Below are 121,896 nucleotides of genomic sequence, written 5' to 3'. Positions count from 1 at the left end.
CAGGGAATTTTGGAAGATTGCAACTAAAATGTTCCTGTTCAGGTTTACAACTTGTCTGCCTGCACACAATTCCTGTTCCCAAGGAAGTACCAACACAATGATTGGCGACAGGAATGGTGTGCAAATGTTGTTTTGATTTTGTCCAGCGGAGATGTTGCCTGGATTTTGGAAATGCACGGGATTAAGGACGCAACTTTGAGGATCCTCGGGCCGCAGTTGACTCCAGGAAAGAAGGTACTCAACAGGGAGCAGGCTGAGAGTGGCAGCCGTGAGGGGACACTGGCTAAAGAGATGCGTATGCACTCAGGATCCATCACAGTCATTGAGGAGAATGGGTGTGAGGGGGGTCGGTGAGCGGGCAATGCCAAGCAGGAACGTACATTAGCACAGGGAACGACTAACATGGGAGCATTCACCAGGGGGACAGTCTTCTCGGAACCATCTGAGAGATCAATCATGTCGCTATAGTCTATGGACAGAACATCTTGTATAAGGGCTGAGCAGCCATTTTTCCCATGGATACTGTGCTTTTGTAGATATTCTGGACCATGTGTGTATGCTGGCAACAATGTCTGTATAATCTTGAAAACTATATCTGTTTATTAATGGAAGTTTTAAAATAAAGGGGGAAGGGTATCACGTATTTAGTTGGGGATGCTGCCTCTTTAAGGGAGCCAGCCAGGTGATTCGGGGGTGCAGAGCTCAGCTGAGGAGGTGCAAACATCAATGGTGAAGTGTTTCTGTTCAGTTTTTCCATTTGTCTACTTGGTGTATAATTCCGGGTTGAAAATGTGTTGCTGGAAAAGCGCAGCAGATCAGGCAGCATCCAAGGAACAGGAGATTCGACGTTTCGGGCATAAGCCCTTCAAGGGCTTATGCCCGAAACGTCGAATCTTCTGTTCCTTGGATGCTGCCTGACCTGCTGCGCTTTTCCAGCAACACATTTTCAGCTCTGATCTCCAGCATCTGCAGACCTCACTTTCTCCTCGTATAATTCCAGGTTCCAAAAACAGCACAAGGAGCAGCTTTCTTCAAGGCCAGGAGCCTTTAAATAGCCTTTGATGATCTTTGTCATATATTTCCTTAATTTTGTAACTTTTGATTTTACCATGAGTTCTATCATTATACGTGCCATGTTAGGGTGGCTTAGAACACTCTTCATTGCATTTTTCTTGTAAGAATACATATCACAATAAATTCTAATTCTAATTCTAAAATAACAATTTGCTTTCTGTCTTATTACACTGTGTGACGCTGCAACCTTTTTGATGCTTAGGTCCTGTACCAAGCATTCACTGGGGAATTGTTGCATTTCGCAATAAGTCACAGGGTGGACAGGAAGCTTTCTGCATGCTGTGTTGAACTTGGTTAAGTAGCAGTCTGTCACTTACTTTGTGCTGAGAGCGTCCTGCATCAAAACAACACGGGCTAAAACTTTCTGCTGAAGGATTGTCAAAATGGTGGTGATTCAGGCAAGATGCATTAAATATTGTCTCCTTATACTCAACCTGATATTTGCGGTAGGTTGGACTTCCTGCTTGTTTTTTGAGTGCGACTTTCTGTTGTTTGTAAAAACAGAGTTTAGCAATTTCTAAGATGAATATTGACCATAATAAGGTCATTGTTGATCCTTGGTTGTTCATTTTTTTTAGACTTTATTTGTTGTATAATGAATTATTTATCAATGCCTTTTTAATATTTTCATACTTTACTGAAGTATTATTTGAAATATAAAACTTATTTGAAATAATTTTAAAATTATTATAAAGCAACTTTTGTGCATTTTAAAATGGGGGCCTAAAACAATCCTTAGATAAAAGCTCTTCCTTGAGGTTTGTGTTGAAGGGAAAAACAATGCTTCTATGGTTCTGACGGTTGGGTTACATAGCTGTGCTGGAACTGTGTCTCACTGTATTGCCTTGATCGGACACTGAATGTTCCCTGGCCTTTTCTGAGAGCAGCAAACTGGAGATACAACACTTTCAATTTGCGCATATCCCTGCCATGGTTTGTGTGGATGGGTATTTAGCAGTGCCCAGGAACTTGGTGGGATGTTCAAAGATCTTCAGTCAGCTTCATTTTGTTTCGTGTGACATTGTGCGAACTCCATTCGCTTCAATCAGAACTGAAAGCAATCTCGAGGTTCAAGCCTGTGGCTCTAAAAGGGTTGCTGCCACCTCTCAGTGTAGTTGAAGGATGTTGTTAAGGTATTGGGGGTTTGGGGAGGTGGTGGCTTTCCTTGTTTCCATGGTCTCCCCTGAGGGTTGCAGGTGACAGGTAATGGAGAGGGCAAACTGATGTGAGGCAGCACCGACAGTCAGAGTGCTGGGGGTTGATGTATATTCAATCAGTTTGGACAAATCAAGTTTCTGGTCTATACCTTCCAAACCTGCCACCACTTCCACTGAAAAAGGCAGCAGATATACCTGGGAACACTCATCAACTGCAAGTACACCCTCCAAACTGCTAACCATCCTGACTTGGAAATATATTGCTCTTCCTTCAGTACTGCTGGGACAAGTTCCTAGAATTCACTCCCTAATGGGATTGTGCATATCACGACAGGACATCGACTGCAGCGGTTCAGGAAGGCAGCTCACCTCCCCCTTCTTAAGGGTAATTGGGACGCGGCAATAAAGGCTTGGCCGGCCAGTGACATTTAGGTCCCGTGAGTGAAAAAAACAAAACTGATGCACAATTCACTGCTGCAGTATGTGTAAAAGGGCCATCGTTGTTACCCAAACCACAGGTATCCACACTCCCCCAGCTTGTGCTCAGCAGTAACGGCAAATTGAAGAGGAAATCTGAGACTTAAATAGAATTGGAAGAGGAATGGGTGATAGAGATGGAGAAGAGTGACCCAGCAATGCTACAGTGTCCCCAAAATAAAATAGGGGAGGCTAAAAGATGTCAGATTACTATCTAGAATTGAAATGGTCAATCTTTCATAAGATTCTCCTGTTGGTTTTCTGTAACTTGGAAAAGAATGGTATAAAACCCTGAATGAACAGGGTATATGAGTCCACACTGTTTCACTGAGCTGTTTGTAACTTGCAGTCACAATTCCAAACAAATCTCTTGAAGTGAAAATTCATGTCCAAATTACAGCAAAGTTAGTTTGCTTCCCTACCTTTCTTCTTCAATTGCTTTTCTCCTTTTTTTAAAATGTTTTTGTGATTCTCTGGTCTCTCCTGCGTTTTCAACTGCATTTTAATAGCTATGTTCGAATTTACCTACATTCACTGCTGTGGTCAATCCGCCATTCATGACCAGACTGGTGTTTGTTACTTTTCAGCCATATCTCATTGGTTGGCACTCTCACCTCTGAGCCGTAAAGTTGTAAGTTCAAGTACCAGTGCAGCCCAGTCACAGAATCCAGACTGATGCTCTCAATACATTACCAAGAGAATGCTGCATTGTTGCAGATTCTTATTGAAGATATTGAATTGAATCCCCACAACACGAGAGTTTCTTCCTGCTCTCCTGCACAATATTTATTCCTCAAGCAAACACCATTTTAAAAAAAACTGAACTTTTCATTGTTGCAATGTGCGATCGTGCTGCAGACAAATTAGTTGCTGTAATTCCCACATGACAGGAACCACACCTCACTTAGCAGTAAAGCATTTTGAACTTCTGGAAGTCAGCCAAGACTCTCTCTGAGTACATGGTATTAAGCCAATACCTTTGAATAAATGAGCCCCTATAAATGATATTCGATGGGAAATTTCATGGTCCATGGATGTTGGAGAGAACAGCTCATTTGCTAAAATAAGATTGTCCTATTATCAATGATACCTTTCATTTACACTTTATTTAATATTTATTCATATGATGTTGAAATCATTGTCTGGACTAAGTGGGCAGCACAGATGCCTCAGTGGTTAGCACTGTTGCCTCACAGCACCAGGGACCTGTGTTCGATTCCACCCTCAGGCGACTGCCTGTGTGGAGTTTGTACATTCTTTCTGTGTTTCCTCTAGGTGCTCTGGTTCCCACCCCCCCGCCCACCAGTTCAAAGATATGCAGATTAGGTGGATTGGCCATGTTTAGTTGCCAGGGGTGTGCAGGCTAGATGGATTAGCCAAGGGAAATGCAGGGTTACAAGGATAGGATAGGGTAAGGGAGTTGGTCCGGGAGGGATGCTCATTGGAGGGTCAGTGTGGACTTGATGGGCCAAATGGCTTATTTCTACACTGTAGGGATTCTATCATTCTAATTGACATGGAACTGAATGACTTGCCAGACCATTTCAAGGGCAATTAAAAGTTAAACACATTGCTGTGAGTTTAAAGTCTCATGTTGGCTAAAGTCAGGTGTGGTCAATAGATTCCCTTCCCTAAATTGCATGAGTGAACAAGATGGGCTTTTACAACAACCAACAGTAGCTACATGGTCTTTTATTGTTGTTTTTAACTGAGTTCAAATTTCACCTCCTGCATGTGAGATTTGAATGCACAAGGAAAGAGGGGAAAGATATAAAAGAGATGTAAAAGGCAACTTTTTCACACAGAGAATGGTACGTACATGGAATAAGCTGCCAGAGGATGTAGTGGAGGCTGGTACAATTGCAACATTTAAGAGGCATTTGGATGGGTATATTAAAAGGAAGGGTTTGGAGGGATATGGGCCAGGTGCTGGCAGGTGGGACTAGATTGGGTTGGGATATCTGATCGGCATGGATGAGTTGGACCGAAGGGTCTGTTTCCATGCTGTACATCTCTATGACTCTATACCCAGTGCTGAATTATTAGATTAGTTGCATTACTATTAGATTGTGTTAGGGGACTCCCTAATTGGAGGCAGAAATCAATGTTTCTGTGGTCAGCAGCGAAAAACCAGAATGGTGTGTTGCCTCCCTGGTGCCAGGATCAGAGAGGATGCAGAATGTTCTCATGGGGGAGAGGGGTCAGCAGGAGGTAATTAGAAGAAAGTGAGGACTGCAGATGTTGGAGACCAGAGTTGAAAAATGTGATGCTGGAAAAACACAACAGGCCAGGCAGCATCCGAGGGGCAGGAGAATTGACGTTTCGGGCATAAGCCCTTCTTCAGGAATGAGGCTGGTGTGCCAGGCGGGCTGAGATAAAAGGTAGGGGGGAGGGGATTTGGGGGAGGGGCGCTGGGAATATGATAGGTGGAAGGAGATGAGGGTGAGGGTGATAGGCCAGAGAGGGGGTGGGGGCGGAAAAGTCGGGAAGAAGATTGCAGGTCAAGAAGGCGTTGCTGAGTCCGGGGTTTGGGACTGAGATAAGGTGGAGGGGAGGGGAAATGAGGAAGCTGTTCAGCAATTGGACGGTTGGGTTGGTTGGTTCTGGGTGTCCCAGAGGTGTTACCTGAAACATTCTGCAAGTAGGCGGCCTGTCTCCCCAATGAGACATATCCGTCGCAAATTCACCTGCACCTCCACACGTCATTTACTGTATCCATTGCACCCGATATGGTCTCCGCAACATTCTGGAGACAGGCCGCCTACTTGCTGAACGTTTCAGGGAACTCCTCTGGGACATCCGCACCAACCAACCCAACTGTCCCATGGCTGAACACTTTAACTCCCCCTCCCACTCCACCAAGGACAGGCAGGTCCTTGGCCTCCTCCATCGCCGGACCCTGACCACACGACGCCTGGAGGAAGAACGCCTCATCTTCCGCCTAGGGACCTTCCAACCACACGGGATGAATGTAGATTTCTCCAGCTTCCTCATTTCCCCTTCCCCCACCTTATCTCAGTCCCAACCCTCGGACTCAGCACCGCCCTCTTGACCTGCAATCTTCTTCCCGACCTCTCCGCCCTCACCCCCCTCTCCGGCCTATCACCCTTACCTTGACCTCCTTCCACCTATCGTGTTCCCAGTGCCGCTCCCCCAAACCCCCCACCACCACCTTTTATCTCAGCCCACCTGGCACACCAGCCTCATTCCTGAAGAAGGACTTATGCCCGAAACGTTGATTCTCCTGCTCCTCAAAGGCTGCCTGGCCTGCTGTGATTTTCCAGCATCACATTTTTCAACAGCAGGAGGTAATTGTACATATTGGAACCAATGACATAGGAGGGGAAAAGGATGAAATTCTGAGGGGAAAATGCGGAAAGTTAGGCAAGTCCTTGAGGGTAATAATATCTGGATTACTCACGGTGCTACGAGCTGGTGAGGGTAGGAATCGGAGGATAGAACAGATAAATGCGTGGCCGAGGAGCTAGAATGATTCACATTTTTGTATCATTGGAATCTTTTCTGGGTGGAAGTGACCTGTACAAGAAGGATGAATTGCACCTGAATTGGAAGGGGACTAATATACAGGCAGAGAGGTTTACCAGAGCTGCTCAGCAGGATTTAAACTAGTAGGGAATGGGGTGGGAGGTGGGGAGGCGGGGGGGGGGTGCGGTGGGAACCAGGGAGATAGAGATCAATCTGAGACTGCTACAGTTAAGAAAGGAAGTGAGTCAAACAGTCAGGGCAGGGCAGGGACAAAGCAGAGAACAAGGTAGGACTGATAAATGAAATTGCATTTATTTCAGTGCAAGGGGCCTAACAAGGAAGGCAGATGAACTCAGGGCATGGTTAGGAACATGGGACTGGGAGATCATAGCAATTACAGAAACATGGCTCAGGGATGGGCAGGACTGGCAGCTGAATGTTCCAGGATACAAATGCTACAGGAAGGATAGAAAGGGAGGCAAGAGAGGAGAGCGAGTTGCATTTTTGATAAGGGATAGCATTACAGCTGTGCTGAGGGAGGATATTCCCAGAAATACATCCAGAGAGGTTTTTTGGTGAAACTAAGAGATAGGGAAGGGATGATCACCTTATTGGGATTGTATTATAGACCTCCTAATAGTCAGCATGAAAATGCAAAACAAATTTGGAAGGAGATTTCAGTTATCTGTAAGTATAATAGGATGGTTATGGTAGGGGATTTTAACTTTCCAAACATGGACTGGGACTGCCATAGTGTTAAAGGTTTAGATGGAGGGAAATTTATTAAGTGTGTACAAGACAATTTTCTGATTCAGTATGTGGGTGTACGTACTAGAGAAGGTGTAAAACCTGCGGGTAAAAAATGAGGTCTGCAGATGCTGGAGGTCACAGTTGAAAATGTGTTGCTGGTTAAAGCACAGCTTTAACCAGCAACACATTTTCAAAAGGTGTAAAACCTGACCTACTCTTGGGAAATAAGGCGGGGCAGGTGACTGAGGTGTCAGTGGGGGAGCACTTTGGGGCCAGCGACCATAATTCTATTCTTTTTAAAATAGTGATGGAAAAGGATAGACCAGATCTAAAAGTTGAAGTTCTAAATTGGAGGAAGATTAACTTCGATGACATTAGGCAAGAACTTTCGAAAGCTGTTTGGGGCAGATGTTCACAGGTAAAGGGACAGCTGGAAAATGGGAAGCCTTCAGAAATGAGATAATAAGAGTCCTAAGACAGTATATTCCTGTCAGGGTGAAAGGAAAGGCTGGTAGGTATAGGGAATGCTGGATAGCTAAAGAAATTGAGGGTTTGGTTAAGAAAAAGAAGGAAGCATATGCCAGGTGTAGACAGGATAGATGGAGTGAATCCTTAGAAGAGTATAAAGGCAGTAGGAGTATACTTAAAGGGAAATCAGGAGGGCAAAAAGGAGACATGAGATAGCTTTGGAAAATAGGTTTAAGGAGAATCCAAAGGGTTTTTTCAAATACATTAAGGACAAAAGGGTAACTAGGGAGAGAATAGAGCCCCTCAAAGATCAGCAAGGAGGCCTTTGTGTGGAGCTGCAAGAGATGGGGAAGATAGTAAACGAGTATTTTGCATCAGTATTTACTGTGGAAAAGGACATGGAAGATTTAGAATGTGGGGAAATAGATGGTGACATCTTGAAAAATGTCCATTTACAGACGAGGAAGTGCTGGATGTCTTGAAACACATAAAGGTGGATGAATCCTCAGGACCTGATCAGGTGTACCCTAGAACTCTGTGGGAAGCTAGAGAAGTGATTGCTGGGCCCCTTGCTGTGATGTTTGTATCATCGATAGTCACAGATGAGGTGCTGAAAGACTGGAGGTTGGCAAAGGTGGTGCCACTGTTTAAGAAAGGAGATAAAGACAAGCCAGGGAACTATAGACCAGTGAGCCTATCGTTGATGGTGGGCAAGTTGTTGGCTGGAATCCTGAGGGACAGGATTTACACATATTTGGAAAGGGAAGGACTGATTAGGGATAGTCAGCATGGCTTTGTGCATGGGACATCATGTCTCAGGAACTTGATTAAGTTTTTTGAAGAAATAACAAAGAAGATTGATAAAAGCAGAGTAATAGATGTGATCTATATGGACTTCTGTAAAGTATTCAACAAGGTTCCCCATGGGAGACTGGTTAGCGAGGAATACAGGGAGAACTACCTATTTTGATGCAGAACTGGCTCAAAGGTAGAAGACAGAGGTTGGAGGTGGAGAGTTCTTTTTCAGACTGAAGGACTGTCCTTGTGGAGTGCCACAAGGGTCAGTGCTGGGTCTACTACTATTCTTCATTAATATAAATGATTTGAATGTGGATATAGGAGGTATAGTTAGTAAGTTTGCAGATGACACCAAAATCGGCGGTGTAGTGGACAGCGAAGAGGGTTAATGGTTGTAATGGGATCTTGATCAGGTGGGCCAATGGGCAGAGGAGTGGCAGATGGAGTTTAATTTAGATAAATGTGAGGTGTTGCATTCTAGGAAAGCAAATCTTAGCAAGACTTATACACTTAATGTTAAGGTCCTAGGGAGTGTTTGCTGAACAAAGAGACCTTGGGGTGCAGGTTCATAGCTCCTTGAAAGTGGAACTGCAGGTAGATAGAATAGTGAAGGCATTTTGTATGCTTTCCTTTATTGGTCAGAGTACTGAGTACAGGAGTTGGGAGGTCATGTTGTGTCTGTACAGAACATTGATTCGGCCACTTGTGGAATATTGCGTGCAACTCTGGTCTCTTCCTATCAGAAACGTGTTGTGAAACATGAAAGGGTTCAGAAGAGATTTACAAGGATGTTGCCAAGTTTGGAGGATTTGAGCTGTAGGGAGATGTTGAATAGGTTGGGGCTGTTTTTCCTGGAGCGTCAGAGGCTGAGGGGTGAGGTTTATAAAATCATGAAGGGCACAGATAGGATAAGTAGTCAAGGTCTTTTCCCTGGGGCGGAGGAGTCCAGAAGTGAGGGCATAGGATTAGGGTGAGAAGGGAAAAATATAAAAGAGACCTAAGGGGCAATGTTTTCATGTAGAGGGTGGAGCATGTATGGAATGAGCTGCCAGAGGAAGTGGTGGAGGCTGGTTCAATTGTAACATTTAAAAGGCATCTGGATGCGTATATGAATAGGAAGGGTTTGGAGGGATATGGGCTGGGTGCTGGCAAGTGGGACTAGAATAGGTTGGGATATCTGGTCAGCATGGACGAATTGGACCGGCAGGTCTGTTTCTGTGCTGTACATCTCTATGGCTCTATTACACCACTGACTGCCATGCAAGGTACATGAGGGCCCGCCCATGCCTAATTGTCCTGGAGAAGCTGATAACTCGCCACATTCTTGAACCCTGTATCTCTTGCAGACAGCTGAGAAGTGTGTTGGTTGTTTTAGAGGGCGATTAAGAGTCACAAATTGCTGTGGGTTTGGGTTCTCATGTAGGCAGATTTCCTTCCCTAAATGACATTCAGGTGCTATGGAGTTTATTAAGAATAAATATATTAGACACTGTTTCCTATAGAATCTTCATGATTAACAATGTTAACATCACCTTCCTCATTTTTACTTTCCAGTTGCTGGGACTCATCATTTTGCTACTGGCATTTTGGTTTCGCTTTGATGAAAGGACAAAAAGTCTTTATGAAGTTGGTGCGAATGGGGAGAAATTAATTATTGGTGAGTGTTTGGTGAAATCCAATTAAATTTTCAACTCTCACTGCTTCTCAATCCAAACTTGATCCCATCCCCTGGTTGAAAAATGTGCTGCTAGAAAAGCACAGCAGGTCAGGCAGCATCCAAAGAGCAGGAGAATCAACGTTTTGGGCATGAGCCCTTCTTCCTGAAGAAGGGCTCATGCCCGAAACGTTGATTCTCCTGCTCTTTGGATGCTGCCTGACCTGCTGCACTTTTCCAGCAACACATTTTTCAGCTCTGATCTCCAGCATCTGCAGTCCTCACTTTCTCCCATCCCCCCTGGTCTCTTGGTTCCTTCACTGTTCTGCCCATTGCTTTCTAACTCTCACCAAGTTCCATTCAACTATCACCTGTTTTTCCAGGCTCCCAGCCCAACAAAGCTGCTGTATTAAATATGTCCAGATATCTTCATCCCTTCCCATCCCAGTCATCACTTCTTGGTCTAGAGAGGTCAATGAAGAGGGCTTGCCCGAATCAGGATTTGAAGATCAGAATTCTGGATGGATTTAGATTTACAGAGGGTGGTGTGAAAGGAGCGTTATATATATAGAATTCCTACAATGTGGAAACAGGCTATTTGGCCCAACAAATCCACACTGACCCTCCAAAGAGGATCCCATTCAAACCATCTGGTTATCCTATAACCTGCATTTCCCATGGCTAACACCCTAATCTACACATCCCTGAACACTCTGGGTAATTTAGCAGAGCCAATCTATCTAACCTGGACATCTTTGGTGGTGGGAGTTTGTGGGAGGAAACTGGAGCACCTGATGGAAACCTACACAGAGACACGGGGAGAATATGCAAACTCCACACAGACAGTTGCCCGAGGGTGGAATCAAACCTGGGTCCCTGGTGCTGTGGGGCAGTAGTGCCAACCCACTGAGCCACCATGGTCTGGCCTTGATGTGACTCCTGACCCACAATAATGTTGTTGACTCTTAACTGCCCTCTCAGCAATTAGGAATAGACAATAAATGACAACAACGCCTGCATACATTTTAAAAAAGTGCACAAATGAGGATTTCAGCAGCAAATGAACTAAAGTGATCAAAATCAATGGAATTTCGATCAAGCTGTAGAATTTGCACAGTATATTCAAAAAAGAGTTTGATTGATGTTTACATGTTAAAGGCAGAGAGGGGTTTGGAGTAAAAACAGGAATATGGCATTGAGTTAGTGTTTGGTCATAATCATTCAGTATGGCAATGCAGGCTCAAAGGGCTGAATGGCCTACTCCTGTTCCTCGTTTTACATTAACATGGAAGTAGATGATCTTGGTGGCCAGATGTGGTTGAAAACTCATTTTGAAATCAAATATGATGCAAATCAGAGATATTTAAGAGGCCATGACCAGTGGAGCACAGGTATCTGAGAGCGGTGTAGAGTTGAAGCAGATCACCTATTTAGGGAAGGGTAAGAACATGCAGGGATTTGAAAATAGGAATGTGGATTTGTCACCTAGTGCAGGCCCTGTCCAATGTAACCTGTGTGCCTCTGTTTAAATATTTTTGATCTGTACATCTTTGCTTCCTATGATCTGCCTGTACTGTTCATAAACAAAGCTTTTCACGTACTTTGGTACACATGACATTGAATAAATCAATCAATCAAGTTTAAGGTGTAGCTGGATCAGATGCAAATGAAGGTCAGCATCCCTGGAGTTAATAAGTGAACGAAACTTGATCACAGTTAGAACACAGAGTTTTGGTTGCAACTCTTCCTTGTTTGGGACTTAAGGAATGGCACATTTTCATAAAATCATAGAATCCCTACAGTGTGGAAACAGGCCCTTTGGCCCAACAAGTCCACACCGACCCTCTGAAGAGTATCCCACCCAGACCCATGTCCCTACCCTATTACTCTACATTTATTCCTGACTAATGCACCTAGCCTACACATCCCTGATCACTCTAGGCAATTTAGCATGGCCAATTCACTTAACCTGCATGTCTTTGGATTGTGGGAGGAAACCGGAGCACCCAGAGGAATCCCACACAGACACAGAGGATGCTGCAGAGCCTCAGCAGGTCTGGCAGTATCTGTGGAGAGAAAAAGTGTCAACATTTTCGGTGCAGTATCAGATCAGCTTCTCTCTCTAGGCAGAAGTGAATACTGCAGATGCTGGAGATTAGAGTCACGATTAGAGTGGTGCTGGAAAAGCACAGCAGGTCAGGCAGCATCCGAGGAGCAGGAAAATTGATGTTTCGGGCAAAGGCCCTTCATCAGGATTCCTGAGAAGGTCAGGCTGGTACAACCCAAGCAGGAGACAAGTGAGTTACTAGAACAGTGGTCACATTCTCCTCACCCTGTCAGGAATGGGTTAGCAATTGCTCTTGAAACAACTCAGGATTTACTGAACTACCACTTCCAGCACTGGTCCTCCTTCAATTACTGAGCCCTGGGTTGAGGTTTGCTCTGTTGTGTTGGCATTGAAGTGAATGCAGTACCATCACCTGAATAATAAATGGTTAAATTATGAGGACAGTTTGCAAAAGAAATCCTTGGAGTTTAGGGGTTGAAGGGTATTTGAACTGAGGTATTTAAAATAATGGAATGATTCGATAGGGGAGGTAAAGGAGAACTGTTCACTCTCTCCTTGGCAGTGTGACTGTGGTGGGCCTTTGGATGTGGTGCAGGGGTGTGGGAGTCTGGCACGACAGTAGAACTTGAGCCTAAACACTTCCGGACTGATGTCAGGATGCACTTGTCCCACAGTGGGGAGTGAGAATCTGGATCTCTCTCCCCATGAAGTCTGTGGATGTCGGGAGTCAATTGGAAATTGTAATCCAGAGACTGAGAATTATTTTACTGGGTTCAATTAAGAGAAATATGAAGCAAAGCCAGATAAGTAGGATTGAGCTACATCAGCTATTATCAGATAGAATGATGGAACAAGCCCTGAGGGGCTGAATGGCCATCTTTCCTTGCACTTGAACTGAAAGCAGGAATGTGGCATTGAGTTAGCTTTTGGTCATAATCATTCAGTATGGCAATGCAGGCTCAAAGGGCTGAATGGCCGACTCCTGTTCCCAGTTTTAGATTAACATGGCAGTAGGCCTCGATTGATCTTACTTCAGGCTGCCTGTGAGAGGAAGTGATAATGGAAAGTCTGTGAATACTTAAAAAATCCTCAGAAACAACTTCCCCTGTTGTTTAACAAGAACAATGAAGATATGTAATAAGTAAGCAGTGAAATAGTTGATAATTCTTCTGAGAAATCTGCAGTCACTCATGAAGTATTTGTTTTCAGACAACCACTTGACAGTTCTGTGCACTCATAGAGTCACAGGGTCATAGAGATGTACAACATGGAAATAGACCCTTCGGTCCAACCTGTCCATGCCGATCAGATATCCCAACCCAATTTAGTCCCACCTGCCAGCACCTGGCCCATATCCCTCCAAACCCTTCCTATTCATATACCCATCCAGATGCCTTTTAAATGTTGCAATTGTACCAGCCTCCACCACTTCCTCTGGCAGCTCATTCCATACACCCTCTGTGTGAAAAAGTTGCTCCTTAGGTCTCTTTTATATCTTTCCCCTCTCATTCTAAACCTATGCCCTCTAGTTCTGGACACTACCAGCCCGGGGAAGAGACTTCATTTATGTACCCTATCCATACCCCTCATGATTTTGTCACCCCTCAGCCTCCGACGCTCCAGAAAAAAACAGCCCCAGCCTGTTCAGCCTCTCCCTCTAGTTCAAATCCTCCAACCCTGGCAACATCCTTGTAAATCATTTCTGAACCCTTTCAAGTTTCACAACATCTTCCATCCTGACCTCAAATTCACCTGGACTGTCTCAGACTCCTCCCTCCCCTTCCTAGACCTTTCCATTTCTATCTCGGGCGACCGACTCAACACAGACATCTACTATAAATCGACTGACTCCCACAGCTACCTGGACTACACCTGCTTCCACCCTGCCCCCTGTAAAAACTCCATCCCATATTCCCAATTCCTTCGTCTCCGCCGCATCTGCTCCCAGGAGGACCAGTTCCAACACCGCACAGCCCAGATGGCCTCCTTCTTCAAGGACCGCAGATTCCCCCCAGACGTGATCGACGATGCCCTCCACCGCATCTCCTCCACTTCCCGCTCCTCCGCCCTTGAGCCCCGCTCCTCCAACTGCCACCAAGACAGAACCCCACTGGTTCTCACCTACCACCCCACCAACCTCTGTATACAACGTATCATCCGCCGTCATTTCCGCCACCTCCAAACGGACCCCACCACCAGGGATATATTTCACTTCCCTCCCCTATCAGCGTTCCGCAAAGACCACTCCCTTCGTGACTCCCTCGTCAGGTCCACACCCCCAACCCAACCTCCACTCCCGGCACCTTCACCTGCAACCGCAGGAAATGTAAAACTTGCGCCCACACCTCCTCCCTCACTTCCCTCCAAGGCCTCAAGGGATCCTTCCATATCCGCCACAAGTTCACCTGTACCTCCACACACATCATCTATTGCATCCGCTGCACCCGATGTGGCCTCCTCTATATTGGGGAGACAGGCCACTCACTTGCGGAACGCTTCAGAGAACACCTCTAGGACGCCCGGACCAACCAACCCAACCACCCCGTGGCTCAACACTTTAACTCTCCCTCCCACTCCACCGAGGACATGCAGGTCCTTGGACTCCTCCACCGGCAGAACATAACAACACGATGGCTGGAGGAGGAGCGCCTCATCTTCCGCCTGGGAACCCTCCAACCACAAGGAATGAACTCAGATTTCTCCAGTTTCCTCATTTCCCCTCCCCCCACCTTGTCTCAGTCGGTTCCCTCAACTCAGCACCGCCCTCCTAACCTGCAATCTTCTTCCTGACCTCTCCGCCCCCACCCCACTCCGGCCTATCATCGTCACCTTGACCTCCTTCCACCTATCACATCTCCATCGCCCCTCCCCCAAGTCCCTCCTCCCTACCTTTTATCTTAGCCTGCTTGGCACACTCTCCTCATTCCTGATGAAGGGCTTATGCCCGTAACGTCGAATTTCCTATTCCTTGGATGCTGCCTGACCTGCTGTGCTTTAACCAGCAACACATTTTCACAGTAATCAGGGAGCCAAGTTCGATTCCAGCCTCGGGTGACTATCTGTGTGGAGTTTTCACATTCTCCCTGTGTCTGCATGGGTTTCCTCCAGGTGCTCCTCCCGTAGTCCAAAGACAGGCAGGTGAGGTGGATTGGCCATGCTAAATTGTCCCGTGATGTGCAGACAAGTGGATTAGCCATGGGAAATGCAGAGTGATGGGAATAGGGCAGGGGGAGTGGTCTGAGTGGGATGCTCTTTGGAGGCTTGTTTCAGACATGATGGGCCGAATGGCCTGCTTCCACACTCAGGACTTTATGATCCTATGACAAGTAAGAATGGAAAATATCCTTCCCCAAAGGGGTCTATTGAAACAAAGGTGATATCTACAACAACGGGCAAAGATTACACAGCCAACTTTTAATTTAGATTCAAATTTCACTATCTGCTATGGTGGGATTCGAACCTACATCTCCAGAGCTTTAGCTTCTAGGCTACAAGTCCAGCGACATTACCACTATGTCATTACTGTGTTGCCAAGGAGCAGCACCCATGGGAAAACTTACAGGTGAGTCAGGCTATGTGCTTTGACATCCAGGAGCTGAGGGTGCAGAAGATGGAACTAGTTGGACATAGACTGACTTTGTCTTCAATAATGGCTGACTGATACAAGGGCAGCCCCAAACTGGTAACTGGAGGCAGAGCAAGGAATGATTTTTTTTGCTGCAATATGGGGCAATTTGGGAGGAACACGACCTAAACCAGATGATGTGCTGTGGAGCCGTTTCAGTGACATGAGATGCGCTGAAACTTGAACAAGTGGTTCGGTCCTTGAAAGACAATGAGGGACTGAAGGAGAAAGAGGAGGTCAGGGACTGGGGCAAGAATCAAATGTAGTTAAAGAAGAGACCATGTACCTAACGATTTTATAATCACAGTTTCTATTTTCTTTCCTCCAGGTATTTATGTCATGTGGGCAGCGGGCGGCTTGCTGCTGGTTTCAGGTTTCACAGGATACTTTGCTGTAACCAAGGAATCAAAGTGTTTACTTTGGTTTGTAAGTACATTGAGCCATACTTAACGTGCAGAATGTGGAATTGAAAATGTCAGTACTAGTGTAGGTCTATTAATAAAGAGTAATGGAAAGACTTCACTGAAACTCCATTCTTCTGTTGAATGTGTAGTCTGGTATATGGGCTGTGCAGACATGAATTGTGTGAACATGGACTAAGTGCATATGGATTATTCAAGTCTGTGTGCATATAGACTCTGTGGATATGGGATGCGTGTATGTGGACTGTGTAGATTTGGGATGTGTTAGGATTTTGTGTATATGGGCCATGTGTATATGAGCTGAATGTATAGGGACTGTGGATACAGAGATTGAGGTTAAAGAGACAGGCCATATGGGCTGTCAATTTAACTATTTAGTAAGTTTTCCCTTTCATTCTTTCCATTGGAATATTATCTGCAACTGATTTTAAATAACATGCCTTTTTTGTAAGTAAGATTGTAAAATTGTTTTGATTTGGTTTTGTTGTGTCATTTTGTACAATTTTGCAGCCCTTAATTTTTAATTTTTTTTTTCTTTTCTGTTTTTTTAAACCCCACCTGAATGGTAAGAAAGCATATGGGATAGCTGCCCTGAAGGAGATTTCGATAGAACTGTATGTAACATTAGGTAGGCCACAACTGGAGTTCTGGTTGCCACTCCAAAGGAGGGATGTGGTTGCGTTTGAGAGAGTGCAGAAGAGTTTCCCTGGGGCGATTCTGCTATGAAGACAGATTGGTAGGCTGGGTTAAGGTTCCTTGGAGCAAAGAGGGCTGGGGAAGGGATGGGCTTGAGGCATAGATAGGGAGAAACATTTCTCCTTAGTCAAGGGGTCAATAACCAGAGAGCTCAGTTTTTAAGTAAGGAGCAGAAGGTTTAGAGGGGATTTGAGGATATTTTTTTCATCCAGTGGGTTTGGGTATCTGGACCTCAGTGCCTCTAGGGGTGACAGAGGTAGGAGTCTTCATGATACTTAAGAACGTTTAGATGAACACTTGAAATACCATAGCATACAAGGTCACAGGCCAAGTGCTGAGAAATGAATGGATGAGCCATCTGATGACCAGTGTGAACAGGATTGACTGAAAGACCTCTTTCTGTGCTGTTAAAAGAGTCTCTGACGCTCTATTCCTAATTGATCTGTATCTGAGCTATAATTGTTACACCATTCTATATGTCTCTCATTTATAACATTGCTATTGATTCATTGGGCACTGTACTGTAATGAATATTACTTCCTGTTCAGCTGTCTATGTTGACTACAAAAGACATTTATAGAAGCATATCACAGAAGTGTGATCTGCTCAAAAATAGAATCCACTCACAGGGCAGAATCTTACCACCTTCACGGATAGCCATCAGTTGTGATTAAAAGTAGTTCTTACCATTCTGCAAATGTCTAGCCAGCTGAGGTAGTCAATGAGGAGGGCTTTTGCCTGAATGAAGGGCAAAAGTCCTGATGAAGGGCTTTTGCCCGAAAAGTCGATTTTACTGCTCCTCAGCTGCTGCCTGAACTGCTGTGCTCTTCCAGCACCACAAATCCAGATTGAGGAGGGACCTACCTGGACCATTGGGAGGGATTGTAGAGTTGTCTTGCTCAACTTCTGAAGTCCTGCAAAATACCTTAAACTGTCTCCACAGTCCAGTTCATGGTGTTCTGTACAGAGTAATCACAGCTGTGAAACAACATCATCTCTCGCTCTCGGAAATGAAGAGGAGCTGCCAAACTATGTTAAAGTGAATCAAACTTGTTGGACTTTGTTAAACTCTGCCAAACTCTCTTTTGAAACTCTGCCAAGTTATGCTCCACTATTTTGAACTGTATCAAACTGCAAAAAATTCTGTCAAGCTGTTAACTGATGTCAGGCCGTTCCAATCTGTTTTAAACAATGCCAAACCTTTTTAAATGGTGTCAAATCATTTTAAACGGTTTTGAACTGGTTTGATCTGCTAACTTGTGTTTTACTCTGTCACCATGCAACCCTAAACTGGTCAATCCTAGAGTCATACAGAATGGAAACTGAGCCTTTGGCCTAACCAGTCCATGTCAAACTTAATCCCAAACTAAACTAATCCTCCTTGCCTCACCCATATCCCTCTAAACCTTTCCTATTCATGTACTTATTCTAAGTGTCTTTTAAGCATTGTAACTGTGCCCACGTCCATCGTTTCCCTTTGTGTAAAACAAAAATGCCCCTCATGTCTCTTTTAAATCATTCTCCTTTCATCTTAACAATGTGCCCTATAGCCTTGAAATCCTCCATCCTAGGGAAAAGATACCTACCATTGACACTATCTATACCCCTCATGATTTTATAAAGCTCAATGAGGTCACCTCTCAATCTCCTACACTCCAGTGAAAAAAATCCCAGCCTGTCCAGCCTTTCTTTATAACTCAAACCTTCCATACTCGGCAACATCCTGGTAAATCTCGTCTGAACCACCTCCAGCTGGATAATAGCCTTCCTATAACTGGCTTTCTGGGATCTAGCCCACTTTTGGGTTTGGGAATCCAGGTTCAATTCTCCACCATTGAGACGCTGTTCCCTTAGTCTAGACCGTCTCCACTCTGAGTCATCTCCGACTCTGCCTTACTGTTGCCTGATGCAGAGAGTTCCAATAAAAATAACTTTTATTGACACGCAAAGATGTATAACACTGATCTCAGCATTACAACTCGCCAGTGCAATTATTCTGTCCTCTCTTTATAGAGTATTAGTGGTATTGATATCAGTTACATAATCATATCATTAACATAAACAGTCTCACTCAATTACTAATCTACATCATGCTGTGGTAAGCTATAGATCCCAATGTTCATCATGAGTTCAAAAAGTTGCAAACAGTAATTGCTGTTCCTTGAATTCAAGGAAATCACCTCCAACACCTAAAATACCTCAAAAAAAGGAGCAGCTGTTACAGGCAGAAATTTTTCCCATCCTCCATCTTGGATTACCCAGAGTCCCTTTTTTTAAAGAGTCTGTTTCTGTGCTGTATATCTCTATGACTCTATGAGTTCTCTCGCCATATCTTACCAAACATTAGTTTTCTATCGTGCCCATCTGTCATTTCCCATGTCTGATTCTGGCTCCATTTTACGCCCTTCTCAGAATGACTTGCCACTCAGAGAAATATCCATCAAAAGACCCGTTTCTCTTGTGCACTTCCCATTGCTAAGCATCTGAGCAAGTGCCAGTAATCTGCTGCTGTCCCTCACTGGCACATCCTGGCACAGCAGCCACAAAGCCAAGCTGCTCATGGCACTTAGCTGGCACGGCTGACACTCCTTTGCATGTACAAGTCTGTTCTCTCACTCAAATGGAGGCTTAACTACCAGGCCACACAGTAGCTGCATCCTGTCTGATCACCCTCTGAATCACCATTGTTCTATCCCCCATACCCGCTGCATCTTGTCAATGTGTAGCTGGGAAAAACAATTACAGCAAGCGATTGCACAATTTCAAACACAAGCGTTTATTTACAGAAGGCAAAAGGGAACAGAAAGAAACCAAGCAAGGCTGCAATTTCCCCCAAAATGCAAACTAGATTTTGGCATCATGACTAATTCACAATCAATCATTGGCTGCTGCTCCAGATTCCCACCTATTGGTACCGGGTGTCAATCAGGTCCTGTCTGCCTGATAGCACTCAGTCCATGTAACTGTGATGTGGAGGAGCCGGTGTTGGACTGGGGTGGACAAAGTTAAAAATCACACAACACCAGGTTATAGTCCAACCGGTTTAGTTGGAAATACTAGCATTCGGAGTGCTGCTCCTTCATCAGGTGGCTGTGGAGCAGGACCATAAGACCATAGTCTTTTGCTATAGATTCTGTGTCTTGTAGTCCTGCTTCACAACCACCTGAAGAAGGAGTTGCACTACGAAAGCTAGTGCTTCCTAATAAACCTGTTGGACTAAAACCTAGTGTTGTGTGATTTTTAACTTTGTCCATGCAGCTGAGCTTCATGAACAAGGAGAACTTCCTCCTCCCTGTGTCCTCAGAGGATTGCTCCCATTCACCATCATCCAGAACATCTCCTTGTTGCTTGCTTCAGTTGTGCAGAGTGTAGCACACCAGGATGTTGCAGCACAGACTATCCAGACTGCACTGGACTGTCTATCTGCCCCTCACAAGACCAGTCCAAGCTGTGGAATCACATCTTCAGCAGCCCATCATCTGCTCCACGTGGCCTGTGGTTCCCAGGACTTAGCATAGGACCAGAAGGAGCAAAGGAGCATCTTAGACCTCAGGACAGTCATTAGTGGCACACCCTACAAGACATGCTGCATCCAGATGACAGGTCTCCAACATCCACCTGCATTCAAACTCAGTAGCTTGGTGAAGGTGCCACATTGGCAAAGTGACTAGTCATCATCATTGAGACAGCACTCCAACACTTTGCCAAAGCCAGGCACACATCAAACATTCACGCGTTCAGCACAGACCTTCATTACACTGATATAACAGACAGTGAAACGAAGGTGTGAGGCTTACACAGGACTCTTGGAAGTTGCAATGGTTCCCCTTTATCCAGCATCAGCCTTTGACAGCATCACTGTTGCTAACTCCCATTTCATTGAGATGCCCAGCATAAACGACATGTTGTTAATCAACTCTGAGCAGTATCTGACCCCTAAGGGCCTTCACTCTGGACAGCACAGTAAATGAGTGTTGAATTGATTACACATTCGATGGAGCTGGGACTTGCAAATGGCTGCCTTGTGTATTTGAAACTCCAACGTTCAGCATTCTGTGAATGTTCATTGAGCACTTTCACCATCAAACTGACACCTCTCATAACCTGGGCACTGTACCAGCCATTCTCTCGAGAGAATGCAAAGTGGAAGTGAATGCAGTTTGTGGTGCTCACCATCAGCCCCCTCTCTTTACCAGAAACAACTCCCCTCCCCCAAAAGCCTGCGTGGTCTCTACAACCTTGCACTGGCCCAACAATGCATTCCAAACCATCCAACCATACAGAGACCCATTACATTGAAACCTTCCTCTTCTTCCTGCTCCCTGAAACCTGGCATTACCTCTTAATGATGCACACCCTGTTCCTCTACTCTTGCCCATGTGGAGGGCACAGTGGTGGTTACTACTAGCAACCTCATCTCCTATAGCCTATCATGACCTCTGATTCTTTTCTGCCACCTATCCTCCTACACCTGGACGTCCTCCACTGTCACTAACCTTGCCCCCACTGTCCATAAATGCTCTCCCTCCCTCCTCCCCGCCTTGACTACCCCAACAACATCTGACAGTGATCCCAAGCTGCTCCTAGGGGCTACCCTTTAACCCCTGACCATTGACCGACTTTGATGGGCAGCTCCTGGAAATGACTGACCGGACCCCTGACCATTGTCCTTGCAATTTCCTGACTGACAGTTCACGATCCCCCTGTTCGTGTTGGCTGTACAAGGGCGGCTGATGGAGAGAGAGGACAACAGTTGGGCAAAGCAATGGATGATAGTGAGCTGAGGAGAAAGAAAAGCTGCTCATGGGGGACCACTATTGGGTGAAAAAGGGTTGTATTTGATGACAAGGCCTGGTGTATGGGGTTAGGGTAAGAACATGGGAAAGGTGCTCAGGCCCTAAAAGTATTGAACTCAATATTGAGTCCTGAAGGCTGCAGGGTCCCTGAGTGGAAAATGAAGTGTTGTTCTTCCAATGTGATCGGAGATTCACTGGAGCAAGTCCAAGACAGAGATGTTGGCCAGGAAACACGATGGTGTGTTGAAGTGGCAGGCATCAGGAAGTCCAGGGCTGTTTTTGTAGACAGCCGTGGATGTTCCACAAAGCAGTCGCCCAGTCTGCATTTTGTCTCCCCAGTGTAGAGGTGACTTTCATCACAGCCAACCTATTTTCACCCACTAATGGCCCTCCTTTGGCAGCTTTTCTTTCTCCCCAGCTCACCATTATCCAGCCCTTTGTCTGCCCAACTGTTGTTCTTGCTCCCTGGGCTCTATCTCCATTTACTGTTCATTCCTTCTCTTTGTCCCACCCCATCTCCAGCATATACACTCCCTTCTCCTGTCTACAATCAGTTCTGAAGAACTGGACCAGCAACAATAACTCTGCTCTCCGTCTATTGATGCTGCCAGACCTACTGAGTTTCTCCAGATTTCCAACATCATTTTTTTCTGTTTGATGATTAAACAGTGTTTGAATTGAGGTACTTAATATGCTTAAAGATCGAAAGAAGCAATTAATTTACTTACTTTATTTATTTTTCATGTGATTTGGGCCAGCACCTATTGTCATTTCTAATGATCTTTGAACTGAATGGTTTGCTTGGCCATTTTAGAGGTTCATTTATACTGGTCTAAGCAGCCAAGCAAATGAGCCTTTGAATACTTTTGAGGCACAGGTCAATAAATTCTTGACAAGGTGTTTGGGGATGGGGTGAGTGAAAATGCTAAGTAATCAGATCAGTTGGGCGGTACGGTGGCTCAGTGGTTAGAACTGCAGCCTCACAGTGCCAGGGAGCTGGGTTAGATTCCAGCCTCAGGCAACTGCCGATGTGGAGTTTACACATTCTCCCTGGGTTTCTTCCGGGTGCTCCGGTTTCCTCCCACAGTCCAAAGATTTGCAGGTTAGGTGAATCGGCTATTAAAGTGCCCATAGTGTTCAGGGATGTGTAGTTTAGGTGCTTTAGTCAGTGGAAAGTGTAATAGGATAGGGGGAATGGCTCTGGTTGGGTTACTCTTTGAAGGGTCAGTGTGGACTTATTGTAGGGATTCTATGATTCTCTGAACCATGGTCTTATTGAGTGGCTTAACAGGGAGAAGGGGCAAAATGGTCTCCACATGTTCCTTTGTTAAGGGTCAACGATATTGCTGGGGATCTCGAGGTACATGTAAGCCAGACTGATAAGGATGGGCTATTTCCTTCATTACAAGACATGAGTGAACCATGTGTTTCTTTTTTATAATGACAGTCTTTACGTGGTTGTATGGTTGAGATTAGTTTTCAATTCCAGATTTTATTTCATACAAAGTTAATTCCATTGGCTTCTGTGATGGGAATTGAACCCATATCCCCATAACATTAGCCAGGGCCTCTGGGCTGTGAGCTCACTGACACTACCTTTTCTAATGGGGAGGGGGTTACAATTAAAGGGCCACAGACTTGGAAAGTTGGAGCTTAGCTGTTTAGATAATGTCAGGGAGCACACGACTCAAACAAAGGGAAGTGAAAATTTGGAACAAAGAAAAACCATTGCTGGGGGGGTGATTTAAAATTGTTGAACTGGAAAAGATAGATTTTTGTTGGATAAAGGGATTTAGGGTAACAGACAAATGTAAGTAGAATGAGTTAAGTCATGATCCTATCCAAAGACAGAGTTAGCTTCAGAGATTGGATTCCCTTTGTTCTTAAGTTGCAACCTCAAAGTTTCAGGACCTGTGTCTTAATTACAGTTAAGGAGGTGAAATTAGGCAGCTTGTTATGCTCCTGTAACTCACCATCTATTCTCTTTTCCTTACAGTATCTTGTACTTATTGTGATATTATTCCTGATTGAAATGACCGTTGCAATCTGGGCATTTGCACAAAAAGATGTGGTATGTTTATTTTTGTATTTGAGGCCGCACATTTTATTTTCTATTTTGCTGTTTAGCTGTAAGTCTATGCTACCTGGGAATGAATCCATTTTGCCCAGATAATTGTTAAAAATTTTACCAAAAATGGAGCTCTTGGATCCTCATCCCTGAATGTCAGTATACATAATGTATGAAATGCTGGCGTTTGATTGATGTATTGCTGTTACTAATTCAATCTAAAGATGCCGCAACTACTCATTGAAATGTGAAACACATTTACAAATGGTATCTTAGGTTAACTTATGATTTGTGATGGGAGTTTGCAACTACTTGTAAAAGCTTCTCACCCATTATTCTTTATCTTGTTGATGTCGGGGCTTAATTATCCCAAAACCTCAAAGTTAAAATTCCCATCCCCTCACCCCACTTGACCTCATCCTGATCCATCTCCATTAACTCCTCCAGTCCTTCAACCCTACAAAATCTCTACTCCTCTGACTCTGGGTGTCTTACGTATCCCACTTTCCCTTTGCCTTGCATTGGCCACAATGTCATTAGCTAACTGGATGCCTTGCCTGAACCTTAATTCCTAAATTAATAGAAATTAGATAAACAAGTGGATGATCTGTTTTTAGTGGCGTTGGCTGAGGTATAAAGTTTTTTGTGGAGGCTAGGTCTTGGTTGCTGGTCTTTCAGTTTTATGGCATATTAGATTGGATTACTTATAGTGTGGAAGTAAGTCCCAACAAGTCTATACCGACTCGCCATCCACCCAGACCCATTCCCCTACATTTACCCAACACTATGTGTAATTTAGCATGGCCAATTCACCTGTCCTGTACATTTTTAGACTGTGGGAGGAAACCGGAGCACCCGGAAAAAAACCCACATAGACATGGGGAGAACGTGCAAACTCCACACAGTCAGCCGCCTGAGGTGGGAACTGAACCTGGGTCTCTGGTGCTGTGAGGCAGCAGTGCTAACCACTGTGTCACCGTGCCACCCACAATGATCTGCAATTGATTTTTATGACCAAGTCAATATTAATACCAGGATGAGTTAAGTAAGTAGTTACTCGGGAAAAAGTTGGATTATTGAAAATCTACTGTAATACTCGAATAGCTATTTCAACTGATTCCCTCCAACCACACCACCCACCCCCCACCCCCACACCCCACAACTACCTCACATTCCTTCCCTCCCAACTACACTTTTCCAAGATCCTAACAACACTCCAGAACCTGGTCAGTCACCCAACTCCTCTGCATCCCAGGAAGTAACTCCATCCTCATCGTCCCAGGCCCCAATACCATCTCCCATGCTGCCAGATCAATCACAACCCCCAGGATCCATTGGTGTCCCCTCCTCCCACTCCGTGACCTGGCACAGGAGCCAACAGCCCACTCCATCAGAATACAATATTCCCCTTGCTCCACCAGGACCCAATATCCCTTGCTCCCCCCAAAACCGGACATCACCTGCCCCAATATCTCCTGCCCACTGTGATCTGCTCTCAACTCTCCTCCTCACCCTGGCACCTTACCCACTAGACACCCTACTTACCTGGAACTTTTTATCTCCAACCAGTGCCTTACCCACTTGGCATCCTAACCTTAGAGTTACCTTCCCTTTACTGCACCTTCACAGAACATGGCAACTGACTACTGTGAGAAAAAAGAGACATGGTTTGACTTCCCCTTACTGACGTGCATTGTGAGGGACCTGCCTGATTGGAAGTTCAGTTCCACCTTGCTGAAGGAATCCTATGGGATCTCCTATCGGAAATGTGGAGCTTTCTTGTACCGTAGAAAATGAGGAGTGAAGCAGTCATCTGCATGTGATTGTCATTCCTCGGAACATCTGGTTCAAAGAGTAATCTTTGCTCCAACAGATGAGGTAAATGAAATAATCTTCCCTCGATCCTTTCCAGGTCATTGAGCAGTTGCAGGATGCTTACGCTGGCACCATCGATCTGGACAAACAAGATGATGTAGACTTCAAATGCATGATCAATGCTCTGCATAAAACCGTAGGTTGACTATTTTCTAAAATCGGCATCTCACTGCATGGGGCACTAGCAACACTGCTCCTCATTCCCCCCCTTTCCCTCACACAGGTACCATTACAGTCACGGCTAGTTGGTGACCCTGATTAAAACACTGCTAGAATTTCCAGAACTCAGTGATGATTTCTCACTCTATGCCCTGTCCCATTCCCTATACGTGCTGGAGAAACAGGAGCTTGTTGTGCATCCTTGTGAAACTTCCTGTATAATTTTGGGTCCTTTTTCAGTATTTTTTTCCATATTTTAATAATCCTCTTTAAATTACACCCAAAAGAACCAACACAGAAGTGATGAACCGAATGCTGTTTTGTTTCGGTGAAAGATTCTACTATTTTATCTTTTGTCTTGATCCAGACTTACACCAATGTGTTTCATCATTCACTGCCCTTTTAAGGGTCTTGGCAAGCTGTACAATTATAAGCCCATCAGATGTACAAGCAGAGGCAGGCCATTTTCCCCATTGAGTATGTTCCATCATATAGTGAGATCATAGCTAAACTGATCATCCTCAACATAATGTTTCCATCTCTTCCCCATCTTCATTGATTCCCTCGCTAATTAAATACAGGTTGTTCTGCTATGATGCATGTTTCCTTAATGCAAATTCGCTATAATACGATTGACGAACTGGGGACACTGTTTCTGTAGCGTGAACTTTTAAAGCCTGTATCGGTTATAATGCGATTCTGGACCCATTAGGTTAAATGGTACTGCTATTACATGATTTTCTTACAAAACGGGTTGCATGAGGATGGAACTTCTGCATTATAGCAGAACTGACTGTACTGAATATCTCAGCCATGAATATACTTAAGTATCCACACTCCTCTGTACTAAGAAATCCACAGATTCCCAACCCTCCGAGAGGAGACATTCCTCCTCAAGTCAGTTTTACACGGGCAATTCCTTACTCTGAAATTATGCCCTATGGTCCTCGACTCTTCCTATGAAGGTAAATAACTTCTCCATATCTACTCTGTCAAGCTCCCTAAGAATCCCGTATATTTCAACAAGATCATCTCTCATTTTTTGGCAACTCAAATGGGTACAAGCCAAACTTATTCATGCACTCCTCATAAGACAGTCCATCCATACCTGGAATTCACCTTGTGAACCTTCTCTGGACTGCCCCCAATGTCAGTATATCTTTCCTTAGAAGATTGAACCACAAATGTTCCTGGTTGCATAGGAAGTTCCAACATTCTGGTTCCTGTATAACTCAGAGGGTTAATAATGGCTTCTGGCCTTGCAAGTGACACCATGCCCCAGAAATGAAAAAAGAATAGATCATAATGTCAACAAAGAGTGGAAAGTAGAACAAGGAGTGGGGAGGACATGTCACAAATTGCACCATGCTATATATTTAGTACATTCCTCAACCTGGCCAATTCTCAAAGAATTCCCAGCGGCAATCTGTTAGTTCCTGACAGCAGTTCCAACTGGGAAGTCTAGTCTGTTGTCACGTATTTCAAGTTATCACAGAATTTTCTGACTCAACAGCTCACATCCTGAGCTGGGGTAACTCCCAATGACATTGGGACAATGTTTTGAAGCATCAATACCAATGTGACATTGACTTTGCCAAGTGTAGACGTGGAATTCTCTTTGATGTATGGTATAAATGTTCTATGCTGACTAATAAAAATGTGTTTGGGCTTCAGTTGGACTGCTGTGGTTACAAATCTAAATCAGGCCAAATAAGAGGATGTGACTCTTCCAAATTTAAGGTAAGGTTTAATCCTTAATGGAGTCTTTACTGAAATTGATGGCTATTTTAATAACCCTAGAAACATATTGCTTGCTAACAGCTTTGGTTAATGTGTACTGAAGAGTGGACAAAAATTTAAAGGGAAGAACGCAACAATACACCAACTTATATTTATATTCTGCCTTTAAGGTAATGGAACCTTCAGAGGAGCATTATAAAACAAAGTATGATACTAAGTCATGGAAGGATGTTAATAGGAAAGATGGTGGTGAGCTTAGTCAAGAAATGGTTTTAAGTAATGTCTTAAAGAAAGAGAGTTGGACACCTATAGGGAGGGTATCTCAGAGGGCAGTTAAGAGTCAACCACATTACTGTGGGTTTGGAGTTTTTAAAAATTAAATTCCTTACAGTATGGAAACAGGCCCTTCAGCCCAACATGTCCACACTGACCCTATGAAGAGTAGTGAACCCAGAACCATTCCTCTTCCCTGACTAATGCACCTTTAACTATGGGCAATTTAGCATAGCCAATTCACTTGGCCATCTTTGGGCTGTGAGAGGAAACCAGAGTACCCCACATGGACATAGGGAGAATATGCAAACTTCACACAGACAGTCACCCAAGGCAGGAATTGAACCCGAGTCTGGGATCAAACCCAAGTCCCTGGTGCTGTGACCCTAACCCTAACCCTATCGCAGGTGAGGCAGCACTGCTAACCACTGAACCACCATGCCTGTAGGCCAGCCCATATAAAGATAGCAATTTCCTTCCCATCTTTGAATGTTTTTCCTAATCAGCATTAAATGCTAATCTTAATGAATAGAAATGTTCAGGTCCCGATGATTTATCTTTTGTGCCAATCCTTGTTTGATAGTTTTCACTGCCTTTGCTTTCAAGTCATCATCAGTGTCACGGCCTGGGTTCCAGCTGTTGCAAAAAGCTGATATCCCAGACTGTAGTCTGATTGTGTTCCAAGGAGGGAATAGGTCGTTCAATTCCTGAGAACAGTGATGGAGACGAATGCCTTTGGATGAGGGTGAGGGTGGTGGTGGATAATAGTTAGACTGTAGCATCACTAATGTCAGATGGTATCAGATCACGTGGAACTGGGAGCAGAGGAAAGAATGTTCTCATGGAATCCTGCTGCCCCATGTCTGTGTAAATAGTGCCAATAGTTACGAAATGCTCGCTAGTTTAAACACGAGTGTAGTTTCTAGCCTTCAGCTTTCAAAAGCATGCTGAAGCTGATTGTGATATTTCTACAAGGAGGGGAAGTTAAAAACTGGCCCTAGCTTTATTAAAACAACAATGACCATGCTGGTGGAATCATTAAGTTGCCTGATAATCACTCTCAAATGAATTAGAGTCGCAATTGTGAATGTCTTTGAAGATATGGAAGCAGAAGATATGGAAACATTATTCCAGACAATTTGTGTGACGTGACTCTGGATAATAAATTACAGTCAAATGTGGAACTGAGATTATTGGGTATTGGATCAGAAAAAGATACTGTGACCTCAAGACATCCCAATGGATTTCACAATCAATACAGTACTGTTAGAATTTATATCACTGCTGTCAAGTGGGAAACAGAGCACCTAATTTATGAACAGCAGCTCTCATGAACTGCAGTGAGATAATGAGCACATCAGCAGTTTTTGGTTGTGCTGATGAGGAATAGTTATTGCCCAGGGCATCAGTGATATCTGTCCTCAGGGTTTGACTGTAAAAGGCTAGGCTGACAAGTTCACTGCAGGACTGACTGAGAGCTGCTGGCACCTTTTGGCCAAGACGGTAAATCAAGGCTTCATCTTCCCTCTCAGGTGGATGTATTCCACTATTATGCAGAAAGATAAGTGGAGTTCTCCCTCAAGTCCTGGCCAATGTTTATCCCTCATCATTTAACACAAAGCCTGGTCACCACATGCTGTTTGTGGAAACCAGCTGTCACATTTCCTTCAACAGGGACAACGCTTGAGAAATACTTCAGTAATCAAAAACACTGAATAAAAAATTCTGTCATTTCACCATCTCAGGCTGTGGGGACGAAAGCACAATATTCCTGTATCACCCTATTTCCTTTACAATCCAGGAGACCATACTCTCAGCTCTCTGCATAAAAAAGACATTCTTAATATAGGCAGGTCATTAGCCTGCATTAGAGTGGTGCTGGAAAAGCACAGCAGGTCAGGCAGCATCCGATAAGCAGGAGAATTCTGCAGGATTCCATGAGAACATTGCTGATGAAGGTCTCCCTATCTGAAACGTCGATTATCCTGCTTCTCGGATGCTGCCTGACCTGCTGTGCCTTTCCAACACCACTCTAATCTTGACTCTGATCTCCAGCACCTGCAGTCCTTACTTTTGCTTAGGTCATTAGCCTGACCAGGGCTGGGTTAGAGGTTTGACCAGTTGTTGCTGGTGATGGGTTTCTCCACTCTGCTGCTATTGGATTTCAGTGACCTGTTAATGGCTAATGCAGTATTTAAAGACCAGAATCCTCATCTCCAGCTGGCTGGGAATGGGTAGTGAGCCTTTCAACTGAGAGCTAGGAATAGTGCTAGTAAAACGAGGCCTTACTCCCAAATGATCTATCAAAGTGATGAAATTCAGGAACAATACAAGAGCTAACTCTTACTTTGATATTTTGATCCAGGACTGCCTAGAGCGTATTGAACATATCATCAACTCCAAGCTTCATATTTTTGCAGCAGTTGCCTTTGGTATTGCCCTCATTACGGTAAGGGATATCCTGAGATGGTTCAATTCAAGCTTTTGATTCCATTCTCCTGCCAGTTGCTGATGTCTGTTTGTTATCTTTCAGGTTTTCGGGATAATCTTCACGATTCTGTTGTACCGATCCATCAAGCGATCAGCAGATATAATTTAACAGTCTGAACATTAGACATCAAAATGCCATTCTGAAACAATGCATGTTTGTTTTTTATAAGGCAAATACTATTTTTGGAGCAAAAGAAACCCCAATCATTAATTTCCATTTATCATTTCCAAAATGTGTTAATTTTTTGTTAAAATGTATCTTCATTGAGCAGAGCAGAATTTGAGGGCATTTTCATTCTGTAATTTTAAGTATTGAGTGCCAATGTTTAGACTAATTAAGTTACAGGCCGTGGGCTAGAGGTTGTTGTAATTTAAGACACAAATGAGTCCATCTTGGGCCAGGCCTCCAGCAAACTGGCTGCTGCAAAGGGACAAACTGAAAGGGACAATCAGTGAAGATCTAACATTTGAGCTCAATTTCCCTCCCATCGCTCAATTGTCCCCTTTCGTCCAATTTTACTGACCTGCAGTGAATAGCTCACCTCATCATCCTTCCAGAAATAGGCCCACTCAAATATCTTGCGTCTGCTTTGCTGGTGTGAGTGTGAGCAGTGAATGCCACCTGATGACCATTCAAGAAGGGTGTATGACGACAGCTTGCTTCTATTACAACTTCAAAATAAGGTGTTTCACAGCAGTAGCAAAACTAATTGCTTCAACCTTTGTTACATCATCCACTTCTCACTTTGGACTCAATAAAGTGGGTACCAAACTCTCATTATCAGAGGGTCACAGAGATGTACAGCATGGAAACAGACCCTTCGGTCCAACTCATCCAGGCTGACCAGATAAAACCAACCTAATCCCATTCTGAAACCTATCCCTCTGAACCCTTCCTATTTATCGACCCATCCAGGTGTCTTTTAAGTGCTGTAATTGTACTAACCTCCACCACTTCCTCTGGCAGCTCATTCCATACATGCACCACCCTCTGCATGGAAAAGTTGCCCCTTAGGTCCCATTTATATCTTTCCCCTCCCACCCTAAACCTATGCCCTCTCATTCTGCACTCCCCAACCCCAGGAAAAGACCTTGTCTATTTATCCTATCCATGCCCCTCATGATTTTATAGTAATTTACGAGACCTCTCCACCCCCATCGACACCATGTCAGCTATCCTCAAAGCAATCCAGTTGGTCCCATTCCCCTATTTAGTCCCTTCAATCAATTTTATTTCCTTCAGGTATCCAACCAACTTTTTATCATCACTCCTTCCACAGGCAGTGAGTTCAAAGAGATTAAGTTGCTCTGTAAGAGGTTCGTCCATACGTTCTGTCCCCATCATTTTGCACAAAACTTTAAAACTGTTCATCTCTCAGTCCTCATATTGTCATGGTGACAGTGTTTGCTCATCTACCTTAGCTAAATATGTCTCGCTATTTTTTCCTTGATGTTAGATTCAAGCATTTACCCCATTATAGAGGTTAGCTAACTGGCCTATAGTTACCTGTCTTTCATGTACCTCCTTTTGTAAACATATATCATGTTTGCTGTTTTCTAATCTACTGGAACTGCCTCAGACTCCACTGAATATCCCCCACCATCTCTTTTAGTACCCTGGGATGCATTCCATCAGGGCCAGGAGATTTGTCTACCTTTAGCCCCATTAGTTTGTCCAAAACTACCTCTTTAGAGATAAGGATCCTTTCTCAGTCCTCACCTGCCATTGCCTCCTGGTCAGCAATTACTGACATGTTACTTATATTTTCCACTGTGAAAACCGACACAAAATATCTGTTCAACTCTTCGGCCATTTCCTCATTTCCCATTATTAAGTTGTCTTTTCATCTTCTAAAGGACCAGTGTTTACCTTAGCCACTCTTTTTCATTTTATGTATTTGTCAAAACATTTGCTATTTGAGCTAGATGGCTCTCATAATCTAATCTTACCCTTCTTTATAGCTTTTTTTATGGTTTTCTGTTGACCTTTGGAGATTTGTATAGCTTACTATTTAGTAGGATATTGCATTAGCTTTCAATTTGATACGTCCTTTATTTCCTTAGTTATCCATGGCTGATTATCACTTTTCCTCTAGTCCTTCCATTTTACTCATATATACTTTTGCTGAGCACGGTGAAAAATTGCTTTGAAAGTCCTCCACTGTTCCTCAATTGTCCCACCTTATAATGTTTGCTTCCAGTTTACCTTAGCCAATTCCTTCCTCATCCCATTGTAGCCTCCTCTGTTTACGCACAAGACACAGCTATTGGGTTTGACCTTCTCACCCTCCATCTGTATTTTAAATTCACTGTGATCGCTCCTTCTGAGAGGATTCCTCACCGTGAGATCATTAACTATTCCTGTCTCATTACACAGGATCAGATCTAGGATAGCTTGAGTCATATTGGTCGCAATAAGTTAATTCTGTTCCTCTTTCGACAGGTGCTGCCAGACCTGCTGAAGTTTCTCCAGCATTCTCTCTTTTGATTCTATTCACTACTTGCCTGTCATCCTATTACAGGCAGATTATGACATCCTCACATGCCTCTCCTCCCAGTTTTGTATCAAATCATGGCAGTGGTGAGCAGGTATTCCCGGACCTACATCTGAGAGCTGTAGGTTTGGTGGAAGGCTTCACCTCTCAATGAGACCAGACTGATTCTCCAATACTTGCTATGAACCTACATTCAGAAAGTGCTGGCCCAATAAAACCAATTCCAATAGTTCAAATGTCCTCATTACTGAACATAGTTTTCAGGTTTTATTAATGACGTTCTGTAATTCCATGCCTCCTTGTCAGGAAAATTGCCTGCATTTATAAAATAGAGTGTGTTTAACATGATTAACAGCTTTAACTCACCTCTGGATTAAGGTTGAGTATAATACTGCCTTACGTCATTGGTGAGATAGTGCAGCCTTGTTTGCTATGACTTTGCGCATATTTTAGATTAGCACTTTCAACAACATTAAACAACTATAAATGCGAACAATAAAATCAATAATGATATTCCTTTGTGTTTTATCAATAACAGTGTATTTAAAGCACTCCCAGCTGGTCTGAGTTGGAGTTTTATTCTCCACGTGAAGCTATCTCAATCTCCTCATCTTCTCAGCCTCTCACTATATCCTTTTATTCCTTTCTTCCCCCATGTGTTGTCCTAACTTTCCTTTAAAGAGATCGATGCTACTTACCTTGACCTCTTCCTATGTTAGTGAGTTCTGCATTCTCAACGCACCGTGGATGTAAATAAGACTTACCTTAAGGATAAACTCAGCTTGTTGGCAAAGAGCCTCTGGCTGCAAAGGTTGCAATTTTTCATGCAGTATAACAGCAGCTACACTTCCAAAAGTACTTCATTGGCTACTCAGCGCTTTCAGTTGGCTTGAAATAGCAAAAGGCGCTACAGAAATGCAAGGTTTTATTCTGACTGATCGCTGGAACCAACAGGAAGCTAGGGCCTGTGACATTGGGTACATCAGGAGCCAATAACTGGGACACAGGGCTATAGAAGGCTGACCGTGTAAAGGTTGGGGCTAGGGTGAGTGTGCTCAAGGCAGGAACAGGCAGAGGAGATGGGGGCATCGATTAGAGGCAATACCAATGATTGAAATCCCTACCTTGTTATCACTCTCCCGGTCAGGGCAGAGGGAGAATGATGAGGGAGGTCTAGTTAAAATTGTAAAAGGCACTAGTCAGACAGCGGATGGAATACTTTGAACCATTTTGAGGCCCTTCTCTCAGGAAAGATATACAGCATTGGAGGCAGTCCAGAAAAGGTTCAGTAGAATGATCCTGGGTATGCGGGGGTTATCTTATGAAAAGAGATTGTATAAAAGGGTAAATTCACCATTGTCCTACTCTCTCATCAGAGAGAGAGAGACAGCTGGTAGTGGATTAACCTGAGGGTCACCATGCCTCAGGTAGCAGAGAGGTTGAGAAGGAGCTCTTCAAGGTGACCATAGCCAGTACAGGAACTGGACCCATACTGTTGGCATCACTCTACGTTGCAAACCAACTGCCCAGCTAACTGAGCTAACCGACATATGGGATGTGGGCATTGCTTGCAAGGTCAGTATTTTGGGTTGCCTGTTCCAAATTGTCCCTGAGCTGAGCAGCTTCTCATCTTTTCAGAGGGCAGTTAAGAGTCAAACGCACTGTTGCTGGTCGCACATTAGCTGTAGGTCAGACCAGGTAAGGAGGGCAGTTTCAGTGCTATAAGAACGTATGGGAATGGTACACTGTTTGAAACAGTGGAGAGACCCGGGAAAGAAGAAGGCATACTAAATACATGGTAAACACATGGCAAATGTGAAGTATTCATTTGGTGAAGATTGAGGTTAGGATTGGGCCATTAAGCATTTAACAGCAATGTTTACAGATCTAATCTGGCAGAGAGCGCATCCTGTTTTTTTCTGGTTTTCACAATTGACGCAACATGTGAATTTAATCAGCTTCGCAGCAAACTGAGTTGTGCTGAGATTAAATATTGATGGATTTATAGAAAGCGAGCAAACTAACAATGACAGGATATCGCATCATTTCCTATTGATGGAAAGTCCTTGCACGCACGCTCATAGTCACAGCAGCCGAAAAATGAGAACAATTTGAGTTCTTTGATTGAGACTCTCAGGCCAAAGGCACATCAGAACTTTGCGTGGTTGCACTATGTTAAGAGATCTGGGACAGGGACTGAGAAACAACTAGCTGAATCACGAATAATTAATGAAGTGGAGGTAACGGTGAATCAGACAACGCGTTCTTCCAGTCTGGAACTGGAGTCAGAGCCACTGAGAATATTGAGAGATTGTTTGTGCAAATAAAAATTTTTGTGCTTTAAGGGACAACCTTTTGAGAAACACAGCCTTAGGATGTCTCAAAGGGGTTCACAGCCAATAGAGTCATAGAGTCAAAGAGATGTACAGCATGGAAACAGACCCTTCAGTCCAACCCGTCCATGCTAACCAATCTAGTCTCACCTGCCAGCACCCGGCCCATATCCCTCCAAACCCTTCCCATTCATATACCCATCCAGATGTCTCTTAAATGTTGCAATTGTACCAGCCTCCACCACTTCCTCTGGCAGCTCATTCCATACACGCACCACCTTCTGCGTGAAAAGGTTGCCCTTTAGGTCTCTTTTATATTTTTCCCCTCTCACCTTAAACCTATGCCCTCTAGTTCTGGACTCCCTGACCCCAGGGAAAAGACTTTGTCTATTTATCCTATCCATGCCCCTCATAATTTTGTAAACCTCTATAAGGTCGCCCCTCATCCTCCGACATTCTAAGAAAACAGCCCCAGCCTGTTCAGCCTCTCCTTATAGCTCAAATCCTCCAACCCTGGCAAATTCCTTGTAAATCATTTCTGAACCCTTTTAAGTTTCACAACATCTTTCCGATAGGAAGGAGACCAGAATTGCACTCAATATTCCAAAAGTGGCCTAGCCAATGTCCTGGACAGCCGCAACATGACCTCCCAACTCCTGTACTCAATACTCTGACCAATAAAGGAAAGCATACCAAGTGCCTTCTTCACTATCCTATCTACCTGCGACTCCACTTTCAAGGAGCTATGAACCTGTACTCCAAAGTCTCTTTGTTCAGCAATAGTCCCTAGGATAGAACATAGAACATAGAACATAGAACATAGAAGGATACAGCGCAGTACAGGCCCTTCGGCCCTCGATGTTGCGCCGACCGAATCCTACCTAACCTATACTAGCCCAATAACTTCCAAATGCCTATCCAATGCCCGCTTAAATGAACATAAAGAAGGAGAGTTCACCACTGATACGGGCAGGGCATTCCATGAACTACAACCCGCTGTGTGAAGAATCTACCCCTAACATCTGTCCTATACCTACCACCCCTTAATTTAAAGCTATGTCCCCTAGTAACACCTGACTCCATTAGCGGTAAAAGGTTCTTAGTATCTACCCTATCTAAACCCCTAATCATCTTATACACTTCTATCAGATCTCCCCTAAACCTTCTCTTCTCCAATGAGAACAGCCCCAAGTGCCTCAGCCTTTCCTCATAAGATTTTCCTACCATTCCAGGCAACATCCTGGTAAACCTCCTCTGCACTCGTTCTAAAGCTTCCACATCCTTCCTATAGTATGGCGACCAAAACTGCACACAATACTCCAGATGAGGCCGCACCAAGGTCTTATACAACTGCAACATGACCTCAGGACTCCGGAACTCAATTCCTCTGCCAATAAAGCCCAGTACACCATATGCCTTCCTCACAGCACTATTTACCTGGGTGGCAACTTTCAGAGATCTGTGTACATGGACACCAAGATCCCTCTGCTCATCCACACTACCAAGTAGCCTACCATTAGCCCAGTAATCCATCATCTTGTTATTCCTTAGGATCTTACCATTAAGTGTATAAGTCCTGCTAAGACTTGCTTTCCCAAAATGCAGCACCTTGAATTTATCTGAATTAAAGTCCATCTGCCACTTTTCAGCTCATTGGCCCATCTGGACAGATCCAGGTAATCTGAGGTAACCCTCTTCGCTGTCCACTACACCTCCAATTTTGGTGTCATCTGCAAACTTACTAACTCTACCTCTTATGCTCGCATCCAAATCATTTATGTAAATGACAAAATTAGAGGGCCCAGCACTGATCCTTGTGGCATTCCACTGGTCACAGGCCTCCAGTGTGAAAAACAACCCTCCACCACCACCCTGTCTTCTACCTTTGAGCCAGTTCTGTGTCCAAATGGCTAGTTCTCCCTGTATTCCATGAGATCTACCCTTGCTAATCAATCTCCTATGGGGAACCTTGTGGAACCGAAAATGTGTTGCTGGAAATGCGCAGCACGTCAGGCAGCATCCAAGGAACAGGAGAATCGACGTTTCGGGCATAAGCCCTTCTTCAGGAACCTTGTGGAATGCCTTACTGAAGTCCATATAGATCACATCTACTGCTCTGCCCTCATCAATCCTCTTTGTTACTTCTTCAAAAAAACTCAATCAAGTTTGTGAGACGTGATTTCCCACACACAAAGCCACGTTGACTATCCCTAATCAGTCCTTGCCTTTCCAAATACATGTACATCCTGTCCCTCAGGATTCCCTCCAACAATTTGCCCATCACCGAAGTCAGGTTCACCAGTCTATAGTTCCCTGGCTTGTCTTTACCACCCTTAAACAGTGGCACCATGTTTGCCAACCTCCAGTCTTCCGGCACTTCACCTGTGATTACTGATGATATAAATATCTCAGCAAGAGGCCCAGAAATCCCTTCTCTAGCTTCCCACAGAGTTCTTGGGTACACCTGATCAGGTCCTGGGGATTTATCCACCTTTACCCGTTTCAAGACATCCAGTACTTCCTCCTCTGTAATCTGGACATTTTGTAAGTTGTCACCATCGATTTCCCTACAGTCTATATCTTCCATATCCTTTTCCACAGTAAATACTGATGCAAAATATTCATTTAGTATCTCCCCCATTTTCTGTGGCTCCACATAATGGCCGCCTTGCTGACCTTTGAGGGGCCCTATTCTCTCCCTAGTTACCCTTTTGTCCTTAGCTTATTTGTAAAAACCCTTTGGATTCTCCTTAATTCTATTTGCCAAAGCTATCTCATGTTCCCTTTATGGCCTCCTGATTTCCCTCTTAAGTATACAATGAAGCACTTTGGAAGTGTAGTCACTTGTAGCAATCAATTGGTGCACTGCAAACTCCCATAAACAACAATGTGATAATGATCAAATAACCTGTTTTGATGATAGTGATTACAAATTGATCAGGACAGTAGGATCACTCCCCTGCCCTGTGGCAAAAGAGTGCTGTGGCATCTTTTACCTCAACATGAGTGAGGGCAGGTGGGGCCTCAATTTAACATCTCATCCTAAAACAGCAGCTCTGACAGAATAGTGTCCTTCAGTAATAAACTGGAGGCTCAACTCTGGCATTTGTGGAATCCCACTGCCCCCACGATGAGATTGTTAGTGCTGGGACAGTTCATCAGGGGAGATGGAGGCTGGTGGGGGACTTGCCCACCGTCCCGACACTGCCCCAATTAGTTCTGAGGTGATGAGTACCCTCCTAAGGGCCTCATCTTACCTCCTACTGGTTTTCACCCAGAGGCAGTGTGGGACTGGCCATCTGGGAAACCTGAAAAGTAAATCTGATCGGCGTTGCTTGTGGGTTCCTGATGGAGCAGGTGGAGTGGGGAAGGGATGGCCTCTCATTCACAGGCACACAGTGGGAAGGGAGATGGGGGGCTTACAGATTGCAACCATTCTGACCTTGTTGCTGAACCTCTCGCCCCACCGCCAGCCCACCCCAATCTGTGTAGCCTGTGTATTTCAATGATCTGCGGTTCCTTCTGGGTAGGTTAAGCAACATCCTTTGCCTCCTCAGTGAGTCAGAGAGTCATAGAGACGTACAGCACAGAATAAGGCCATTTGGTCCAACTCGTCCATGCAGACCAGATATCCTAAATTAATCTAGTCCCATTTTGCCAGCATTTGGCCCATATCCCTCTAAACTCTGCCTATTCATATAACAATCCAGGTGCCTTTTAAATGTTATAACTGTACCAGGTTCCACCATTTCTTTGGCAGCTTGTTCCAAACTTGCACCATCCTCTGTGTGAAGATGTTGCCCCATAGGACCCTTTTAAATCTTTCCTCTCTCACCTTACACCTATGCCCACTCTAGTTTTGGACTCCCGTACCTTGAGGAAAAGGCTTCGCTATTCACCCTATCCCTGCCCCTCATGATTTTATAAACTGGCTCACACCAGAATGGATGTTATAAAAGCTAATGGTCTGAAAGGGTTAATGTTGGAGACTACATTAAGCTCCACATAATTTGACAATGCCATGTAATCTTTGGAGGGAATATCTGCAGATTAGATCTGGATCTCAAATGGGATATCTAAGTCTGACAGTTGTCTCAGCAACAATACCTAACCAACTCTCTAATTTTTACCTTTTTGTGTCTACTGTTCATGGAACATGGGTTTCAAAACTGATGGGTATGTTCTTTCTTGTTAGTGATGGTCATTGCCTGGCGATCATGTGGCATGATTTCCTTCCCTTAAGGTCAATGGTGAAGCTGATGGGTTTTTGAAACAATTGGCATTGCTACCATTAAGTTCGATTTTAGTATGCGATTCCATTGAATTCAAATTTCACCATCTGCACGGTTGGATTCAAATCTACATCCCCTGTTCATTAATGTAAGTTGGTGATTACTAAATCAAAGACATTACCACTATACCATCATCTCCCCCTTCTGTCTAAATAAAATGTAGTTTATTGCCAGCTGGAGTTAGCTGCAATTCCATTCAAATAAGCACCTCTTCTTGTTAAGACTCACTAGTGGCTGCTCCTTTTCTACTGTCAATGACCCACAGGCACAACCCCAGAAACAGGAATAGTGGTAGCATTCTGCATCCCACAAGGTGCATCTGTCTTCTTGAGGAAATGCCCATTGTTGTTCAGTGAAAGGCCTGAGTAGCTTTTGATTCGGTCCAGACCTGGGACGTACTGGGAGCTGAGAAAGCTGTCACTGCTTTGTGGAAGGTGAGTGGTTTGCTGTGCACCACAAACAAAAAACTAGACCTTTCTGGGAAGAAGTGAGGAAATAGTCCGACATGAGAAAGCAGAAGAGGTCTGATAGTGTCTCCTGCAAGTGGCATTGACACTGAATCCACTTTTCCTAACCCACCTGCTTTTACATGCCTCTGGAGCAGGTGGAGCTTGTTATTTTGTTCATTCATGTGACGCAGGTGTCACTAGCTAGATCAGCATTTATTGCCTATCTGAAATTACCCAGAGGGCAGTTCAGAGTCAACCACATTGCTCTGGGTCTGGAGTCATGTGTAAGCCAGGCCCAATAAGAATTTCTTTCCCTAAAGAGCGTTAGTGAACCAGATGGGTATTTCCAATAGTCAACAATAGTTTCATTAGACACTTAATTCCAGATTTTTATTGAATTCAAACTTCATCATCTGCCCTGGTGGGACTTGAACCTGGATCCCCAGAGCATTACCTGGATCTCAGGGATTAATACTCTTGCACTAATACCATTAGGCCAAGGCCTCCCCTAACTTGAACTTTGGCCTCCTGATTCAGAGTAGGGATGCTGCAACTGCACCACAAGAGCCATCAAGTGTCAGTTGTTAAGTCAACGTGAGCAGGGTTCACATAACAATGGCTATTGGATGAAATTGGGAGCAGATAAACACATGGAGTCAGTTCAACCAAAGGATAACTCCTCTTTGCCTGAACAGTGTAATACAGTTTTAGGGATGAAATGATCTCCCCTCTCCATCAGCATTCCCATCTGGAGTTGTCCCAGTCTAATCAGCAGAGAACAAGGCTCTCCGTTCACTTAATTGGCTTGTCACATGCTGTTATGATGTAGAAGGAGTGAGAATCTCAGGATGAAACTTAAGCAAAACACTTTGTACCAATTTCAGGCTGCACCTGCCTCTTCCTGAAAATAAAACGTGGCAAACATGGCTCCCAATTTGTAATCTTAACCATAGAGGGAACTGAACACTTCACTGTTGTCTAGACAACTGGAAGAGACAGAATCTACTGCAGTCTGAGCACGTTTTAAGACAGGGTGACTATTATCTTGGCTTTATACAATGTCACTATCATGCTGCATTAGGAATCTACCTTACATCAATAGACAATAGGTGCAGGAGTAGGCCATTCTGCCCTTCAAGCCAGCACCACCACTCATTATGACCATGGCTGATCATCCTCAATCAGTATCCTGTTCCTGCCTTTTCCCCATAACCCTTGATTCCGCTATTCTTAAGAGCTCTATCCATCTCTTTCTTGAAAGTATCCAGAGACTTGGTCTCCACAGCCTTCTGGGGCAGACCATTCCATACACCCACCACTCTCTGGGTAAAGAAGTTTCTCCTCAACTCTGTTCTAAGTGGTCTACCCCTTACTTTTAAACTGTGTTCTCTGGTTCGGGACTCACTCATCAGGGGAAACATGCTTCCTGCCTCCAGAGTGTCCAATCCTTTAATAATCTTATATGTCTTAATCAGATCCCCTCTCAGCCTTCTAAACTCAAGTGTATAGAAGCCCAATCGCACCAATATTTCAGTGTAAGATAGTCCCGCTATTTCGGGAATTGACCTCGTGAACCTTCGCTGTACTCCCTCAATAGCCAGAATATCTTTCCTCAATTGGAGACCAAAACTGTGCACAATATTCCAGGTGCGGTCTCACCAAGGTCCTGCACAGCTGCAGAAGGACCTCTTTGCTTCTATACTCAATTCCTCTTGTTATGAAGGCCAGCATGCTATTAGCTTTCTTCACTGCCTGCTGTACCTGCATGCTTGCTTTCATTGACTGATGTACAAGAACACCTAGATCTCGTTGTATTGCCCCTTTACCTAACTTGACAACATTTAGGTAGTAATCTGCCTTCCTGTTCTTGCCACCATAGTGAATAACCACAATTTATCTGCCATTTATCTGTCCACTCACCTAGCCTGTCCATGGCCCCCCTGTATTCTCCTAACATCCTCCTCACATTTCACCCTGTCACCCAGCTTTGTGTCATCAGCAAATTTGCTAATCTTACTTTTAATACCTTCATCTATATCATTCATGTACATTGTAAAAAGCTGTGGTCCCAGCACTGATCCCTGCGGCACACCACTGGTTACAGCCTGCCATTCGAAAGGGAGCCATTTATCACTATTTGTTTCCTGTCGGCCAACCAATTTTTAATCCATGTCAATATTTTGCCCCTAATACCATGTGCCCTACTTTTTCTCACTAACCTCCTATGTGGGACTTTATCAAAAGCTTTCTGAAAGTCCAGGTATACTACATCCACTGGATCTTCCTTGTCCATCTTCAGAGTTACATCCTCAAAAAATTCCAGAAGATTAATCAAGCATGATTTCCCCTTCATAAATCCATGCTGACTCTGACCTATCCTGTTACTGCTATCTAGATGTGTCGTAATTTCGTCCTTTATTATTGACTCCAGCATTTTTCCCACCACTGAGGTCAAACTAACTGGTCTATAATTCTCTGTTTTCCCTCTCACTCCTTTCTTAAAAAAATGGGACAACATTAGCCATCCTCCAATGTGCAGGAAATGATCCTGAATCTATAGAACATTGGAAAATGATCAATAATGCATCCACAATTTCTAGAGCCACCTCCTTCAGTACCCTGGGATGCAGACCATCAGGTTCCAGGAACTTATCAGCCTTAAGGCCTAACAGTCTCTCCAACACCATTTCCTGCCTAATATAAATTCCCTTCAGTTCAGGTCCTTCAGCCACTATTACATCTGGGAGATTGCCCAATGAAGACAGATCTAAAGTACAAATTCAACTCTTCTGCCATTTCTTTGTTCCCCGTAATAAATTCACCCATTTCTGTCTTCAAGGGCCCAATTTTAGTCTTAACCATTTTTTTTTCTTTTCACATACCAAAAAAAAACCTTTACTATCCTCCTTTATATTTTTGGCCAGTTTATCTTCGTATCTTACTTTTTCTGCTGTTTTGGAAAATGTTGGGGGTGATGCATTCTCGGGTGAACGTAGCACAAACAGCCAAGTTTCTGGTATTGAGCCTGGCTCTAATGCAACGAGGGGTACATCAACTTCCAAGAGATCAATTGCGTGAGGGGATTCTGTAGTCAGAGGTACAGACAGACGTTTCTGTGGCCGGCAGAGAAAAAGCAGAATGGTGTGTTGTTTCCCTGGTGCCAGGATCAAGGATGTCTCAGAGAGGGTGCAGAATGTTCTCACGGGGGGAGAGGGACCAGCAAGAGGTCATTGTCCTCATTGGAACCAACGACATTGGAAGGGAAAAGGTTGAGATTCTGAAGGGAGATTATAGAGAGTTAGGCAGAAATTTAAAAAGAAGGTCCTCAAGGGTAGTAATATCTGGATTACTCCCAGTGCTACGAGCTAATAAGGACAGGAATAGGAGGATAGAGCAGATGAATGCATGGCTGAGGAGCTGGTGTATGGGAGAAGGATTCACATTTTTGGAACATTGAAATCTCTTTTGGGGTAGAAGTGACCTGTACAAGAAGGACAGATTGCACCTAATTTGGAAGGGGACTAATACACTGGCAGGAAAATTTGCTAGAACTGCTTGGGAGGATTTAAACTAGTAAGGGGAGCGGTGGGACCCAGGGAGATAGTGAGGAAAGAGATCGATCTGAGATGGGTACAACTGAGAACAGAAGTGAGTCAGGGCAGGCAGGGACAAGGTAGGACGAATAAATTAAACTGCATTTATTTCAATGCAAGGGGCCTAACAGGGAAAACAGATGAACTCAGCGAATGGTTAGGAGCATGGGACTGGGATATCATAGCAATTACGGAAACATGGCTCTGGGATGGGCAGGACTGGCAGCTTAATGTTCCAAGTTAGAAAAGCTACAGGAAGGATAGAAAGGGAGGCAAGAGAGGAGGGGGAGTGGCATTTTTTGATAAGGGATAGCATTACAGCTGTGCTGAGGGAAGATATTCCCAGAAATACACCCAGGGAAGTTATTTGCTGTTGTGGTTCTGTTCGCCGAGCTGGAAGTTTTTGCTGCAAATGTTTCGTTCCCTGGCTAGGGAACATCATCAGTGCTATTGGAGCCTCCTGTGAAGCGCTGCTTTGATGTTTCTTCCGGTATTTATAGTGGTTTGTTCTTGCCGCTTCCGGGTGTCAGTTTCAGCTGTAGTAGTTTGTATGTGGGGTCCAGGTCGATGTGTCTGTTAATGGAGTTTGTGGATGAATGCCATGCCTCTAGGAATTCCCTGGCTGTTCTCTTCTGGCTTGTCCTATGATGGTAGTGTTTTCCCAGTCAAATTCATGTTCCTGGTTGTCTGAGTGTATGGCTACTAGGGATAGCTGGTCGTGTCGTTTTGTGGCTAGCTGATGTTCATGGATGCGGATTGTTAGCTGTCTTCCTGTTTGTCCTATATAGTGTTTTGTGCAGTCCATGCATGGTATTTTGTAAACTACGTTAGTTTGGCTCGTGCTGGCTATTGGGTCCTTTGTTCTAGTGAGTTGTTGTCTGAGTGTGGAAATTGGCTTGTGTGCTGTTATGCGTGGAGTTATTTGCGTGGAACTGAGAAATAAGAAAGGGATGATCACCTTATTGGACTTGTATTATAGACCCCCCCCCCCCCCACTAGTAAGAAGAAAATTGAAAACAAACTTGCAAGGAGATCTCAGCTGTCTGTAAGAATAGTAGGGTGGTTATGGTAGGGGATTTTAACTTTCCAAATATCAACTGGGACTGCCATAGTGTTAAAGGTTTAGATGGAGAGGAATTTCTTAAGTGTGTGCAAGACAATTTTCTGATTCAGTATGTTGATGTACCTACGAGAGAAGGTGCAAAACTTGACCTACTCTTGGGAAATAAGGCAGGGCAGGTGACTGAGGTGTCAGTGGGAGAGCATTTTGGAGTCAGCGACCATAATTCTATTCATTTTAAAATCGTGATGGAAAAGGTTAGACCAGATCAAAAAGTTGAAGTTCTAAATTGGAGAAAGACCGATTTTGACGGTATTAGGCAGGAACTTTCGAAAGCTGATTGAAGGCAGATGTTTACGGTAAAGGGACGACTGGAAAATGGGAAGCCTTCAGAAATGAGATAACGAGAATCCAGAGAAAGTATATCCCTATCAGGGTGAAAGGGAAGGCTGGTAGGGATAGGGAATGCTGGATGACTAAAGAAATTGACGGTTTGGTTAAGAAAAAGAAGGAAACATATGCCAGGTGTAGACAGGATAGATCGAGTGAATCCTTAGAAGAGTATAAAGAAAGTAGGAGTATACTTAAGAGGGAAATCAGGAGGGCAAAATGGGGACATGAGATAGCTTTGGCAAATAGAATTAAGGAGAATCCAAAGGGTTTTTACAAATATATTAAGACAAAAGGGTAACTCAGGAGAGAATAGGGCCCCTCAAAGATCAGCAAAGCGGCCTTTATGTGGAGCCACAGAAAATGGGGGAAATACTAAATGAATATTTTGCATCAGTATTTACTGTGGAAAAAGATATGGAAGATATAGACTGTAGGGAAATAGATAGTAACATTTTGCTAAATGTCCAGATTACAGAGGAGGAAGTGCTGGATGTCTTGAAATGGTTAAAGATCCCCAGGACCTAATCAGGTGTACCCAATAATTCTGTGGGAAGCTAGAGAAGTGATTGCTGGGCCTCTTGCTGAGATATTTGTATCATCGATAGTCACAGGTGAGGTGCCGGAAGATTGGAGGTTGGCAAACGTGGTGCCACTGTTTAAGATACATGGTATTGGAAGACAATTCTTGGAGTGAAGGGTAGTTGGGCAGGGTACAGATACTGGAGTCGAGAGTGTGTGCTGGAAAAGCACAGAAGGTCAGGCAGCATCCCGGAACAGGAGAATCAACATTTCAGGCATAAGCCCTTCATCAGGAATTATGCCCAAAACGTTGATTCTCCTGCTCGTCGGCTGCTACTTGACCTGCTGTGCTTTTCCAGCACCACACTCGGAACTCTGATCTCCAGTATCTGCAGTCCTCACTTTCTCCTAACAGATACTGGAGTTGAGCAGTGGGAGGGCTGGACAGTAAATGCTGCTCAGCCCACGATGTCCTCATCCCATGAAATAGTTTGGTGCATGTGCAGTAAATTAATTCATTGAAAAACACAGTTTTAAATTGCATGAGTGCACAGTAATATGTCTTCATAAAGTGATTAGAATGCAGCCATTTCAGAGATTTTGCGATGACAAGAGTCAACATGCCCAGAAATTCACTGAACATCTATAGCCCTGCAGTGTCATGGGAGTCACCAAAAACTCCTCTCCCTTTAAGTTTTAGAAAAGCAAACCAGGTATCTCCACAATCCTAGAAACTCAAGTTCACAAAAATGATGAGGCACAAGAAAGCCATGGCAGAGGTTCAAGACAGTATTAAATGATTATTTGTATAGAAACAATGTTCAGGGCTCCAGGGAAAAGTGCAGTGGAATTGCCCACAGTTATAAAGCCCATTCTGAGAGCTGGGACAGATCCACCAGGCTGAATGACAACATTCCTTGCTGTGATAATGTCATGATGCTCTCCCACTCTTACTGACTGTCATTAGTATGCGTGAGAAGGATTAGACAGGGGTACCAAGTCTATTAATGAACAGATCTCCTCATGTACACCAAGTCTTGGAGTGGGACTTGAAACTTGGAACTTATGCCCTGGACTGTGGGACACTGCCCACTGGACAAAGACTTCTTGTGAAAACATAAGGTCAGAGTCCCCAAAGAAACCTCTGCTTTACAACAGACCAAAAGGTTTTCTTCAACATTGACCCAGATTTTCCTATGGCCAAATGGCCATTGTTTGAACTTAGATGGGAGTTGTACATGGGAACCCAGTGGATTCTCCACTGTAGCATACTCCAAACGAATTGCCTGGGGAATTGAGTAAGTGTCCCTCTCTCTGAGTCACTCCCAGTTCAAGCCCCATCTGTTACAGTCTGAATAGGTTGATTTAAAAAAAAATGAAATAATTAACTGGACAATTCCTCTTTATCCAGAACACTCTGACGGTCTCCATTTAAATTGGAGATTACGATGGAATTAAGTAACATTGTTATTCAGGAAAGGTTTGACTGGCAAATATATTGTCTAATTCTTCAATAACTATGAAACTGACCTTATACTGATCTCACACATCCCCAGATGCATCTCCCTCAGACCCGTGACACCCGATGGAACCCGACATCCCTTCCTCTCTCCGGCTGGTAGACATACTCAGCTAGTAATCTACTTACTCAGGCACCCTATCTTCCTAGCCATCCGGTAACCTACCCAAGCATCACACTTACCTTGTAGACATACTATTTGACAGCAGCTGTGAGGATCGTTAGACATTGCTGAAAAAAGTGGGTGTGATTGCCTTCTTTTGGTGGTTCTGTGATATGACAGAACTATCAGAATGGAATTACAGCTCTGCATTGAGCGGAAACTCCTCTCTAAAATGTGGAGCTCCTTCCTTTCATGTAAGAAAGCAGGGCCAGAGAGGCAATCAGTGTGAATTAGCCATTATTCCAGGTCCCTGGAATTCTTAGACAGGAGATTGAATCTGCAGAATAATCACTTAACAACTTCTTACATTTTCAATCTCACAATATACTTTCTCTTAGTACATATGCCAAAATGCTCACTATTTTAAAATCCAGTCTAGTCTCTTGATGGTAGTGATCACTGTTCCCTGATAAATCTGAATGAAGTTTACTACTTGCTTGGTTCTTGGTGCATTATCATTGATGGGCGGCATGGTGGCACAGTGGCACAGTGGTTAGCACTGCTGCCTCACAGCACCAGAGACCTGGGTTCAATTCCCGCCTCAGGCGACTGTGGAGTTTGCACATTCTCCCCGTGTCTGTGTGGGTTTCCTCTGGGTGCTCCAGTTTCCTCCCACAGTCCAAAAATGTGTGGGTCAGGTGAATTGGCCATGCTAAATTGCCTGTAGTGTTAGGAAAGGGGTAAATATAGGGGTATGGGTGGGCTGCACTTCGGCGGGTTGGTGTGGACTTGTTGGGCCGAAGGGCCTGTTTCCACACTGTAAGTAATCTAATCTATCACTGACCTAATCCCATGAGCTCATTTGAACAGATGCTAGCTTTCCTCATTTAATGTTCAAAAATAACATGGAGCATGGTTCCTGTTTCTGTCAATTTGCTCAAAACTTGCTTGTCTCAGCAATGTGAAGTTCCAAGGTCAAGCAGAAAACAACTCCATTGTTTACATCCAGCCTTAACGTTCAAAGCCATTGAGTTGTCCTCACCCAGAGGTGATGATATTGTTCATCCTTAAATGGGAACATAAACTAGCTGCATCACAGGGAGATGCCATTCAGTCTGTCATGCCCATGGCAGCTCTGGGTGACAGCACCTCAGCTAGTCCCACTCTCCCTCTTTTACCCAGAGCACGACAGTTTTCCTATTTTTTTTGCCACTTATCTAAAGTCAGTCCTGAGTTTCAACCCTTCCACTGTTGGGAACAGTTTTCCCCTAGTTACTCCTTCCAGACCCTTAACTATATTGAAAGCCCTCTTAATCCTGTTTTCTCCAAGGAGAACATGTCCAACATCTCTCCACAGCCTATTTGCATAAGATGTTGGAGCAGTATTATGCCATGCAGTGCATCATGTCCAGAGTACCAATCAATGAGCTCACAGCTGATCTTATACTAATCAACTCCACTTTCCTGCCCTTTCCTCACAGCCCTTGATGCCCTCATTGATTAATAAGTCTGTCTATCTTAACCTTGAATATACTTAATGACCTTAAAGGTGTCTACAGCCTTCTGTGGTAAAAGATTCCACAGATTTATTATTCTGAGAGAAGGCATTCATCCATAGCTCTGCCCTAACTGGCCGAACCCATAGTCTGAGATCCACAAAGGAAAATAAACCCTTTTTATCCCCCCGTCAAGCGCTGATAGGTTTAAATAATATCACTTCTTCTTCTTCCAAACTCCATCCTTCCGATAGGAGGGAGACCAGAACTGAATGCAATATTCCAAAAGTGGCCTAACCAATGTCCTGTACAGCAGCAAGATGATCTCCCAAATCCTATACTCAATGCACTGACCAATAAAGGCAAGGTTACTAAGTGTCTTTTTCAGTATCCAGTCAACATATTGTTGTTGTGGATCCAGAGTCTCATATAGACCAGACAAGGCAAAGATGGTAGATTTTGTTCCCTAAAGGACATTAGTGAATCAAATGCTTTTTCTGACAATCAGCAGTGGTTATATGCCATTATATGGCTCGTGTTTAAGTCCAGGCTTTTTTAAAAATTGAATTCAATCTCCACCATCTACTATGGTAGAGTTCAAACCCAGCACCTAGAAAATTAGACTGGACTACTGATTTTGTTTTAATTCATTCACAGGATGAGGGTGTTGTTGGCTGGGTCAGCATTTATTGCCCAATCCTAACTGCCCAGGGAGCAGTTAAGAGTCAACCACATTGCTGTGGGACTGGAGTCACATGTAGGTCAGACTAGGTAAGGACAACAATTTCCTTCCCTAAAAGGGCATTAGTGAACCAGATGGGTTTCCTGACAATCAATTCATGGTCATCATTAGACTCCAGGTTTTGCTTTTATTGAATTCAAATTCCACCATCTGCCACAGTGTGAATTGAACTGGGTTCCTAGAGCATTCCTCAGTCTCTGGATTAATAATCCAGCACTAATACCACAAGCCCCTCACCTCTCCTGATTTACTGAGCCAGAGGCATCATTAATATGCTATAGACTTTGGAATCAGATTTGCTGAGGACAGCAGATTTCCGTTCCTAAATGGCAATAATGTATCGCATGGTATTTACAATAATCAATGATATTTTCATGGTCAGAGAATCTAAGTCTGGGCAATACATGGTGATCTCCAGTCAGCAATAGGTACACAGTAAGACCAAACAACTGGAGTCCATGGGTTAATGAAACTTCACTAATTATAAGGTAATCGTACTTTTAAAGGTCAGCACAGATTATGTTCTTTGGAGTTAATTTCTCAAAGTGCACCCAGCTACATTGAAGTTAATCTCCCTTTGTGTATATAAAGATAAAGTGCAATCTGGAGAATTGTTCCGTGTGAAATATGGGCCAGAGCGCCGTGCTTCCTCCAAGGAGGAAGGATACATATGTTCTGGAACTTCATGTATGGTACAGGTAATCTTTCTTAGCATTAGCAAACTGTAGCTGTCCATATATGGTGGAGGTATTTTCTGAAAGTTTTATCAGAAAAAAATATATTTGGCAAGAGTTTATAGCATTTAGTTATGCTTTTTCACAATTAGCAAGAAATGAGAGCGTCACTAGCAGCGAACAGTGGAATCAGCAGCTATAATTAGGAGGTGTTTCACTTGAGTAATTAGTCTAGTTTAATATGCTCATTGTATCTCAGTAATCGAGACAGAAATTGCTAGAAATCTCAGCAGCTCAGCTAGCTTGGCTTGACTTAGGAACGGGGTTAATGTTGGAGGTCCAAAATCTTGTCAGAACTAGGAGCATTTTCAAATGTTTCAGCGATTGAGGTGGGCAGGAATAGGGCGGAATTTAGGAAAAGAGTAAAAGGCAAGTTTTGTGATAAGGTGGAAGGCGGGAGAGATTAAATGCCACCAAGTCTCACAGTGGAAGGCAAAAGGAAATTGGTAACACTGAACTTGAATCTTATTAAAGATGGAGACAGGCTGTTGAAGCTTTTCATCTTGCACTCGTCAGGACACGATGTAAGAATGTCACATTTTAAAACAACACAATCATTTATACTGCAAGAACAAAGTGAGCTGATTGGTTCTCCAAGATGAACAGAAATGTGGGGAATGCGATGGACTCTAACCACAGGGCGAGAGGGCAGGAGGAGAATCCCCTTTGAGGAACGAGGAAGACAGCTGCATGGTAGTGGCATCATGGGATAGGTGTGGCAAGGCAGGGGAGAGTAGGAGAATGAAATGAGTCCTCGCAGGTTGTGAGAATTTACAGTCAAGGTAGCTGTCGGAGTCAGAACTCTCAGAGTGGATGTTGGTTCAAAGCCAATCACCAGAAATTCGAAAGTACATGCAAACTTACAAAGTAAGAGTAGGAATAGGCCAGTCAGTTCCTTGAAGAAAAAGTGAGGACTGCAGATGCTGGAGATCAGAATTGAGAGTGTGGTGCTGGAAAAGCACAGCAGGTCAGGCAGCATCCGAGGAGCAGGAGAATCGACATTTTATCAGAATGATGATTCCTGATGAAGGGCTCTTGCCCGAAATGTCGATTCTCCTGCTCCTCGGATGCTGCCTGACCTGCTGTGCTTTTCCAGCGCCACACTCTCGACATGGTCAGCTTCTTGAGTCTGCTCATCATTCAATAAGATCGTGGCTGATATGATTGTAGCCTTAAATCTCTCCGCTTCTCTCTGCCTTGTTTTAAGATGCTTCCTGGAACATTCCTCTTTGAACAAGCTTTTAGCCATTGCCCTATTATCACCTTCTGAATCTCAATCTCAAACCTTGCTGTACCTTTGGATCTTTAATAGACTACAGGTGCTATATGGATGAGAATTTTTGTTGTTGTCATGAGGTCACAGTCTCCTGACTGGGAAACAAAGAAAAAAACACACAAACCCACAGAAAACTGGAACAGACCATTCAGCCCTTTAATCCTGGTCCACCATTCATTATAATCAACCTACAGTAGTCTATTCCCACATGGGCTCCTTTGATCCCTTTAGCCCTAAGGATTATATCTGCCCTGAAAACATTCAATGTCTTGGCTTCAACCACTTTCTGTGGTATAGAATTTCACAGGCTCGCCACTCTCTGGGTGAAGAAATCTCTCCTCAACTCAGTCTGAAATGAACTACCCTGTATCATTAGCCTGTGATCCCTGGCTCTGGAATCCCCAGTCATTGGGTACATCTTGCCTGCAATTATCCTGTCTAGTCCAGTTAGAATTTCATAAGTTTCTATGAGATTCCAACTCCCCGATTAGATTAGATTAGATTACCTACAGTATAGAAACTGAACGCCAGTGAATAAAGTCCTAAATGATCCTGTCTCACTTCATTCATCAGTCCTGCCATCCCTGATCCAGAAAGTAATGAGCTACCTGCTCAGCTTTGGCAAACAGTTAGAATTATTGGCAAACAATTAGAAGTATTGGTGATTAATAACTTTAAGGTATTACCTTCTTACAGAAAATTCATCAAAGAGTGTCCTAGTGGGTTGATCACCCTTCATGAGTTCAGGCGCCATTTTTGTGATGGGACCGTGGGTCCCAAGTCTTCTGAATATGCCGAGCAGATCTTCAGGACTCTGGATGATAACAGGGTAATAAAAGTGAACATCAACAGTTTTGATCATTCTCCACCAGCCTCACACTTACTGATCTGGTTGTGACTATGTATTCACAGTAACTTACACACCCTTTCCCAATTGGATCCTGAATATGGATTTGTAAAGTTGCCTATCTCCACCTCCACCTCAACTCATCTACTGCTAAAAGATTCTTCCACACTTCATTGGACTTCACCTTCACAACATTCCCCTCCCTGACCTTCAATACCCACCAACCATAAAAGCCTAAAACCCGGCCATCGATAACCACATTCACACCAAATCCCATTACCCCTTCACACCTGTGACTGACATTCACTCCCTTTTTACAACACCTTGATGTTTACAATTCTAACCCTCACTTTAATATCCCTCTATCAAAGTTCCCCCTAAATTGATTTCCACTGTGTGAGTGGTTTCTGGAATTGGAAGCTATGTCAGTCAGCGCCTCCCAGTGGCTGTACAGCTGCACAGCTTAGCAACCGGGGTTTCCTTCTTAGCCCACACCTTAGTGCAATAATCTTCTTCAGCCGGACAGCCCTTAACGTTTCTCCAATGTTGGCCTCTTGTGAGCATCTCACGCCCAAGCTCTCCCTATAACTGGTTACACCTCTAAGGTTCCTTCTCCACCCCTCTCTCACTTAAAGTCACTTTTTAAAATCTAACTCATTGGCCATTTGATGATCTGTCATGATATGAGGTTCAGTGTTAAATTTTGTCACATAGCTTGCTCCGAATCCCTTTGGGATATATTACAGCTTCTAAAACACTAATCTATGTTGCTGATATTATTTTGCACATATAACAGACCTAAGATGTACCATCTGGCAGGATCTATGGAGAGAAGCAGAGTTAATGTTTTGAGTCCAATGACTCTTCACTAGAATTGAAGAAGAGTCACGGGACTCAAAAGATTAACTCTGTTTTCTTCCCACAGATGCTGCCAGACCCACTGAGTTTCTCCAGCAATTCTTGTTTCAGATCTCTAGTATCCATAGATCTTTGTTTTGTTGTTGTGAAGATGCATTGTTCCTAATTTGAGATAGTTTTGAATGAACTCGACATATGCGCAAGTGACTTAGGAGCAGATGTAGGCCATTTGGCCCCTCGAGTTTGTTCCACAATCTATTAGAATATGGTTGATGCGTTTCTATTTGGAATTCCACATTTTTAACTATCCCCAATAACCTTTTCTGCAATAACTCAGGAAGCTCAACTGATATTTCATCTAGATTGCCAGTACCCCATCCATTGTCAAGCCAGGCAGATTTTCTGTATCCAGTCCCTTCCCAAAAAGTTGGAACCAGGTGCCTTCACCACCAGTAATGGGGTTGGGGGGATGGGCGGGGTGGGGGGGTTGTCAGACTATCTGTTGTCCATGTGTAACTGGAGTTACAGTGGTCCTAATATCATTTTACAGCTCCCCAGCATATGTGGCCAAAACCAGCCTTGGTGTCTCGCAGGCTTAAAGACAAGACGATCCATTGGGATATTCTATAGCTCCTCAGCAATATATGACTGGTACCTCAATCCACCTCCATGTCTCAGGAGTGTCCATGTTTCTGAAGTTTTGTCTTAATTGGGGCCGCTTTGAGCGCAGTCATGTAATTTAGCTGCATCAGTTCCTTATCCTCTGGCTGATTTATTTGCAATGTCCTGTTTTGAGGAGACTTCACCCTTCAGCCTGGGCGGTATGTATTGTACCTGTTTTGGTCACCTTTTCTGAAGCAGACCCTATGACCACAACTGCAGCATGTGTGTTCTTACTCCTCACTGCATTGTGGAGAAGCTTCCTGTCCAGTTCTGGAACCCTGCCACCTCTGACTCCTTCCTTGGCGATCATTGGAGTGTTGTCTGCTGGGTACTTGGCTCTGTGGTAAAGGTTAAGGAACCCTGAGGCTCCAAAGCCCCTTTCTTCTGGGATTCTATGGCTTTGTTGAAGTCCAGATCCTGGCTCTGTCAGCAACTTACTTTAGTTTGCAACATTATTAATTCCACAAACTTAGCAATCCCTTAACATTTTCAGAAGTGCTGAACCATAATCACGATGCTCAATAACTGATTCCTCAGGAAGTAAACTTACTGTGTTAATGCTGTTAGGTTGTGATCTAACCCATTGTTTGGGATTGTAGAGGACCCCTGTCATAGCTATCAGGTCATCAAAGGATTTGACTCTGGGGTATTTGTGAAGTTTAAACATTTTACAAAGCTGAAAGGTAGGTTCCCACACGCAGTCAGGGGAATGACTTGTTCTCAGTGATCTCCTTCTATCCTGTTGCCTGAAAAAGTACCTCAGCCTAATTTGCCACACCAGCATCATAAGGTTCCAGTTAGGCACTTTCCTGTCAGGGTCTTACTGGGTTCAGTGAAAGGCAAGGCTGTCCAAAACTGTTCTTGGCTCACGTTGCCAATGCCATAATTGAGGAAGCCAGATTGAAAAGGAACATCATTTATTGTTAAACACCAACATAGCCCCACTTCTCATATTTAGGGTAGTCCAAGCCTGGACAGCCAGATTCACCGACCATTTAGTTTTTTTTTAAATCAGATGTTATTACACACATTTGGAGCAGGTGGGACTTGAACTCAGGCCTTCCGGTCCAGGGTAGGGACACTACCACTGTTCCACAAGAAGGTCAGGCTCAGGTGATGAGTTCCAGCTGGGATAGGCCATTGCCTGTTACCAAGGGAACTCACATTCAACAAGCCTCACAAGGATATTAATTAGTCATTCCCTGTTTGTATTTATTTATTTATTTATTGTCATGTGTATCGTGTTATAAAATACAGTGACAAGTTTCCACTCTCTAGTGCCACCTTAAAATGCTGAAAAATAAATTAAAACGAAGAACATTAAGGCAGACAAATGATGACATTAAGGAAGCATCGCATTTTATAGTCCTTCTGGTTAGGTGCTCCATCATGGGCCTTGTGGCCAGGCATGATACCTCTTCACCATGCTGCCACCATCACTGGAATGAACACTGGGGTCATTCCCCCACCTACCTCATAAGAATCTGCCTTAAAAAATAATCTGCCTCTAGCACCTTCCCAGACAGAGAGCTCCAAAGTTGAACAACCATTGACAAAAAAAAATCCTCTTCATATCTGTACTAAAGAGGCGACCTGTAATTTTTAAACAGTACTCCCTCATCGTGGATGCACCCAGAAGAGGAAACATCCTTTGGCTTTTATTCCTCTGTAAGTGCTTTCATTACAAGACCCTTATCCCATGCCCTCCCTTCAAGGTAATCTTACTCACTTGGATACTACTTGCTCTGAATTGGCCTGTTTTCCTAACACACTTCCATTCTCTCGATCCTCCTCTTCTTGTTTCATCAGCCACAGAATGACCATTGATTATCAGAGGTTGAATGCTGACTGCCTTTACACTTTGCTGTATTGGCAGAGTCACTAATCTGGTTAAAGTTCATCGTTCACTCAGTTCACTCACACAAACTGAACATGTTATATATTTGATCACTAAGGCGAACGGTAATTTTTAGATTCCGCCTCTCCAATGGGAATCTGTCTGAGAGCTAAAGTTCCAATTAAAGCTTTAATCAAATCAAACACACTTCCACTAAATCCTGCTGGTTGTTTTTAAAAAAATATTATTTAATTTAATTAGCTTAATACCTGATTTAATTAAGAAAAGTGATGTATAATATGAGTGATTAAAGTGTCCTTTTGAGAATAACTCACATCTTGGAGGATGGTCGATTAACAAAACAGGGCTGAAGTTGATGATTTCTTAGCTCAGTGTGAGTTGTAGTGAGTGCTTTGGAAGGCTTTATCTTGCAAGGCCTAGTGAGTATCTTAGCAACCACATCTCATTAACCACTTACCAGGATGTTGCCAGGAATGGAGGATTTGGGATATAAAAAGAGACTGCGACTTTCTTTTACTGTAGCTTAGGGGGTTGAGGGGTGACCTTATTGAGGTTTATAAAATCACAAGGGGCATAGATAAGGTGAATGACAAGGGTTTTTTTTCTCGAGGTGTGTGGGGGAATTCAAAACTAGCAGGTATATAATTAAGGTGAGAGGTGAAAGATTTAAAAGAGAAATATGGGGCAATGATTTTACACAGAGAATGGGTCATGTGTGGAATGAACTGCCAGAGGGAGTGGTGGATGCAGGCACCGTTACAAGGTTTAAAAGACATTTGGATAAGTTCATGAGCAAGAAAGGCTTGAAGGCAAATAGGCCAAGTGCAGACAGGTGGGACTAGTTTAGTTTTGGAACATGGTCGGTGTGGACTGGTTGGACAAAAAGGTCTGTATGACTCTATGACCCTGTCTCTATGGTGTCCATCACAACCAATTTTGCCCTGACAGGCCTTTCCCAGAAAAGCTCGCTATTCCCTGATAAACCAGACACTGTCGGGCTATCCTAGAATTCACAGGCATCCCGGGCTTTGGCGCCATGTTTAAGAACCTGCTGTGCACCCAGAGAAGCTGGGTCAGCCTGGAGCTGCCCTCCATTGTTGCTGACATTTGCCCTGGACGTGGCAGACTGTGAGGATACTAGTGTCCCACATTGCAGGCAGGCAGTTGGAGGTCCTGCTAAATGGGGTGATGCACACGTGGAACACCTCTCGTGCTGGACCAGCAGTGCAGACCAGGACATCAGACCATGGTCTGAAGTTGCCTCCCAGGCCAGTGCAGTTTCAGCCACTTGAATGAATGCACAACATTTTTGGAAGAAGATCAATGACCTTCTCTACTCCACCAGGGCAGTTCTGACATCTTCTGTACCTTACACTCACTTTATTTCTGCCACTGTATCCATCTTCCACCAAGTCTCCTGCTCTAGCTCACACTGTTGTCTGAAACATCATCCCTCGCTCATTCTCAGCTGCTCCAATGTCCCGACACCAGTGAGCCTGCATACCCTGGGTACTGCCTACTCACTCATTTAGGACACTTGCACCAAACCTAACAGTTGTAGCACCTGCTTTCATTTCCTGTAGTACTTGCCTTTCTCTCATTCTATGAGGAGAGCAACTCACAACAAGGGAAAAAGAGTCAAGGTGGATGGCGATCTGCCCAACATTTGGCACCTCATCCCTTATGTGGAGTGGATTCTGATACTGACCACCCCGAGCAGCTGACTGACATGTCAAAGATCTTGAACTGTTGATGAAGGCTGCCTTTGACTTAGCAGTCAGCAGCCCCCAACTGAAGGCTCTCTCCCCTTGAGTCAACAGAGGATCATGACAAGCTTCCTGGCTTTGTGTCTGTGCTAAACAGCACAGCAAGACAGAGCCTGGTCTCCCTGGCATGTTGCAAAAGTCCAAGACTTAGCAAAGCAAAGCAAAGCAGGCGTTGCTGAGTATCTCAGTTACCTGTGAGTGAGTGAGTGAGTGCTATGACAGTAAGTGAACAGCCTGGAAGTGTAGCTTAGTCCAGCCCCAAGGTGCCTGTGCCAGACTGCAGTGACCTTGCAGCAGATACAATGATAGTTGCTGGTGCAGATCAAGGTGCAGGAGTGTAAATGTAGAGGTGAATCAGATGTGTGTGCCATGAGGCTATTTGATAGTTGGCACATGTTGAATGCCAACATGTAGTGTGTGTGGCCAGTATCCCTGGTGAGTTTCCCGAGTGGATGGTATCTGGTGTCCAAAATGGAGATGCTTCAGAGCAAGTGGTGAGCTAACGTTGCCAGGTGCCCATTTATACAACATAGAACATTACAGCGCAGTACAGGCCCTTCGGACCTCGATGTTGCACTGATCTGTAGAACCAATCTGAAACCTATCTTTCAATATAACTCTCTGATTATCTTTTATGTCTCAATTAAGTCACCTCTCAACCTTCTCTCTAATGAAAATAGCCTCAAGTCCCTCACCCTTTCCTCATAAGACCTTCCCTCCATACCAGGTAACATCCTAGCAAATCTCCTCTGAACCCTTTCCAAAGCATACACATCCTTGCTATAATGTAGTGACCAGAACTGCACATAATACTCCAAGTGAGGCTGCACTGGAGTTTTGTACAGCTGCAGCATGACCTCATGGTTCAATCCCTTTACTAATAAAAGCTAACACATCGTATGCCTTCTTAACAGCCCTTGCAACCTGGGTGGCAACTTTGAGAGATCTATACATATGGGCACCAGGATCTCTTTGCTCATTTACACTACCAAGAATCTTACATTCACCCAGTACTCTAAATCAACAAACACATCAAGTTAGACCCCATCTACCACCCCTGAGAAAAGGAACAGGAAGTGACTTCACCACAAGACATAACATCACCACAGGAAATGACCTGTGGTTCAAAACTCATGTCAGAAAGCTCCTTAGGAATGATCTCCTTTGCTGTTTGCTGGGTGTTTGGCTGGGATCACATGAGCTCCTGTAAGTGTTATTATTTTTGCATTTGGTGGTCGGTTTTACAAACAAATGCCCCTCCTGTTGCTAGCCTTCCAGACTTTCCAGGTAGGGAATTAGCACTAATACATGCTGCTTTCCCTGCTTCATATACGAACAGCGAGAACACCATAGAAATACTCCATTGACAGAGAAGTGCTTTGGGCTAGTTTAATTTTTTTCATTACATCTGTGTGTGTCCATTGGGTAAGCATCTTGAAAGGATGTGGCCTGATGAATTAAGGTGATGATTATTTTTGTGTTTGAAGGATGGGACAGTTGATTACCATGAATATGTGACCGCTATCAGTCTGCTGATACAGGGCAGTCCAGAAGAAAAACTAAAGTGGTCATTTAAATTATACGACAAGGATAAAGATGGAGCAATTACCCGTTTAGAGATGCTGGAAATTATGCAGGTCAGTGTCTATTCCATTACTTCAAGTTTAAAAAGGGACATTGTTGGTATTTGGCCATTCATGTGTGCATGGTCTCTTAGTTTGTAGCAGTGGGAGGTCTGGCCTCAATCTAGATTCCAAACTTCCAATTTCCTGGGCACCCAGCGTCATCACATTATCAATGCTATTTGCTTTCTCCTGACAAATCTGGCTGGGGACTAAGAGGACTAGTACCAAATGGACAGGTTGCTAGTTGACCCCTCACCTCTGTCAAAGGCCCCAAAGAAGCCTTCCACGTCCATCAAAGTTTCATCTGCACTTCTACACGTGTCATTTATTGTATCCGTTGCTCCCAATGCGTTCCTCTTTACAGTGGGGAGAATGGATGCCGACACAGAGAGCACTTTAGGGAACATCTCCGGGATACCCACACCAATCAACCCCACTGCCCCATGGCTGAACATTTCAACTCCACCTCCCATTCTACCAAGGACATACAATCCTGGCCTCCTCCATCACCACTCCCTAACCACCTGATGCCTGGAGGAAGAACGCCTCATCTTCCACCTTGGGACCTTTCAACCCCAGGGCATCAATGAGGACTTCACCAATTTCCTCATTTCCCCTTCCCCCACCTCACCCTGGTTCCAACCTTCCAGCTCAGCAACGTCCTCATGACCTGTCCCACCTGTCAATGTTTCTTCCCACCTATCCGCTCCACCCTCCTTTCTGACCTATCACCTTTACCCCCATCTCCATCCACCTATTGCACTCTCAGCTACCTTCCCCCTCAGCCCCACCCCCTCCCATTTATCTCTCCACCCCCGAGGCTCCCAGTCTCATTCCTGATGAGGGGCTTTTGCCCGAAACGGCGATCTTCCTGCTCCTCGGATGCTGCCTGACCGGCTGTGCTTGACTGCTAATTGTCCAATAGATACTCTGCGAATGGACATACTACTGATTGACACTCGTACAATGGATGTTCAAATGCCCAATTAGTACCCATCTACTTAACCAATGGACACCCGATAGATGGGCAACTGCCATAGGTTTCCCTGTCATTGGAAACCCTGTCAATGCCCACTTTGCCCAACACTGAACCTAGCCAGTGCCTAACCTACCACTGCAGAACCAACCCACTGGGCACCATAACCTCTGAGTGTTGGAATCAGTCAGTGGGTGCCCTGTCCTCTTTTATTTTCCATTGAAGTTGCAAAGAAAAAGGTTTTAAATCCAATGTTTGGTCTTGGACGTGAGATGAAGGGAGATGACTCACGGCCAGAACCCAAGTCGCGGAACAGGATCAGAGTGACTCATGGCTGAATCCCAGAGAATGGAGCAGAGTGAGTCCAGGACGTGGGCCAGTGCGTAGGGGCAGCGTGGCTTCATGTTCTAAAGCCTGGCGTTCATGGACTCATGCGAAAACGAGTAGAACTTGAATACCTTATACTCACTGGTTACTATCATTTGGGACTTCTTTAAACTCTGTAGTCCCATGCTAATTATTTTTATTATTGCAGTTCTAAGACCTCGCTCAAAGTATCTGTACCTAGGTATTCAGTAGGTGACATTACAAACTTTTCATTGCACTCATTCGAGGGCACGTGACAATAAAGGCTATTGTATTCTATGCTATTACCACGTGAATTGACCTAAAATGAGCAAAATTTCAGAGAATCTTTCAACACCCACTTGAGCAGATAGATTGGAGCTTCTGTTTTAACACCTACGTGCCCTGGGACTCCACCTTCACTGGTATTCAAATATTGGACTGAAATTTGACCCTGGAAATGTTATGTTTCAGAGACCCGAGGCAAGTGTGTAAGAACAATGTGTAAGAACTTGCCTTGAAAACTAGCAAAGAATATTTTGAGGATTGCTTTAAAATAAGAGGTAAGCGTCAGGGCCCAAGAAATACTGTTTTAAAAAAAGGGTGTCTGTAAGTTTATCTGGTTGCTTCTTTAAAGTTCTTTCATAGGTTGTGGGTATTATTGGCTAGCCCTGTATTTTTGTAGAGAGAGGAGAATTTTTGTCTATATTTAATTTCATTTGGAAAGGTGATAGTGAGCTGCCTTCTTGAACCGTTGCAGACGGTGTGATCCACACATTGATTCAACGTGCACATAATTCTGTTTTTAATGTGGCTTCTCTCTATTTAGACGATATATAAAATGAGTTTGGCAGCTTCACTCACTAAAGTTGACCCCCAAACAGCAGAAGAATGCACCAACAGAATTTTCATTCGTCTGGACAAAGACAGAGATGGTGAGTGAGGTATTTTTTGTTATTAACTCATGGGACGTAGGCTTCACTCACTTATTGCTCATCTCTAGTTGCTCTTGAGAAAGTGGTGGTGAGCTGCCTTCTGGAACCATGGCAGACAATGTATGCAAAGTTGAAGTTATTCCATTACTTTTTGAAGAACCATAGAATCATACAAAATGGAAGGAAGTCAGTCAGCCCATCACGGTTGCTCTAGCTCTTTGAAAGTCAAAAGTGTGGTGCTGGAAAAGCACAGCAGGTGCTGACTGACCCACTGTGCTATTCCAGCACCACATTCTCGACTCTAGTCTTCAGCATCTGCAGTCCTCACTTTCACCTAGCTCTTTGAAAGAGCTATCCAATTGCCTCAGTTATATAATCATAGAGGTCTACAGCACAGAAACAGGCCCTTCAGCACCAAACTGGTCAAAAACAGCCACCTAATTATTCTAATCCCATTACTAGCTCATGGTTCATAGCCTTGTATGCTTTAGCATCGCACGTGCACATCTAAACACTTCTTAAATGTTATGCTGCTTTCTGCCTCTACAACTTTTACCTTCCTACCACCCTCTGGATGCAAACGTTTTTCTCCACATCTCCTCTAAAGCTTGCCCCGGTTCTTGATCCCTCTATCAAGGAGAAACGGTTCTTCCTGTCTGTCCTGTCTATGCCTCTCAGATTTGTACATATCTCAATCATGTCTCCTCTCGACTGTCTCTGTTGTAAAGAAAACAAACCCAGTGTGTCCAATCTCTCTCCATAACTGAAACTCTCCAGCCCAAGCAATATCCTGGTAAATCTCCTCTGCTCCTTCCCCAGTGCTATCACATTAGGGTGGCAGAGTGGTTAGCACTGCTGCCTCACAGCATCAGAGACCCGTGTTCAATTCCCACCTCAGGTGACTGACTGTGTGAAGTTTGCATTTTCTCGCGTGGGTGCTCTGGTTTCCTCCCACAGTCCAAAGATGTGCAGGTCAGGTGAATTGGCCATTCTAAATTGCCCATAGTTTTGGGTATGGGTGGGTTGCAGGTTGGTGTGGACTTGTTGGGCTGAAGGGCCTGTTTCCACATTGTAGGTAATCTAATCTAAATCCCCACTATAATGTGGATTCCAGAATTGCACACAACATCCTATCTGTGGCCAAGCAAACGTTTTATACAGTTTTAGCATAACTTCCCTGTTCTTAAACTCTATGCTTCAGCTACTAAAGGTAAACATATCATATTCCTTCTTAATCATTTACCCACCTGCCCTGATACCCTAAAGGACCAGTGTATGGGGCAGCATGGTGGATCAGTGGTTAGCACTGCTACCTCACAGCGGCAAGGGCCCAGGTTCAATCCCCACCTTGGGCGACTGTCTGTGAGGAGTTTGCACATTCTCCCCACGTCTGCGTGGGTTTCCTCCGGGTGCTCTGGGTTTCCTTCCACAATCCAAAGATGTGCAGGTCAGGTGAATTGGCCAAGCTAAGTTGCCCATGGTGTTAGGTTCATTAGTCGGGGGGAATGGGTCTTGGTGGGTTACTCTTCAGAGGGTCAGTGTGGACTTGTTGGGCCAAAGGGCCAGTTTCCATACAGTAAGTAATATAACCTACATGCACCCCGTGATCCCTCTGATCCTAAAGTTCTACTGTCCATCATGTATTCCTTTGCCTTGTTTGTCCTGCTCAAGTGCATCACCTCACATTTACCCAGCTTAAATTCCATGTCACTGATCAACCCATCTGACCAGTCTGTCTCTGTCTTCTTCTAGTCTAAGTCACTACACCACCAATTTTTGCAAACTGATCAACCCTCCTACATTCAAGTCTATATCATTTCTATGTACCACAAAGAACAAGGGCCCCAGCACTGACTCTGTGGAACCCCACTGGGCATTCAGAAACACACCCTTCCCACATCACTCTCTGCTTCCTGTTGCTCAACCATTTGTGGATCCAATTTGCCAAATTTCCTTGGATCCCATAGGCTATCAGTTCCCCTGTGGGACCTTATCAAAAGCCTCACCGAAGTCCAAGTAGATTTGATCAAAAGCATTGTCTTTATCTACACACTTGGTCACCTCTTCAAAACATTCAATCAAGTTGATTCCTAACCCTACAATTCCTAACCATACAATTCCTAATCCTCCCTCTGTCGGGCTGCCTTTAATGTTCTTATTTGCAACTGAAACTGTAAATTAAAATCATGATGTTTCTAATCTGCTTTATAGATTTTACTAATGATGAATTACTCAGAATCTCATTCTCAGGAAAGGAATGGTTAAAGGTGACATTTTACAAGCATTGTGTCCTCATACCAATTTCCGAAAGCAACTTATTTTTCAAATTTCATTAATGTTCTACTCTTGACATTTCCAGGACCAACTATTCTTTCACTGTCCTAAATGGTCTCCCACTTTCAACGCTCTGTATACTTCAGCTCAGCAAACCTCTGCTCCCCGTATCCTGTAATGCTGACAGTGGTGAATGGAAGAGGCAAAGAGTAGCAACTGAATGAAAGTACAAAGCCGTTTTACAGAAAGTTGAGTGCTGGGGCTACTGTTGTTCACAATTTATATTTACAAGTAGTCACTTGGTGCAAAATTTGAGTATTGCTGATAAAGAATCCAGTTACTAGTCAATCAGGACTCTCTTATTATGCAGTACAGTCTAGGTTTATCGTTACATGGGTATTACTTCCTGATGAATGCAAAACAGAAAGCTTTAACAAAATACTAACAATTTAGACTTTGAATTAATACACATTGTCTCAAAACTTGTGGGCAACACGAATTTGGGGATATGTGTATGATAATTGAATTTCCCCACTATCAACATCTTGTGGGTTACACTTGTTGACCAGAAACTGAACTGGTCATTCAAATACAGTGGCCTCAAGACCAGGTCAGATGCTAGGAATTCAGCAGTGAATAACTCGTCTCCTGACTGATAGAGCCAGAGAGTCGGTTAGTTATAAAGCACACACAGACCCTTCGGTCCAACTCATTCATGCCAACAGGAGATCCCAATCTGACCTAGTCCTATTTGCCACCCCAAGTCTTGTCATCCATTTACAAGTGACAAATCAGGAGTCTGATGGAATCCTCTCCACTTACCTGGATGAGATCAGCTCAAACTACAACCACATAGCGTGACACTATTGAGCACAACGCAGCTAATTTGACTGGCACCAAGTCCAGCTCCTCCACCTCCCCCTCTGATGCTGAATGGCAGCAATGTGTACCCTGTAAGATTAACTGCAGCAATACATCAAGGCTCCTTCGACAGCCATGATTGAAACTGATTTCACCAACTTTGTGTTCCCATGTAACTGTTCGCCTTGGCCCTCTAAATGATGGAGATCAAATGATGGAAGGTGCTGTCAGAAGTGCTGCCATGCATCTTGGAGATAGTACTCACTGCTGCTACTGTTTAGCAGTGTCAGAGGGAGTAAATATTGAAGGTGGTGGATAGGATGCTGATGAGGCTTTGTCCCAGATGATGTCAAGCATCTTGGGTGTTGTAGCACATGTACTCATCCAGACAAATGGAGCAAGGTAACCCGCAGTGTTCATTCAGCAAGATCAATGCTGCATTTTTACCCAACATGCAGGATCCAGGCAGGTTTGCAACTGACACATTTGAAGAAACCTTTGGATTTATAGTTGTTCACTTATCTTTTCAGCTGTTATCAGCCAGGAGGAATTTATTGAAGGAGCTCTGGGAGATCAGTGGATCCGTGCAATGTTGGAATGTGATCCCAATACAGTCGATGTTCCAAGGTCTCCTTAGATGTCTCACTCTGCTTATGAACGTTTCATATTGAAAATTCAACAGGCTTGATGTGAACGAGAGCGAGGGCCAATCAGTCAGGAGGGAAACAGCTGTGAAGAATGCAAAGCTAAAGGGAAGTACTGGAACTGAAAATAAAAGGAACATTCTGAAATCAACATCTAAGGACAGAATTCACAATTTTATCACATCTTATCACATTTGTCCCACATGCCAGTGTTGAAAAATGCAAGAAGCAACTTTCGAATAAGGAGAGATGATAATATCACATGTAATTCTGAGGCTAATGTTCCTGCAGTTCGGGTTCAAATCTCCCACAGCTGTCCGTGAAATTTGAATTCAACTAATAAACCTGAAGCTTGACACTACATTGGCAAACATTCACTTCCTCCGTACTGACGCTCAGTATGTACCATTTACAGTAAAACTTCACCAGAGCTGCTTTGACAGTACCGATCAAACTTGTGACTACTAACATGAAGAAGGACAAAGGGAGCAAATACATGGGAATGTTAACCCTGAAAGTTCCCCTCCAAACCACACACACACCATTCCAACTTGGAAATGTATTGCTGTTCCTTCAGTACCACTGGGTCTAGATCCTGGAACTCCCACCTTAACAACACTGTGGATGCATCCACACCCTAGAGATTGCAGCAAATCATGAAGACAGTTCGCCATTATCTTCCTCAGGGCAACTAAGGATCCAGCCAGCATCGCCCACACCCTGTGAATGAAGAATAAGCAGGTTATTAAGCCAGTGAGTGTGAAACAATCATCGATTGTTGTATAAACCCATTTGGTTCTCTAATGTCCTTCAGGGAAGAAAATCTGTCATCCTTACTTGGTCTGGCCAACATATGACCCCAAGGAATGTAGTGTGTCTCTTAATTGACCCTCTGCAGTTATTGTACTGAGCCACTCAGTCCCAGGGCTAGCCTTGCCGATGATTTCCAATGAATTAAAGGAAAAATCTTGGCATAAGCGAGCTGAATCCTGATTTGACAACATCATGGACCATAGCATAAAGATTCGCTGTACTATATTTGCATGCCCCAAAGTGACGCATCACTCAATGTCAGAGTACACTGCCTCTAATAATTCAGTCTAAACAGGATAGCAGTGGCTCAGAGAGGAACTCTGAATTCAAAGGGCATCGTTCAGGACTCCACTCTAGAGATTTAGACATTGCATTGTAAGAGTAAGCGAAAGTTAAACAGTCAGAGATGAGTTTTTTGGAAGAGTTTATTCATTCATGCAGGTGCCATGGGTGTCATTGGGTCAGGCAGCATTTATTGTCCATTCCTGGTTGCCATTGAGAAGGTGGTAGTGAGCTGCCTTCTTGAACTGCTGCAGGTAGAACTACAATATCATTATGGTGCAGGCTCCAAATGCTAACTTTACTCTGCCCTCTCAGGTGAACACAAAAATCCAATGATCACTATTTTAAGGAAGAGCAGGAGAATAGTTGCAAGTGTTCCTGGTTGATTCTCATCTCTCAATTGACATCTCTAAGTGGATTATTAATTCATTATCATTTTTTTTTGGTGTGCACAAATTTGCTGCCTTTCCCATCATTACAGCAGTGGTTGCTCTTCAGAAGGATTTCATTGGCTGTAAAGTGTTTTGGCGTGCACTGAGGAGGTACATGGCTCTAAAGAAATGCAAGTTCTATCTCTTTACTTCCTGTAATGAGCTGTAGGAACAGTAAAATGGAATTTTGCTTCCTCAATCTCTGCTGCTTTGCATTATTGTAACATTATCTAATATGTAATTCAACCAAAATATCTTTGCAGACAACAGCAGCATATTAGAACAACTTTAATGTTATGTACCGAGCAGGTGCAGCTCCTGGATGCTATTGTTGTTACTATGGCACAGTATGTGATTTGATTTCTCGATCTGATTTAGACTGTAAAGAGCACAATTGGATCAGATTACTTATAATAAATAGAAATGTCAGAATGGAACTTGATAATCTGTCTCATTTGTAACTACACAAAGGGCAGAGCCTTATCAGAGTTTGTGTGATGTAGGACTGTAATGAGATATGTGGGACAATTAACAACAAGTCTAGAAAGGCCTATCTCAACATCAGAAGCATCTCCTCCATCTTATATGCTTTTAATAAGTGATATGGTAAGTTTCTTGTAGTCAACAGTGAGTTCACAATAACATAGAGTTATACAGAACGGAAACAGAACCTTCGGTTCAACTCATCCATGCTGACCAGATATCCTAAATTAATCTAGTTCCATTTGTCAGCATTTGACCCATCTTCCTCTGAACCGTCCTTATTCATATACCCATCCAGATGCCTTTTAAATGCTATAATTGTACCAGCCTCCACCACTTCCTCAGGCAGCTCATTTCATGCATGTACCACACTCTGTGTGAAAAGGTTGTCCTGTAGATCTCTTTTAAGTTTTTCACCTCTCATCTTAAACCTATGCCATCTAATTTTGGACTCCCCTACGCTGGGGAAAAGACCTTGGCTAGTTACCCTATCCATACCCTTCATGATTTTATAAGCCTCTACAAGGTCTTCCCTCAGCCTCTGAAGCCCCCAGGAAAAATATCCCCAGTCTATTCAGCCTCTCCCCATAGCTCAAACCCTCCACCCAGGTGATTATTACTTGTTCACCAGATTGTTAACAGTGCAACTAATATTGAGCTTCATTATGCCTCTCTTTGGTAACACCCTGGATATATAAAGTCTGCTATTTCCTGGGGTGGTTCCAAATGTTAATGACGTTAAGAAGTGCACAAAATTTTCTAATTTGCCTGACTTTCAGACCCAGCTTGACTGCAAGCACAAACCAGATTTCTGTACTTAATAAAAATTACTATTTATTCCAAGTATTTAGACTCCTGCTACAGGTAAACAATTATAAACCATCAGCATTAAACTCTACTAGTTAAAACTCTAATTCCTTTATAACCTTGCCAGATATACACAAATACAGACACAGCCAGGGGAAAAGCATGTGCAGTGGGAAAGACGGAGAGCAGTTGGTCAGTCCCTGTAAACAGCATCTGCTGAGATGATTCTTGCAGTGATCGAAGTACTGCTTCTCAGTCTTTCTTCTCTCACTTTTACTTGTGTTTTTATTTGTTTCCTGGATGCTGATACTCATTTCAGCTTTATTAACTGAAATTAAATGCCAGCAGTTACCCTGCTCAGTATACAGCCCTATCCTTCCACAACAAGAATTTCCCTGTGACTGACCTTTCAAACATTGCTCACAGCCAGTACCTCAACAAAGTTAAAAATCACACAACACCAGGTTATAGTCCAACAGGTTTAATTGGAAGCACTAGCTTTTGGAGTTCCGCTCCTCCATCAGGTGGTTGTGACATCACCTGGACTATAACCTGGTGTTGTGTGATTTTTAACTTTGTCCACCCCAGTCCAACACCAGCATCTCCAAATCATGAGGACCTTTCAGCTGGAAAGGGATACCTTCAGCTCTCCTGTGGAGAATGACCTTTTTGTCTGGATGGATTCGCGTTACATTCCTGGATTAGCAACCCCAGAGGTCACAGCAGGTCAAATGCCATTGGGGTTAAGTTGTGAAACAAAACTGAGGAAAGCTGATCATTGACACCGGTTAGTAATGCTAATCAAGTTTGCTGGATTTGTGGGAAACCCAATTGGTTCATTAGTCAGGGGAGTTGAGAGTGTGGTGCTGGAAAAGCACAGCAGGTCAGGCAGCAGCTGAGGAGCAGGAATGCCAATTCGATCTCTCTGATTATCCCTGATGTTCTGTACTTTTAGAACCCAGTTTGCAAACGTTGTTAAACAAATGGATGGTGGCTCTTAATTGAGGATGACTATAAGGAAGAAGCATGACACTCTATAGAGAAGAGGATGAGTATTTTGGTGAATGAACAGATGAGAACACAGTGCAGTGTATAGACTGAGAAAGATGGTTGTTCTCGAAAGATAAATTGGTGTGAGAAGTGAAATGTGATGCTGGAAAAGCATCATAGGTCAGGCAGCATCCAAGGAGGAGAAGAATCAACGTTTCAGGTATAAGCCCTGATGTTGATTCTCCTGCTCCTCAGATGCTGCCTGACCTACTGTGCTTTACCAGCACCACACTCTCTTCTCTGATCTCCTGTATCTGCGGTCCTCACTTTCTCCTCATTAGTCAGGAGATCAAAGATTACAAGAAGAAGGTTGAGAATTATATTGGGCAATGGTTAGCACTGCTGCCTCACGGTGCCAAGGACCCAGGTTCGATTCCAGCCTCAGGTGACTGTCTGTGTGGTGTTTGCTCATTCTCCCAGTGTCTGTGTGAGTTTCCTCTTCTGCTCTGGTTTCCTCCCACAATCCAAAGATATCCAGGTAAGGGGAATTGGCATTGTTAAATTGTCCCATAGTGTCCAGGAATGTGCAAGCTAGGTGGATTAACCATGGGAAATGCAGGGTTACAGGGATAAGTAGTTATGTGGCTCCAGGTGGGATGGCCTTCAGAGGATTAGTGTGGACCCAATGGACTGCTTCCACTGTCGGGATTCTATGAATCCATTTAAATGTCTGCGTTACAGGTCCAGTGACCTGGAAAGTTACGAGCTGACAACAAATCAAAATTGTGGCATCTCCAGAGGTCCTTCTTAGACTACAATAATCTTCATAGAATCCTTACATTGTGGAAACAGGCCCTTTGGTCTAGCAAGTCTACACCGACCCTTCGAAGATTAACCCACCGCCACTCATTCCTCAAACCTATTATTCTACATTCACCCTTAACTAATGCATTGAACTTACGCATCTCTGAACACCATGGGCAAGTTAGCATAGCCAGTTCACCTAACCTGCACATCATTGGGCTGTGGGAGCACCCAGAGGTAACCCATGCAGACACAGGGAGAATATGCAAACTCTACACAGTCACCCGAAGCTGGAATCGAACTGAGGACCCTGCTGCTGTGAGGCAGCAGTGCTAACCATTGAGCTACCGTACTACTTGTAAGCTTGAGGCTTTTCTCCAGTGGTAACATTCTTAGTTGCACAAAACATTCTTTATAATTCCACCTCTATTCTCAATGTTTCACAATGGAGGGGAAGGAGATTCGATAGTAACTTTCATAATGAATAAAGTGAGAAAAAAATTGCAGGGTTTTGGAGAAAACAAAAGGGACTTGTCAGAGGCTGAAGGATGACCTTATAGAATTTATAAAATTATGAGGGGCATGGATAGGATAATTGGACAAAGTCTCTTCCCTGGGGTGGGGGAGTCCAGAACTAGAGGGCATAAGTTGAGGGTGAGAGGGGAAAGACATAAAAGAGACCTAAGGGGCAACCTTTTCACACAGGGTGATACGTGTACAGAATGAGCTGCCAGAGGAAGTGTTGGAGGCTGGTACGATTACAACATTTAAAAGGCATCTGGATGGGTATATGAATAGGAAGGGTTTGGAGGGATATGGGCCAGGTGCTGGCAGGTGGGACGAGATAGGTTTGGGATATCTAGTCAGCATGGATGAGTTGGACCAAAGAGTCTGTTTCTATGCTGTACATCCCTATGACTCTATGACTGGCACAGGCATGTTGGACTGAAGGGCCTCCAAATGTGTCTCATTGATCCACGCTGGTCCCGGAAAATCTGCACTCAGGCATGCAAAAAGGCATGGTGGGAGCGGAAGGATATCTGACACAGATTGAGAAAGTTCCTCTCTGTTTCTCTGAAAAGTCAGCTGTAAGTGCATCGAAGGAAATCAACAGAAGCTGTGTTCACAAGACTTATTTTTAGAAAAGAAAGCATCAGAGCAGCCTAGAAGTGGATTGATATGTTCTTCTGTTTTGACATATCAGTGAGGATTTCCTGAAGCACTGAGTAAAAACAAGCATGGGGATTGACATTGTGTTCCCTTGGAGCCAATCACTCAAGATATCAGTCGGACAAGCACTATTACAGCCATCCTATGTGATATCATCTAGTGTGAACTTACACCTTCATTTCTGTTCTCTCTCTCTAAACTACAAAGACTGTATCTGTTTTATTTTTCTGCATTTTTGTTTGTGGACTGAATTGGGTAAATGAGAAAGTGAGGGCTACAGATGCTGGAGATCAGAGTCAAAAAGCTGGAAAAGCACAACAGGTCAGGCAGCATCCAATGAGTAGGAGAGTCGACATTTTGGGCATAAGCCTTTCATCAGGACTTATGCCTGAAACGTTGACTCTCCTGCTCCTCGGATGCTGCCTGATCTGCTGAGCTTTTCCAGTGCTGCACTTTTTGACTCTGAATTGGCTAAAGGATTAATTTCAAAGCCAAGGGAGGTTAAAGAATAATTGCACTTTTTAAAAGCATGTTACCCCAACCATGAATGTAAATGGTGTTAGCTCAAGCAGTGGGAAAGCCCTCTTGCAAATAGTCTGGAACCAGAGGGGTGCCTACTAACGAGGATACAACCGCAACAAGTGACTGGTTGGTCTGCGGACTAGAGACCAGTTATTGATGACAAAGGCTTGCTGCCTGCCAACAACTACATGACTGGCTCCCAGGTAACTGAACAGCTTGTGGGTGTGAACGTTCAGGTCAGAAGCTATCGGGCCTCCAGAAGGGAAGGAACTGTTTTTTTGCTCTAGTGTAAAAAGGCATCTCATATCGGAAGACAGCCAGTTTATCTTTCCCCTCATCAGTTAGTGTAAGCTGTGATTTAACTAATGTCAGAGACCTTTATACCTCTGAGCCATACACCTGTACCTCCTGCAAACAAGCAAACGTATCAAGAGAAGAAAAAAAATGAAGGGGCAGCTTCTTGACAAGCAAAAGGAACATCGTTGAAAGCATTGAACTGCCTTCCCATCCTTTCCCTCCACTTGTAATGCCCATTTTTATTTGGTGTCTGTACATATATGTGGAGGGAGAGTTTCTAAGGAGGATAGTGTTTTAACAAGTCGTAGTATGCTGTTGATTCATAATTGTTTACCAGTAGCTACTGTCTATCTATTTCCTATAAATAATAATTAACTTAAGTGCAGAAATCTGGACTCTGCTTTCTGTCAACCTGGGTCTAAAAGACAGGTAAATTGAGGAATTCTGCTGCCTTTGAAAAATTTTTAACTTTTACGATGACTGCAGGAATGGCAGGAATTTTCAACATGCTAACCCAATGAGGAGTAACAATATCGCACTCTGAAAAGTTTCCTTCCCAATTTCATAAATGTTCCTGTTGCTGAAGTTAGCAAATAGTCAAGACCATAGGCCAGGATTGAATTTCCTCTCTTATCAACTTCACAATTCATATCTGCTTGTGGTTAGGTTTACAAACAGCCTATAATACCAGATCAGCACACTAGGGTCTCTCAATGGCAGACACACGTCATCTCTGGCTTGCAGAGTTATCGAGTCATTGAGTTATACAGCACTGAAACAGGCCCTTCAGCCCAACTCGTTCTGTCTGACCTAGTTTTCTAACTGAACTAGTCGCACTTGACTGCATTTGGCCCATATTCCTCTAAACCTTTCCTATCCATGTACCCGTCCAAATGTCTTTTAGATGTTGCAATTGTACTTGCCTTTACCACTTCCTCTGGCAGCTCGTTACATATACACACCCATTCTCTCTGTGAAAAAGTGGTCCCCCAGGTCCCAAATAAACCTTTCCCCTTTCACCTTAAACTTACGCCTTCAAATTCTGGTCTCTCCTACCCTGGGGAAAAGACCTTGGCTATTGACCTTATCTATGTCCCTCATGATTTTATAAACCTCTCTAAGGTCACCTCTTAGCCTCTTATGCTCCAGGGAAAATAGCCCCAGCCTCTCCAGCCGTTCCTTGAATTGTATGTGGTCGCTAGCTCTTTCCCTAATCTCAGACTTGCCTTAGAGCTGTTTTAACAAGAAAACCACCCACATCCACTTCCACAGTTGGAAGCTGTGTGGTGTTGATAAAATAAAGACGTAAAATCCTTGGTTAAACTTGAACATTGATTGAACCACACTTGTTCTACAGTCCTGATCTCCATGTAATTGAAAGAAAGAAACAGATTAAATGTTGTTTGAAAAGGTATTGATCCCAGAACTAAGCAATTATTACCCTCGGTAACGATTAATCAGGCTGGGAAATTTCTGTGCAGAAAACCGCAGACTGAGGGGTGACTTGTTTAGGTTTTGAAAATAATGGAATTATTTGCTATTGAAGTGTTTAATAAGATAGACTTGGCAAAGATGTTCCTCTTGCGGAAGTGATCAGAACTAGGAGTTGTCAATATAAGATAAGGTAATCAATATAATATAAGATAATCAGAAATGGATTCATTTAGAATTCAGGAGAATCCACTTTACCCAGAGCATCATGAGGTGAGTGCCCAGGGCCACAAAGAGGTGGATGGTGCAGCTGCAATTGAAGGGGAGCTAGAGGAATTCTTTGGACAGAGAAGTATAGGCTGTCACCATAGTGACTGGGGCGATGAAGAAGAATGGCAGGAGGTTTGTGTGGGGCATTACTCCTTTGGGGATGAACGTCTTCTGCGTGCTTGGAACATTCTCTCCCCAATCCAGCAATAACAACCTACATTTACAGTACCGATCACATGACCAAACATCCCAAAACCTGATCTTGCATCAGCCATGTCTGAAAATTCAATGATGGGGGAGGGGTGCGGTTAATTACATAAAAGAAGTCTGAGGTTGTCCCCTCCTGAAGATCTTGGTAAGTCACTTGCCATTAGACTGAATGTCAGTTGTGACTGTGTTCCATCCTGGTGACTGGTAGAGACAACAGGAAGCAGGCTGCTCAAAGCTGCCTCAGCAATAGGCTCGATTGATCTGGCATCGTCTGTGGAGAGAAAGTAGAGTTACTGTTTCAAGACCAGTGACCCTGCTTCAGGACAGCAGCAGAACTTTTATTGGTCATTTCCAGGATCTACAGTTCTTCATGTTTTTTTTGTTTAATGGGCTTGTTTTGTTTGACTGAATACCAGAGAAGGCATTTCCCTGTGAAGAAACCACAAGAAAGCAAACTCATCTGTTTTTCAGAGAAAGTACAAGGAGGGGTGCGGGCAGCAGGAAGTTAGAAGCTTTCCTGTTGAGAGGACAGTCACCATTCTCAAACACCCAATGGCCAGCTGTGACTTAGTGGGAACAGCTCAGAGATGGCTAGCACGAGGGGACATAGCTTTAAATGGATGGGTGACAGATATAGGACAGACGTCAGAGATAGTTTCTTTACTCAGAGAGCACAAGGGGCATGGAACACACTACCTGCAACTGTAGTAGACTAGCCAACTTTAAGGGTATTTAAATGGTCATTGGGTAAACATATGGATGAAAATGGAATAGTGTAGGATAGCTGGGCTTCAGATTGGTTCCACAGAATGGTGCAACATTGAGGGCCTAAGGGCCTGTACTATGCTGTAAGCTCCTATGTTCTGTGTAATACTAACTGTGTTCCTTTGGAAATGATGAATACGAGAACTGTGTTCCTTTGGAGGTGATGATTTGATTTGATTTGATTTATTGTTTTCTCATGCTGAGATACAGCGAAAACTATTGTTTTGTGTGCTCTACAGTTAGATCATGCCACACAAAACACATCCTGGTAGCAGGACAGAGTGCAGAATTCAGTGTTACAGCTGCAGAGAAGGTGCACACAGAGAGAGAGAGGGGGGGGGGGGGGGGGGAGAGAGAGAGAGAGAGAGAGAGAGAGAGAGAGAGAGGGAGATATCAGAATCAATATTTGAGAGGTACATTCAAAAGTCTGATAATAGTTGGGAAGAAACTATTCTTGAATCTGTTCATACTTGTACTCAAATTACTATATCTTCTGCCTGACAAACGAGGGTGGAAGAGAGAATAACTAGAGTGGGAGGGATCTTTGATTATGTTGGTTGCTTTCCCGGTACAGTAGGAAGTATAGATGGAGTCAATGGATGGAAGGCTGGTTTGCGTGATGGATGAGGCTGTGTTCACAACTCTGTAATCCCTTGTGGTCTCAGGGAGAACAGTTGCCCTACCATGCTGTGATGCATCCAGACTGGATGCTTTCTCTGGCACATCTACACTAATTGGTAAGACTCTTTGTGGACACACTGATTTCCTTAACCTCCTGAGGAAGGAGAGGTGTTGTGCTTTCTTGACCATCGCATTGATATTGGTGGACCAGGACAAGTTGTTGGTGATCATCACTCCCAGGAGATCGATGTTCTCACCCAGCTCCACTACAGCACCATTGATGCTGACATGAATGTCCCCATCACTCTACTTCATGAAGTCAATGACCAGCTCCTTCATTTTGCTGATGTTGATGGAGAGATTGTTGTCTTTACACCATGCTGCTGAGCACTCAGTCTCTTTCCTGTATTCTGTCTCATTGTTGTTTGAGATTTGACCTACTATGGGTGGTGTCATCAGTAAACAGGTTTGTGCAGATTTGGCCACACAGTCATGATTGTATAAGGAGTATAGTGGGAGGCTGATTTTACTTTGCCACTGGGATGATGTTGGTCTTCTTGAAGTAGGTGGGGACTTCAGACCAATGTAAGGAGAAGTTAAGGATGTCACAGCTGGTCTGCGTAGGATATGGGTCTCCAGCCTGGGACTCCACCTGGGCCAGTTGCTTTGCATGGGATGACGATGAGATGGGATGGGGTGATGAGGGAGGGTGAACATTTAGACCCTGAGACCTTCCTGCTACTCCATTGGACAATGGTTGGTTTTGTATCTCAACTCCATTTACCCCACCTTGCCCCATATGTCTTGATACTTACTCAACAAAAACCTGGTCTTGAACATTATAGTTGTCACCTCCCCCCCTCACCCAATATTGAAGTCTTTTGGTGGAGGGAATTTCTGATTTCCATTCCCCTTTGTGTGAAGAAGTGAGCCTGAATGGCCAGGGTGCCATTCCCTTTCCATCTTCTGGAGACCTCCCAACACAGGAAGTGGCTTCTCTCGTTAGTCACCCTAGCAAATCCCTTGTCATGTCAAAAACGTTGGTCAGACCATCCTTTCAATCTTCTCAATTCAAACACAGCCACAGAATGTTCACATGGCAAAAAGAGCCCATTCATTCCCATCATGGCTGTATCACCTCTCTGAATGAACCTGTACTTCACACAATCTAATCTCCTATATATATACTGCTCACAATGTGGTCTCCTCTACAGCGGGGAGACACAACGCAGACTGGGTGACCGCTTTGCATAACACTGACGTTCTGTCTGCAGACATGTCTCTGGGCTTCCTGCCACCCGCCACTTCAACACACCACCGTCTTCCCCAGCTGACATCTCTCCTTCTGGTTTGCTGCAGTGTTCCAGGGAAGCTCAGCACAAATCGGAAGGTCCGCATTTCATTTTCCTCTTGGGAACCCTTCAACCTTTGGGCTCAATATGGAGTTTAACAATTTTAGGGCCTGAGCATATTCTCCCATAATCTTTACTTCAAACCACACACACACACACACGCCAGATCCTGTCATCCCCTGGGATGCAACCGTAACAAGTCTATTATCAGTCCCCATTAGCAGCTATTGAATCCCTTGGCTAATGTTTACTCATTCCTTTATCTGTCCAAAAGTTGTTCTCTTTCTCTGGGCTCCATCTGCATCTATTGTTTCCTCCTCTCCCCTTCCCCTCCACCCTACCTTCAGCATAGGTGACAACCTTTTCCTAGCCACAATCAATTCTGAAGAAGGGTCACTGGACCCCGAAATGTTAACTCTGCATTCTGTCCACAGGTGCTACCAGACCTACCGAGTTTATCCAGCAACTTCTATTTTTGTTTCTGATTATTTCACATTCCCATCTACCCCGGTAAGCTTGCACCTCTCTTGATCATCAAGAAGCCAGCAATCGCTCTCTTAAAAAATTCCACACCACCAGGTTATAGTCCAACAGGTTTATTTGGAAGGACTAGCATCAGGTGGTTATTGAAGAAGCAGCACTTCAAAAGCTAGTGCTTCTAAATAAACCTGTTGGACTATAACCTGGTGTTGTGTGATTTTTAACTTTGTCCACACCAGTCCAACACTGGCTCCTCCAAATTGTAAAAGTATTCAGTTTCTATTGCATTTAGGGAGAGTTCCAAAGACTTCAACACTCATGGGAAAATAATCCCTCTTTCCCCTTGTCCTAAATGATTGATGTCTTATTTTCCATCAGTGATGCCTCGTTCTCAGCTCTCCCATGAGAGGAAACATCCTCACCAGATGAAGACATTCAAGATCCAACAGGACTTTACTATTTTTCTGCCTTCTCCCCATAGCAGATATATGGTTCCTCTTCAACTAACAGTCTAACTCCCTCTTAAATGCATTGACTGAATCTGCCTCCATTGTACCATCGGGCAGTACTTTCCAGACCTTAACCACTTGCCACGAAGAGTTATTAATTCACTGCATTTAAATTCCAGCAGCTGCAATGGTCAGATTTTAATGCATTTTTCCTAGATAATTAGTCGAGGGCTCTGAACATTAGTCTAATCAAATTCTACTACATCAGCATCTCCCACTTTGATTTAACCTGTCCATAAAACATCCTCATAATGCAACCTTTTAGTCTTCATTCTCATTTGATTGACCCAAGCCGTTAATTGCCAATGCCGGATTAATAAATTTATATCAGTGACCAAATCATGGTGGTTAAGAATTTCTCAGAATTCCAAGTACATTCTTGTACATAGTACAGGATAAGGAGCTGTTGCCTCTTATTCTGATCCAGCTGATGTTATCACTGGACAAGTCAGATCCAGTCATCTGGTTTGATAGATCAGAGTTTGCTTTGTTCCTTCACTGAAACATAAGCACACAATGCTGCAGATGTTCTTTTAATAGCAAAACAAAAGTTTATTACGCTACATAAATGAAGATAAAATAAAATAAGCAAAGCTATTGACAGGTGACACAATTTTTTGTGTGTTTGTGTCTATCCCTCTCTGTTTTTGTGTGTGTTTGTGTCCATGTACATCTCTGTGATGATGGCTGTGGAAATGTCCGTGTTGATCTAACTGAACACAAATTCTCAAAACTCACACAGTATTTATGATGTTGACATGAAATCCAGATAAAGATTAGATTAGATTACTTACAGTGTGGAAACAGGCCCTTCCACCCAACAAGTTCGCACCGACCCTCCAAAGAGCAACCCACCCAGACCCATTCCCCTACATTTACCCCTTCACCTAAAACTACGGGCAATTTTAGCATGGCCAATTCATCTAACCTGCACATGTTTGGACCGTGGGAGGAAACCCACGCAGACACGGGGAGAATGTGCAAACTCCCACAGGCGGGAATTGAACCCAGGTCTCTGGTGCTGTGAGGCTGCAGTGCTAACCACTATGCCACTGTGCCACCCATTGTGCCACTTTGCCACCCATAAAGTTTCAAGTTTCTGGCTAAAACAGAATAAATTGGAAAGGAGTGTAATAACACTTCTGTCTGATCCACTGGAGGGCTCTCTTGGTCTGGAGAAATGCTTATTCACTCGATGTTAATGTAACATCAGTGAGCAGAGATGGTCTGACATGCAGCCCACTTCACAACAGATCCCATTCGCTGCAAGTGGGGCTGCTCAGAACCCACTCAAGTTCGAACTATCTCTTAACAGACATTGTTAGACAAAAAAATGAAGATCTGGTCATTAAAGTGATGATCAGGTCATTAAAGTGATGATCTTGTCATTAACAGCTTGTGGGAGGTTGCTGTCCACTGATTGACTCCTGAGTTTCGGACATTATACCAGTCACTACACTTTAGTTGGCTGTGGAAGACTTTGGGATGTCCTAAGAAATACATATTAGTCACATGTTCTACTTAGGCACTTTATAGCCTTCAGAATTCAATATTGACGCAACAATTTCCATGTGCCTTGTTTGTCTGGGTTTGTTCTTTCCAGAGCTGATATCTTTTCTACAATTCACACTTATTATTAACACTTATTTTACATCTCAAACTCTTTTTTACCACCAGTAGCACTCACTTTGGCTTTGCCCCGGACACCATTTGCTCCTTCGCCTTAATTGGGGCAGCATCAACACAATAATTTTCCAGACCTCCTCAGTCATGAAGAAGACATGGTGGACTCAAAATGCTAAAATCACACAAAGAACTGTGGATGCTGGAGATCTGAAATGAAAAAGAAGTTGGTGGCGAAGCTCAGCAAGGCTAGAAGCACCTGTGAAAAGAAAGCAGAGTTAATATTTACAGTCCAGTTACTCTCATCAGAAATAAAAATGCTAATCCTGTTTCTCTTTCCACAGATGCCCCTGGACCTGTTGAATTTCTTCTGTTCCTTTGTTTTCATTGCACGTTCCTCTGCATTCCCTTTCCTTTTTCTCCACTGCAGCAATATACCTTCAAAACTCAGAAATTGATGCTTTTTTAAAGTTCACTCATGATATTTGGGTATATTTACTGTCCATCCCTAGTTGTCTTTGAGAAGGTGATAGTGAGCTGTCGTCTTGAATCACTGCAGACCATGAGCCTTACTTTGGTTGTGGGTAAAGTGTTGGAAAGATTATTAGCGATAGGATTTGTAAGCATTTGGAAAGGAATAATTTGATTAGGGGTCGTCAACACGGTTTTGTGAAGGGTAGATTGTGCCTCACAAACCTTATTGAATTCTTTGAGAAGGTGACCAAACAGGTGGATGAGGGTAAGCAGTTGATGTGGTATATATGAATTTCAGTAAAGCATTTGATTAGGTTCCCCACAGTAGGCAATTGAGCAAAATATGGAGGTATGGGATTGAGGGTGATTTAGTGAGTTGGATCAGAAATTGACTAGCTGAAAGAAGACAGGGAGTGGTGGTTGATGGGAAATGCTTATCCTGAAGTTTAGTTACTAGGGGCGGTACCACAAGGATCTGATTTGAGGCCACTGCTGTTTGTCATTTTTATAAATGACCTGGATGAGGGCGTAGAAGGATGGGTTAGTAAATTTGTGGATGACACTAAGGTTAATGGAGTTGTGGACAGTGCTGAAGGATGTTGTAGGTAACAGAGGGACATAGATAAGCTGCAGAACTGGGCTGAAAGGTGGCAAATGGAGTTTAATGCCGAAAAGTGTGAGGTGATTCACTTTGGAAGGAGTAACAGGAATACAGAGTACTGGGCTAATGGTAAGATTCTTGCCAGTGTAGATGATCAGAGAGAGATCTCGGTGTCCATGTACTAGATTCCTGAAAGTTGGCACCCAGGTTAATAGGGTTGTTAAGAAGGCATACGGTCTGTTAGCTTTTGTTGATAGTGGGATTGAGTTTTGGAGCCAGGAGATCATGTTACAGCTGTACAAAACTCTGGTGCAGCCGCACTTAGAGTATTGCGTATTGTTCTGGTCACCACATAATACAAAGGATGTGGAAATATTGAAAAGGGTTCAGAGGAGATTTACCAGGATGTTGCCTGGTGTGGAGAGAATGTCTTATGAGGAAAGACTGAGGGGGCTGAAGCTGTTTTCAGTAGAAAGAAGAAGGTTGAGAGGTGACGTAACGTAGACATACAAGATAATCAGAGGATTAGATAGGGTGGACAGTGAGAGCCTTTTTCCTCAGATGATGATGGCTAGCATGAGGGGATAGATATAGGACAGATGTCAGAGGTAGTTTCTTTACTTAGAGAGTAGTAAGGGTATGGAGTGCAACAGTAGTAGACTCTCCAACTTTAAGGGCTTTAAATGGTCATTGGATAAACATATGGGTGGTAATGAAATAGTGTAGTGAAATAGTGATGGGTTCCAGATTGGTTTCACAGGTCAGTGCAACATCGAGGGCTGAAGGGTCTGTACTGCGCTGTAATGTTCTATGTTCTATAATGCCCTTGGGGAGGGAATTGCAGGATTTTGACCTAGTGACAGTAAAGGACCCGCAATATATTTTCAAGTCAGGATGGTGAATGGCTTAGAGGGGAACTTGCAAGCGGTGGTGTCCCCATGTACCTGCTGCCCTTGTCCTTCTAGATGGACGCGATTAGATTTCTACATCTTGTAGATAATACACACTGCTGCTACTGAGTGTCAGTGGAAGGAATGGATGCCTGTGGATGTGGTGCCAATCAAGTGGGCTGCTTTGTCCTAGATGGTATCAAGCTTCTTGACTGTTGTTGGCACCGCACCCATCCAGGAAAGAGAGGAGTATTCCATCGCACTCCTGACTTGTGCCTTGTAGATAGTGGATAGATGCTGGGGAGTCAAGAGGTGGGTTACTTTCTGCAGTCTTCCTAGTTTCTGACCTGCTCTTGGAGCTGCTGTGTTTATGTAGTGAGATCCGTTGAATTTCTGATCAGGGTTGAGGGTAACACCATTGAATGTCAAGGGGAGATGATTAGATTGTCTTCTATTGGAAATGGTCATTGCATGGCAGTTGTGTGACGCCAATGTTATTTACCACTTGTCAGCCCTAGTCTGGATATTGTTTAGATCTTGCTGCATTTGAACATGAACTATTTCAGTATCTGGGGAGCTATGAATGGTGCTGATCTTTGTGCAATCATTGGCGAACATCTCCACTTCAGACATTGTGATGGAGGAAGGGTCATGTGTAATAGAACAATTCAGTCTTCTCTGCTAAGGAAAAATGTACATTCCAAGGCAATTCCAGAGCAATCCCAGAGTTCGAGATTCAGGGATTTGTGCAGAATCTGGACTAGCCAAATCCTTGCTCTATTCACACATCTCCCAGAAATGGGAAAGCTCAAATGCAGGAACGCTCCCATCCTGTACCTCCCAACATTGACCCTGTCACATCCAGGAGATGTGAGAGATTGTTATAAATACAACACAACATAGCACAGGAACAGGCTTTTCAGCACACCCGATTCCTAGTCCTTATTTAGATCCGCTACTTATGGCCCATGCTCAGTATCTATCCCTTTGTTTGTGTATACACCTTAAACATTGCTAACATGCCTGCATCATTGACAATGCATTCTGGGCACCCATAACCCTCTTTGTGAATGTTTTCCCTGCACTTCTCCTCTAAATGTTCACCCTCTCACCTTGAACCTGTGCTCTCTTATAGATGACTTTTACACCCTGCGAAAAAGCCTTTGACTCTTCATCCTTTCTCTGCTTGTCAAAATTGTGTAGACTTCTGTCAGGTCACCCCTCAGCCTTCAAGTTTATCCAACTGAGTTTATCCAACTTCTTCTCATGACTAAAACCCTCCAAACCAGGCCATACCCTGGTAAACCTTCTCTGCACCCTCTCCAAAGCATCCATGTACTTTTGTGGAAGCTCAGCCCGAGCTTGCTGGCTTCTTGTGAACGCCTGTCCGAGAACAGAGAACCACCACTTGATTAATAGTGTCAACAGTACTGTCTTTATTCAAGTTTGCAAGTATACACATATACAAACAAGCTTGGTAGCAGATCCACGCTAGCCCACGCCGGGTGCTAGTCAGTAGTTGCTCAGCTTTCGATTGGAAACATTGTCATTATATACAGAAGTTCTTACGCCAGACAGTTTCCCGTGTCATGGGGTTATCACAAAGTATGTTAATCAAGTTATACTTAAATATAAACGTACACATTAGGAATGTTCTAAGTCCGACATACAAACGCCAGCATTACCTCAAGTTAAGACATTAGCATTTTTCTGAAGATAAGCTATCAACATTTTCTTTAATTAAGACATCAGCATTCTTGTACTGCTCTCAAGTTAAACATTTAGACATCAACATTCTTCTAAAGTTAAACATTCAGATATCAGAATTGTTCTGGTGACTGCCCCTTGACTTGGTGGGTGTACTATGGACTTGTTTATTCGGACTTCTTTTAGGGAACCTTACAAGTTGCAGTGTTAGCAGTTTGTGTCTCGCTCAGCATGTCGGTCAATACAGCCAATGCCCCACAAACATTGACCATTTTACCCGACACGCCAGGCGCCATTTTCTATATGGTCACTGTTTCTATCTTCAACTTATCACTTTTGGTATTGTGACGAACAGATTGCATGTAATATTCCAAATGTGATCTAACTGAAGTGTTGTACAGCTGTAACAGAACTTGCCAACTTTAATATTTGATGCCCCAGCCAATGAAGACGAACGTGCTGTATGCCTTTTGGACCACCTTACCCACCTTACTCACCTGTGTTGCCACGTGCAGGGATCTGTGGACTTGTACACCCAGAACACTCTGTATGTCAATGCTCCTAAGCTTTTTGCCATTTACTGTATAATTCGCACCTTAATTTGACCTTCCAAAATGCATCACCTCCCATGTGGCTGGAGTAAACTCCATTGCCATTTCTCTGCCCAAGTCTGAAATCTATCTGTATCCAGCTGTATCTTTTGACAGTCCTCCTTATTATCTGCAACTCCACCAACTTTGGTGTCATCTGCAACTTTTCTAACCAGACCACTTATACTGCTGCCTCACAGTACCAGAGACCTGGGTTCAATTCCCGTCTCAGGCGACTGACTGTGTGGAGTTTGCACGTTCTCCCCGTGTCTGCGTGGGTTTCCTCCGGGTGCTCCGGTTTCCTCCCACAGTCCAAAGATGTGCGGGTCAGGTGAATTGGCCATGCTAAATTGCCCGTAGTATTAGGTAAGGGGTAAATGTAAGGGTATGGGTGGGTTGTGCTTCGGTGGGTTGGTGTGGACTTGTTGGGCCAAAGGGCCTGTTTCCACACTGTAAGTAATCTAATCTAATCTAATCTAATCCATATTTTCCTCTAGATCATTTAGAAATATTGCAAACAACAATGTGGAACTGATCCAATGGTCCCAACACTCAACCCTGCAGAACACCACTAGTTGCTGATCTCCATTCTGAAAAGCACCCTTGCATTGTCACTCTCTGCCTTTTATAACCAAGCCAGTTTTGTATCCATCTGGCCAGCTCATCCTAGATCCCATGAGACTCTACCTTCTGTACCTTCTGTATCTCTGTTTCCTTTCTTAAACATTGGTCATTTTCCGGTCCTCTGGAACCTTGCCTGAGGTCAAAGAGGATGCAAAGCTATCTGTTAATGCCACCAGCCATTTCCTCCCTTGCTTCCCACAGTATTCTGGGATAGATCCTGTCTGGCCCTGGGGACTTGTCTATCTTAATATTTCAAGACACTTAACACTCTGTCCTCCATTATTCTGATCTGCCGGAGGTTGTTCCTATATCATATTTTACAGCAGTGTTAATGCACTTCAAATGAACAGATTAGCACTTGCCTCAAAGTAGCAGGCAAAGGAGCAATACATGTAGCTTTCATCCAGCAATATTGGGCTCCTGCATTCCTAGAGGGTACAGGGAAGTCTGTAAATGGAAAGCAAATGATGATTGATATAAAGATTAGTAGATTTTGCTGTTGAAATAGACTATCAGCTTTCACTGTGATTAAGGAGTAAATTGGACAGTGACAACTAGAGACTGCACATGTACGGAGATGAGGAAGTTCCTGACAGAGATGATCTGCTTGTCTGTCGGCTCTTCCCCACTGGTATCGTACTGACAGGCTTGGCATTGATACGCATCAAGGGTATGAAATTGTAGCACTTATCAGTGTGGTGCCAGCAGAAAGACACCATTCAGCATGTCATAGTTGTGTGAAGGAGCAACTTATCGAGTGCCATTACCCCACCTTCACCCTGTAGCCCTGCGCCTTCTCCCCAATTCAGGTAATCCAATTCCCTCTTGAGCACTTCAATTGAACATTTCTCCACAGTATTCCCAAGTGGCAGATTCCAGATCTTAACTGCATTAAAAGACATTTATAATTTTAATGCATCTGCTCAAGTATATTGTGATACAACTCTAGGAACAGGTGGGATTTGAACCCAGACCTCCTGGCCCAGAGGGAGGGACACTACCACATTACCACTAGATCACCCATGACAGGGTTGACTCACATGTGCCTTTTGCTTCCTTCATCCATAACTTGAAACCTATGCTTCTTATTCTCAACTCTTCCACAATCACAGTTTCGTTTTATCTACTCTGTTAAGATTCTTCATGATTTAGAAGACTTACATCAAATCTCCTCACAGCCTTCAAATCTCCCAGATATACAGTTGCATCTTCAATCTATCTTCAGGACTCAAGTTCCTCATCTGTGGAACTGATCCAGTGGATCTTTTTTCTACTCCGTGTACTGGCCCATGCAACACAACTGGAAAGTGCAAGACATTTTTAAATCAGCCAGTTCAGTGATATTATTGCACACCTCTGGAGCAGGTCTCCTGGCTCAGAGATAGGGACATCACTATTACACCTCAAAAGGCCCCTACACAGGAAAGTGCCATCAAGTAACTTTTTTTTCACACTTGGTGGTATCGCGATGAGTGCCAAAAAGTCACTCTGATCCTGGAAATTTATTTTAGGATATGAAATCTCATTCTTTAGATTTGATTCATTGTTGGAAGCTTAAAAACAGAATTGTTTATAGTGTTTCTTTCTAACCATTTTATCTCTCTCTTTACCTATTTTTCTTTCCCTCTCTTTTTTTCTCTTTCTGTAATCAACTTGATATTGACTTCAATATTCGGACAGAAGCTTCCCAGTTCAGACACCATGGACTGGACTTACAGCTTTGAACTGGCTGTGAGTCAGAAGTTGGACAGCGTGTGAAAATAGTGTTGCAGAGTGCACTGGTCTATTGCTACTGTTGCACTCCAGTCAAGGTGGGATTGATACTGACAGGGATCTCCTCATCCACACAGCAGGCAGCTGATACAGCTCACCAAGAGCTCTGTTAAGTTGAATTAATGGAAGCCGGCAGGAATTTTCCGATTGGAATCCAGTTTTCCATGGATGGTAGAGCACGTTTAACTGTCTAGCACCCAGCAGTGGGCACATTGTAACCACCATACCCTACAATGTTAAAGAGATCTCCCTGTGTGAGCTTTGGCTCCAAAAGCATACCTGTATTAGCAATGCTCATGTTATTTCCCATAATATGAGAACAAGGTGTGGGTAACATGATATTGAAAGATCCAACAGATGTTAATTACAGCTCAATGATATGTATAAATATTGCATTCACAGCCACTTTAGTGCTTATCATATATACCATGATTCAAGTGATCTCAGTTAGAATGGGATTCAAGGCCTTTATAATGTCCAGTCACATGCTATGATACATTGATAATATCACTTATATGACTCTTCAAGGTAGATATACTAACCGTGAGACATACAAAATTTCTCTGTGCTACTTCTTGGATGTAGGAACAATCACATACCACCTTCTGCAGTGGTGCAAGGACCAAGTGAGTGTGTTAAAGATACTAATCACAAGCCACCTCCACGCGGAAGCACCCTCTCTCTTACTTCCCTTCACTACAGTCTGCTGCTTCCCTCAAACTGGAAGAACTCTGAATGGCATCCATCTTCAAAAGTGGACACGTGCAGATCCCAATGTGTGACAGATAGCCCCCATGGGAATGATCAGACACAGAAACAGTGCTGACTCTGTTTCTGATTTGGAGATGCTGGTGTTGGACTGGGGTGTACAAAGTTAAAAATCGCACAACACCAGGTTATAGTCCAACAGGTTTAATTGGAAGCACTAGCTTTCGGAGCGACAATCACCTGATGAAGGAGCATCGCTCCGAAAGCTAGTGTGCTTCCAATTAAACCTGTTGGACTATAACCTGGTATTGTGCGATTTTTGACTCTGTTTCTCACCACTAACAGGAAGAAAGCCAGCCTTCTGTGTCTCAGGAGGGTTTCTGAAAGAATAAGGAGACTTCATTGCTCAGTCCATACAGATCCTGGACACCCTTATTGAACTAGAATAAGAAATAGAACTAGAATTAGAATTAGTTTTATAGCCACATGTATTCAAGTGCAGAGATTCAAGAGAACAATGAAAAGTGTACTAAGTCAGCATTTCCAGTGCTGACCGTCTTTGGTTCAAAGACACAAAAATAGAAGTTGCTGGAAAAGCTCTGCAGCATCTTTGCAGAGAAATCAAAGTTAACATTTCTGGTCCGGTGACCCTTCCTCAGAATGTTCACAGCATCTGCAGTCCTTCTGGTTTCCATTAGATACAAAAATACCTGGGTACGAAAATCTTCCATACAAATTAGAAAAATGAAGAAATAAAGTTAAAAGATCAGCATTACAGTCCTTATAAAGCTAGGTACAAAGATATGCATATTCAAAACAAAGAATGGGCGGCACGGTGGCACAGTGGTTAGCACTGCTGCCTCACAGCGCCTGAGACCCGGGTTCAATTCCCGACTCTGGCGACTGACTGTGTGGAGTTTGCACGTTCTCCCCGTGTCTGCGTGGGTTTCCTCCGGGTGCTCCGGTTTCCTCCCACAGTCCAAAGATGTGCGGGTCAGGTGAATTGGCCATGCTAAATTGCCCATAGTGTTAGGTAGGGGTAAATGAAGGGGTATGGGTGGGTTTCGCTTCAGCGGGTCGGTGTGGACTTGTTGGGCCGAAGGGCCTGTTTCCACACTGTAAGTCTACTCTACTCTATCAATATATTTTTAGAGGTATGGTGGATGGCAATTGCTTTTCCATAGGATGAAAAGAAACTCTCGGAAGTTGTGTGCACAGCTTAGACCATCATGGAAGCCAACCTCCATCTATGGATTTCATTTATACTTCTCGCTGCCATAGAACTGCTACTAACATCATCAAAGACTCCTCCCATCCCTGTAAGGCTCTTTTCCAACCTCTTCCATCAGGCAGCAGGTACAGAAGTTTGAACACACGCACTAACAGGTTTATGAACAGCTTCTTCCTTGCTGTTATTAGACAGCTGAACGGACCTCTCTAACTTCAAATAATGTTAATCTTGCTTTGTTCACCTCCTAAACAGTCGTACCTTGTGTGTCTTGCCCTGTCTAAGTATTCCATGATCTCTATGTCCATCTATGCTATGATGTGCCTGTATACTCACAAAACAAATACTATCATCCTGCTTAGGTACATGTGACCACAATAAATCAAATCAAAGCAAATCGAATTATGATGGTCTGAATTATATTCTATACTGTAGCCATTAAATAAACCTATTAGCAGTTAAAAAAGAAGGACTTGCCTTTTGTGACAATAGAGCCAAGAGTGTGGTGCTGGAAAAACACAACAAGTCAGGCAGCATCCATGGAACAGGAAAATCGACATTTCAGGCAGAAGCCCTTCATCAGGGATGAGGCTGGGAGCCTCAAGGGTGGGGAGATAAATGGGAGGACGGGAGGGCGGGGGGGGTGGGGAGGGCAGTTGGGGCTGGGGGGAAGGTAGCAGAGAATGTGATAGGGGGATGGAGGTCGGGGTAAAAGTGATAGGTCGGAGAGGAGGGTGGAGCGGATAGGTGGGAAGGAAGATGGACAGATGGGATGGGTCATGAGGACGGTGCTGAGCTGGAAGGTTGGAACTGGGGTAAGGTGGGGTGGGTGGAGAAATGAGGAAACTGGTGAAATCCACATTGATGCCATGTGACATTAGATATCCCCATACTGCATAGCTAATGAGATGCATTTTGAGGTATAATCACAGGTTCTATCTTTGCTTGTATTTCTTATTCATAAGGAATTGCACTAATAACAATAAATTATCTGACTTTTGCATGGACTTCTCATATGTTAACTGCTAAATGACGATGTTGTTTTGGATTTCCAATATTTCATTGTAAAGGTTGAGACTGAATCTGTGAAAAATTGCGAACTTAATGATGAGTAACTTAACATTATTCAAATGCTGAAACCAAAAACAGAAAATTTAATTTTTTTATTGGTCAAAGGTTATTTTGTTGCAAATTAAGGAATTCAGATAGTGGAAATGAAACATGGATTTTTGACCTCTTTAATTTAATAATGTGCATGAAAGAAGACATTCAATTTGAAAGGTTTATTTTGTTTGCAAATATTTGTACATCAAGGCCTGCTGATTTTTTGAGAAAGTTCGGCCAAGGTTAGAAATGCTGTGTCTCCTAAATTTGCAAACTGTTTCAACAAATCGCAGAGAAAATTGAAAAATCTCTTTGCATCTTAATGATCAAACAGTGAGAGGAAGTTGTAGACTAATTAAATGTCACAGTGCCACTGTGCATGTCCGTGGAATGTAAATGAATGTAATTAAGATGCATAATTAAAGCAGGGCTAATTTTATGAATAGACAACTAAAGGAAACTAATTACCTATGAAAATGTATGTAAAGTCTCTGAATGATGCTTTAACTACGGCCCACCCTCCATTCTAAGTTAGTGAGTTACAAGCACATTTATCAATGAAACCTGAAGTACATTTGGCAGATTGTATCTGTTAATAATTGTTTGTGAACTTTTCCAAAATAATAAAGATACTTTGTGGCATTGGAGTAAAATTGATGGCACTATAGGGAAGGCAGCAGCGTGATGATAATCCTAATAAATCATGGACCAAAACTCATACATTGAAAGCATTAATTTGATTTATTGTAGTTGCATGTACCCGAGTACAGTGAAAAGCATTATTTTGCGAGTAGTACAAGCAGATCAGAGAGAACAAGGATTTATAGATCATCGGGTTCTTGGACAAAACGGGGCATACAAGGCTATGGCTGCATAGGAGGTGCACAAAGCAAGATCAACAAAAGCAAGATCAACATTATTTGAAGTTAAAGAGGTCCACTCAGCAAGGAAGAAATTGTTCTCAAACCTGTTGATGCTTGTGTTCAAGCTTCCCTCATATTCAATTTCTACATACCGGTAATTAAGGAATCAATCCAGAATTGAGAACTTTTCTCAATAGTGATGGCATGAGGCAACTAGTGATTGTTATAAGTCTTCATCTGGTTCACTAATGTCCTTCTGCAAAGGAAATCTGCCATCCATACACAGTCTGGCCTGCTCCAGATGCGTAATAATTTTCCTGCACTGAAATTGCCCTGCAACCCATAAGAACAGAAGAACCAGAAGCAGGAGTAGGCCACTCAGCCCTTCCAGCCTGCTCACCCACTCAACAAGATCACTGCTGGACTTTTTGTGGCCTCAGTTCCACTTCACAGCCCTCTCACCATCACCCTTTATTCCTTCATTGTTAAAAAAAAAACTATCTTAGTTTTAAAAACGTTTACTGAAGTAGCATCAACAATTTCACTGGGCAAGGAATTCCATAGATCCACAACCCTCTGGATGAAGAAGTTCCTTCTCAATACAGTCCTAAACCTGCTCCCTCTGATTTTGAAGCTATGCCCTCTTGTCCTAGTTTCACCCGCCAGTGGAAACGTCCTCTCTACATCTATCTTATTTATTGCCTTCATGATTTTATATGTTTCTATCAGATTCGTGCCCCCCACAACATTCTTCTAAATTCCAATGAATATAATCCCAGATTACTCAGTCTCTCCTCATAAGCCAACTCTCTCAACTCCGGAATCAACTTAGTGAACCTCCTCGGCACCCCCTCCAGTGCCAGTACATCCTTTCTCATGGGTTATGGTTCTTATGGGTTGCAGGGCAATTTCAGTGCAGGTCTCACCAGCACCCTATAACTCAGTCGTACCAAGCCATTACCTCATGGATTGCAGCGGTTCGAGAAGGCAGGTGCCCACCACCTTCTCGAGGGCAATTAGCCAAGAACAACGAAAGGCTAGCCCAGACAGTGAAGCCTACGGCCTATGAGTGATTTTTAAAAATAGCAATGGTTTAATTTGCAAAGATTCCAGTTAAAGCAGACCAGCTTTGGACTAAACTGTTGATCAAGTTAGTTTATTATTAATTATTAATGAAAGATCCTGGGGGATGAAGCGATAAGAGTATTAACAAGAAATTGCAGACACCAAGATTAAAGCCAGTACAGATAAGCCAAAAGATATTTATAATTAAAGTGGGGTAGTGTGAACCAGCAGAGAACTTTCTCTCTCATCCGAACTGTGATGTTCTGTTGGTCTACTTGTTTTAGAAAGCACCAAGTATACAATTACTGAAGCCACCACAGCTGCTGGTTCTAGCTTCAAGTGTTTGATTTGATTTGCTTTGTCTTTGCAATGGCAACAAAGAACACAAATAATTGTTCCCAACAGAACATTACAAAGACTTACTTTTGGTTTCATTACTATAAGACCACAAAACCAGACGATGTGGGATCAGAAGTTAGCCATTTGACACAACTAGTCTGGTCCACCACTTAATGACAATCATGACTGATCCTGATAACCTCCAACTCCATAAAACCCTCACACAGTTGGAAAAGCACAGTAAGCAGTACAGAGATACAGTATTACAAAGAAACAGATTTAAAAACAATGAAGCCTGCAAAGCAAGACAAGAATAACCAGTAGTACAATTTTAAGACTTCATCAAAGAGTTTAACAGTCATACAGTAACAGAGAGTTAAAAACCACTGACAAATAAAGAGAATGCTGCGCAGAGTCTCACAGACTTTACAGTGGTTCATTAATGGATGCAAGGGACAAACTTAAAGAAGAGTAAAATTGAAGCAGCGTTGCAATGATGCAGATTTAAAATATCTTTTCAGTAACAAGATTAAACAGCAGATTGACAAAATAGGAAAAAGATGTACTTCTTAGCAGGTTCAAGGCCAGCAATGGACCATACAGTCAAAGAAAATTGGACTTCATGGAGGCAAAGGTTCTTAAAATTCAACATTGCTGTAAAATCTAACATTAGTTGCAGAAGAAGTACACAATTACAGAGTTGCAGAAAAGGAGGATGTTATGCATAAAAATCTTAATATCGTACAGCAATCTTTAGAAAATATGACAGAGGCATCTATAGGGAAATTTGGTGATTCCAATAATCTAGTTTTCACAAAACCTAATGGATATCCTATTAAAGTTGCAGCTTCTTACAAGTGCTGAGATCAATTTTGTATCAGATCAGTTGCCAAGGATAAAGAAGCAGAATCGACGGCCTAAAAAGATCAGACTATCTAGTGAGGGTGGGATAACTGTGAAGAGCACAGAAATGTTACAAGGTATACCACAATGCAGCACACATCAGAGAGATGAAAATGTGTACATTGTTTGCAATCAATCAACTTCACTTTTCAGTCTCTGCATATCATTATGGCAACTTCCTTACAAGTCAGGAGGAGGTTTGACTACCCTCCCACAGAGCAACTGGCCCAGAGGAGGTGGTCACGTAGCGGCATTGACACTGGGCTACCAATGTAAAACTCCAGGCTAGTGTTTGGTGGATATGGGTTCCAACCCAATGTTGGCAAATGGTGAAATTTTGATTCATTAATAATCTGGAATTAAAATGGCCAAATGGTCACCATGCAACCATTGACAATTGACATAAAAACCCCAACTGATTCACAAATGTCCGTCAGAGAACATCATTTTGCCATCATTGTGTGGTCTGGCCTAAATGTTTAAAAAGCGATATTTTTTTTCATTATTTGCAATAATTTACTGAAATGGACTGTTATAATTGAAAATTTGTAGACTTTTGCAACTTGAGACACAAGTATTGCATTTTGATGATCTGGGTGATATATGTTGCTTTTCAAAAATAGAAAGAGGAAGAATTCAAGACTGAATGGCACCAAGACTCTTTTGTATTCAGGAAATTCTGCCTGACGATAGATAACAGATGTGCTATTAGAATGTCAAAGCACAGTAAGTGCCAAGAGCAGTGGAGATTGAAAACATTCAGAGCAAGACAAAACAAAGCATTTTCAACCAGTCATAAAATCCCCACATTGTGGGAGCAGGCCATTCAGCCCATTGATCCCACACCAACCCTTTGAACAGCATCCCACCCAGACCCAGTACCCTGACCCTATCCCCACAACCCTGCATTTCCTACAGCTAATCCACCTAACCTGCACATCCCTGGACACTACAGGCAATTTCCCATGGCCAAACCACCTAACCTGCACATTTTTGTGACTGTGGGAGGAAACTGGAACACCTGGAGGAAACACATGCAGACACAGAGATACCATGCAAACTCCACACAGACAGTCACCCAAGGCTGGAATCAAACTGTGTCCTCAGTGCTGAGAGACAGCAGTGCTAACCATTGAGACATCATCTTGCCCAAGGGAAAACCAGTGGAAGATTTAATTAGACTTTCTAAACTCTTGACAGGTCATGAAGAAAAAAATAAACGGTTGAGCTGATCATTGATGAAATAAAGTAAGTATTTCATGTGCCAAGATGAAACGTTGGCCAGCAACAGAGGCTCAATCAAATTTGACACAAATAAAAGAGAGACTAACACTGTATTTTGTTAAAATTGATTCATGAATGTGGACGCCACTGGCTAGGGAAGCATTCATTGCACATCCTTAACTACCCACGAGGAGGTCAAGAGTCAACAAAATTGCTGTGGGTCTGGAGTCACATTTAAGCCAATCTGGGTAAGGGCACAGCAGATTTCCTACCCTAAAGGACATTTGTGAATCAGATGGGCTTTTACAACAATCGACAGTAGTCACTATTAGGCTATCCTTTTTAACCATTTTACCTTTTTAAAAATATCACCAATGACCATGGTAGGGTACAACAACTTGCCGGGATTATGGATTGACATTCCCCACTACACCACTGCCTCCCCGTTCACTAACATGTCCGGACCAAAACTCCAGCAAATTGGTTGAGAACAAACTTTGATAGCCAATAGTCCTTCTCAATCACAATGGTTTATCATTGCATTGGTGTTAGATATATTCGAAAGGATACACATTGCCAGGTGTACAGACTCAGTCAGCAGTGTGGTGGTCAGAAGTCTCAAAAATGATTAAAGATCTCGTATCCCATACTAAAAGCTACAATTATATTTCAGTTATTGTATCTGTTGCTCCCGATGCGGTCTACTCTGTATTGGGGAGACTGGACGACTTCTCGCAGTACACTTTAGAGAACATCTCCGGGACATCTGCAGCAATTATCCCCACCGCCCATGACCAAACTTTCAACACTACCCTCCCCTACTCTGCCAAGGATATACAGGTCAGGGCCTCTTCCATCACTACTCCGTCACCACCAGACGCCTGGAGGAAGAATGCCTTATCTTGCGTCTCAGGACCCTTCAACCCCAGAGCATCAATGTGGACTTCACCAGTTTCCTCATTTCCCCTCCCCCACCTTACCATAGTTCCAACCTTCGAGCTTAGGCCTGTCCTCATGACCTATCCCATCTGTCAATCTTCCTTCCTACTGATCCGCTCCACCCTCCTCTCCGACCTATCACCTCTACCCCACCTCCATCCACCTATTACACTCTCAACTACCTTCCCCGAGCCCCACCCCCTCCCATTTACCTCTCCACCCCCAAGGCTTCTGGCCTCATTCCTGATAAAGGGTTCTGGTCCGAATTATCAATTCTCCTGCTCCCTGGATGCTGCTTGACCTGCTGTGCTTTTCCAGCACCACAGTCTCAATTATATAAGATTGTCAAGTCTGGAGAACACCTCTGTTATCATTCAAGGTTGATCAGGAGCTAAAACCCAGCCAAACTTGGAAAAAGAAGTGAATACTGAGAAGTGGAATGAGCAAGCCAACCCACTTCACTGATACTTCATTGATCACCTTCAGACAACAGAGAAATTAATGCCACTGACAGAGCTGGTGTTGAGTGAGCAAGAATTTTCAGTAACATGACTGAGTGCCTGGAAAGGTTTACTCTAATCATCAAACAAACATTATGAGTGACTGTAGACTTCTAGCCTGGTTGATAGGTCAAAAGAGAAGATCTGCATGTAATTCCATGGGTCCAGGCTTGGAATCTAGGACATGATCAAGATGAAAAAGTGCCTGGTCCAAGCATCTGGGATGTTACAAAAACAGGATCTACCTCGTCCAATTAGAAAGCAATTTCCTCTTCCAGAAATCCAGGAGATTATAAGAAAATAACCCTTATGCTAACAGAGCAGCTATCTTCCAAGGAGGGACTTGAGGAGACTAAGACACGTCCAGAGAAGGCAATGGATCAACAATAGTATCCATAAAGAAGAAAATTGTCTGCAAATGATATCTGAGGGCTAAAAAAGTCCTTCGGGTAGAGAAATGAATCACAGCTCAGAATCAGGATCGAGAGTTGTCAGGTCAGATACCTAAACTTCAAGTCCAAAGAGATTGTGTCCCAGAAACAGTGTGAAGCATCCAGACTCAAACATCCACACATCCAAATGCAGACGCACTTGTGATGTCAGAGATTTGGGGAGCTGATAAGGCAATGATACATATAAAGGAGGTAAACTCATGATTTATTTCTGTGTTGATAGCCGGGGGGGGACACACACTCTTGTGGAGATGTTTAATGTAAAGATTCTGAGGGTTTTAATGTCCATGTTACATGGGTTCCAGCCATTCTAGTGTTGCCACACACAGTCTATGGATGAAGACACGGAATTCCAGTCTAGCTTTTGGAAGGAATAAATGAATCTGCACCAGACTTAAAGCATCATAATTATAAAAAATAAACCTTCCTATTTTTTGGGAACTGTGCCTGGCTTTATAATAGGGTGATCCTCCTCCACTAAATATCAGATAGGCTCAGGAAAAATAGTCTTGAGCAACGCTGGAACAGCTGCATCAGGCCTACACTCTGCAGTGAGGGCTTGACAACAAACACCTTCACAAGTCAAGAAACGGCCAACCCTACAGAGCAGTTGTTGGCACACGCTCCTGTATCTTTGGATTGATTTGGACTGTGTATCATTGGCCCATACAAACATTACAGAAATTCGACCAGCAAATCCTCCACTGCATTCTCCAGCTTCAATAAGAGGACTGGTGAACAAATGCTGGTGTTCTTCTTGAAGCCAACTCCACCAGCGTTCAGGCAAAACTGTGACTAACCCAATCATTGATGAAGTGCTACTGCATCCTTGGCAGCTGAAAACTCACATCCCCCATCAGGGGTTGTTTTCTCTCTCTCTTTTTCTGTCTCTCTCTCTATCTTCAAATGGCCAGTTTTTCAGGGGAGGGCAAAGAAAATGCTTTGACCTCACTCTGAATCTGTCCTTTAAGTTTGGCAGCATTGATGTTATTGACTGGGTTCGCTAGCAAGTGGTCAGAAAGGCAACAACTTGACCATTGAAGGTGCATTATGCCTTGAGTCATCACGTCTTAATAACGAGACATTGCAGAGGCACAGAAGGAAAGATTAGAGTAGCAAATCCTGCACTCTGAGCTCCATTACCCTCATAGACATTGTCCCCATCAGCCCAGAGATCTGTGGGTTGACAATTGGCTTGTTAAGTCACATTAAGATCAATGGCAGAAAGTAACACCCCAGTATAAGTGTTATCCGTGAATGGAGAGGCAGTCAGTGCTGATAGACAGAAAACCTGGGTGTCTCAAGTTAAAAACCTGAGCTAATTTGACAAATGATGAGCATGGAAATAAAAATATTCTTTGTGAATCTATCGATTCAGTGATTTATTTTTTGACACTCTTGTTGTACTGACCAGCATATTGCCCATTTGTTGTGCCTTGAACAGCAGCAACATGTACTTCCATACCTAGTGGGTCTTAATTGCAGCTGATCATCTCTCTACAACGTGATAGTTCAACCTCTCCACATGAGCCATAAGCTGGTGGAGAATTACGGGCAATTTTGGTCAGTGGACTCACGCCCACAAGAGTCTGGATTGAATCTGCTGAAAGATACTTTACTTCATCTTATAATCAGTGGTGAGAAAGAGAGAAACAGAGAGAGAGAAAGAGCTTTTATCCTCCCAGTCAGAACTTAGCTCCAAGTGGTTACAGTAGACTATTCAGTCCAGCACAATCTTCCAGCAATTCACACCTGAGAGAATTCATTCCTTATTCTTTTCCTCTCTCTTTTTACCCCATTGCCATCTAAAAATCAATCAACCAATCAGTTTGTTCCGTGTCCCATGAGAATTCAGTACTGCTGATGCAAGTCAGTTTGAGCAGAAATGCTAAACAAAATCATAGGATTTCATTCTGGCAAGGCTTGAACAAATGTGCCAGTGTCTGCTCCCATATCCTGATGAGGTTTGGTGATGTGGAATGGCAGCTTGAGTTTCAGTGAAGCCACAGCAGACCCACTGAGGGCTGCTGGAATTCGGCAGTGGCCGTGTGCGTGCCGACTGGGGACGGGCGCCATTGAGGGCAGGTGCCGATGTTGCTATGGGAGCAGCCATCACTACCACCCAAAAATGTCCCACAAAAGAGGTGCCTACCACCCCCACCCTTGAGCCCCCTCCCACCCCCTCCACCAATCATAGGACAGACCTGGCAGCTACGGGCAACACAGCTGTCAGTCAAATGCCAGGGGTAGCAGGAAGAGACCCTTGAGAGGCAACATATGTGGTTCTGTTGGGTTACAGGAAGATGGTCAGGCAGGCACTCTGTGTCAGTGTGTGTGTGTGTGGGTGTGGGTGTGGGTGTGTGTGTGTGTGTGCGCGTACATGTGTGGTGGAGGGGGTTCGTGTATCGTGTGCAGTGTGTATAGGTGTGTGGCGTCTATACGTGTGTATTTGTGCATGTGCGTGTGGTGTGTATGTGTCCGTGTGCATGTGTGTGTGTCTGTGTGGCAATGTACACGTGTGTGTGTGTGTGTGGTGTGTATGTGTGTGCGGTGTGTATGTGTGTGTGTGTATGTGTGTCCATGTGTGTGTGATGTGTATGTGTGCTTGTGTGCATGTGTGTGTGTCTGTGTGCACGTGTGCATGTGTGTGTGTGTTTGACATGACTTGAAATGATAGGAAGGTTTCCCAAACATTCAAATTGGTGGCCGTGATGTATTGTTTGCTTGTTGTCCTCATTATTGAAGTACTTAGTGCGTGGTGAGTGTTCAACTCTTTCCCGTCTGGATAAATATCTTCCTGTCTTTTGGCTTAGTCGTCATTCAGAATTCAGCTGAAAAGCATTCATGGCACAGGGTTACATACAATGAACATCCCTATCAAGAGAGATTCGTCTGCAGCTGGGAAGATAAAACAGTGAATACAAAGCATTGGACATTTATCACTACACCTTCCTACACTACTTCTGCCTGCTTTGTTCCATATTACCAAAGGGGTGTAAATTCAGACCCCCTTAATCTGTTTTTCCCACAGCGGTTGTACCCTGACCCGCTGAGCATCTCCAACAGTTACTGCTGTTTGAATCAAGTACGTACAGGGTTAAAATCTTGCAGCTGCGGGTGTACTGAAAACCTCATGTAGTGCAGAGGTGTAAGAAAGTATCTGCACCACCACCACCGCCTTCTCAAGGGCAATTAGGGACAGGCAATTCATTTACAAAAATGGTTCCAAGAAAGAGAAGCTTCAGTTATGGGGATAGATTGAGTGGTCACCCAAGACAAGAAGGCTGAGAGGAGATTTCATATGGCCTTTAAAAACCCTGAGTGTGCTAGATAGAGGAGATAGCTTGAAGCTTTCTCTGCTTGTAAAAGAAAAAAAACAATGACAGAGGATAGATTTAAAATGATGTGCAACAAAACAAGGGCGATTCAAGAACAAATATTTTCAGACAGCAAGTAGTTAAGAGTATGGAATACACAGCCTGGAAATGGTGGAGGCAGGTTCAGTTGAAATATTGGATAATTATTTGAACAGAAATGGTGTGCAGGAATATGGGAAAAAAAAAGCAGGAGATTGGCACTAGGGGATAGTAGCAGTGCAAGGACGATGGGCTGAATGATATCCTTCTGCACCATAATAACTCTTTGACTCAATGATTTTCTGACTATCCATATAAATACTGTGGGGGCTCTTGTGTCACAGCGATAGTGTCCCTGTCTATAAACTAGGAGGTCTATGTTCAAGTCCAACCTGCACCAGAGGTGTGCAAGAACAATGCTAAACAGGCTAATCTGGAAACTGTCTATAAATAGTGAACAACTCAGAGGCCAGGAATTCTGTAGCGAGTAAATTGTCTCCAAACTCCCCAAAGTCTGCCCATCATCTACAAGGTGCAAATCAGTATTGTGATGGAGTACTCTCCAATTGCCTAGATGGGTGGAGCTCCAACACCACTCAAGAAGCTTGACACTGTCCAGGACAAAGCAGCCCGCTTGATTGGTACCAAGTACCACCTTTAGCATTCTCTCCCTCTGCTACTAATGCATAGTGTGTACTATTTAGAAGATCCACTGCATTAAACCCCTTTGATTGCATCTTCTAAACCTGCAAAATCTATCATGTAGGATGACAAGGAAAGAAGATACATAGGAGCAACACATCCTACACATACCCTTTTCAGCTGTACACCATCCTGACGTGGGAACATGTGACCTTCCGTTTCTCCAGAATTGTAGGGTCAAAATCATAGAACTTCACACCCCCATCTCCCACCAGAGGGCCGTGGGTCTACCCACACCAAGTCAACTCCAGCGGTTCAAGAAAGGAGTTTATCACCATCTTCATCAGGGCAATTTGGAACAGGCAGCTATTTCTGGTCGAGCCAGCAATGCCCACATCCTGAGAACAAATTCAAAACAAATGTGGTTTCAAAATCATAGAATCCTTACAGTGTGGAAGCAGGCCATTCAGCCCACTGAGTCCACACTCACCCTCCAAAGAATATCCCACTCAGATCTACACCCTTTCCTACCCCTTTAACCTACATTTCCCATGGCTTATCTGCCTAGTCTGCCCATCCCTGGGTAATTTAGCATGGCCAATCCACCGTAATCTGCACATCTTTGGACTATGGGGGGAAACCAGAGCACCTGGAGGAAACCCTGCAGACACAGAGAAAATGTACAAACTTGTGAGCAGACTTTGGGGAGTCAGGAAGCAATTTATTCGCTATAGAATTCCTAGCCACTGGGAGAATATGCAAACAATTGCCAGAAAGCAGAATCGAACACCAGGTCCCAGGTGCTGTGAGGCAGCATTGTGAACCACTGAGCTACTCCAAAATGTTCTGAACAATTGTATAGTCTCGATAAATGAGATGACAGTGGGGAGAGTTCAAATTTAATGAATAAATCTGAAGCTTTCTTGGCAATGGTAACCCTAACAATCATCAATTTGCATTGAAGGAGATCTGCCATTTCTACTCATACCCACAGCAATGTGGTGAACACTTAACTGCCCTCTGAAATGGCCAAGTAGGGCAGTCAGTTTCAGGGGTAATTAGGGATGGCAATGCATGTGGCTTTGCCAGTGTCCACATCCCATGAAAGAATGAAAAATAAAAGTTGTGATAAAAGAATCACCAATTCCCAGAGCACTCACTACAAGTTTCACAATAGTTATGAAAGGTATAATGTCAGGGGCCCAACATCACTCTGTCTGTTATGTTATTACTCAATGAATATTTCACAAAATCTTTTATCCCCAAGCTGCGTTCAAGCGCATTTTCTTTTCAATCTCATGTGAGGTTTATTTGGAAATATTTATGGAGCACAAAACGTTTTCTCTATTTTCTTTACGCATGCAATTCACTCAATGACACGCCATTGTGAATTGTACACTGAATGGAAAAAGGTAGAGAGACTGGACTGGAGTGTTGGGTTTGGGAGAATGTCACTGCAGGGCGCACTCACTAGAAATGCACCAGGGGCTTGAAAGCGGCTGAGCAAGCCACTCAGCTCAAGGGGCAATCAGGGATAGGCCTATGCCGGCCTAACCAGTGATACCCATGTCCTGCTAAAAGAATAAAGGAAATGAATTCATAGAATCCCTACAGTGTGGGAACAAGTCCACACCGACCCTCCGTAGAGTAACCCACCTGGACACATTCCCCTATCCTATTATTCTACATTTACCCTTGACTAAGGCACCTAGCCTACACATCCCTGAACACTCTGGGCCAACTCACCTGACCTGCACACCTTTGGGTTGTGGGAGGAAACCGGAGCACACAGAGGAAACCCACGCAGACACGGGAGAATGTGCAAACTCCACCCAGACAGTCACCCAAGGGTAGAATTGAACCTAGTTCCTTGATGCTGTGAGGCAGCAGTGTAACCACCGAGCCACCATGTCACCCATAGCTAGCTTAGCAGTTTTGAACTTGGACCAAGCAGAACCATTCATTATAATTGCTTGGTTTTGTTTAAAGGACTGTGGGAGCGTGTATTAGTTATTGAGTAAGATATTTCAGGATAACCTGCTCTATGTCTGGAATAAATTGCTCCTGGAAGTGATGTGGGCAGATTTGGTGATTTGACAGGAAGTGTAGCTGCACGAACAGGTCAGAGGCTGGGAGTTCTGTAATGAGTAGAAGGTTGAGGACACGACGGTTGGAGGAAGAACGCCTCATCTTCCGCCTGGGAACCCTCCAACCACAAGGGATGAACTCAGATTTCTCCAGTTTCCTCATTTCCCCTCCCCCCACCTTGTCTCAGTCGGTTCCCTCAACTCAGCACCGCCCTCCTAACCTGCAATCTTCTTCCTGACCTCTCCGCCCCCACCCCACTCCGGCCTATCACCCTCACCTTGACCTCCTTCCACCTATCACATCTCCATCGCCCCTCCCCCAAGTCCCTCCTCCCTACCTTTTATCTTAGCCTGCCTGGCACCCTCTCCTCATTCCTGATTAAGGGCTTATGCCCGAAACGTCGAATTTCCTATTCCTTGGATGCTGCCTGACCTGCTGTGCTTTAACCAGCAACACATTTTCAACTGTGATCTCCAGCATCTGCAGACCTCACTTTTTACCCGATCTATTAACCTGGGCCCAGGGAGGCTGTGACAGGCTGTGGTAGTTGCACCGTTGTATCTCTGAGCCTGCAGCACACATGCATTGATTTTCTTTGGTCCTTCATGGAATGTGAATGTCACTGGCATAGTCAATATTTGTTACTCATCCCTAATTGCCCTTTAAGGGTAGACAAGAATCAACTACATTGGTGTGCATCTGGAGTCACATGCAAATGGTGGATTTCCTAGAGTCGTAGAAGGTTACGGCATGAAAAGTGACCCTTCAACCCATCTCATCCATGCTAGTCGTCAAACATCTATCCACTTCGTTCAATTGTTGCAGCATCTCCCCATAGCCTTGGATGTTATGGCATTTCACTTTTTACATCTCAGTGCTTCTTACATGACAGAGCCTCTTCACCGGTACTGTCCTGTTTCTCTCTTTCTCAGTCCTTGAGACTTCTCTAGTTGCGTTGCTGCCCGGTTATGGGTTTTTAAGTAAGCAACTCAGAAGGGGAAGGTGGGGAGGAGTGAAATGCAAAATGGGAGGTCCACGGTCAAGAGCTCGACATTACATCAGATGACTAGACTAGAGTGAATCGAGAGTTGGGAAGGGGCATACTGTCACTCTTGATGTTTTTGACAAGACTGGAAACAATGCAGGGCCCCTTGTTCCCACCACATTCCTACTCCCACCACACAAAGATTAGTTATGGCCTTTTTATGTTGGTTTCCTTGTTCTGTAGGAGAGAGGGCAGAATGTCAGTAATTAGATTACTTACAGTGTGGAAACAAGTCCACACTGACCCGCCGAAGCGCAACCCACCCATACCCCTTACCTAACACTAGCATGGCCAATTCACCTGACCCGCACATCTTTGTGACTGTGGGAGGAAACCAGAGCACCCGGAGGAAACCCACGCAGACACGGGGAGAACATGCAAACTCCACACAGTCAGTCGCCTGAGGTGGGAATTGAACCCAGGTCCCTGGCACTGTGAGGCAGCATTGCTAACCACTGTGCCACCGTTAGGTTAGGTGCTGTCTCTGCCTATTTATCTGATTGTACCATTGAACTGAGTGACACTTACCAAAGCTGAATAGTTGGTGGTGGTTATGTGGAAACTGGGCAAGGGATTGGCACCTTAGTCACTGTGTTGGGATGGACTGGTCAATCTCAATTATAGACCTAGATCCAAAGTGCCGTGGATTAATGCTGGGTGAGTGATGGCAATGTATGATTAAATGGCGAAGTGGACTTGAGGTGCCAAATAGCCTTACTTCCACTCCTATGTCTTATGGTCTTATGGTGTATTGAACAATGTGAGTGGTGAGTGGGGTGGTAGGTACACGATTTCACATAAGGATGCATTTACAGAACTTACCCATCTATGTGAGTCTTCTTGAATCAGGAATCCACCTGAGGAAAAAACCTCAGGAATTAACCTCACAGCCACCTATCGACCTCATTCCTTTCTCAACTGGTCTTCAAAAGTCTTTCAGAAGATCCAACTGCTGCATCACAGGCTGCTCGAACTCTTGCTGAGCACTTCCATCATTCTCCACGTTTTTGTTCAGTCATGAGACATAAGCATCACTGGCAAGGCCAGCATTTATTACCCATCCCTAATTGCCCAGAGGGCAGGTAAGAGTCAACCACATTATTGTTGGTCTGGAGTCACCTGTAGGCCACACTAGGTAAGGATGGGAGTTTCCTTCCTTAAAGGACATTAGTGAACCCAATGGGCTTTTCCAACAGTCATCAATGGTTTCATGGTCATTGTTAGACTCTTCATTCCAGGTTTTTATTGAATTCAAATTCAACCATCTGTCATGGCAGGATTTGAACACATGTCCCCAGAGTATTACCTGGGTCTTTGGACTAACAGTTCAGTTGTGCTTTGTGACTGGAGGGCAGGCCTTGGGGAGTCAAGAGGTGAGTTTCTCACTGCAGAATTCCCCATCTCCAATGTGCTCAGACAGGTACAGTATTTACCCGGTCAGACCAGTTCACTTGCTGACGAATGCTGATCCCAACTGGCAATGGTAATGCTCTTGAACGTAAAGAGCAGTTTTCCTGGAAACTGCACTCATGCAGCAGCTGAGATGCTCCACACGCACACCATCATCATTCGCCATGTGCCTTCTGCTCTGCTTTCAATATAAGGAGCAGACATCCATGGAGGTACAACAAAAATTAGAGGGATCATTAGTCAAGAGGTGCCGGTAGGTTTGTTCTTGTCGGAGATGGTCACTGCTTAATCCTTGTGCAGAACAATTCCTAGCCCATGGAATTGCACAGCATTAAGGAAACCATTTGACCCATCATATTGGCTCTTAGCTCAAGCTATTCAATTTGTCCCATGGCCCCTGCTGTACCCCTAAGCTTTTTCCCCTTTCAGAGATTGAGTAATATTAAAATATATTATTACAGCTCTGTATTATTTTTGCTATTTTTTTTGCGAGGTTCCCAGCATTGTAGGAGGCTGATTGCCTTGTAATAATTTGTCACATTGCGCGTTAAGCCAGCCCTGTAATTACAGATCGTGAATGTAACACAGGGACCAGCTGTTCACAGAATTCTGCTCCATATTAATGATGTGGTGCAGAGGATGGAGAACGTTATAATTAATTTAGTGAGTATTGTGAGACAAGGCAAATTGACTGCAAGAAACAAACATAGAAGGTTTTCTTTTACACACTTATGTGAAGATTAGCAGAAAGGTTCTCTTTCTCGCTCTTCATTAGAGATTTTTGCCTTAAAACTAGGGAAATAATTGCATAGAAATTTGGTTCATTGTGTCTATATGATGGAATGACAATGTATTCTTCCAAGTGACAAGGGCTGTGTTTGGTCTCTTATGATAACAGGTTGGAACCCTGAAATATTACAGGCGTTTTTAGTTCTTTGTTCCAAACTGCTTCATATCTGCTGTTCCAAACGCAGTGGCTGACTGGCAAAAGTTCTGTGTGGGATTGATGAGAGGTAACACCAGTTAGAAACATCCCATTTAACACTTGTTAAAGAAGCTTCAAGCTGATCCTCATAATCTCTTGTGATGACAAAGATAACAAGAAGCTGACAACCCTTTGCTTAACACCAAGCCAGTCCCTGTGGATTATGTCCCAAACTGTCGATATTTGGGTGTTTTCCCTGTGAAGAAGACGCAAGAACTGGAAGGGGATTAAAAGCTAGTTTACACTCTACTGGAGTTTGCAAGTGGGACAGCACATTCTCAAGCCAGGTACGCGCATTCATGTTCTGTGAAGATCACAGATGAAGATCTTTCCCCAAGTCATTCCTGAGTTGCAAGTAAAGACAGTCTCTCAATCTATTGCACAAGCTTTATTGTCACCGATAGTCAAATGAGTACAGTGAGTAGTTTACAGTCACCACATTACATCGCTATCTCAGGTACAAAGGTACCTACGTACACATACTTAAGATCAAATTCTTAGGAAACAAAAAAAAAGTAAAGAGATAAATCATCCAGCATTATAAGTCAAAGAAACAAATTAGAAAAAATTCAGAAGTAGAATATTCGGATCATCAGTCTTCCCATCCAAGTCCATGCTGACACCCAGCCTCAATGTGACTTCCATCTGCCTCCTCACCAGCTGTGCCAAATCAACAAGTGGAGGAGTTGTTTAACTCCAGGCACCATCTCTTTGCCATTGGGCCCACTTTTCTGAGGCTGCTGAACACACACACTCACTCACACCATAACCAAAAGCACCTGGCTCTGCTGCCAGGCCAGACTGTTGTTGAGCCAATGGACCCGCTTCAGCTGCAGATGTCAACTTGTCGGCTCCACCGCCCCAAAGAGTCTGCTGGCTCTGGCATCGCAGTCACTGATCACAGCAGGAGCTTTGTTGCCATTGCCACTGACCGGATCACCGGGAGAGTGACCTCACTGTGGCTGGCACTGATCACCGGGAGAGTGACCTCACTGCGGCTAGCCTTGATCACCGGGAGAGTGACCTCACTGCGGCTATCCTGGATCACCAGGAGAGTGGCCTTACTGCGGCCAGCCCTGATCACCGGGAGAGTGACCTCACTGCGGCTGGCCCTGATCACTAGGAGAGTGACCTCACTGCGGCCATCCTGGAAGACCAGGAGAGTGACCTCACTGCGGCCGGCCCTGATCACCGAGAGAGTGATCTCACTGCGGCCATCCCCGAACACCGGGAGAGTGACCTCACTGCGGCCATCCCTGATCACCGGGAGAGTGGCCTCACGGCGGCCATCCCGGAAGACCAGGAGAGTGACCTCACTGTGGCCAGCCCTGATCACTAGGAGAGTGACCTCACTGCGGCTATCCCCGAACACCGGGAGAGTGACCTCACTGCGGCTGGCCCTGATCACCGGGAGAGTGACCTCACTGTGGCCTGCCCTGATCACCGGGAGAGTGACCTCACTGCGGCCATCCCGGAAGACCAGGAGAGTGACCTCACTGTGGCCAGCCCTGATCACTAGGAGAGTGACCTCACTGAGGCTATCCCCGAACACCGGGAGAGTGACCTCACTGTGGCCTGCCCTGATCACCGAGAGAGTGACCTCACTGCAGCTGGCCCTGATCACTAGGAGAGTGACCTCACTGCGGCCATCCCTGATCACCGAGAGAGTGACCTCACTGCAGCCATCCCTGATCACCGGGAGAGTGACCTCACTGCGGCCATCCCTGATCACCGGGAGAGTGACCTCACTGTGGCCATCCCTGATCACCGGGAGAGTGACCTCACTGCGGCCATCCTGGAAGACCAGGAGAGTGACCTCACTGCGGCCGGCCCTGATCACCAAGAGAGTGATCTCACTGCGGCCATCCCCGAACACCGGGAGAGTGACCTCACTGCGGCCATCCCTGATCACCGGGAGAGTGGCCTCACGGCGGCCATCCCGGAAGACCAGGAGAGTGACCTCACTGTGGCCAGCCTGATCACTAGGAGAGTGACCTCACTGCGGCTATCCCCGAACACCGGGAGAGTGACCTCACTGCGGCTGGCCCTGATCACCGGGAGAGTGACCTCACTGTGGCCTGCCCTGATCACCGGGAGAGTGACCTCACTGCGGCCATCCCGGAAGACCAGGAGAGTGACCTCACTGTGGCCAGCCTGATCACTAGGAGAGTGACCTCACTGCGGCTATCCCCGAACACCGGGAGAGTGACCTCACTGCGGCTGGCCCTGATCACCGGGAGAGTGACCTCACTGTGGCCTGCCCTGATCACCGAGAGAGTGACCTCACTGCAGCTGGCCCTGATCACTAGGAGAGTGACCTCACTGCGGCCATCCCTGATCACCGAGAGAGTGACCTCACTGCAGCCATCCCTGATCACCGGGAGAGTGACCTCACTGCGGCCATCCCTGATCACCGGGAGAGTGACCTCACTGTGGCCATCCCTGATCACCGGGAGAGTGACCTCACTGCGGCCATCCCTGATCACCGGGAGAGTGATCTCACTGCTGCTGGCCTTGATCACCGGGAGAGTGACCTCACTGCGGCTGGCCCTGATCACTGAGAGAGTGACCGCACTGCGGCCATCACTGATCACCAGGAGAGCGCCCTCACTGCGGCCATCCCCGAACTCCGGGAGAGTGACCTCACTGTGGTTGACCCTGATCACCGGGAGAGTGACCTCACTGCAGCCATCCCTGATCACCGAGAGAGTGACCTCACTGTGGCCATCCCTGATCACCGAGAGAGTGACCTCACTGCGGCTGACCCTGATCACCGGGAGAGTGACCTCACTGCGGCCATCCCTGATCACTGGGAGAGTGACCTCACTGCGGCCATCCCTGATCACTGAGAGAGTGACCTCACTGCGGCTGACCCTGATCACTGGGAGAGTGACCTCACTGCGGCTGGCCCTGATCACCGAGAGAGTGACCTCACTGCAGCCAGCACTGATCACTGGGAGAGTGACCTCACTGTGGCCATCCCTGATCACCGAGAGAGTGACCTCACTGCAGCCGGCACTGATCACTGGGAGAGTGACCTCACTGTGGCCATCCCTGATCACCGAGAGAGTGACCTCACTGCAGCCGGCACTGATCACTGGGAGAGTGACCTCACTGTGGCCATCCCTGATCACCGAGAGAGTGACCTCACTGCAGCCGGCACTGATCACTGGGAGAGTGACCTCACTGTGCCATCCCAGATCACCGAGAGAGTGACCTCACTGCAGCCGGCACTGATCACTGGGAGAGTGACCTCACTGTGGCCATCCCTGATCACCGAGAGAGTGACCTCACTGCGGCTGGCCCTGATCACCGGGAGAGTGACCTCACTGTGGCCATCCCTGATCACCGAGAGAGTGACCTCACTGCGGCTGGCACTGATCACTGGGAGAGTGACCTCACTGCAGCCACCCCTGATCACCGAGAGAGTGACCTCACTGCGGCTGGCACTGATCACCGGGAGAGTGACCTCACTGCGGCCATCCCTGACCACCAGGAGAGTGACCTCACTGCGGCCATCTCTGATCACTGGGAGAGTGACCGTACTGCGGCCATCCCTGATCACCGGGAGAGTGACCTCACTGCCACCGTCCCTGATCACCGGGAGAGTGACCTCACTGCGGCTGACCCTGCTCACCGAGAGAGTGACCTCACTGCAGCCGGCACTGATCACCGAGAGAGTGACCTCACTGCAGCCGGCACTGATCACCGAGAGAGTGACCTCACTGCGGCTGGCACTGATCACCGGGAGATGACCTCACTGTGGCCATCCCCGAACACCAGGAGAGTGACCTCACTGCGGCTGGCCCTGATCACCGGGAGAGTGACCTCACTGCGGCCATCCCTGATCACCAGGAGAGTGACCTCACTGCGGCTGGCCCTGATCTCCGGGAGAGTGACCTCACTGCGGCTGGCCCTGATCACTGGGAGAGTGACCGCACTGCGGCCATCCCTGATCACCGGGAGAGTGACCTCACTGCGGCCATCCCTGATCTCCGGGAGAGTGACCTCACTGCGGCTGGCCCTGATCACTGGGAGAGTGACCTCACTGTGGCCATCCCTGATCACTGGGAGAGTGACCGCACTGCGGCCATCCCTGATCTCCGGGAGAGTGACCTCACTGCGGCCATCCCTGATCACCGGGAGAGTGACCGCACTGCGGCCATCCCTGATCACTGGGAGAGTGACCGCACTGCGGCCATCCCTGATCACCAGGAGAGTGACCTCACTGCGGCCATCCCTGATCATTGGGAGAGTGACCGCACTGCGGCCATCCCTGATCACCGAGAGAGTGACCTCACTGCCACCGTCCCTGATCTCCGGGAGAGTGACCTCACTGCAGCCACCCCTGATCACCGAGAGAGTGACCTCACTGCAGCTGGCACTGATCACTGGGAGAGTGACCTCACTGCAGCCACCCCTGATCACCGAGAGAGTGACCTCACTGCGGCTGGCACTGATCACTGGGAGAGTGACCGCACTGCGGCCATCCCTGATCACCGGGAGAGTGACCTCACTGCGGCCATCCCTGATCACTGGGAGAGTGACCGCACTGCGGCCATCCCTGATCACCGGGAGAGTGACCTCACTGCCACCGTCCCTGATCTCCGGGAGAGTGACCTCACTGCGGCTGGCCCTGATCACTGGGAGAGTGACCTCACTGTGGCCATCCCTGATCAGTGGGAGAGTGACCGCACTGCGGCCATCCCTGATCTCCGGGAGAGTGACCTCACTGCGGCCATCCCTGATCACCGGGAGAGTGACCGCACTGCGGCCTTCCCTGATCACTGGGAGAGTGACCGCACTGCGGCCATCCCTGATCGCCGGGAGAGTGACCTCACTGCCACCATCCCTGAACACTGGGAGAACCATGTTGCTGCCGGTGTGTAGTAGAAGTCAGGCAGATATCTTGCCAAACAAAAGGGACCAAGGAAAAAATTCAAGAGACCAAAGACTCTCTCCCATCCTGAATGCTGGAACTCAATTCCAGTTAAAAGGAACCAGAACAATATAATCTTAAATAATCAGCAAAACTGCAGGCTATAAAACTGACTGTTTAATTACAATACAACTGGCAATGTTCACAACAAGGTTCACCCTTGCTCACAGCACAGACAGGACATCTACCTGTCTGCCTAAACTGTTATCTTTTGAGACTCGCCTCATATTTCTAATCTGGGTGTATAAGTATCACATTACTATCTCACTCTTGCAGTATTGCAGTAATTATAGAACTACCCCTGCTCAGCTGAAGGAGATTTGGCTAATTTGGCTCCTTTAAAAGCACAAGTTCATTTGAATCTGGCAGACACTGGGAAGGATCCATTCCAAATTATATCAAAATTAGATTTCTCATGACCTAATGAGGGCAAGGGTGAATAAATAAGTGGAACCGGTTGATTCATCCTTACCAGGAGCTTAACATTTTGAGTTTTTCCATCTGGTACTGTAATTTGCTCTTCACTCCTCCCTAGAACATCTTGACACCAAGAACAGTATGTAAGAATCCTACTCATTGACTAAAGTTCAACCTTCAAAACTATCATCCCCTCGAGACTGATTACAAAACTTAGTGATCTAGGACTAAGCCCCATTCTCTGCAACTGGATCCTCAGTTTCCTGACCCACAGGCCACAATCTGTGAAGATTGGGGACAATATTTCATCCTCACTAACACACAACACTGGAGCCCCCAGGCATGCATACTCTACCTCTTAATGTACTCACTGTATACCCATGACTGCATCGTCAAATATCAGACTAATGCCATTTATAAGTTTGCTGATGACACCACCACAGTCAGTTGAATCTCAGATGGCGACAAAATGGACTACAGACGAGTGGTGGAAGACCTGGTAAGATGGTGCACTGAGAACAACCTAGCTCTCAATGCCGGCAAAGCCAAGGAACTCATTATTGACTTTCTTCGGGATGTTACTCTTGTCCCTCTACACATTAACAGCATGGAGTTGGAATGAGTGGAGAGTGTCAAACTCCTGGGAGTGGTCATCCACAACAAGCTTTCTTGAACTCTTCATGTGAATGCATTGGATACAAAGGCCCAACAACGTCTCTTCTTTCTCAGGCAGCTGAGGAGATTTGGCATGATGGCGAATACTTTTGCCAACTTTTATAGGTGTGCCATCGAGAGCATTCTGTCTGGATATGTAACTACCTGGTATAACTGTACCATTCAAGGTTGGAGATGGTTACAGAGATTGGTGGACAATCACAAAGGCCAACCTCCCATTTATCAAATCCATCTACCAGGCCCACTGTCAAGGAAAGGCCGCCAGCATTCTTAAAGATCCATCCCACCCTGGCAATGTTTTTCTACAACTTCTACCACTGGGGAGAAGGTACAGAAACCTGAACACATGTACCAGCCAGTTTTGCAACAGTTTCTGCCCTACTGTTGTTAGAATACTGAATGGACTCACAAACTCTTAACATTCACCTGTACCTGTGTTTTTGTCTTTGCAGCTATTTACTTATTATTTACTATCTATGCTAGTTAACTCTGTGATCTGCCTGTATTGCTCACAAGACAAAGCTTTTCACTGTGCCTCAGTACACATGACAATAAATTCAATTCAATTCAGTTCAATGTAGCTCAGACTGGGTAAGACTGGCAGATTTCTTTCCTCTAAAGGGTATTAGTGAGCCAGATGGTTTTCACAACAATCAATAAGTTTTCTTGGTCACCGTTGAAATAACTGCACAGAGGCCAGTATCCCATCACCAAGTCACCCTTTACTTCCACATGAACAGTCATCAAGTCAGAGAGAGCCATAGAGATATACAGCACAGAAACACTTTAATACAATTCATCCATGCCAACCAGATATCCTATATAAATCTAGTCTTATTTGCCAGCATTTGGCCCATATCCCTCTAAATCTTTCCTATTCATATACCCATCCAGGTGCCATTTAAATGTTGTAATTGTACCAGCCTCCACCACTTCCTCTGGCAGCTCATTCCATACACACACCATCCTCTGCATGTCTCCTAGGTTCCTTTTAAACCTTTCCACTCTCACCTTAAACCCTCTCACCTTAAGCCTTCTAGTTTTAGACTCCCCTGCCCTGGAGAAAGGACCTTGGTCACTCACCCTACCTATGCCCCTCATGATTTCGTAAACCTCTATAAGATCACCCTTCAGTCTCTGACAGTCCAAGGAAAATAGTCCCAGCCTTTTCAGCCTCTCCTAATAGCATAAGCCCTCCAACCCTGGCAACATCCTTGTAAATCTTTTCTGCACCCTTTTAAGTTTAGCATTCTTCTTATGGCAGGGAGACCAGAATTGAATACAATATTCCAAAGGTGGCCTAACCACTGACCTGTGTAACTGCAACATGACCTCCCAACTCCTATATTCAATGCACTGAATACCATGTGTACCAAATGCCTTCTCTGATAGCCCTTGACTGTTGTACTGCCTTATACAGAATTAGGCACCTGAAGGTTGTGGAGCTGAATGGAATTGCAGAGACAAGGAGAGCTGAGAGCCTTGAGGGGTTTGAAAAGAAGGATGAGTTATTTAAAATGGAGGCCTTGCTGAATTGGGTATCAATGTAAATTAGCAAGCATAGTACCAACTTACTAGGCCAAGTGAAATAATAACGAGACTGCAAGACACCTGAAGAAGTGGAGAGAGGTTACACTGAAGCTCCAAAAGCTCTTGGTCCATCACTTAACAGGAGAGAGAGTAGGGAGGGAATGTGGACCAAAGAGGGGAGCAGGGCAAGGCGTGGTCAGGATCGTGAGCAGGAATGGGACAGAGTCAAGGATGGGAATGATCCTGGGCATGATTAGGAGCAGGGCAGAGTCAGAGGCAGGAGAGGGATGGAGTTAAGATCAGAGGAGAGTTAGATGCAGGAGAGGGATGGATTGGGAGCAGGGTGGAATCGGAAGCAGGAGAGGGATGATTAGGAGCAGGGCAGAGTCAGAGGCAGGAGAGGGATGGATTGGGAGCAGGGTGGAATTAGACACAGGAGAGGGATGGATTGGGAGCAGGGTGGAATCAGAGGCAGGAGAGGGATGGATTGGGAGCAGGGTGGAGTCAGATGCAGGAGAGGGATGGATTGGGAGCAGGGTGGAATCAGAGGCAGGAGAGGGATGGATTGGGAGCAGGGTGGAGTCGAAAGCAGGAGAGGGATGGATTGGGAGCAGGGTGGAATCAGAGGCAGGAGATGGATGGATTGGGAGCAGGGTGGAGTCGAAAGCAGGAGAGGGGTGGATTGGGAGCAGGGTGGAGTCGAAAGCAGGAGAGGGATGGATTGGGAGCAGGGTGGAATCAGAGGCAGGAGAGGGATGGATTGGGAGCAGGGTGGAATCAGAGGCGGGGGTGGGATGGATTGGGAGCAGGGTGAAGTCGGAAGCAGGAGAGGGGTGGATTGGGAGCAGGAGAGGGATGGATTGGGAGCAGGGTGGAGTCAAAAGAAGGAGAGGGATGGATTGGGAGCAGAGTGGAATCAGATGCAGGAGAGGGATGGATTGGGAGCAGGGTGAAGTCGGAAGCAGGAGAGGGATGGATTGGGAGCAGAGTGGAGTCGGAAGCAGGAGAGGGGTGGATTGGGAGCAGGGTGGAGTCAGAAGCAGGAGAGGGATGGATTGGGAGCAGGGTGGAGTCAGAAACAGGAGAGGGATGGATTGGGAGCAGGGTGGAGTCGGAAACAGGAGAGGGATGGATTGGGAGCAGGGTGGAATCGGAAACAGGAGAGGGATGGATTGGGAGCAGGGTGGAATCGGATGCAGGAGAGGGATGGATTGGGAGCAAGGTGGCGTCAAAAGAAGGAGAGGGATGGGTTGGGAACAGGGTGGAATCGGATGCAGGAGAGGGATGGGTTGGGAATAGGATTGGACATGCTGGAGCTCAGAAATGTGTGAAGAAGATCAAACATTTCACCACAGGATAACCCTGAGGTGATTGGTTGGTGAATTTCAGAGCTTTATTCCCTTCCTCCAAATTTAGGGAGTTTGTCTCAAGAGCTAGAAAATTACAAATGTGTTTTTGTTTAGATGATAAGAGCTAAGTGAAATATTTCAGTTAATTTTGCCATATTTAGTAGACACTGGGAGAAGAGAGGTGACTAGGGGCAAGTATTTTTTCTAATAGTGCATTTTATTATCTACTTGCTTGAGGACTGATAGGTCACTCTTCTCTGACAATTGGAGAATTCACCCTGTTCCTTGTGGGAACTCCAGGATGGTCACCATTTTCTGAATAATTATATGTGCAAAAGGTGTTGCTGATTGCAGCAGCTCAAGGTCCAGACTCAGGCAGCAGTTGACATCCTATGGTTTACCTGTGAGGCTGAGAGGGACATGGTCACCCACTGATTGAGAGGATGCAGAGAGTGATGGAATGGCACATTGGAAGAAACAGGCAGGTTGTGTAAGAATCCTTCGAGCACATCTCAGAGACCAACTAATATTCAGCTCTAAATACTGGTAAAAGCAACAGTTCCTCTTAAAGCCAAGCCCGTGGCATCACGGCTGGGTCAGAGAGGGACTCAGTAAAGACAGGAATAGGGACAGAAGGCTTGCTATCCAGGGACAGACAAATATTTTGGTGGCCACCAACATGAATCAGGGATGATATGTTGCCTCACTTCCTAATGGGAGGGTCAAGGATATCATTGAGCAGCTGTAGACTGAGCTGTAGACTGAAGGTAAACATTCAGAGATTACGATCCACTTCAGCACCAACAACTTAAGGAGGAAGAGGGATTTTGTCCTGCTGTCAGGATTTAAGGAGCTGAGTGTGAAATCAAAATGCCCAGGATTGCATCTGTTTTATTAACTTTGACAGTTACTAACAGCAAATCAGTAAGATCAGGCAGAGTGTGAGCAAGGTAAGCTACTATTACACAATTCTTTATCTGAAATTCTGAAATTCTGAAATCTGAAAATCTCCGAAATCTGAAATTGTTTTATGGAGCATGGAGTGTCATTTTGGCGTGCAAACATGTGATCCAACCCACACTCACTGAACCACGTCACTCAGATGTGACATGGTAGCCTAGCTCAGCACTGACAGGTGTCAATTCTATCTCAGTGCCCATACTAATCACATGTGTGTCTGGTCTTATGTTACGACAATGGATAAACCCCTTTGCTAATTTAAACTCCGACACACAGAGAAGATCACCTCGTGCTGTAATCTGTTAAATTTCGAGAGGCAAAGGACTAACCCAGATTTCACTATTTAAAGTAAAAATTAACCATTTTATTCTTTAAGTCCAACAGAGAACATTAAAACCACTATTTATAACTCCTTTCTCTTAAAACTATCTTTTACCTCCCACTCTACTGGTCCAATAAAAAACCTTGATTAAGATTTACAAAAGGAAAATCATGTTCCAAAACCACTCAGTTTTGTTGATGTTCCTCTGTAGATTTTCCTCTGAGTTTTGCTGGGTCCACCTCTTCTTCGGTCTTCTGCTACACAACCTTTCACCTGGACAGGTACCTTGCAGAGAGCTATGCAGCTAGCAGTCTATACTTGTTGGTCTTTGGCAGTTCTCCCTCTAACTTTTCAAAATGTCCGGTTTTATATCCCAAAACATCAGATGATTTCATTGATTTTTACATCGTCAAAACACTAAATTCAAATACGATTGGATTTTGGTATCTGGGGTATAATTTTAACTGGCTGGCTAAATTTGAACTTGTTTTTGTTCCACAGCAACACAACTCCAGGTATTTGTTTCAACTAAGTGTTACATTTTTACCTTGTTCAGGACACTCTGTACTTTTGTTCAGTCCTTGCTAGCTTCCTCTCTCTCTCTTAAAGGTACAGTACACCTTTACACCTTTATAACAGTTAGGTAATTTTTAAAATTTCACTTGTGAAAATATAATTTATTCTGAAATCTGGAAAATTCCAAATTCTAAAAAACAACTGAGCCCCGAGGATTTTGGATAAAGGATTGTGTACCTGTACCATCCTAACTGTTGCTTGCTCCACCAGTACCCTTGCTTCTTTTGGGCTGCTTAGGGTTAAGACTGGTCCCTCAGTTACTCAAAAGGCAATGCAACATTTTGAAAGTTAACAGCAGTCTGTGCAGGCATCAGTAATGAATGCAACAGAGGCTAACTGACTCTCATCATTTACTTCAAACAACAAATCCATGTCTGCAAATAATAGAATGAAATCTCATTAGTGGAGAGAGCATGCACAGTCAGACACTTGCCGTAGGAGATTAGTGAGGGTTGCAGTGTTAAAAGGAACAAGCATGTGTGAGCTTTCTCATTCAAAACACTCTTATAAGTACCTAAGGTTCAATTTGCTGATTTAAATTCAGCATTGATGTTTACCAGCATTGGGTTTCCGCTTTCACGGAGAGTAAATCAGGATTAATGGATGTAACTAAAAACCTGAAGAAACAGTCATAACATTAAAACCTGTTGAATAACAAGAACTTGCATTTATATTGCACCATCTACGACCTCAGGACTGTGTTATGTTCATGCCACATAAATGCCAGACAATTATTTATCTCAAGTAAGGGGCAATCTAACCATCGCCCCACTGTGACCATTACTCAATCCCGCACGATCAACATTATGGGAGTTGCCATTGACCAGAAACTCAATCGGACTCGCCACGTTAACACAGTGGCTACAGGAGCAGGTCAGAGGCTAGGAATACTGTAGCAAGTAATTCACTTCCTGACTCCCCAAAGTTTACCATTATGTTACCCAAGGCACATGAGAGGAGTGTTGTAGAATACTGCCCACTTGGCTGGATGGGTGCAGCTCCAACAACACTCAAGAATTTGTGTTGTAGACGTTTTGTCCCCAATCTAGGTGACATCCTCAGTGCTTGGGAGCCTCTTGTGAAGCGCTTCTGTGATCTTTCCTCTGGCATTTATAGTGATTTGTCTCTGCCGCTTCCAGTTGTCAGTTCCAGCTGTCCGCTGCAGTGGCCGGTATATTGGGTCCAGGTCGGTGTGTTTGTTGATATCAAGAGGATAAGCACTGAGGATGTCCCCTAGACAGGGGACAAAACGTCTGCAACACAAATTCCCAGCTCGGCGAACAGAACTACAACAACAAGCACCCGAGCTACAAATCTTCTCACAAACTTTGAACACTCAAGAAGCTTGACACCATCCAGGACAGATCAGCCACTTGATTGGTACATCCATAAGGATCCATTCCCTCCACCATTGATTGTCAGTAATAGCAGTATGTCTTATCTATAAGATGTCCTGCAGAAATTCACCAAAGATCCTTAGATTCTACCTTCCAAACACATGGCCACTTCCATCTACAAGGATAAAGGCAGCAGTTACATGGGAATCCCACCACCGCAAGTTCCCATCCAACTCACCATCCTGATTTGAAATAAATTCGCTGTTCCTTCACAGTCACTGGTCAAAATCCTGGAATTCCCTCCCTCAGGGCACTGTGGGTCTACTGACTCATATGGAATGCAGAGGTATGAGAAGACAGCTCACTGCCAATCTCTCAAGGGCAACTAGGGACTGACAATAAATGATGACCAGCCAGTGTTGCCCATGTTCCAGGAGTGAATTAATAAAAAAAACATGATCCACATTGCAACTGAACTGTACCCAGAAGGACAAACATGAAAACTTGCAGGTGACAAACATTTGACTTGAAGACTTTGAAATAGAACATAGTATGACCAGTTCAACCATTTCCAATATTACTATTTTTCACTGTTATTTTTCCTGTGGGAAGGAGGATTGATAGCATATTTCAACATAAAGACAAAAATTGCATTTACATGTCATTGGACTTAGAATCATAGTCACAGAGTCATACACCATGGAAACAGACCCTTCCTCTTAAAGCACTCTATTGTTAATGAAGTGCTTTTTCTTCTCCATAGTTGTGATGTTGAATGATGTAGCAGAGCAGGATTTGTACACCTTCCCACAGAGGTATATGCCCTAATGCATTTCCACCCAGTGTTCAAATAAAATCAATTTGGAAAATTGACACTGTCAAATTATAGAGGAACAGCATGGAAAGAGGCTATTCAGACAAGGCTGAAGGGAGACCTGATTGAGGTCTTTAAAAAACTGAGTAATATAGGTAAAGTAGATAGGGAGGTCAGTTTCCTTTTTCTAGAGGAGTCAGGGCACACAGTGCTAAGGTAAGGTACAACTGATTAAAAAGGGATTTGAGAAAAACATTTTTTTAACCCAGATGTTGATAGTTATCCGGATTTTCCTGACTAAGAGTGTGTTAGAGATGGGATACATCGCAACACTTAAGAAGTATTTCGATGAGCACTTTGAAATGCCATGGCCTACAAGGCTATAGACCAAATGCTGGAAAAAGGGATAAGATTATATAGACGCTTACTGACCCAACATGGACATGATGGGCTGAAGATAATTGACAATGGAACCAAATGAAAAGAGACTTGACAATAGTTTTTTTTTAACTTAATGAGTTATAATGATCTTTTTCCGTGCTGTAAAAACTCTTTGACAATATTTCTAACCCTCTAGCTTCACTGGCTGTCTGAAATAGAAATACAATTAGTCCCACTCTCCTTACTCTTCCCAGAGCCCTTCAACTTAACCTTTTTGAGAGTTTTCATAACCTCTTTTGAACGTGACGTTTTGATTTGCTTCCACAGCTCTTTGGGGCAGTGTGTTCTAGATCACAACAACTCACTGAGTAAAAGGCAGACCTCTTGCATTTGCTCCTTAGCTCCTCAATTATCTTTAATCTATGTTCCGTTTGGTTACTGGCTGCTATTTATTTGTTGTGATTTTGTAAAACTCTTCTTTAAATCTCCTGTTAAAAATTCTCTTAGCCATCTTTGTTCTAAGGAGGATCATCTCAGCGTTTCAGCAAAACTGCAATTTCAACCTTGCTGCATCCAAGGTGCCATTCCTGGAAATGTTTTTTGTGAGCCCCTCTGAGACAGTAACATTTTCAGCACAGAGAATGGGACATGATTTTCCAGCTGCCCCAAATTAGAATTTCGAGGAGAAATTTAATTTTAGTAACCACCGACACAAAGAAAACGATGGCTCAAGATTTGCTCATTTTCAGCTACTAATTTGTTCACTCTTTACTATGCGGTTGGGTGGTTTGCTGTCCATCCCAAGCTCCCTCTTGAACTGAATGGCTCACTGAATGATTTCAGAAAGCAGTTAAAAGTCAACCACATTGCTATGGGGTGAGAATCATACAGCAGCCAGACTAAGTGTTTTTTTAAATTCATTCGTGGGACATGGATGACATCAACTTATGCCAGCACTTATTGCCTGTCCCGAGTTGCTTTGAGAAGTTGCTGATTAACTGCCTTTTTCAACTGGCATGTATAACCACAATGGCATTAGGAAGAGGAATCTGACCCAGAGACAGTGAATGGATGCTGATACATTTCCAAGTCATGCTGGTGAGTGACTTGAAGGGGAGTTCGCAGGTAGTGGTATTCCCATGTACCTTGCTACCTTTGTTCTTCTATGTGGTAGTAGACAGGGGTTTGAAAAATGTTCTCTAAGATGCCTGGAGCTTAAGGAGTATTACAGACTCCCTTTCAGCAAGGACATTTGTAAACTAGATGGGTTTATACACCAATTGATGATAGTGGTCACCATCCAGATCTCAATTCCAGATTTTATGTATTAAATTTAGATTCCAACAACCATGTTAGGATTGAAACCCATGTTCCCAGAGCATTAATTAGCATTTGGATTATTGATCTAACGACATTACCATTATACCTCCATCTCCCTCATGATTATTGAATTGAATTCAAAATCTGACATGGGAAGTTGGGGGATTGAGTTCAACAATGTTGGAAACTCATGGGATGGCACAGGAGACAAATGGCCATGAAATAGTCACAGAAATCCAACGGGTTTATCAGGAGCTTAGTTCCTTTCCCCATGCCTAAACATTCACTCACACCACTCCCACCGTCCCCCCAATTCATTCAGTCTGAGATAATTTTGGTTCACTTCCACACCATGATTGATATTTTAAGTTGTCTTAAAGCCATGGAAGGGTAGTAATAGCCATTAGGGTCAGTGGTGGCACTCTGAGCTCTGAGTCAGAAACTTATAGGTGAAAAATCCCACTCCAGAGAATTGAACACCAAATTTAACATTGCAGTATTGATGAATTGCACCAAATTCACCAAAGCACTTCAGCACAGCACCTTCCAAACCCCAGCACTTCCATCTTAAAGACAAGGGAAGCAGATCACTCACCATTCCGATTTGGAAATATATGGCCGTTCCTGTTGCTGGGTCAAAATCCTGGAATTCTCTCCCTAAGGGCATTGTGGAACAACCCACAGCAGGCAGACTGCAGTGGTTCAAGAAGGCAGCTCACCACCACCTTCTCAAGGCCAGGTAGGGACAGGCAATAAATTCTGGCCAGCCAGAGAAGCCTACTTTCCACAAATGAATAAAATCAGAGATTGATGAGATGCTCTACTGTCAACAGTTACAATTTTTGGATCAGATTGTTAAAAATTTTACTGATGATGTCAAAGATAGACAGGAAAATAAGATGTGAAGAGGGCACCCCCAAGAGGTTACAAAAGGATGTTGGCAGTTAAGTCAATGGGTAAAGATGTGTTAAATGGAGTACAATGTGAGAAATTGCCAAATTGCTCATTTTTGAAGGTAAAATACAAAGGAAGCATACTATCCAAATGGTCATGATTTGGAGATGCTGGTGTTGGACTGGGGCATACAAAGTTAAAAATCCCACAACACCAGGTTATAGTCCAACAGGTTTATTTGGAAGCACTAGCTTTCGGAGCATCGCTCCTTCATCAGGTGGTTGTGTAGCATAGATCATAATTCACAGAATTTATTGCTAAAGTTTACAGTGTGATGTAACTGAAATTATATATTGAAAAAGACCTGGATTGTTTGTGAAGTCTCTCATCTTTTAGAATGACCATGTTGGTTTCAGTTCTTTCATATGTAAGTTGCAAAACTTTTTTAAAAGTTACATTCTCAAGTGAACTTTAACAATTAGTGTCATGTCGGCCTAGGTAATGCATTGAAGGTGTGAGCTGCCCTGTGTGAGATTGTCTGTGCCACCATGGTCAGACTGATTCTAATCTAAAAAATGGATTTACAGAATCTTACATGGAATCATGGAGTTTTTGAGCAAAATAAAATGTAATTCTGCAAGTACAAATTCACCCCATAAACTTATATGTGTATGTGTGCATGAGAGTGTGTGTAGAGTGGGGTGGGAGTGGGGGTTATGAGTGTCTGTGAGGGAATGTGTGTGAGTGTGAGTGTAAAGGTGAATAGGTCTGTGAGAGGGTGCGTGTGTGAGTGTGGGAGTGTATGTGTGAGCATATGAGGGAGGGCCTGCATGAGTGTATGGGTCTGTAGGATTGTGTGTGTATAGTGCAATGGGGTCACCTAGTGTGACATGAACCCAAGGTCCCAGTTGAGGCCTTCCCCATAAATACCAAACTTGGCTATCAGCTGCAGCTCGGCCACAGAATGGTGCAGCAGACCTGAAGGGTTGAATGGCTTAATCCTACTTCTGAATCATATGTTTGGTAATATATGGATGTTAAAGTGAAACCTATTTTATCTTCTCAGGTTGATGTTAATGATTCTGTGCAATATTTAGATGAAACTCAGGCAAGTTACCACAGTGTCCTGGTTAGTTATTTGTTCCTGAGTCACTATCACTGAGAAACAAGGCAATCTGGTGATTATTAGGGACCTTAATTTGTGCAAATTGCCTGCCTCATTTCCTCCACATTGATCCCCAGTTAAAGATGCTGAATTAGTTGTGAAGTCCTTGAGAACACTATAGGGTATTATGTAGGTTCTTCACTTGTCTTGCTCCTTCCACATTTAGCAACTGAACAGATGGATTTCTTGAATTATTTGCAATTCTCCCACAACCAATCATCAAAGTTAAAGAGGATTGTTTTCATGTGGTGATAGTTTAAGGGTGAAGAGCTACAATTTCACCAGCAGAAATGTGTTCTGAAAATAGCTGTAAAGCTAACTTGGATAAGCCTGCATAGGTGTACATGAGCTCCCTGCACACAAAGCAACCAATAATTTTGCTGAAATTGCTTTTTTTACTTAGCAAGTAGTTAGGGAGGGGGTGGAAGTGAAGGAATTGTTAATGTCAGATTGACACAGTGGGTCTCCAAACGGTGCTTGAATAGGACAGGAGATTAGGCGTAACTTGCTCCAGTTACAATTCCCAGGTCTTTGTCACGTTCTGTACGCAGTGAAGCTGCTTATCAGGAATGTTTAGCATGCCAGGAGCAAATAGGTCACAAGATTAAGAATAGTTAGAATAGGGGGTGCAGTATTTAACTCTTCATATTCCTTAAATATCTGACATTACATTGGATTTCTGAACTGCATCATGCTGTCTGTGATTGACATGTTTCATTATATCGGAGCAGTGACTGTTCTCACGTTGCTTATGGAGTTATGGGAATGAGGCCAGCCAGATGGACCTCACAGAATACGAGTTCCCTGATTGGGGCTGTTAACCTGGTCCAATCAAGGAGACCTGGCTGACAGATATAAACAGGACGGTCCCAGTGGAGGGCCCTCTATGCAGGAGTCCTCCCCCTTTCTCTCGGGGATCTGGGGTGGAGGGTGTTGCACGCAGCAGTCCCCTGCAACCGCAGATTGCGGTGGTTCACGGACTCCCAGCCAAACTGCTTGTTCTGTGGCGCTGTGGAGTCCGTGGACCATGTGTATATTGGGTGTGGGCGTTTGCACTCCCTTTTTGATTTTCTTAAAAACCTCCTCCTCTGTTTTTGGTTGCACTTCAGTCCCAC

General features: G+C 44.3%; 2 protein-coding genes across 2 annotated transcripts; both read left to right on the top strand.

Annotated features, from left to right (window-relative positions):
* The first annotated feature begins 1,324 nt into the window (after window positions 1-1,324).
* Window positions 1,325-33,084, top strand: LOC132824887 (CD9 antigen-like). The gene is made up of 8 exons (XM_060839726.1): window positions 1,325-1,520; window positions 9,765-9,867; window positions 15,886-15,983; window positions 23,468-23,542; window positions 25,452-25,550; window positions 27,248-27,313; window positions 29,952-30,035; window positions 30,120-33,084. Exons 1-8 carry the CDS (start codon window positions 1,458-1,460, stop codon window positions 30,183-30,185), a joined length of 654 nt encoding a protein of 217 aa, XP_060695709.1. The 5' UTR covers window positions 1,325-1,457; the 3' UTR covers window positions 30,186-33,084.
* Window positions 33,085-49,697: 16,613 nt separating this feature from the next.
* On the top strand, window positions 49,698-64,839 carry si:ch211-245j22.3 (uncharacterized protein LOC563798 homolog). The gene is made up of 5 exons (XM_060839273.1): window positions 49,698-49,768; window positions 51,777-51,909; window positions 58,560-58,709; window positions 60,848-60,953; window positions 64,619-64,839. The coding sequence occupies exons 1-5, from the start codon at window positions 49,698-49,700 to the stop codon at window positions 64,723-64,725; spliced, it is 567 nt and encodes a 188-aa protein (XP_060695256.1). The 3' UTR covers window positions 64,726-64,839.
* Window positions 64,840-121,896: the final 57,057 nt, after the last annotated feature.

This window comes from Hemiscyllium ocellatum, chromosome 19 (assembly GCF_020745735.1).
Source record: "Hemiscyllium ocellatum isolate sHemOce1 chromosome 19, sHemOce1.pat.X.cur, whole genome shotgun sequence".
Classification (NCBI taxonomy): Eukaryota; Metazoa; Chordata; class Chondrichthyes; order Orectolobiformes; family Hemiscylliidae; genus Hemiscyllium; species Hemiscyllium ocellatum.
Note: the sequence above shows the minus strand (reverse complement) of the source record. Positions and strands in the feature narration are given on the sequence as shown.

Bases quoted from the DNA above. Each gene is read 5' to 3' on its own strand.
- LOC132824887 (XM_060839726.1), top strand. From the start codon at position 1,458: ATGGTGGTGATTCAGGCAAGATGCATTAAATATTGTCTCCTTATACTC. The intron at 1,521-9,764 runs GTAGGTTGGACT...TTTACTTTCCAG, and splicing joins TACTCAACCTGATATTTGCG to TTGCTGGGACTCATCATTTT. The intron at 25,551-27,247 runs GTAGGTTGACTA...TTTGGGCTTCAG, and splicing joins TCAATGCTCTGCATAAAACC to TTGGACTGCTGTGGTTACAA.
- si:ch211-245j22.3 (XM_060839273.1), top strand. From the start codon at position 49,698: ATGGGCCAGAGCGCCGTGCTTCCTCCAAGGAGGAAGGATACATATGTT. The intron at 51,910-58,559 runs GTAATAAAAGTG...TTGTGTTTGAAG, and splicing joins GGACTCTGGATGATAACAGG to GATGGGACAGTTGATTACCA. The intron at 60,954-64,618 runs GTGAGTGAGGTA...TTATCTTTTCAG, and splicing joins TCTGGACAAAGACAGAGATG to CTGTTATCAGCCAGGAGGAA.